This window comes from Peromyscus maniculatus, chromosome 12 (assembly GCF_049852395.1).
Source record: "Peromyscus maniculatus bairdii isolate BWxNUB_F1_BW_parent chromosome 12, HU_Pman_BW_mat_3.1, whole genome shotgun sequence".
Taxonomy (NCBI): domain Eukaryota; kingdom Metazoa; phylum Chordata; class Mammalia; order Rodentia; family Cricetidae; genus Peromyscus; species Peromyscus maniculatus.
Window position 1 is genome coordinate 79,394,981 of NC_134863.1, and position 144,179 is coordinate 79,539,159.

Genomic DNA, 144,179 nt, shown 5'->3' on the forward strand with positions numbered 1-144,179 from the left:
CCGTCTGGAGACAGGGCACGGGCTCTGCACAGGTAAACCTCACGCGGAAATAAAGCCAGAGCCCGGGACCCGGGGAGAGCTCCGCGCAGCACCCACCCTGGCGCACCCCAACTTGCACAGCGCAGCGGGGGCGCGCGCACCCAAAAGGCGCTCGCACGCGGCCCTTCCCAGCCGGGTGGCTTCCGACCTCCGAGGCGCGCCATGCAGGCCGGGCGTCGCCTCCTCGGTTTCCAGGGCGACTCCGCGGCGGTCACCTTCACGAGACAATAGCGGCTGCCGCTCCCGCGCCGCCTCCTCTCTGGAACTTTCTTCCCGGCCGCCGCGCTCCCGCGCTCCCGCGCTCCGCCCCCGCCCTCGGCCCCGCCCCGCCGCGCGCCCCGCGGCCGAGGCGCTCCACGGAGGGTGGGCGGAGCCCGCGGGTGGCGATTGGTTCCGTGCCAGGGTGGGCGTGGCCAGGCCCGGGGCTATAAAAGGTCGGCGGCGGCGACGGCGAGGCCTGGGCTTGCGGCGACGTTTCCTGCGGCATCTTCCCCGGTTCCCGGGTTTTGTGTTCACTTCTCGCCCTCTGCAGGTTCCCGAGGCCGCCGCGCGTCTCCTCGCGAAGCATGGCGATGAAGGCCGTGTGCGTGCTGAAGGGCGAAGGCCCGGTGAAAGGCACCATCCACTTCGAGCAGAAGGCAAGGCCCGGGTGGGGTGGGGTGCGGGGACCCGGGGAGCGCGGGGATCGGGGACCGGGGCGCAGGCCGCGCACCTGTACCGGAGCCCGCCACGCCCCCGCCGCGGCCTGCGCCCCGCTAGGTGCTGAGTCACCGAGGCCTCGGGCAGGGGCTGGGCGCGGGGGAGGGAGGGAGGGAGGCCGGGGCGCCGCCGCGGGGCCTCCCGGGCCGATCACTTTCCGCGCCCCCGAGCGGCCCGGCCCGGCCCGCCCGGGCGAGCCTCTCGGCATCCGCTGTCCCTCTGCGATCGCCGCTTGTCCGGGGTCCCCGTCCCTCGGGCTCAGCGCCGTGTGGCCACCGGCTGAGTGTCTTTTCAAAAGATTGGCCTGTGCTGGTGACGAACCGGACTCGGGCAGCCGGACGCGTTTGGGGCGTTGTTTTTTTTTTTTTTTTTTTTTGGAAAAGAACCTCCCGGGCCGCTCTGTACTAGGTCAGGGTCGGGCCGCAAGGGTGAAAAAGATGAAAAAGAAAAGCCGTTGCTTTCTTCTTCTCTCTAAGCTCCGGAAAGATACGCACCCGACCGCGGGTGTTTTCTAGGGCCGCGAGTGTCTGAGCCCATTTTGAAGCTCGTGGAGAAGTCTATTTTCGAAAATAAAAAAAAATATGGTCAGTAATACTGCAGAGACACATGCGTCACAGGGAAGATGATTGTGGTGAGAGCGGGTCCAGAGCCCTAGGGAGGTTACCATCTGCAGGAAGGTTCTGGTATAGTTAGCTTCATCCCGAGGGGATGTGTGAGAAGTGGAGTGTGGATCTGCGCTCTAGAATGTTTTCACATAAACGGGAGAAGACACAGCGGAGCGAATGCACGTGTCTCCTCTGTGCGAGGGAGAGCCGGTAACGTGAGTTTAGTTTTTCTTAACCTGTCCCGGATTCGGCAGCTTCTTTGGCATTTGAAGGCATTTTGCTCTTTTTCTGTGTTTTTTGTTTTTGTCTCTTTTTCCCCCCCCCTTTTCACACTTAAATTCACCACTGTGAGAAAGGTGAATATCAGCCAGGGGTCTCCCCCGCCCTGCGTCCAGGTTCCTGTCATCTGCCTTCCCAGAGCAGCTCGCAGGATTCTTCTGTGAAGCCCGGAGCTTCGTGTTGCTGGTGCCCTTTGTACCCGATAAAGACCCTTGGATAGTTCAACATTCCAGATCGGCACGTGTAATAACCTGGCTATCAGCGCTGTTTGACTTAACCTGTTGCCAACTTTGCAGAATCAAAAATTTCTGCCCAGGGTTCCTTCTTTTGTTGAAGGAGTTGGAGATTTTAAAACACGCTAAAAAGAAAGGTCTCGGCGTGTGTGTTCTGATGGTTGCAGTCGCTTCTTGCATTTTCTCTCTGTTGTTACAATCTGGAGCTATGCTAATTTGAGTTTTGGATGTGACATGAGGGCACGCTGCTGGGATGGTGGTGATGATACTGCCAGGATCTCTTTACTCTGTAGTATTGTTATTGTCCTTTCTTTTTGACATGTGGGAAGTTCTCTAGATTTGAATGCCTAATGAGTTTTTTTAAGTAGTTCTGGTTAGACCCAGGTGGACCCCCTCAGGCAGTAGGACATGATATTTTCTGGCTACTAAATAAAAATAAGGGAGCATCCCTGGGTGCTGAGTGGAGAACCAGGGTCCAGTGTGCATTTCTGTAAGAGTCAAGCCAGACACAGTGAGTGCAGTGTCCATCTGTTCCCTAGGCCTGACATCTAGTAGCCCTCTTAATTCTGTTGTTCTGTTAGGTGCTTTTTAAATGCTCTTCAGAAGTCCAGGAGCCTGCCAGCATGGCCTCTGGCAGCAAGTGTTATGAGAAGATTCATAGGGAGGGAGGCCTAGAGCTAAGCCGCTAGTCCCCCTGTGGGGAGTGGTGACTAGAATTTGGACAGTTTTTTGCTTGTTTTTTTTTTTTTTTTTTTTTTTTTTTTTTTTTTTTTTTTTGAGGGGGAAGCTTTTGTGCCTTTTACTGTGAAGGGTAAAGGTGTGAACTAGCAATTTCCTTTGTTCAGAAGCATTTGTACTCAAACTTAATGCCTTAATTTTATTTATTTATTTTTTTAATAAAGGCAAGTGGTGAACCAGTTGTGGTGTCAGGACAAATTACAGGATTGACTGAAGGCCAACATGGGTTCCATGTTCATCAGTTTGGGGATAATACACAAGGTAGGTCTTATGCTGGCTAGTGACCGTCTATACCTGTCTGACCAGTGAAACAAATGGGACTGAGCGGAGACAACTGTTAATGATTGAAAAAGAATACAATTTTCTTTCTTTTTAAAGATTTAAGTTAAAATAACCACTTAGGTCAACCTTGAGGAAAGTAGCCATAAAAAGTGTGTTTGAGGGGCTGGAGAGATGGCTCAGAGGTTAAGAGCACTGGCTGCTCTTCCAGAGGTCCTGAGTTCAATTCCCAGCAACCACATGGTGGCTCACAACCATCTGTAATGAGATCTGGTGCCCTCTTCTGGCCTGCAAGCATAAATGTAGGCAGAACACTGTATACATAATAAATAAATCTTTTTTTAAAAATGTGTTTGAATCCTTAGGTGTGAAGGAAGGTGAAGGAGTTGATTTTTTTTTTTTTTTTTTTAATTGTCGTAGTGGCTTGAGTTTAAAACACATAAACAAAAAAAAAAATCAGGCTCCTGCTTTGGGTAATTCTTCGAGGTGTTTGGAGCTGGAGTTGAGGGTGGGTGTTTTAGGCACAGTGTCTGGGAACAGCCCCAAGCCTTGGCATGAGGGGCATTATGGGACAGAAGTGATGAGAACTGAAGATACAACATAGGTGCTTAGAATGAGGTGTATTTTCTCAATTTGGGGGTAGAATCAAGTCAGCAAAAAGTGGTGGGTCAAATTGCATTTAGTGATCTTTTGCCACATGGGAGTAATGATCTGAATTTTGTTCACACACTTGTAAGAAGAGCCCCATTCATGAGAGAGCTTTTCCTCCTTTCCCCTGGCCTCTCCTCTCTTGCCTCCCTTCTCCACACAGCCCAGGCTGGTCTGGAACTTGTGTTGTATTCCAGACCAGTCTCTGAACTTGTCCTTTAAGTCTTGTGTGTGCTGGGTTATGGCATGTACTATTAGAACCTGTGTGTAATGTGGCACAATTTGGTCTACAGTTACTTATGATCAAGTTTGATCCATTCTGATAATAACTAAAATTCCCCTAAGTTGCTTTGCCTCTGCTGATAGCTTTGATTTGCTAAACTCCTTTCTGAATGCCCTGTACTTATTCTCTGGGCCTGGGTAGAGGCTGTAAACAATGGAAAGCCCTGCATGAAAGGGCTTCCTGCACTGTTATGGTTGTGTTGGCCCACAAGGGTACCTGTAATACTGGTTACACCCCTTGAGTTGTGTAGGGCAGCAGCCTTGGCCCTTAGGCATAAGGTTCCATTTAACAATCTGCTTGCCCCAAGTAAAGGCTTGATGGCACATGGTCTTGAAAGACAAGTGTTTTTGTCATAAAGGTATGCCAGTTTCTGTAAAGTCAAGATCTTTAAATGAGGGACATCAGAAGAGCCATTGAAGATCACATCTGCTCCACTTGAAAGGAAGGAGTCAGAGCCAGCATGGTGTGACACTCCATGCTTCTAGCACTTGGAAGGCTGAGGCAGGAGGATCACAAGTTGCAGGTATCCTGAGCTGTAATAGTGAGACTTTTTTCAAAAACTAAAGGAAAAGTGACAGCCTAGAGAAAGAAGGTAGCTTGAGAATATAAGGCTATACACCCCTGCTCTTTATACCACATGTTCCTTCTTGTTTCTGTCACCCCAGCACACACCAGGCCAGTGTTTGCTGTGTTGGAAGTTGTGAGAATGCTCGTGTTGTTACATACAGGTGTTTGCTTTGTAATCTAACTGCTGGTTTCTGGTGGATAGGCTGTACCAGTGCAGGTCCTCATTTCAATCCTCACTCCAAGAAACATGGCGGACCAGCGGATCAAGAGAGGTGAGCAGCATGCTCCATATGCATGATGGTGGAGAGGCCACCTGTGAGACAGAACCCAGTGTCGCCCTGCTTTTGTATTTTCTTTCATTTCACAGCTTCCCTATCCACAAGTGCTGGAATGGTTTATTTTGGGTAAAGGAGTTGACAAATGGGGACTCTTAATGTGATTTAGTTTTGTAGCATTTATTGAAAATGAACTAATACAAGTGCCCAAAGGAATCAATACAGAAAATGTCAAGGATAACAGTACTGTTGTTAGTCACTAGCAAAGTAAGTCATTGTGTAACAAGACACTAATGTAGATAATCAAGGCTAGTTGAGACCCCATGTATATGTTCAATCTCAGGGAAGTCCGAAATGTAAAAGACTGGCTTGATTTTATACTGGAGGCCTGGGAGCAAAACTTGGCTAATAAGTATGCTAACTCAGGAGTCAAGTTCATCCTTTGCCACAGTCCCGGAAATGAGAATGTATCCCAGACAGACCATGACTTTTGAACTGTGGGTTCAGGGTATCCTAGCTACCTGTTGTAAAATGTTTCCAGATCTTTGTCTGGAGAAGTGGTCAGATTTGATATGTGCACCTATTAACCCACTGATAGGTATGTGCCTTAGTCAAGATGTTAATGTAGCTCTTGAACTCCACTGATGTGAATGAAGTAGACATCAGTGTTATCCACTTGATGCTGTTCTAATGTTAGGCATGTTGGAGACCTGGGCAATGTGACTGCTGGAAAGGATGGTGTGGCCAATGTGGCCATTGAAGATCCTATGATCTCACTCACAGGAGAGCATTCCGTCATTGGCCGAACAATGGTGGTAAGTTTTCATATGAGAACATACATAGGATGTCTTCTAACATGGTTATATACCTTTCCATGACTTGATGATTGTCAAACTAGTTTCTAAAGAATCACATAAACTGTAAGAGTTCAGAATAGGAAAAAAGGTTTTATTGGATATGATAGTGAAGAATTAATTTGCCTAGGTCAGTTAAGAACACTGTTCTGCTGAGATGCAGTAGAAAGAAGGTTACATTTGATCAGACTGGGTCTAAGTAGAAGAAACAGTAGTCTTGAGTTGAAAACAGCCAGATTTTCTTGCCATGATTGCCCCCCTTACAGTTAACATTTCGTTGAGTGTAAAATCTGCGATGGATGTCAGTATTCAAGTCTGTAGTTATCATCGCTTGGTTACCATATGGGAGCCGTCTTCCCAAGTTACCCTCGGGAGCTGAATCTGGTTCATGCAGAACAAGTAGTCAAGGCTCTTGCCCACCTCGGGCAGCTACCTTTTCAGTAGGCACTTCCTTTCAGTTGACCCTTTATCCTTAGAATTTTCTTCAGCCCTATTGGTGAAGCAGAACAGTCATTTATAAATGTTTTAAAAATAAAATTTAAAGTCTTGTTGCTAAATAAAGATATTTAGAATTGCCTCTTATTTGTAGGCCTATATTTCACTGACGTGAGATTTTTAATAGCAAAAAACTTTGGGGTGTGTATGTGTGAGGCTAAAGTCAGCATGTGGCCCATTACAGTCACTTGGGTCCTTAATATTTCATTTAGAAACAGCAACATTTACCTAGCTTTTAACGGCAATGTGTCTTTGTTACTAGCAAGGAAAAGCTTAGTTGTCTGCTCTTAAATGCCAGCTTATTTACTAATAGATCGGAACATTTTGTAATGGTCCTTTTAAATCTTTGTGGTATTGCCGGGAAGAGGTACTAATTACTTGATTGCCCAAAGCTAAATGTTAATTCTTTTCAAAGGTCCACGAGAAAGAAGATGACCTGGGCAAAGGTGGAAATGATGAAAGCACAAAGACTGGGAACGCCGGCAGCCGCTTGGCTTGTGGCGTGATTGGGATTGCCCAGTAAACATTCCCTGTGTGGCCGGGTCTCAGATCATCTGCCATCCTGCCAAACTAGAGAGAAAACCATTAAACTGTAATATTAAAAATGTAACTGTGTGACTCCTCTTTGATTGCTTTAAGGACTTGTAATGAGAACTGATAATGTTCAGAAGATGTGTATAGTTTTATAACTCACTAAACTAAAACCGGTTTCCATGTGTCTCTGTGTTTTGCCAGACTTAATTACACATGGATATTAAACTCAAATTAATTCTCATTCAAGCTTGTGAGTAAACATGTGTGACACTTATTTTGAGCCTATTAATGTATACAAGTAAAAATTCGAAGTCAGCCCTTGTATTAAGCATCAGCAGCAGACTCAGTGATGCTAATTTTCACAGTACTGGGTTTTGAAAGTGTTTTATGTGATACTGTCAAAACGTATGCCTGGTCTGGTAGCCCAAACTGAATTTGATCTTCGAAAACTTGCTGCCTTTTTTTAGTAGCTTCAGAGAAATGACCTAAAGCTCTCCTTTTAGATTCAGAGTACCTAACTACTTTATTTTAAAATAAAAATATTACACTTAGATGTCAGAATTGAAGAAAAAGCCCTTCAGTCACTTGCATTGAACTCATAAAAGGTAAATCTATAGCCTCAGCTAGCCAAAGTTAATTTAGTACCTACTCTCCTGGCACCATCTGTGTTGGTGCTCTGGAAAAACATGGCAGCATGTGGGGGGAGGGGAGGGAGATGAAACCAAATTTGACTGGAGGTTCTGACTAAATCCTGACTTTTTACAACACAAGTTAACGAAATTGAGTGTCTCTTAATATGTACCTAAGAAAAACTCCCTTTTAAAGGAAACACTAACCTGACTGGCTTGTGACTCTGGAATAGTTAATTCAACTGAAATATTTCTGACAAATCAGGTGTAAGCCATAGTCCTGTTCATTCATAATCATGATTTTTCAAACACAGGTCACTGGGAGACTGCTAAATTGGAAAAGGATAATTTTTTGGTGTTGCCAAGTTTTAAAGCTGCTCATGGAATGTGTTCTTAAGTGGTTATGTTGGAGTTTGAGGTAAATAATATGTCACAGATTTCCTTTGATGTGTGGGATGATTCAAATGCAGAGATGAAACATCTGGTGTAATCACAAACCAGCTGTGTTGTTTAGTGGTTCATTTCTCAATAGTTTTAGTTGGAGATTTCAATTTGTCCTTGAAATCTGGGCACTGGAATAATCAGGTGTGTTTTTTCCTTCCCGGAAGTATACTAGAGCAAGAACTTACAAATTGAAGTAGGGTCAGCATAAAACTCAAACCTGCAACAGCTACAGACAGGTTTCCCCATCACCACAAAGACCTTGCATTTAAAACTCCAGTGAGACCACACAAAAAGGAACTTCCCAGTACCCTAACGCTAAGCCAGTTTAGGAAATTTTTTTGCTTAACTTAGCATCTTGTGGTTTTAAAATCACATTTATGTTTAGGGTTATGTGCATGAGAGGAAAATGAGTTCTTCCACCACTTGGGTCCCAGGGATCAAACTGAGGCCATCAAGGTTGGCACAGAGTGTCTTGACTGGCTGAGTCATCTTGCTTGCTCTTCATGTAATTTTAGGAAAAAGTCACTTTCAGACTAAATCAGTGGTTCTCAACCTGTGGGTCACAATCCCCTTGGGGGTCGGTCTCTTATCAGATATTTATGATTCCTAACAGCCAAGTTACAGCTATGAAGTAGCAATGAAACAGTTTCATGGTTGGGGGTCAGCACAGCATGAGGAAGGTTGAGAGCTGCTGCTGTAAAGAAATCCCTGACTCTGGACAACTCACATGTGTGCCAGTGCTTTTCACTATTATAGCCTTAGTTTGGCTTAAAATGTAGCAAAAAGTTCAGTGTACCTCTTGGGCTATTGGAGATGGTACAGGAAACAGGCAAAGCTTACAAGAAATGTTACACTGTACCTAGTCTATAAAAAGCTTTCTGGTTCCATACATTAACCTTGACCTCACTTTACATCTTGGAAATTTTAATGGGATGACTATAAACAACATACTCAATGTTCTAAATAAGTAATGCCCAGGCAATCAGGTAATTTGTAGTATAATATTGAGAATCCAATTATTTACCCTAGCAAATCTCTCTTTACAAATTAATTACGGCAACATTACCACAAACCCAATGGGGAAAAAGATCTTTCTTAGTTTAACAATAAGACCACTAATCTTTACCTTATGATCAAAATATTAAAAGTGAGAATAAAACTCGTGTCGGCAAATACTACATGTCTTTTTTCTTATCAAAGAAGTCTAACTTAGACTAATACATCAACAGCTCAAATTTCAATGGTTAACATCTTTTTCCACCTTAATGCAGTGTATGAAGAATAGCACACATTAAAGTTTGTTACGAAAATAGAGTTTATTAAAAACATCCCTATTGTTTGAGGAGCTTTCACCGTTACCTTGTCTTAAATTAAAAAAAAAAATAGAGAGCACTTCTAATTAGGATTTGTAAACTTTTAAAAGTCAAAACTTTTAAAAAGTTACAGCAAAAAAGGGCAATATATCTTCAGTATTTTTTGTTATTTTGTGGCTATTTTTAAATAGAAGGGAAGCAATCAAATTGCTTACAGACCCCACCAACTACTGTGAGGTGATGTAGCAGGAGCAAATATTATACAGCATCTGTACACCTCAGCTCTACACCCAAGTGTCCTGTCAGAGTCTGTCAAATCCAGTCTCTAGCGAGGAGCCTCTGCTGCTGAGCCAGAATCCTTCTCGGGTTCAACGGATGAGGTAGCCTCAGCAGGTGACTCTTGAGGTTTTACCACTGTGGCCACGGCCTCCCCCTGATCAAGTTCAGAAACAGTGTCTACGTTTCCCACTTGGCTAAGGGGAGGTTCACTGGCTTTGCTACCACCTGCCCCGTCTGGGAGCTCGTGCTTCTCCTTCCGATTCTCTTCCTTCTCTCTACGGGACTCTCTATCTCTGGAATCCCTGTCTCTGTCCCGATGCCCACCAGAGCGTCTATTTCTCTCTTCCAAGTCTCTGTGTCTGTCCCGGTCAGGGCTCCTCCTCCCCCACTCTCTCCTTTCTCGGTTACTATTATCTCTATCATCATTACGGTTCCCATACCGTTCCCGGTCATTTTCCACCCTATTTCCAAAAGATCTTCTTCCAAACCTTTCTTGGTCTCTACCTGAATTGAACTGCTGCCTGCTATCATTTCTAAACTGCTGTGGCTGCTGCTGCTGAGCTGGCGCTGGCTGCTGGGATGGTGGTGGCTGCTGTGGCTGTGACTGTTGTGGTGGTGGCTGCGGCTGCGGCTGCTGCTGCTGTGGTTGTTGCTGCCTTCCATCTCTGTCTTCTGGTCCTCCTGGGCCTGGTCCTGGGCCCCCAAGCCCTGGCATTCCACCAGGCCTAACGAAGGGGCCATGTGGTGGAAAGGGCCCTTTCATTCCATGAGGTGGGGGCATAGCAAAGCCCCCTGGTCCTGGAGGCGGACCTCTGTGCATCATGTGAGGTGGCATGGGGCGAGGTGGCATCATAGGAAACCGCTGCAAGTGAGGTGGAGGCATCCCTGGGGGGCGCTGGAGTGGGATCAGGCCAGGTCTGGCACCAAGAAGACCAGTAGATGGTGCCTGGAGCCCAATTACGGGACCAGGTGCAACTCCTTGAGTACCTGAAAGATAACACAAAGGAAAATGTAAATGTCTATTTTCAGTTGTCTCTGACTCAGTTTCCCTCTGAATTCATGCTGAACTAAGGCCACGTTAGCCAGTGACAACCCAGGTAAGCAATGGGAGACTCCTTGTTTAGTTACCCAATACAGGCAGAGGCCACACAACGCTGCAGAGGAACTGTACACTGCAGTTCTCAGTCTCCTCCTCTAGCAGCCTCCCTCAGAAGCTGTGTTACTAACACTCAGGACATAAAGGCATGTATGTATTTAAGACAGCAGGATGTGTTCTCAAAGTTTACAATCGGATCCCATGTCCTAATGTGCCCACTCAGGAGAGGCCAAGGGCTTAAAGCATCTAGTCAAGATTTCATGTTCTACTACTTCCTGTAGCTATTATACAGTGTTCATCATCGTTCTAGGATCTACGATGAAGACACCACACACACACACACACAGACACACAGACACACAGACAGACACACAGACACATACAGACACACACACACACACACACACACACAGCTTCTTTTTCATTTTTTTCTAAGCATTGTTCCAAGTGTCATCTGTTAGGTCAACCTGAGGGCTGGATCCTGTGGCATCCTCAACTACACACCTTCTACTCTTCTCCCACAGGCAGTAAGACTGGCAAAGCTGGTGCTCTGTAAAGTCCTGCTCATTGCCTGTTTCTGGTGTGTAGGAGAGCCTGCTCATTCTGGCCCAAGAATCATGTAAGTTCAACCCAGCATGTACAGCAGTAGGGAAAAAAAAGGATTTGTTTTAGTCCTGAAAAACAGGTATCACATCTATTTCTTTCCAAATACAAAGAGCAAAAGTCACTATGATAAAAAAGCTATTCTGATAACAGAAAACGCTCCAGATAGTAACAGGTAATACAGTAGTGGGTAATAAGTCACATCATTTGCCCATGTACCACATAAAAATCTTTGAGAACAGGCGGCAGTGGCACACGCCTTTAATCCCAGCACTCGGGAGGCAGAGCCAGGCGGATCTCTGTGAGTTCGAGGCCAGACTGGGCTACCAAGTGAGTCCCAGGAAAGGCGCAAAGCTACACAGAGAAACCCTGTCTCGAAAAAAATAAAAACAAAACAAAACAAAAAACAAAATAAAAATCTTTGAGAAAGTCCTCCAAGTACACAAAGATGAACATTAGTCAGGAGTTACTTTTAATTTTAGGGTGTGTGTGTGTGTTTCAAGACAGGGTTTCTCTGTGTAGCCCTGGCTGTCCTCAAACTCAGAGATCCACCTGCCTCTGCCTCCCAAGTGCTGGGATTTAAGGTGGTGCACCACCACTGCCTGGAATTACTTTTGATACACACTAAGTGTTCCAAAATGGGGACAGTAGTACCTGTCACTTAAAATATGACTGAGTTCAGTGCCTATTGAGGTAACTCAATATTCCACACATTTTGTTTAGTAAGGTGATATTCTAGGACTAAGTAGAACATTTTAAATCCATGTTCTTCCATTATCAATTATGCTTTAAAATCAACCTCAGTAGCTGAGAATTTAAAGCCAATGAAACTCCCAATGTAAGGTTGTAAGTTGAGAAGCCCTATGAAATGGGTAAATGTGGCAAGGACTTTCCAAATATGACCAGAAAATCCTAGACAACAAAAACACTGCAGACTATCAGCTAGACCAAGACCAAAATACTCAAGCAGCAAACCCAGCAAGTGCCTTTTGTGCACCAAGTTACTAGGAAGTTTGTTCTCAGGACTAAGAGAACTGATGTGTACTGTTAGGTGGGCGTGGCATCTTCCAGTGCTCATCTATAGGCTCATGGGGACCATCTCAAAACGCTCTAAGAACTCAGACAAGCCTGAGAAATCAAAAGTCAGCCTCATGCCAGGCAACGGGGAGTCCTTAACAGCCAAACTGACTACGGATGGAGGATGCAAGGCCAAATCCACATCACAGAGGATAAAATGAGAATCTTGATTAAACATACTCCACAGTCCCTAGGACTTATTAATCCTTAACAGAGTGGATTTGAAGGTGTACGTACAGGGATAAACTGGGTCAATAATCATGTATATAAACCTCCCATAAAGTACAATTTAAACACACACACACACCCCCCTGCCCAATCTACTTTATACATATGGATGTTTCTATTTGGCATTTGCTCTAAATATCAGACCAAATCCTTCTCAAATTGTCAACTGGGAAGATGTGTCAGATGGGATGTCCTCTTGGAGTGTGGAGAAGCAGTAACATTTATAGATCACATATACTGCTGGCCCTCAGACAATGGATAACCTCAGCTCCCTCCCCCCTATAACTGCAGCTCCTTTTGCTATTTTTGCAGTAAAAATACACTACCTCTGTAATAAAGGATGTAACTAAAATGTATATGGTGAATCCTGTAATAGGCAACAGAGGTGATGTTAACTTTTGCTAGGGAATCTTTAGGTTGGCATTACACAGCAGTGGAATACAGAAAAGATACATGAAGTAAAAAAGATGTGCTGGCCACAATTAGGTTTATCTAGAGTAAGCTAAGTTTTGTAATTATAATTAGACCCAAAAAACTAACACACCAAAACTTTACTATTAACTCAGTTTTCCTTTCAATTTCAGATGCTACAGATGGTGCAGCCAGGTAACAGGAAGAGGGTTAGACTGACAGAATGTGTGGACCTCAGCAGCAATCAGAGAAATACAAACCAGCATGCGTAGGGAAAGGTGTGATGGAGGGAGGGGGCTGGGAGATTTAAAAACAGCTTAGTACTTCAGTGAGGCAGTGGGCGTACCATTCAAGTGAACTGCAGTAGGACGACCTGGAATGCAAAGAGGAGACCCTAGCTACAGACAAGACTTCTGAAGCTGAGGAGGAGGGCCAAGGCAATACAGGGGTCTTGAATGCCATGATAAAGAATCTGGTCTTTCCCTAATTAATGGAGGAAACCAGAGTGGGATCCTGAGCAGATGAATGATCCTGTTTGTTTTCAAAGAACTTTCTGCTAAGTGGTGTACAGAAAGCAAAGAGGGTCGGACTGTTAGGTTCTTACCCCCAAGAATCAACAGAAGGGTGGTGAACTCTAAGACGGGAACTAGTGTAGGAGACACTGAGGACAGCCAGTGGGCAGGACTGAGTTCTGGGATTTAGAGACTCAGATCACTGTCTGGATGAAGGGGTCAATGCAAGATCAATGCAACAGTAACTATTTTAGGAGATGAGATTTGTCCTTTTTAACAGAGCCCTTGAACCACCTTGCTAGATGTGTGTAAGCAGCAGATCATGTACACACACAGTGATCAGCAGAGCAGAGTCTCAGCACTAATACTGGCCAATACTAAACAAACAAACAAACAAAAGAGCTCAGACCTGGGGAACTAACATATCACATACACTTAATTTCTAGGAAAACAAGGTTTGAGAGCAGGCTGGGGGGGGGGGGGAATCCAAATGCCTGCCTGTAACCCCAGAACTCTGAATGTGGAGGCAGAAGGATGATAGGTGCCAGGCTAGCCAGGGTTCTAGAGCAAGTCCAGGGTGAGGTGGTGGTGAGGGAGACAACAAAACAGTTACACTTAAGTTTAACTAAAAAAATAACCAAATTGGCCCATTTCCTAATGATCCCCAAAATGGCTGCTTCACAATTAAATTACAAAGAGATACTGCCATGGCAGAACAGATCTATGAGAAGGGTAAGGGGGGGATGTCAGGAGGTTGCTCTGACACCAATGTGAAGAGGATACACATAAACACAAGGGCTTTCAGCTGAGGCCCACCGAGGGCATGAAACGTAAGAAACATAAATGATCTTTAAAGAACAGCAGGGATCTCCTGTGTGTGAGCAAGGCAAGGGCCAGAAGCACAAGAGCAGAAGGCAAAGACTGTCCCTCCGTCTGTCCCTGGCCCGCCTGGCCTTCCGTCCACTCTGCCGCAGCCACTGCCTCGCCTCTAGTGGGAAACAGAGGCTTCATCACTAGTAACTTCCCCTCAATTCAAATCCCAACTAGCCTACCCATGCTCCTCTCGGAGAAGTCCTCAACAATCTCCTTCCTTAGTCCCCGATTTCCTCTCATCTGAGCCATGGGAAAGTCCCAACACCGGTTTGATATTTTTAAAATATCAAACATTTGGCACTCGGGATTGATCACAGGGCCTTACACTGAGCTACGCCTTCACCCCAGTATCCATTTGAAATCGGGGTCTAAGCATGGCTGCCAGTCCCTCCAACCCCAAACCCCTTAAGAAATTTCTTAACTACAGAACACGTTTCCCTCTGACCATTAACCCTCCATTTCCCCAGTCGATTCCCACTCCCACACCCAGGGTATCTATTTCATGGGTTAATGTCCCTCCTCAGTTTACTTATAGCTGGTTTGCTTTAGGATAACTTTCCCATATCCTATAATGTGCTCATATAGAAATTTCAAGCCAATGGTTCTTGCACATTCAGAATACCTTCATTATCCTTAGAAGAAAGCCTGTTCTATTAATCAGCTCCCTCCCTCCCAGTCCAGCCCACCCAGCTATTTTTTTTATTTCTGTGAACTTGCCTGTTTACCAACATTTAAAAAAAAAAGAGAAAAAGAAAAAAGAAAAGAATCATACAATACGTAGTCCTCTGTGAGTGGCTCCTTCCACTTGGCATTTTTCCAAGGCTCATCCAAGTTGTGTAGCATGAACAAGTACTTATTATCAAATAATCTTCCATTACACGAACACGCCATTTTCTGTTTTATTGTATCTTTTTTTTCTTTGCAAAACCACCTTCTGTTCCTTTCCCACGCAACCCTCCAACCTTTAGAAGATACTTGCAGCTGTGTTGGTTTTCTGCGTCTGTGGCCATATCAAAGCCCCTATGCTGGACCCACTCTTCCCTTTCTATTAAGCTACTGTACACTATCCTTCCCTTCTTTCTTGTATTAGGTTCTCCAGAATCACCTACTATTTAGGCATAAAAACAAAGCAACTCCCTTCCTCTGCCATCTTCTTCCAGTATCCACCCCCATGTGTCTCCATGAAGCAACTCTCCCCAGGGATTTAAGAGGAAAAAAAAAATCACATCTATATCCCTTTCTTTACCCCCATTTTCTCCTATCCCTACATCAGGATCCCAAACCCATCATCTAATGAAACTCTTCGAGTCACTTAGAAGAGCCTTTTTTGTTAAGGCCTGCTGCCAAGACTAAGCAAGCACTTAGTTTCCGAGACAGCATCATGTTCCACACTCCAGGTTTTCCTCCAATTTAGGATTCTCTTTCTTCTTCTACTTCCCGTGTTTGAGGATTCCAGTCATGAACCACCACACCAAGACTTAGGAGTTTTGAGCCAACTAGGGCATTTCAGAGCTCATCTCTTCCCCCTTTGCCCTTGCATGGCCTCCACTGTATCTCCCCATGTTCTAGTCCACTGGCTACATCTTTTCTCTACCCTCTGCTGGGCAGAATAGTACATGAGTGGCTAAATGCTAGGCTCCCAGTGGAGCAAGGTTACTCTGACTTTAACCCTATCGATTGTAGCCATGAGACCATGGGAGCTTACATCTTCATTTGTTTCAGTTTCTCCAGCAACTGATTAATGTACACCAACTGCTTAGAGATCCTGCCAGATACAAACACATGTCCTTTAGCAGTGAGCATCTTATTCTCAACTGTGAAATGTTTTAAGGATTCTAGGGCTATGCCCATTTACCAACTCTCGTTTCTGTAACTCTACAGGCCTCCATGACATTACATGTTATCCTTATCTAATGGCATATTGAGTGTATCTCTCTAGAATTTATCTAGTGTACTTGGCATTTGCACCTGGACATCAAAATTAAAATACTGAACACTTAAATGTGGCCACCACACTCCACAATGGCCAGCACCCCTGAAGATTTGTACATCTTAGGAATGACTAAGTCACTGCGCCAACTGCTCATGTATGTGACAAGTGTATACATCTGATGCTTTTCATTGCACATACTTAAGAGTGGGGCAGTCCTCAAGGGCCTACCTTCAAATGCATTCAGATCTCAAACTGCTGTACCATCCAAATGGGGCTGCTGTTCTCTTACCAGCTCTCAGTCTCTTCCTTAGAAAAGAGCCCGTTTTAAAACCTAGCACTACTTCCCTCTGCATACCCCCGACTTCCATAATTTCCCCTACATTCATCCATCAGTCTCTTTGAGATTGCTCTGCTCCAGCTCTACCAGTCTTTTGTGGTTCCTCAAGGTAAAGTTGCTTCTTAGTCCAGGTTCTCTTGTTGGCATGCCTGAAATGCCAAACCTCAGTACTTACGTGGCGTATTTTCCTGTCTCCTGCTACTTCCTCCCAACGCCCACCCTGGTCATCTTATGGATAGTGAACGGCACATTCAGTATCTTGAGTGTCTTCACCCCCATGCACCTCTACTGTCTTCTCTTCATCGGAAGGGTTCCATGCGATATATTAGCTTACTTATTATCCACAGGAACAGACACCAGAGAGACAGCTCGCACTTTGTTCATGCTGCTACCTTTGGTACCTAAAAGGATACTTGGTACAGAGTGGTTCTCAGTAGACATGGGCCCATGAGGAACACTGACACTGAATGGTGCTTGCAGAGGCGATGGGTCCCAAAGTGGTGAGAATCTTTTCAGTATAAACCTGGGAGATCCTGAACTTGGAAAAACCACTGCATTTCTTTTTAATTTCTTTTTCTTAATTGAAATAGTCAACAGAATGGTCACAGTAGTGTTTTCCATGGGGAGGAGGTTCTTATACACAAGGAAAATATCTATCAGCCACTCATTTCTTCTTTATTTGTACTGCTGGGAATCCAACCAAGGAACTAGTACACACAAGTCAAGTGTATTGAACTACATCCCCTCCAGCCCACTACCAACAACCCTTAACTTCTCAACCAGTGCCTTCTGATCTGCGGGCAAATACACAAATATGTATGTATTTCATCAATCAATCAATCAACAAAAGGCATTTTCTGTTTTTGATATACTACCTTCAGAAAACTGACACAACAATACAATCAACATTTGGATTTCCTGCCCCTACATTCACCAATTCATAATATTTATGAACATTTACTTTGAGAACACTCCCAGGCAATGCTCACAATGAACTATGTTGGAAGCTGGTGAAAACTCAAGGAGCTCATTGTCAAGAGTGAGAGAAAGCACATTCCATTCATTCACTGTTACAAACAGAACCTTACACGTCACCATGAAATCTTTCAGAGAAACTGGTCTTTAATAGTATCTAAGGAAGAGGGGATATATTCTGAGATGTCTCATCTGCTTTTAGCAAAAGGCGTACCATATACTGATTCAAGAATTTTAATAAAATCTGATCATCAGCCATCTTTTAAAGATGCCTTGGATTTTTTTTAACAAAATAATATATAATACTTTGTATAGCTAATTAGCCTACACCATTTATAACTACTTTTGAAAATCATTTGTGTGTTACTTGCTAAGTACTTTATGGTAATCAATAGACACAACTATGACTTAGAATGGAGAGTTCTAGTACTGGCTAGTAAACTTGATACACACAGCTAACTTCTATTATTCACCGTAATTTTCTGTAGACAGTTTCATTTTTAGTGTTAGCTACAAGAGCCTTACCTGAAATTCTTCACAGCATTATCTTTGTCTACCAAAACCTATCTAGAGTCCCACGTTTCTGCCCTCCGACTCTACTCAAGATGTCCCTCAGACACAAGCTAGAAGACTCTCTGCAGGCTAGTGAACACCACCTAGGGACAGCCTCGGTATGGGGACAATGTGCAAGCACTTGGATGTTCCACTTAGTATTCCCTCAGGTCCCGTTGGAAGTGATTAACATATTGCACTCAGGATCAATTCTTATCCTAGGCAAATCTGCTCAGATTAACCACTCTTTTGCACTATCCACTCCACCCACCAAACAATTAACCATTCCTTTTGGCCATCCACTCCACCTACCAAACAATTAACCATTCCTCTTGGCCATCCACTCCACCCACCGAACAACATTGTATCTATTAAGCAGAAGGCACTGTAAGGAATATTGCAAAGCCATTTTGATGTGACACTACTGACTAGTGGAACAACATTGCAATGTTTAGAACACCAATTTAGGTACTTTTAAAGCTTTCAAAAGAACTCTTATATGACAATGTCAAGAGGCTTTCCGTATAATCTTCTACTTGTAATTTAACATAACCATACTAAAGTTCAGTATAAAAGTATTAAAATGCACTGTTTTTAAAAACTAGGCACTATGCTTAAAAAAAAACAAAAACCCTCTAATTTTCTTTGAGATTTAATATGACTAGTATGCAACTAGAAGATTGGTGCTCTAATGTTGTAACTTAAATGCTGTTTAAATTACTAGCTATAAAAATTACAAAGTTCAAGACAGAGATTGAGCAGAGAAATTCAAAGCTAAACCATCGGAAATCAAATACCCACGTTGAAACAACTGCCGGAATGTAGGTAATATTATTTATCTTCTAGGCACGTTTCTGGGCTCCTAACTTAATAATAATAATAATATAAACTCAAAGGCACTTTAATATAATTTACAAAGCAATTGTGTCTTCAGTTGTTCTTGAGGTGCCCTAGTCAGAGATGAACTCAAATGCCTGCTGCAGCTATGTAGACTAAAGTGTACCACCAACCCATGGACCAGCAACTCCACTAATAGGCCACACCAAGGTGTGAGTCTTTAAAACCACCTGTGACTTACAGCAAAAAAAAGGGTAACCTTCCACTTGTCAGAGTATTCTCAGAGATAAAATTTTATTTATAAGCTTTACCATCTGCAGCAGTGTGACAAAGGCAGGAAGGTGAGAAGGTGACAACCTGCTGGTATCAATAATTAACAAGCAAGTGCATGTGTCAGGGAGCGGCTTCACCTCCCACAGAGGAATTCATTCCACCTGGCAGTTTGTACCTGAAACGTACTTTGGATATCCTTGTAACATAGGACAGATAGGTAACACAAACAAACAGGTTTTGTGTACTTTTTTATTGTTTGGAACACCAAAGTAACCCAAACTTTACATTTACAATTAACTTTTTAATCAATACGCTGTACATAATATTAGCAATACATATCATACAACGGATTTGAAAGGAAACACAAATGCTCATACAATCAAAAGGATGAACTGGATTGTCACCATCTTCTCGCCTAGAGGACTGACAATTGTAGATGTCATCTTTAGCTTTGACAAAACCACTATAGGTTTCAGCTACTTTGGCCCATGAGATGCTAAACAGTGTTCTTTAAAATCAAGTAATAATGAGTAATTGTTGTATGTCTGGTCATTTATATTTTCAAATGATCAGTATTATTGAAAGAATCAAAATATTTTTAAAAATATGATGGAAGCTTATGTCCTTCCAAAATCAGTTGGTGTGTGTGTGTGTGTGTGTGTGTGTGTGTGTGTGTGTGTGTGTGTGTGTGTGTGTGTGTGTAGGGGGGGCACACAGCTCAGCTCTAGAAACAGGAAGTTACCTACAAACTAACACCCAAACTCAAGTCTGATGACAGAAAAAAGTCAGTAACACCAAGGCACCCCACTGCCTTTCCCATTACAATTAGTCCTCAGCGTGAAATTCTGATCTGCTTAACATGTGACAGGCTTCTGCTGCTTCAAAAATATGGGTGCACATTGGAAATAATGCGTCAGTGATACATTCCAAGAAAATTATTCAGTATCTACTATGGAAAGATCTTCAATACCAAGTTGTGTTATTAAGTAAAATGCTGTTATGATTTAACATTATTTTCTGAGTAAGTCAAATAATGGAACTTGATTGCTTGTGATCTGGTCTCACCCTCCTTAAAATGCACAAGCAACTATACAAAGACAGTTGTTCCAAAAAGCTTGCTTTCTCCTTGAGGGCAGACAAAAGCTTACAATGAGTCAGAGCCCAGCAGTGTCAGCACAGACCATGGAGTACAAACAGGCTTTTCTAGATGTCCTAAGCACATCCATGGCACTTCTTACCTGTGACAGCACCCACTGTTCACTACAGGCCTCCCACGTGGCAGTTCTGTATGTTAGCCACTGAGCACCACCACACCCTGGCGGGTCGATGCCATCTGCGTCCCCTTACTGATGAAGACATGGGACTTCAGCATTAGCCTCTAGGTTTAAGGTGCTCTGGTCAACACAGCATCTCCTTCTACAGACTCATAGAAAACATGAGAGCACCAAGAGGAGAGGGAGCACCTAGCCTTCGTGCTCCCACGGGAAGACTAACAACCCCGGCTCCGGGTCCACTGCGATACGGTAGTGGGATTCTTGCGTTCCTCAATCAAAGTGGTGGAACTGTGATTCTTTTAAATAAATTCTCCTTTATTTGCACACACACACAAACAAAACAACAACAACAACAACAAAAAAGAAAACACCTCACTTCAAAAAAGCTCACCCCTCTCAGGCAGACAGAAGTATGGGTGAGCACTTACTGAATTTACTGGTTACAGCTATATCCAAGGAATCCTGCAGAGATTGGACTCCTTTTGAATTCTGTGACAGGTGGCAGTGTGAGATGGTAACTAAGGGCAAGAGAAGAATGCTGGAATGTGGGGATGGGAGGGAATAGTACCACCATGCCAGAAGCCTTGGAATGAGCACAATGGCACTTCAGGGGGGAAACCCATCCACCTCCTCAGAGGGCTTGCTTTACTAAAATGCAAAAATCAGTCAAGAATATTTTCATAATATTGCTGTAATAATAATAAAACCAAAACTCATTTCTCTGAAAGGTCAAGATTTCTTTCTTAGAGACAGGGGCTTGCTACGTAGCTCAGGCTGGCTTCCAACTCCAGCTCCCGGACCTCAGCCTCCCGAGTTCTGAGAATACAGTGAGTGCCACAAGCCAGCATGTCTCCCGATGTCTGACTGAAGTCACACCCAAGATTTTCCTTCTGTCAACTGGAACTAGACTATTCCATGTTAGTTTAAAGTATTTATTTTAATAAAATAGCTTCCATTTTTATCTTATATCAAACTGTAAAACTTCCAGGATTTGAAGAACCTTCCATCTTCAAATTTTGCTTTAAAAGGTATAGACAGATAACCAAGAGTGAAGAGCCCAGCATTAAGTCACTCCTTTACCCATCCCACCTCACTGGAACCAATGACCTCTCCTGACCTTCCATCCTGTGACAGGAAGGACACACAGAAAGGTGTATAAGATAATGAGTATGCTGGAGTAAGAGTCGGTGTTCAACAGTGCTGTGTGTGCCAAATCACTTTTTTAAGTTTATCAACTTTTGATTTGTTTCATTTGTTTCATGTTGACTGCACAGGTTAAATTGTCTGGTGATGTTAAGAAATAAAGGGCAGGACCTTCTGGGGTAAATAGAGGCAGGGACTCACTCCAAACAGGACTACTTACAAGCAGTGGCTAGCAAACTCTTGGAGATCACAAAATCTTTCTCCTCACTCAGTGAAGTTATGAAGTCCAAAGAAAATGGCAAATGCACACAATTTTGTGAGTTTCAGGTAGCCTAACAACTATAGACCTTAGATAGGATTTTGTTCCAAGCCAGAGCTGTGCACAAGTGGAAAGGATGCGGAGGAATGGGCTGATTAGAAAGCTGCATCTGATTCAGATTCTCAGATTCTTGTGCAGCTACATTAGACATACACAAGAAGCTACAGCCTAGTGAGGTCTGGCACACTGATTGGTGGCCTTGTTTCCCAGTCCAAAGGTGCTCCCATGCCATCCCATCCCGTGTAACTGTTGAAGCAACCCTTCGTTTAATAAATCATCTCCCCAGATCTTCCTCTAACAAATAGTCCTTCCTCTGTGTACTAAGGAAATTTAAAGTAAATTCATTATATTCACTAAGGTGTAGCCCTAACTTCACCTTTAAAAGAGACGGGCATTTTTACTATTTATGGGGCACACACACAAAGTAAAAAACTTCAATCCAGAAGATTTTGGTGTAAAGTGTTCTACCTGAAACCAGTGTCCCACAATTCTACATCTCATGTCAGCAACAGATTCTTTCCTGAAGTAGTAAGATTCTGAAAGCAAATGTACATACACACATACCTCTGAAAACAAAATGGACTCATTCTCAGAAGTACTAACTTCCCATTAGGAGAATCAAATATTAGTTATTCTTGGTGATGTCAATCAAATATGACTTTGTAATTAAAAGATAGGCTATTATGAAAATGATGTGAGGTACTCAAGGCAACTGGAGCCCACTAGAGGACACCCTCCTAAGGACGACTGCGAAGAAGCCTCTAGGCTGCACCTCCCTTGACTGCAGCGATGAGGCTGTGGGCAGGAGCAGCTCCAATAGAAGAAAACCCAGGAGCCGGTGAGAATGGGCCCAGCTATACCTCAACTGTACAACCCTCCTCACACAGGAAACAATGCCATTCTGTTAGGATTATCAGAGATGATGTACTTGACAGTCTATATATTAAAAAAAGCTTTCAAAGTCCAGGAGTTTCAGATGGATAAAGACAGAGAAACATCTATGAGGAACCAGTTGCTACAGCTGGAAGTCTGGAATCATGTTAAGAACATGTAACAATTCCTTTCATAGAAATTACTCTAATCAAATTTCTATATCCAATTAACATGTGCAGATGGAAATGTTTTACTGAAGACAACTAGGCCATAATGCCATCTATAAAGATGTCTCCTGGTAAACAGCAACTGCACAAACCATTTAAGATCAAAGGAACATTGCCTTCCTTGGGGATTCCTTTGCAAAAATTCACATTATTTTTAAAAAGCCAAACTTGAAGGGGAAAAAAAACCAACAATAAAAAAATAATGAACTTACCAAGAAGCGAAACGGGCTGGGTTACAGGAGGGGTGGGCAGATTCGTGGGTGCAGCAGGTGGCACAGCAGAGCCATACATTTTCGCACTGTCACCAGACTCGGCGTTTCCTCTAGCCCCAGACACCACTGTTGGAATGGGATTTCCAATAGATAAGTCTTTTGTAGTGTCTTCACTTATACCAGCGATAGTAGCTAAGGAATATAATTACATTGACATGTAAAGCTGAGTAATTAGTTATGCTCCCGGTCAACCATCTTTAACCAGACTACAGACCCTACCATGTGCTCACTTCCCTCCTACCCCAACTCCAAGACATCAAGCCAACACACAGGAAAGACATGCTTACAGTTTGGGATGCTTATTGGTGGAGTGTGAGGAGGAGGAATGGATACTGGTGGAGTTATAGGAGGTGGGGGTCCGGGAGGAAGAAAACCTAGAACAAGAAAGACCAGGTCAACTCCTGCTGTACCATTTCATCTCAGAGCCTAAAACAGTATTCTCACTGAGTTCCTGTACCTGGTGGTAAATGCATTGGGTTGAATCCTGGGCGCAGAAATGGTGGTGGAGGAGGAGGAGGAGGAACACCAGGGCCAAAGCCTGGAGGGGGGATCCCTAGGGGAGGTGTGAAAGCAGGTGGCTGGAGAGCACCAACTACAGGAGGACCCGGCTGATGAGGTGGAACCTGGAAAGACAAACACAAGACACATCTAGCGGCCCTCAAATACAGTGTAGTGCATCAAGAAAATAAAAGTAGGTGCTTTGAAAATTTTATTATACCACTACGTTTATTAGATTAAAAAGATGGTAGGTAACCTGTGACTACCTAAATGCTATAAATCTAAGCTCTGCTTTCTCCTGTAAGATGGCCATTCACACTGTTTCACTGGCACACATTGGTGTTCTGACAGCATGAAACATTTAAAAATATTCCAAGACTAGCCGGGCGGCGGTGGCGCACATGTTTAATCCCAGCACTCGGGAGGCAGAGGCAGGCAGATCTCTGTGAGTTCGAGGCCAGCCTGGGCTACCAAGTGAGCTCCAGGAAAAAGGCACAAAGCTACACAGAGAAACTCTGTCTTGAAAAACCAAAAAAAAAAAAAAAAAAAAAAAAATCCAAGACTGAATTTTTGAAAAATGGGGAGATACAGGTCTAAGAAAGGATAGCTGGCAATTTATGTAGTAGGGTAAGATCAACGATCCTCCAGTCAAATTGTCTGTACTGGCTATTTAGGCTTTCGAAGCTGGGAACACAACAACTTAAACTAAGTATGAGGTTGAATGAGTTAATACACATTCAATGACACTGAACACCTAACAAATGTGAACTGTAGTTTAAAATTATCAGTAAGCCAGGTACAGTGGCTCATGTAGCCTTAGCACTTGGGAAACTGAGGCAAAGCAATGCAAGTCTGAGGGCAGCCTGGGCTACATGGCAAGACAATGTCTTGAAAAAACAAGCAACCAACTAATCAACAACAACAACAACAACAAACAAACAAAAAAAAAAAAAGAAAAAAAAGAAATGATTCCTTTTTCACAAAGCAGCTGGGACTCGGGTATGTGTATCTGAGTTCAGAACATAACTCCCTGAAGAAAGCCTAACAAGAAGCAAAAATAACATAAATTACTTGTGGTTTTAGATTTCATATCTAAGACATTATAAGTCAGGGCACTGAGTAATTCACATACTTGTGAAACAATCTAAATTTATTCTGGTTTTATTAACATTTATGAAAAAAAGTGGGAGTTCAAAAATAGATGCAATATACCAAAATATGAAAAATTAGTACGGCCTCTGATTCATTTTTTAGACAGAACAGGAAGATTTAAAAAGCAATCTTTCAGACCCTTAAAGGTTTCGATCATGCCCTCGATATTCCTACCTGTGGAGGTGGCACTGTTATGGGCGCAGGAACAGGAATAGGAGGGACAGGTACAGGCAAAGGTTTAGGTACGGGTGACACTGGTTCTGTGTGGGAGGCCTCTGCACCTCCATTTTGGGCAACTTCATTTTCAGGCTTCTTGGTGATTCCTTTCCAATCTATGAATTACAGAAACACAAGAAATGTTTACTACTATTTCCAACTTCAACTTTAAATACAGCAATGAAAACTGAAGATTAGGAAATATTAGCTTCATTAAAGAAACTCCTATGCTAATTTTTAGCAACTGTTTAAATTAACAAATAACAACAGAAATCCGTGAGCAGAATGGATGGTTCCACCAGACATGTCCAGCTCCGACACCTATATGCTCGGTCCCTCCCTAACACTTGAAAGTAATGTAGATACCCTTCCACCTCTTTAGTATCTTCAAGGCAAGTCAAACCATTTTGGAATCTTGGGCTTAACTGATTAGTAACTTTCTGTCTCATCCATGAAACCTCCTAGGACCTCTACACTTTCAGGATCCCACCTTCTTCTTCTTCTTCTTACCCTGGCGCACACCTGGGCTTGGGAGGCTCACCTGCCTGAAGTGAAACCCAGCTCTCTAAGTGAAAACACGCACTATACGAGGGGGTGGGGCACCTCAGCAGCACCACATCACTTTCCCTCTTTTGGTTGTCAAGTCAACATTTTCCTTTTTAGTAATTTATTTAACTTTATTTTATGTGCATTGGTGTGAAGGTGTCAGATCTCCTGGAACTGGAGTTACAGACAGTTGTGAGCTGCCATGTGGGTGCTGGGAACTGAACCCGGGTCCTCTGGAAGAGCAGCCAGTGCTCTTAACCACTGAGCCATCTCTCCAGCCCAAGTCAACACTTCTTAAACATCCTTTATTCCTACCACAATCTTACCACTAACTCGACACTCACAATATTCGTATCCACAAACAGCTCAACTTCCTAATGCATGTGTGTGTGTCTTCTCTGGATGTTTAAATTTCTCAAAAGAAATTATTATGAAGCATGAATTAAAACATAATACAGAGTTGAATATCACCACAAAGTGAGGCTTTAAACACTCATATATTACTGGTACAGCATCTATAATCAAAGAGCCCAAACCCTGAGATGCTCCTGGTGCTGAAAGTGTTCTGGATTTGGGGCATTTCCTGATGCTTGGTCTGTACCAATGACAGGCAACTGGAGACTAAGTAGTCTGTTTCCAGTGTCAAGTTCTAACTAATGAAGAGTTTAAATCAGTGTTTTAATAGTGTCTGTATTTCTCCCGCTAACCATGTTGTAACTTCAATTTACAACTTTAAGATCACCCCAAAATTCTTCCCAGTGCAAAGAAGAAACTTACATTGATTTGTCACATAACTATCAACTGTGAAAGAAGTTAAACACTGTTTTACCTGGGTTAAGTGTGTCACTGTCCAACATTCCTCCTTCACAGAAACTTTCCAGCTCCTCGGGTTTGACTTTGTCCCACGGAACATAAGTAACACCCAGTTCAACATCCCAATACTGTTTATAATCTGCCTTTATTCCTTTGTTTAAGGCCCAGGCAATCTATAACCAGTGAAAAACACACAAAAAAAGGAAAAGTGGGTCATAAATCTTCAGAGCTCACCATTTCCCATCACTCTATTCATCAGGACAAGACTGCCAGGGAGCAACCTGGATAGTTAAGACTCTCCTTGACATGGGATTGATTAGTGGTTATCCTGTCTTCCCACTTTGCCTCAAGACAGAAATCTGAGGCAAACCTCTCCACAGCCAGAGATAGAACAAGTTCATCAAGAGAGAAGCCCGGCACACTGGGTCCCACTTTTCAGAGTTTACAGATATGGCAACATCGTTTTACAGCACACATCAGGGTAGAACAAGGTGCTAGCGCAGGGTAACACTGAGTTGGACTCCTCAAAGGATGGTTGTCTGTGTGCTCCTGTTTTTCTTTATGTCTGTTGATAGTTTTACCAGTTAAATCTAAGAAGAGATAGCAACCCCTAAGTTGAGGAATAAGTTGAAGATATCTTATATCTTATATAAGAAAGTATTTTACTAGAAAACATTATCTTTAAAGCTCCAGTTAAAGCTAACTAGATGTGGTATTGCATGCTATAATCCCAGTCCTTAGAAGGTGGATGGAGGAGGATCAGGAGTTCAAGCCAGCCTGGTTTATTGAGACCTATTTCTAAACAAATGTTTAAGTAAATAAATAAGCTGGCTAGAGGCATGGCTAAGTGACAGAGTGCTTACCTAGCCTGGTTAAATTCAGCACTTTATTAAAAAAAAAATCTTATCATTAAGAATTTTACATTAGCTTGATTCTGCTATATCCACAGATCAGTGCCTTGCTTAGCCACCACCAGAGAAGCTGTTTCTTGCAACTGATGGGAGATAACACAGAGAGAGACCCAGAGTCCTAAATGGGAACTGTCATCAAATGCCCCCTCGGGGTTCAGGGAACTATGTGGAAGACTGTAAGAGCCAGAGGGGATGGATAACTCCAAGGCAACAGGACTGGTGCACATATAAAATCAGAGACGTGGGGGTGTGTACAGGGTTTGTACCGGTTCAAGCCAGATAGGGTGCCAGCACTGAGGGTGGGAAGTGGACATTGGCTTCCACCTCTAACCAAGAACTCATCTGTAATTGACATCGTCTTACAAAGGAAAATCCTTTTCCAGGAGAGCCTCCCTGGGGACAGTAATTTCCAGGTAGGCCCCATGCCAGTGGACGTCGTACACACTAGACTCAGCTTTATTTTTCTTTCTTTTTTTGGGGGGTGGTAGGATAGACTTGGTCTTTGTTGGGCATTTCTGTCTCACTGATCTTTTGCTTGTGTGTTTTGGTTTCTGCATCTGTGGAGTGTGCGATATTTTCTGTGCTTCCCCCTTTGGGTTGTTGCTTATTTTTGAAAGAGAGACAGAGGGTATGGAATTGGTGGTGGGGTAGGGTCTCGGAGGAGGAAAGCTTGATCAGAATACACTGCATGAAAAACTTTCTTAATTAAAAAGACACTAAGGAAATTGTCACATAACATGTGATTGTTTTTCAGGAGGCTTTTATGTCTCAAGCTATTCCCAAACAGCAAAATTATAGTTAAAACAAAAAACAAAGACAAAACAAAACCCCGATGTAATTCTACATTAAACCCTTTTATAAATATAACACTACATTAAACCCTTTTATAAATGGTAAAAATGTACCTTTATGGATTTCTGGTTCACTTTATAGTTTCCCCGGCTCAGTTTCTGCAGGGCACGGTATGCATCTTGCCTATGAACCATAACAATATAGGCACAACCTCTGGGAGGAATCATCTGTCCAAAATATTTCCGTGTTACAAAAGGCAATGACAATAACAAAGAAGACAATACAGATTTCAGCAGCAGCTGGAGCCCCTTCTCATCAGTGCTTTAGAGCCCAGCAAGCGGCCGAGCACTTGCCAACCATGCACAAAGCTTTGGCCCCCAACACTACTACCGAAAAGACAGACCTGTAGGGTTAAACTCACTGAAGCTGGCATTCAAGTTTGGTTTTGATTAAGTTGTGCAAATTTTGTTGCAGACTTTTCTAGAAAGATATTTTAACTTAAACATGGCTGTTCAAGAAACGTCAACTAGAGAATGTTAAGGTGACCAGGAGCAGCACAGCTTGTAACTGCCTTCCACACACCCATGTACATTCTGCCTCAGAGCTCAAGGCCTCAGTCTCAAAAATGACTGGGCACATCTTGCTCAGCAGCACCCTTAGGGGAATAAGTACTCACATTAATTGATTCAATTGGACCAAACTCCTCTAAGAGACTGGCAACATCCTGCTGGGTAGTCCTTTTGTCTAGCTGTCCCACCCACAGTGTGGTACTACAAACTGAAAACAAATCAGTGATGAAAACACTCATTTCAACCCAAGTAGCACAAGACATCATGACAAGTCATTACTGCATGACATTACAATGCCCAAAGTTTAAATAGGAAATTCTATTTATAAATTACATAAATTTAAGGAGTTTAGAAAATTAGGTATTTAGAAATTAAACGAGGACACAGAAATTGAAAAAACAATGGTCTTTGTGACTAGACCTAAAATGCCCACGAACACCCAGGCCCCCACAGCAGTGTCTTGCCTATCACTATCTGCTGGCAAAGCACAGAACAAGGACTTGAACCGAAGTCTCTGTTACCAACCAACCCAGCCTTTAATCTGCTCAGCCACCCACTTCTAACTCGACTTTCTTTATGGTGTCTCCTATGTATGAGCCTCATTTTTTTTTTTTTTTTTTTGGTTTTTCGAGACAGGGTTTCTCTGTGTAGCTTTGCGCCTTTCCTGGAACTCGCTTTGGAGACCAGGCTGGCCTCGAACTCACAGAGATCCGCCTGGCTCTGCCTCCCGAGTGCTGGGATTAAAGGCGTGCGCCACCACCGCCCGGCGAGCCTCATTTTAAATACATCCTGGTCACTATTATGAATTAAATTGTAATAGTTACTGATTTACAAGAATATTTCTACTATACATGTTCTAAAAATGACGAAAATCCAGAGGTAACACAAGCTAACCTAGTCTATAAACTGCTAAATCTCTGTCAGAGGGACATAGTTATGCCGATGGAAAGACACCTTCTCGTATAGAGAAGAACCAAGTCTGTGCATCACTATTCAGAATAAAACGTAACCATGACAACACTGTTTCACTTATGGCTTTGCTAATAGTCATACAACATCTTAAGCCCACAACAGGTGTGAAGAAAGGCTCACTACTTACCACTTGCCGTTTCTGCCTTCATCTGAGGGAGGCCTTTTTGTCGCCGTTCCCTCTCTTTTTCTCGATCTCGTCTTTCTTGAGATCGAGACCGAGGTGAGTGCCGGCGCCTGTCCCTGGATCGGGACCGAGAACGTCTGTGGCGGGATCTCCGAGACCTAGAGCCAGATCTAGATCTTCTCCTTTTTGGTGACCTAATAAATTTTCATTAAGGGGATGGGTAGTACAAAGAAAAAAGGGAAAGATGCACACAGTAAGTTGAAAAAAGAAACATAACCAGGCGAATGAATGTTTGGATCTGTAAGAACTCAGTAACAGGGAATGCATGGATATAATTTAAACAAAATAATATGGCTGGACCACTTACAACTGTACACTCTGTTTAACATCTCTAACACTACCCCCAACAATTCCATCTGCGTGGTTAAGAAGCTGGTCCTCAGGGATGGAAATACTGTTGCTACTCTACCTTCTTCTAAGAAGGTCCTCTTCGGCAACTAAGAACACACCTGAACTGTGACACAGCTCTGATACTTCCACGTCTGTCGGTAACGCTGAACACACAACTCCCACAAAACCACATACTCACAGGCACTAACCCAACTCAAATGAAATGCAGGGAAGGTGCTTTGGAATTGAAAACATTTTTACTTTTGTGAGTCTTTTTTAAGACAGGGTCTCATGTATCCCAAGCTGGCGTCAAACTTCTGATGCCCGAACACTGGGGTTAAGGCACACATCGCCAGACCATGCAGTACTTAATGACTGAGCCCAGGGCGCTAGGCACACTAGGCAAGCACTCTACCAACTAACTACAGCACCAGACGGGACTAAAAACATTACTGTTGATGCCTTCTTCTCATGTACCAAGTGTTATTGTTAACACTGTGAATATCAGAAAAACCTAAAGCTAGGTGTGGTGGACATATCTTTAATCCCAGGACCCAGAAGGCAGCGGCAGGTGGACTGTTCTGAGTTCAAGGCCAGCCTGGTCTACATACCGAGTTCCATGCCAGTCAGGGCTACACAGTGAGACTCTATCTCAAAACAAAAAACAAAAACCAGAGCAATCGACCCTTCTGTCTTCCTCAGACACAGCGCTGCAGCCTTCCTGTAAGTTACCTGGATGCTGACCTAGATCTTGACTTTCTGCTCTCAGGCGCGTGCCGCTTAACCTCTGGGATACAAGGCTGTTGTTCTACTTCCATTTCCTTAAAAAAAGAAAAGTAAATAAACAAAAAAAGATCAGAAAACGAGGACTCTGGAAATCATAAGGACAAGAGGCCAAAATCTTAGAAATACTGATTTTCTGGGGGGACCAAACAATGACTAGCTACCACTGGAAGAAAAATAAAACCTTTCATATGGTATGCAAACCCAGGGGGAGGGTTCTACTTCTGGAAGTCACTCTGTATAAATTACATTTTTAACAAAGCACCATAAAAAACACAGTAAATTAGGCTCTGGTTCAATCTATACACACTAGCTTTAATCCTCACAGTTGACAGTATTGTGTGGACCTTCCACACAATTCTTAGAACAAAGAATTAACGAATGCCCAAAGATCTTCAACATATTGAAAAATTGAAATAGCAGGCAGAGAAGAAGGAATGTGCATATAAATCAACCCAAGAAACTATTACCTGCTGATGTGGCTTTTGTGAAAGAGGCTCATTTTGTGGCTGAAAAGTAGACTGGAAAGTTGGTTGTACTGGTGGAGTTGGAGGAATCCCAGGCTGAGGCATCCCAGGTTGAGCCATTCCAGGCTGAGGCATCCCAGGTTGGGCCATCCCAGGCTGAGGCATCCCAGGTTGAGCCATTCCAGGCTGAAGCATCCCAGGTTGAGCCATTCCAGGCTGAGGCATCCCAGGTTGGGCCATTCCAGGCTGAGGCATCCCAGGTTGGGCCATCCCAGGTTGAGGCATGGGAGGAAATGGAGGTGCAGAGAGAAGCCCAAACCCTGGCATCTGTCCATTAGGAGGAAGTGGAACCTTTCATTTTAAAGAAGAATTAAATCTATGTTAAGAAACAGTAATCAAAAATAATTTTGAAAAGTTATTTTATATTAAGAAAGAAAAGCTACTGATTTCTGTATGTGTAACTTTTCTCCAAATCCTCATCACATATTCAAGTGTGACTCAGATGGCAGGTTTACCAACTCATTCGGTTTTCCAATGACTCAAGACCCAGCTTTATGTACTCAAGGTAGCATATGACAGTATAGCCTTAGCCAAAGAGGTACCTGATCACAAATCATCTTCCTTCGACTTTTTTTTTTTTTTTTTTTTTTTTTTTTTTTTTTTTTTTTTTTGGTTTTTCGAGACAGGGTTTCTCTGTGTAGCTTTGCGCCTTTCCTGGAGCTCACTTGGTAGCCCAGGCTGGCCTCGAACTCACAGAGATCCGCCTGACTCTGCCTCCCAAGTGCTGGGATTAAAGGCGTGCGCCACCAACGCCCGGCTCTTCCTTCGACTTTTTAACAGTAATTAAGCTTTTATACTAAGAGGGAAAATGGCTGCCATTTCTAGATTCCTGGAAAACAAAGTATTTTGTTTGCTAGGCATGATGGTGCTCACCTGAGTGTCATAAGTTAAAGACCAGGCTGGTCTACAAACGGAATTCTAGGACAGACAAAACTATACACTGTAAGACCTTATCTCAGAAATAAGCTCAAAACAAAACAACAAGCAAAAATTAAAATGGTCTTTTAATTAAGTATAACCCAGGCTGGCCTGAAACATACAATTCTCCTGTCTCAGTTCCTCAAATCCTGGGACTGTGTGTTAACACCATACCTAACTATGTGTGAAATTTAAAAACAAAACAAAACTAAATAACAGTCACAATGTAAGAGCAAAGCACAGTCTACCATTTCTGCATGTACAATGTCAACACCAATACAACTAATCATGTCCCCAAATAGCTTTCTATAAATATTTAGAAATTGTCGGTAGAGCTGGGGCATAGTGGCGCACGCCTTTAATCCCAGCACGTGGGAGGCAGAGGCAGGTAAATCTCTGTCTGGGGCCAGCTTTGACTACACAGTGAGTTGCAGGACAGTCAGGGATGTTACACAAAGAAATCCTGTCTCGAAAAATTAACCAACCAACAAAAAGAAATTGGTGGTAATATATGTCTAATATCTGGCTGTATGTTCATGTGTTTTCATTATTTAAACAGGCCTCCTCAATAAGCCATTAAAATCACAGTACCAACTATATGTCATCAAATCAAAGAATGACCTGGAAATAATACAGACAAAAAACTCGCAGTCTAAGGATATATCTGGACACCCTTTTCATAGGCTATAAAGCAATGTTTCCCAAGGCTGGTTACATATGAAAATCATTGTAGTATTAAAAATCAAACAAGCCGGGCAGTGGTGGCGCATGCCTTTAATCCCAGCACTCAGGAGGCACAGGCAGGCGGATTTCTGTGAGTTCAAAACCAGCCTGGTCTACAAAATGAGTTCCAGGAAAGGCGGAAGCTACACAGAGAAAGCCTGTGTGTGTGTGTGTGTGTGTGGGGGGGGGATCAAACAAAACTCCACAGATTATCTGGAATGATTATAGTAGGGGGAGGGGAGGCCGCAGGCTGTGTCTTTAAAGCCCCCACCCCCACCCCTAATTTAGACTCACAGCAAAGTGAGCTCAGAGTATGTAGCAAAGTAACCTGATGGCCCAACCCCTATTCTCTGTAACTCTCCAGTATGCTGCATATATTTCTGTCGCACAATTCAAACTCTCTGTATTACCCACACCAAGCTTGAAAGCCCTTTACAGTAGCCAATCATCATAGCACACAGGAAAGAGACCTTCCAGCAGAGGAAATAGCTGTATGACTAAGGAGTGTCTTTAAATAAATAGAACTGCAATATCACTAAACTATTCTAACTAAAATATCTATTGTTATTAGATGAACATGTTATATTTATTAACTTGTAATTAAGATAAAAAGCAACTCAAAACAGTTGTCATTCCACAGCTCTCATGGGAGCTGCAGTTCTCTTAGCAAATTACACAGTGACAGTGCTCAGAGGTACAAACAGGTCTCTGAGAACACAAAACTCAAGACAAGAGAAATGTCTGTACCTGATGGTGCACTGTATCCTGCTGCATCCCCATCATCCGAGGTGGAAACTGATCCATATTTGGATGCTGTGTGTAGGCTGGCTGCTGCAAGCTGTCCCCAGGATAGCCACTAAAACAAGGTGAGCACTTTTATTACTCATTCAAAAGCACTTAAGACTCTTAGTCACATTTACATTGCAGATTGCCACTCAGGAGTGGCAGGTAATCAACAAATATTAATTCAACATAAAAGCCACATTTAAAATTCTAAATTCTGAAAAGGATACAAATTCTCTTAATATAATTTCACAAAAGAAAGACCGCACAGCAATGTGTTTTAGTCCTGATTGTTGCTTAGGGTATGCTCTGTAACTGTTACAACTATCCAAGAGGGAATGAAGAAGGAACTCACAATGGCACCTGTGGAGGAGGGGGAGAGGTGGCAGAGGGTGCGGGCCCAGCAGGAGCAACAGCAGGTGCGGCCACCGCAGCGGGTGCAGGAGGGGCAGCAGCAGGGGCTGCAGCGGTGACAGTCACATCCTCTTTCTTTGCGTCCTCCAAAGCTTCAGGCTCATCATCATAATCGAATCTATCGAGCAGCTTCTGTAACGTGTACAGCAATGCTCCACTTAAATACAGACACTCACCAAACCAGAAACATTACATCAGCTACAACCCTACCATGCTGTGCACACCTTTCTTTTCCTCCTGCATGTCCTGGGGAGCTTGGTCCAAAGATAAACAATTTTGACATAAATACCACGTTAGAAAAGATACAACTTTAAATTCTACTTTCTTTCTCCAATTACAAAAGCTGTATTTTCTTTCTGAATATTATCTACTTATTTCATCATAAATTTAGCAGTACACTTATGTATCTAAACTATTCATTTGCTTAGACTGAAGCTTCTAGAGCTCTGTGTACATGCAAACAGGTGTGTGCTTCCAGGCAGCTAGCCATGCATCTCCATAGGCTGCCTGGCCAAGAATATGCTAATATAATGAAAGAAAAAAATATGGTGCAGGACAGGAACAAGGGAAGTCTCGTCAGCTGTTTACTTGAGGAGCTTCCTTCTCAAAACTTCACAGCTTACACCAATTACCAGAAACTTGCATTAAAAACAAGAAACAAAGGCTAGAGAGATGGCTCAGTGGATAAGAGCACTACTGACTGCTCTTCCAGAGGACCCAAGTTCAAGTCTCAGCACCCACATGGCAGCTGACAACTGTCTGTAACTCTAAGATCTGACACCCTCACACAGACATACATACATGCAAGCAAAACATTAATGCACATAAAATAAAAACAAATAATTTAAAAATAATATCCAAATAATCCACAAGTTCTAGAATAAAACTTAAAAATAAATAAAAATAAAATTAAAAATAAAAATAATAGTATTTTAAGATAAAAAGTTAAAAACAGTAAAATTAAACTAAGTTTACATTTAAAATAAACCTTATTAGGCCAGGGTGATGGTCAGGCAGGTATAAACTGCCTGTCATGCGAGCTCGACACCTTTGAGAGCCATCCTCAGATCCCACCCAAAGTGTGTGTGGGGGGGCACCTCCATGAAACTGTCCTCTGACCTCCATCCACATGTATATCATGGCATACATACATCACTCCCACACATTGTAACTTACAAAAAAATTAACCTTATTAAAAAGAGGAAATGCAATACACTCAACAGTTAGTTATATCTTGTAATCATAAAAAACCTGCAATATAGATCTATTTTTTGATATAGACAAGGAACTCAAGGCTCAAGGAGGTTAAGAAACATAAAGCAAACTACAGTTGGTGAACGTTGAATCATGGGTGGAAACTGGTAACTGGTCTTTCATACTTTAAATGCCTGTGCTCAGCCTCCAATGTGCACACTTTTCTTTCCAGCTCTGCCTCCTGTGCTCACGGTCTCCACAGGTTCCTAACTCATGTTTTCTGTTCTGTTCTGCCTCCAAACACTGGTGTATTTTATGAACAGACTTCTAAGGAACGAATATAAGGGCTTTCCTGAGACAACATGGTACACAGAACTAAACCAAGTAGAAAGAATATTGGACATAGCAAATTTCTTTATAAAAGAACAAGTGTTTTCTGAATATAATCTATACTTCAGGTACTTTACAGTTTGGCATATACTAACTTATAGTACAAGATACATTTAAGTTTTAATATTCATACATATTGATCTGGAAAAAGACTTGAATAAATTATAGGATCTCTAGTTTATCAAAAAAATTAATTTTCGATGGTTTAGAGGAAATGGAAGATGTAGGAAGATCTCAATAAAAGTGCTCCCAGTGCCTAGCTGAAGACAGATTTTAGTCAAATGAAAGAGTACAGAACACACACACACACACACACACACACACACACACACACACACACACACACACACACACACCATACCTCCAGCCCCCAGCAGAAAATTCCTTTTGCAAACTTGATGGAACTAACAACTACTTCGGTAACCAGCAAGATAAGGATGCCCACCGCTACGGTCTTCATTCAGTGTTTCCTACCACTGGGGTAGGAAGAAAAGTAACAGGTGCAGATGCTGAAGAGTGTCACATTCAGTACTACCTAGAAATCCCAAGAGAACCACCTAGAAAACTGAGCCCCCAATACTGTAACCAGTTACAACGTGAGATAAACGTCAGCCTTTTCTTCATGGCATTATCAACCAAATCAAAAGTGCTAAGAAACTTTAAAAAAGACTAGGAAAATCCAAGGATCAATGAAACAAGGAAGTATCTAAGGCCTATAGAAAAGAAAACCACCAAAACATTTTAGCTTACTATGGAGATTCTGTAGCAGTAAACCCAAGATGCATTTATGGTTACTGTCCATCCAACAAGCATGTTTTGATAGGTAATGTATGTTAACTTGGGTAACTAATATAGGGACCAGTTGTAAGGTCCAATGTAGTATGGATGTTACTGTGACGGTGAAATATTATTTATCACATTGTCACTTAATCAGCAGACCTGGAGTATAGCAGGTTATCATCCTTGACAAGTAAGTGGGCTCTGTCTGGACTCGACCTTCCCAACAAGAACTGGGATGTCCTGAAGAAGCTTCTGGGATGCCACAGCATAGAAACTCTAGCTGAATTTCTACTACGCTACTCCTCAGAATATTCTCAGGCAGATCTACATTGTTAATTTTTACAAGGATTTAACAGCCTACTCATCTGCCTGAAAAAAACTTCAAAATTTGCTGACTTTCTATAGTACACACACTAACTCAAGCAAAACTCCACATGGCTGCAGGGACAGCTAGCTCAGCAGTTGAGAGCAATGGCTGTTCTTCCAGAGGACCCAGTTCAGTTCCCAGCACCCACATGTTGGCTCACAGCCCCCTGTAACTCCAGTTCCAGGGAATTGGATGCCTTCTCTGACCTCCACAGGCATCAGACATGCACATGGTTCACATTATACATTCAGGCAAAACATTTATACACATAAAATAAATCTAAGAAAAATCTTCCCATCCAATCATCCACTGATCACAGATGCCACTTAGGGCTTATCTGAAGAACCTATACATAAGACCATGAAGAGCCCAAGTAAGCCTGAGAAAGAATTAAGCAGAGGGACATTTGGAAGTAAAGTATGTATGGGTGGTCAGGTACTTGCATGGGCTAAGACCCTGAGTTCAATTCCTAGCACCGGATATATAGCTCTTTACCTGTTAAGATGCAGAAATTGGTGTGACAAGACAATGTCAAACAAAAACAAACAAACAAAAACCCACTTAAAAACCAAAACAGAAGGACCAGAGAGACGAACACTGGACACAGAAGTAGACAACTATTTGAAGAATACAGAGCCTTTTGGGGGGGGTGGGGGTGGGAGCAGGTGGGTAATAAAAAACAGGGAGATTTCCAAATGAAAAGCACACAGGAACTTATGTTCACTTGTACATGGAAATAGACCTGTAAGCACACATACAAACACATCTTTTCAAAGCACTGTGGAATGCTTCTTTTTGCCCTATAACTCTGTATTCTCTTTCCCCTACAAATATATATTCCTTATTCGTGTGTGTGTGTGTGTGTGTGTGTGTGTGTGTGTGTGTGTGTGTACACACCAGGTATATGCTGGGTGACCGGCACGCGCCACGCAGCTTTCCATGGCCCCGGCCGGGGATGTGACCCCAGGCTGTTCATCACTCCTGAACAGCCAGCACTTTACTGACTACACCATCTCTCCAGCCCTGTTCATTCCTTTTTTACTCAAAATCTAATCCAGTCTTTCTTAAAATCAGTAGCGACTTATTAATCATTAAGCTAAAATAATGAAAACTGGCATTTACCTACCACACTGATTATTGGTGATAAAATTTTTATAGCTTACATTAGAAAGAATCAAATTTTAGAGATCATGATATCAAACATGTCATTTAATGCTATGATTTTCAAACTATCTTTTTTCTTTTTTTAATTATAAAACTGGAAGAGGAAATTTTAAACAGTCCTAACCCTAACAAAGCACAAGAGACCAAAGTAGAGCTGTCTGGGTTGAAGCCCACAGCACACCCACACCCTGGTAGCAGCATCTAAGCCATGCCTGTTAAGTTCCACTCTGAGATGCTCCCAGGGGTCTTTCCCCTCCCCTTGCTTCCTGTCCACTTTAAACTGAAGAGGTTCATCTGCCGCGTGGTCGTGCTGCAACCATGGATTCAACTCTCAGACACCAGGAACCAAAATTCACCTTCCCTGTTTCAATTGTTCTCTTGGGTATTTGGTCAAAGCCACACAGAAACAGAGCTCCTAAGGATGGCAAGGCCCACTGAGTAAGCAGAGAGATGCTGGGGTCACCCCAGGACTCCCGTCCTAGACATGATAACTACAGTTATCACAGCATCAGCAAATGTCCATCAGTAGCAAAATAGATAACCTGAGGTCTCCATCTACTGGAATCTTAATAACCATTCACACTGAATGGACACAGACCTAACAATAAAGATCAGAACAAAAGCTCAGACCCGTAGTATATTACTTCTGGAAAACATACACCAAAACACGACAGCATCCTCACTAGGTACGAGTCGGCTAGTGAAGAATTTCCTTCTCTTCACTTTTCTTTATTCTGTAAACTTGTTTACAGCAAGTCTGCATGACACGTATAACCAGGAAAAACACATTTTGATATTGAGGAGAAAAACTCAAACCACAAATGAACAATCAGAGAAGCTGCAGATGCAAAGCCCACAATGCATATGGGAAAGACAGACAGTGGGGCGATGTGAGAGAAGCGTACCTTGTCAAATGCAGTTTTTTGTTCAGGTGGGGGGAAAGCAGCGTTTTGCTCAGGTGGTTGTGTAGGAGCTGTCTTTAACTGAGCTGTGATAGCCTGAACCTGAGCCATCACAGCATTGTCAAGTGCGGGAGACTGTGGTTTTGGAGGTTGTTGAAAAGTCTGAAGGATCTGCTGAAGCTTAAAGAATGGGAAAACTGATAAACCACACAACAAAGCATCATCATCAAAGTTACTTTACTAAAAAGAAAAGAATCTCAGAGTGACTGAAATAGCATAGGCGGAAAGTACACTGGTCAGAGTCCACCTTTCATCATGGCTACATTTGTGAATGAACATTACAGTGTACTGATTACAGTTAAAAATGTATGCTGACAATCCCAAAGATACAAACAAGCTCAAAGAAAAGAGAAAACACATGGAATTGTAACAGCAAGTTTTCTAGAAATACAGAACATTTCACTCCATATAATCTGAGTCAGTCAGAACTACTAGAAATGTGAGCAACAACGCCTGCCACCTTATCATTGCCTTATTTCCACATCACATTTCCCTCGTTAGCTCTAACTCCTTACATTTGCTTCCCAGTGAAGGCTACTCTGGTGGAAAAGAAGACATTTTCTCCCATCAAGGAGCGTAGGAAGAAGAAATGGGAAACAACGCCAACAGAACCTAGCTCTGCAAACCATTTGTTCATTCAGCAGCTTACCTGTTGGCCTTGAGTTGTTTGAAACAGTTGAGCCACAGCAGCAAAGGCGTCAGAGCTGGGCAACTGTGGCATGGTAGGCATGGAGTTTGTGGGAGCTTGTGCAAGTTCAGAAGAGGCTTTTACTGGGGGTGGAGGTGAGCCTAAAAAGCAAAGGGCATTAGGCCTCAAAAAAAGTCAACATACCCCCCGACCCCCACCCGTTTAAAACACCTTCAAGTTTTGCTGCTAAAACAAAATTCTGTCCAGTTTAACTTGTAAGATATATACTATATATAAGAGGTGACAAAGGGCACATTCCCATTTGAAGTAAGAATCATAGGAAGAAAAACTGCCTTCCAAATGCACACTCAAGTTTCCTTCCTATGGGAAAGTTCTACCAACACAGAAACAAAACCTTTCATGTAGACAAACTCAATTCTCTTTAAACTTTTCTTTTGTTAACAATGAAAGAAAGGAAGGAAGGAAGGAAGGAAGGAAGGAAGGAAGGAAGGAAGGAAGGAAGGAAGGAAGGAAGGAAGGAAGGAAGAAAGTCAAGTTTTTTTCATTCAATATAGTCTGACTATGGTTTCCCTACCAACTCCTCCAAGGTCCTCCCTCCCTCCCTCCCTTCCCTCTCTGAATCAACACCCTTTCTTTCTGTCTCTCATTAGAAAACAAACAGGCATATAAAGAATAAAAATAGAACATGATAAAGACAAAAACCAACCAACCAGAACAGGACAAACAAACAAACAGAAGAGCGAGCCAGAGACGCCAGTGTGCTCTCAGGAACCTGTCTTGTGATCAGACATGCCACTGTACCTTCATTGTTGGTGACATTTTCTGCTACTGGAACAGCATTACTGGTTCCTGCTGCCATGTCCAAAAGAGGTTGAATAATTTCAATTTTGAATACTCCATTTTTTTGCCAAAGATTTAGCACACGAACTATTTTACTCTGTTATATACAAGAAAATGAACATACAATAAATACTTATAGAAATAGCTTATCATATCTGATTTTAAAGAGAAACCATTACTGTTTCATCGGGGGAAAAAATCCATCAAAATCATTACCTAGTTTAACAACTCAAATTAACCTTTCCTCAGTGGTATAATCTAATAAAAGGAACACAGACAGACTATATACCTAGTAAATAAAAAAAAGTTATTATTTGATTATCCCTGTTCTTTACTAAGAGTTACAAAGAAAAACACTAACAAAACTCAATTATCTTAGAAGAGTTAATTAAGAATTTCTTCGAGATGATCAAGGCAGTTAACCACTATCTGCCTGTGGTGGCACATGCTTGTAACACCAGCACTCAAAAAGGAAGACTGCAAATATGAGGCCCAATACCCTAGCACAAAATACAAATGAAAAGAAACCAGTTTTTAAGAAATTGTCTGATAACAGGAAAAAGATGTTTTGTGGCCAAGTATGAAGGAGATCCAAACAAAATTGTGTTATTCATGGGTCCAGGGATTTTATTTTATAAAATTATGCTTCAAGAGTCTAAGAATATATACACAGACGCAGGAATGCCACAGCGTTCCTCTGAATGTCAACTGTCTCCATTCTCATTAGTGAGAATGGAGACATGAGTCCATGCCGAGAGAATGGGCCAGAGTTACAGCAGATGGAAGAGACCATCTCAACTGTAAAGGGGGCAACTTAACCCTTCACACCTTGGAAAAGGGCTGGTAAACTGTCCCACAACTAAACCTACATATCTGCTGGCCTTTACCTTAGGGTTTTCTTTGAATCTTAATTCTAACACAGCAACACGGAAGGAGAAATAAGCATCCTTTCTCTCTGATGCGGTCAAACTGCAAATAAACCCAAGTTTCCTTCTGTTTCATCATTTCTTGAGGAAGCCAGGGAAACCAAAGCAGCAGGTGGTGAGTATTCATTCATTAATACTGCTGTGCAGTTCCCACCTACTGAGAGAGTACTGAGAGAGTACTATGTGTGACTGTCAGGTTCCTTCTTTCTTTCTACAGTTCACTGTGAAACCGTGTGTGTGTGTGTGTGTGTGTGTGTGTGTGTGTGTGTGTGTGTGTGTGTGTGTGTGTGTGTGTGTGTGTGTGTGTGTTGCGGTCTTATTGCAGATTAGTATCACTTACATTCCTGCATGGTGGGAAGAACAATTCTGGGCCTTCTAAAATAAGCAACAAACTGAGACAGTATTTTCTCTACACAGAGCTGCTCATCGTCCAAGTGCATCTTTGTAGCTCAGGCTTGCTGTCACTAGCTATCTTCCTGCAGATACCGCTCCGTGCTGAGAGGCCACCATGCCCACCGACTCATATATTTTTTTTAAAGATAATGCCTCCTCTACAAACCCTTTGGCTTCTTTTAACTGGGGTAAGAACATTTAACACGAACCATACCTTCTCTAGGAATCTCTAGAAACCAGAGCTGTTCATTTGAAGTACCATGTTTGGCAGATCTCAGAACTTGACCTCGCCTAACTGAAACTTTGGACCCACCACTACGCACCTCCTCACACCCCACTCCTCCCCAGCACTCACTGCTCTGCTGAGATTCTGTAACTCTGGTTCCCTCTACAATCCAACATTAGAAAAGTCCTTGTGCAGACGCCAGGTGAATCTGCATTTCACAAGGAAGCCTGACTAGAAGCGACCACTGCAGAGAATCTAAAGGCTAGAGAGCTTACTACACGAAGATAGGATTTAATAACATGAATCTAAACACATAAAAATACACACAACAAGACCACAAAACTTTACAAGTTATTAACTATACCTTATCTTCAGATGGACAAAGATACAAATATTGGAATGTAGCAGTTATATTTTTAGAGAATCTTGGCCCAAAAACATCTTTATCAGTTCCAAACTGGTGACGAGACTGTCTCACAATGGAATCGATGACATATAATCCTGGAACCTTGTATTCTGGTTTACACTGCAAGGGTAAAGACACACTGTTAATATAAGGAAAGGAACCCATGAGTGGTGGCGCACACCTTTAACCCAGCGTCCCGGAGGCCGCAGAGACAGGTGGATCTCTGTGAATCCCAGTTTGCTCTGTCTAGTGAGTTCCAGGCCACCGGGGCTACACCACAAAGTGCTGAGGCTCCCGACCCCCAACAGGGAAATCCAAAGTAAATCTGACACCCATTACCTCATGAGTATGCAGCTCTACACAGCCATTGTCCACTCTGTACAAACAGCCACCTAACTGGCTGTCAAACTTCAAGTCTGTGAACACTTACATTCTTTGATATCTCAGTCTCCAAAGACTTTCCCCCAGATCCTTGACTTCCCCTGAAACTTTCCAGAGGCCATTACCAACCCACGTTCCTACAAATTCAGTCGTTATGAGTCTCTGATTAAATAATTTCCACCTTTTGAAATTACTAAAAAATACTTTTAAACATGCTAGGTTTTACCAGAGAAATAAAGTGTAAGAGGAAAGCCATCTGAGTCTATAAACTGGGCGAAGGACAAACAAAACACTAGTGAAATAGGCATTTCTTTTTTTTTTTTTTTTTTTTTTTTTTTTTTTGGTTTTTCGAGACACGGTTTCTCTGTGTAGCTTTGCGCCTTTCCTGGGACTCACTTGGTAGCCCAGGCTGGCCTCGAACTCACAGAGATCCGCCTGGCTCTGCCTCCCGAGTGCTGGGATTAAAGGCGTGCGCCACCACCGCCCGGCAATAGGCATTTCTGTAGGAAAAGGCCTAACCCTTCCCAGAAGACAATTCAGCAACAAAAACAAAGCCTTCTTTGACCTTAAGAGTTTATGCTAAGGAAAACAACATTCATGGACATTTTCCTTTAAGGTTAGCACCTTCAATGAGCAGTAGCTACAGAGTGGTTAAGGAAATCATAGTAACAACCACACCAAGGGTTCTTTTGTAGATGTTTGTAATATATTCAGTAGGAAGGCAAGCCAACAACAGGCACTGTGTCCATTTTCCTTAGAAAGAAACCTCAGTAAATTCAGAGCACATGCATGGTAACAGGAGGCAGAAGCACACACACACTCCATGTTCTCCCCATTGACTTCTCTGCCTTTTGATCTGCTGCTACAAGAAGCTTCTGACTGATAAAACTACTACGGACTTCTGTCCTGGCCCAAAGGCAGTCAGTGGATTAAGATATCTCCGATCCCTCTCAGCGCTCTACTGAGAAAGGCATGCTAATTACACGTGTTAAGACAACACACCACCATACAACTGAAAACAGTTCACGACGGCAACAGGGAAGAGCCAGTAAGTTCATCTGAAAAACTCACAGGAGAACTAATGCCAACAGAGTGGACGGGGCAAAGGGCATGGCACAGGCAGGCCCTTAGGCTTGGGGAAAGGTCCCAACACAAAGACAACAAACTCTGTTGTCAGCTGGGGCAGAAGCTGAGCGCCCAACTTTCCGCCAATATTCAATGAATGGCAGTACAATGAAAAGTTACCTTGTAAAACTTCCGTGTTTAAAAAACTCAGTAACTTTTTTCTTTCGAGACGGTTTCTCTGTAGGTTCGGAGCCTGTTCTGAATCTCACGCTGTCGACCAGGCTGGCCTCGAACTCACAGAGATCCGCCTGGCTCTGCCTCCCCAGTGCTGGGATTAAAGGTGTGCGCCACCACCGCCCAGGTCAGTAACTGATTTTTAAAACCATTTATTTTTTGTGTAAGAGTGTTCTGTCTGCATGTCTGTATGTGTACCATGTGCATGTCTGGTATCCAAAGAGGCCAAAAGAATGCCTAGGATTCCCTGAAACTGGAGTTTCGGAAGAGTGTGAGCACCACGTGGGTGTTAGGGAGTGAACCTAGGTCTTCTGGAAGAGCTGTCAGTGTTCTTACCTTGTTGAGCAATGGCTCCAACCTCAGAAACTACTTTTTTCTAGAGCGTTTTTAGAAGCATAGATCCAATTCCAGTTCACACACGTAAATACATAGCATAAGTAAACACGGTCATAATGAAACAGTTACCTTTTTGATGAACTTCTCTACAATCTGAACAACATGCTTATAGAGCTGAAAAAGAACAGAAGGTTACAGCCAGTTTATACATTTCTACACTCCTTACAATCAGTGAAAGCACTCAAAGCCTTGACATTTTTAGCCGGCAATTAACTCAAAGAGCAGTCAGAAACAGTTCATAATCAACAAATGCAAAGAAATCTTGAGAAAGGGATTAATCAAAACAAAAACTGCACACTCCTTTCCAAGGAGAATGTGCTTCCTTAACCAACCTTCATGAAACAAGGTATCAGGCTATCATGACATGGTAGAGCCAAACGAAGTCACACCATTCCTAAACTGTGCCATTACCTACAATGTGATCCTGGGTAACACAGCCGAGTTCCCCAAGCCCAAGTTTGGACTTTTTGTTCTCATAAGAAGACAATATCTCAGCCGGGCGGTGGTGGCGCACGCCTTTAATCCCAGCACTCGGGAGGCAGAGGCAGGCGGATCTTTGTGAGTTCGAGGCCAGCCTGGGCTACCAAGTGAGTTCCAGGAAAGGCGCAAAGCTACACAGAGAAACCCTGTCTCGAAAAAAACAACCAACCAAAAAAAAAAAAAAAGAAGACAATATCTCACAGCTGGTTTATAAGGATTGAAATAGTATTGTCACAAACCTTCAGCAAAACTTAATTCACAAGGTAAATTCTGATGTTAGTAATATTTTAAATAGCCAGGCCTGTAAGTTCGAGGCCAGCCTGGTCTACAGAGATCCAGGACAGGCACCAAAATTACATGGAGAACCCTGCCTCAAAAAAAACAAAAAACAAACAAACAAAAAAAACCCACAAAATACCAAAAAACAATAAATAAATAAATAAAATTTTAGATGATTCAAAAGCAGAGCTGGCAAGATGCTGAGTGGGTTAGGGTGTTTCTTACAGAAGCCTGGCCATCTGAACTGGATCCACAGAACCCACATCAAGGTGAAGACGAGAACTGACTCCACATGGCACACCCCTCACCCATCAATAATAGTTAAAGATTTATTCTTACCTTAATAGCTTTGATAGCAGCTTTAGTAATCAGAATCATCTTGGCTCTAGAGATGGGAGGTTTCATATCCATAAGTGAAAAAAGCTTAAGAAAACAAAACAAAACAAGAAATAAAGGTAAATTCAGGGGTCAATTCTCCTTGTTTTACAAAGATATTTATGTCCATTGGCCAAGAGAACAACAAATCTTTATAACTAAATTTGTCAATTTGGCTACATATCCAACATCAACTTTTCTATACACCTATATCATCACGTAGAAAAATCAATTGAGAGGATCACATCAAAAAGAAAAAAGTATGAATACAGAGGCAAAAACATTTAAAAAGTTACAAAATCAGTCTTTCACAAAACTAAAAACCGTGAGGAGAAACGACACAGCTCCTCCTGGATGGACTGTGGCGATAGTGTGATTTTATCAATGTTTAATTTCAGTTCCAAATCTTACTGAGGCTTTGAAGGACTTTCAATAACCTTAAGGTCATTTAGATAAATATGTAATAAAGTCAAGCAACAGATTTAAAATGCCATTATGAAGAAAGATCCAAATATCTGTGATGCTAATGTTCAAAATTTCTTCATTTAAAACCTAGCCCACAACTCACAGTCAGACCTAAGTTTAATGAATCTTTACAGCAAGCAATCAGGTAATCTCTTGATGCCAAAACACGCAATATTCTTTCCCTCAAAAATAAGTCCAACTAAGATAATAATCAGAGTCCGAGAAGGTTATAAATATAAAATCCTGAAATTAAGCACTGAGGAGATTAGGGCTGGATGTGACAGTGAACCTTTAATCTCCCTGGTACTTGGGAGGCAGAGGCAGACAGATCTCTCTGAGCTCCAGGTCAGCCAGTGATACGGAGGGTCCCTGTCCCTGGGGAGATGGTTCGGCAGCACAAGGGCAGAAGGTGCTGTATGGTGGCTTGTCCTTGTAACCTCAGTCTGGAAAAAGCTGGGCAGACCAGCGGTGCATGACACTTGAGGTTGTTCTCTACATGCACGCACGCACGCACGCACGCACGCACGCACGCACGCTCACTCGCTCATGCATGCACAATGCACTCAACTTTTAGGCAACACTCACCTGAAGAACTCTAGCAACTGTCAAGCACATTTCAGGGGTTTCTGAGCCATCTCCATTTCCTCCCAGCTAACTAATATCTCTCAAGTGTACCATACTGACTAGATAATACAGCATGTCTAAGAAACGAGTCTCTTCCTAGGGAAAGCAGCCCTACCTGGCAGCATAGCCTAAAAAGTTACAATTTCATAGCTCTTTAAAACTAGGGACTGTGTGCATCTACACATACAAAAGGCATGGGATGGGGGGTGCAACAATGTAGGAACCACATACTCTAAGCAGAAAAAGCTCAAAATTGTCTATAAATGTTAAGAAAATTGGAGAAACTACTTAAGGTATTATAAACAAATTCATTTTCTGAGGAGATTCTAAAAGACACCAATTCTTTATTATTTCCCAAGCAGTAAGAGGCACATTGCTCTTAGAGGAGATCTGAGTTTGGTTCCCAGCACCCAGGGTGGGTGGCTCACCAGTCTATAACTCTAGTTCCAGGAGATCTAATCCCCTCTTCTGGCCTCCGTGGGCACCTACATTCATGTGCGCATACAAATAAATTCATATATTCTCTCTCTCTCTCTCTCTCTCTCTCTCTCTCTCTCTCTCTCTCTCTCTCTCTCTCTCTCTCCCTCCCTCCCTCCCTCCCTCCCTCCCTCCCTCCCCCCCCTTAAAAAGGTTCACCTTGAGAAAAACATTAATGGAAAAGTAGAAAGGACATAGTAATGGGTAAAGCTATGCAAATCAGTGAACTAAGACAAATTTAACTATTTCAACTTAAAAACCCTAAAACTGATTCATAAACATACAGCACACGTTTACTATTCTTTCCACTCTGTACCTTAAAACATGAATCTCAAGAGCAGATTTTTCTAATGCCTCAGATTGCACATATTAAGTCATGTCAACAGTAAGCAAGTCACTGTTTTTTTAAAGTCCAATGAGCATACAAGACTACCACTGCTTCTAAGCAAAAACAAACCGTCACAGTCATTCTAAAAATTAAAGCACAATCATATAGCAACAGTCAATATTCGGGCAAAAGAGTAACAAGAGGCGCATAAAGAAGAAAGGAGTTGCTTCCACAACTTGCATGCATAAGGTAGCAGCATGACCTCATCGCCTCTCAGATGTTTTCATGTCACTCTTAGAAAGGTTCTCGTTTTACATGACACCCAAGAAATCAATCTGAACTAAAAAATGTCAAATCTAGTCTATTCCAAAGTTGACACTTCTGAATGGTGTATCCAATGCTGCTTACAGTTTACGCACAGTACCGACCACGATAGGGAATTTAAGAAGCAAAAAACGCCAGCCAGGCATATTCTCCTCTCTGAATGTTGCATTCACCAGCAATGAAACAGAATGTGGGCTGTGCACTAAACAGCCAGCAGACATGCAAATGGATCTTTAACACACAAACAGGTCCATGTTTGAAACAGAAATATCTTCCAGGAAGAAAGCTGAGGAGTTTGTGCTAAAAGGAAACCTAGGGTCTACTGAAAGGTGGGAATAAAAAAGTACAACACAGCAGAGAAAAGAGCTTAGACAAGAGCATCAGAGCAAAGTGAAATCCTGTAACGCAAAAATGCACCTGGCACTTTCAAATACTCGAAGGCTAAAAGCACAAACCAAACCTTGCTCTTTCATTTAGGAAATTATGAGGGTGTAAGACATGAAGGTTTTGTCTATTAGTGTATTTGTGTGTGACATGAATACAGGTGTGAGCATATCACGGTACACGTGGAGGGGGCAGAGGACAACTCTAGGTAGCCAGTTTTCTCTTTCCACTGTGGATTCCAGGGACAGACCCAGGTCCTCCAACCGCCTGTAAATAGCCCTTGTCCACTGAGCCACCTTGTAGACCCCAGGCATGAGTTTTTCAGTGGTTAGGATTGCATACAAGCAGAAATGCACTAGGGAGCTAATTTTTCACTCAAAAGTTCAACAAACATCACATTCAGCATAGAGGCAGCAGGACCATCTTCAAAACTCTAGAGACAAGGTATCACTGTGTACCCCTGGCTCTCCTGGATTCAAGAAGTAGACTTGCCTGCCTCTGCCTCTCAGTGCTGGGATTCAAGTGTGTGCACCACACCTAGCCTACGCTTCAGAACTTTACAGACGACCTTACCTGTTAAGCATCGTTAGGTTCCCAGTTTCTTTTTAGAAGACCCTGACTCTCCTTCACCAACTATTTTTAAGTCTTAGAGGTGTGAATTTGTATTTGATGTAATTAGAGATTTAAAAATTGAAAGTTGATAGTTACCAGTCTCTTACTGACTTCAAACTCACCACATCTCTATCTTTTTACAAGTCACAGTGGTTCCTTGCTATCTAGCTCACTAGCTTCATTAGGTGTAAACCCACTCCCGTGGAAACACTGTCCTGGTAACCATGTGCTCCAACACTCATCACTGGGACACAAGTACTAAGAGCCTGTCAGGGAGACACGAGTCCATGTCACAGATGAGCATGTTAAGGTTCAAGAATCGGTCCCAGCCGCTATGCTAACATCCTAGCCCTAAGTTACTACAATACAAAGGTGTGTGTTTGAGTGAGTGTGCACATGCACACGCATGGGTGTGGAAGGCAGAGGTCAACCTGAGCTTCCTTGCTTAGGAGCCATCCACCCTTAAAAAAAGGGGCCTCTCATTGGTCTGGGTTCACTAATTAAACTAAACTAGACTGGTTGGAGAGCAAACCCCACAGGTCTATTTCCTCAGTTTCTGGGATTACAATCACATGCTACGAGGAAGTAGGCAGGGCCTGGCTGGAGGAAGACCACCACTGGGCAGCCTTTGGAATTTGCACCTGATGTTACCCCCTTGCTCCACTGTGAAGTAACATGTCTCAGCTGCTACAAACGGCTTCCTGCCTTTGCTGCCTCTGTGGACTTAATAAAATCCTCTAAAATCTGAGCCCAGACAAGTCTTTCTTCCTTTCATTTGTCAAGTACTCTGTCACAGTGACAAGAAAACAAGCCAATCTAGAGGGGCTGGAATGCTGCTCAATGTTAGGGCATTTGGTTCACATGTACAAGGCCCTAGGTTAGATTCCTACACTAAAAAAGAAAGAAAAACAAAACCCAGAAACCTACCCACATTCAGGTGATCAGAATAGAAGGCTATTCAGAACTGTGCTTAATGTCACAAGATGGATGACCAAACACTGGTTTTGAGATCTCAATTGTGTCTTTGAGCATAGAAGAACTATCAGTAGGCAGGCTCTGTTCTGTACGGTGAGAGTCTACTTTGTAAACACTCATGCAAGCACGTCCAGGCAAGACAAGGCCCCCACAGCAACTGCTTCTGAATTTGATCCCAGGTCTTTAAAAACAACACTGTATTACTGTCTTACAAATTATTAATTCATCTCTCAAATGGACTTATCTGAAATAGTCCTTAATAGTTTTCTGTTCCTGGTATCTATGGCTACCCTTCCTCACGTGTACCAACCCCAATTCTGTTTTAATTAAAATCAATTATGTTAAGCCCAACACAAAAGTTCATGACACCTGATACTTGAGGAGTTATGGCAGAGGTTACAAGTTCACTGCCGGCCTGGACAATTTATAGGATCTTGTCTCTATTTACAACAGTTAATCTCATCTAAAGTATACAGCTTACTACTTAGTCCTTCTCCTCAAGAGTCAAGCTGCAATTTAATAATCATAAAAAAATTTGTCAAGGTCACCAGTATTGCCTGAGGAATCTCTCAGATTTATAAAGGCCAGCTTTGTGGCAATAAATGACTTTGATTACAGCTACTGAGTTTTCATAATTTGTTATTCTTGGTCAGAACACAAACCCAATAATCAACTAACTGCCCACGAAGTTTGGCTCTGCCACTGGCTAATGCTGAGAATGCAAACCATGCCAGACTCTACTTACCTAAGAAAGTTAAGTGTGGAGTACAAATATCAAAGCATTGATGCAGCACCTGGCGGAGAGTAGGTGCTCAAGAGGTCAGCTTGTTTCCAGGTACACCCTGGAAACAGTTCAAAGCAGTGCTTTCCAAACTAGAGGCTGAAGTCACAACTAAGAGACTTTTAATTTACCTGTCCTGTGGCACTGGCTCCCCACTAATGTCCCTTATAGAAAATGGCATAGAATCTGCATATTCTCTGGCATAATTTCAATCATCTCTAGACTACTTATCTAATACATAGCAAGTACTATGTAAAAATAAGTGTTATGATGTACTACTTAGGGAATAATGACAAGAAAAAAAAGCCTGTATTACAAATGAGGTAAGAGATCAATAATTGTTAGGCACGTGCCGGACGGACAGGAGATTCTGAACCAATGGGCAGCCTGAGCAGGGTGTGTCTGTACATCATCACTCACAAGATTCCAAGTACTGCTTATACACTGCAAATTGAAGCCTTACCCTTTGGAACTTTCTACAGTTTTTAACCATAATATTTTTAAGGCAAGACTAGTTGACTTGGAGGGTAGGACTGGGTCAACTATACTGTTTCACATTCAAGTTTTGTTTGTGGGCACTTAACACATAAGTACCTGAATTTAAGTGTAAATTATAAGTCTTCCTGTGGATTGTGGTTAGAAAATAGGAAAGCACTGATTGGGGGGAGGGGGTGTCATTTTAGAAATGAGAAAAATAAAGCCTGAACAGCTAAAATGGAGGGGGAGAAAGGAAACTCAAGACTGGTTATTTCTAACCATCATCCAATCTCAGCCAAAAAACCTCAAGGGAGAGACAGAGTCCATCAGGAAGCAGTGTGAGGGCGGAGCCATGAGCTCCTCACCCTCAGAAACAGCCCATCTCAAAAGCCCAAGGATGAGGAGTGGCTCTTTTTTCTAACACCCATTTGCACTAACCAGCCCGAGTGAGCTCTGTGATCTATCAGTAGGACAACTTTTAAGAAAATCTCCCGTGACACTGTCCTTTCATGCTTGCCGGAGATACAAAGTACTTCAAGCACAAAGAGCCTCTCTTTGTCATTATCCCTTCCTCCAGTAAACATGCCTAGTACACGGAACATGATGATTTAGACTGTGGTTCTTTTGGAATTCATTCACTTTTTGGGAATCAGACAAAATGGCATTTTACTAACTACACAAACCTGGGCAAATGTCTCAATTTTGTGTAATTGCAAGAAATACTACACACTAGACAATTTTAAAAGGTGTGCTGGGCAACTACATTCTCAGCCCACTATGCAATTTCTAAAGAATGTTTACTTATTTTTTTTTAAGCAGGGTCTCTCTCAAACTGAAGACAATTCTCATGTTGCAGTCTCCCACATGCCGCAGGCAATTCCTTCCAGTTCCAGAAGCTGGTCAGTCCAAGGTATCCCCTCTTTGGTGAAAGCATTTGTCACCATGGCATCTCATGGCAAAGGACAGATGGTAAGAGAGTGCAGGAGAGAAGAGAGCAAGGGACCAAGCTTACTTCTTTTTGTTGTTGTTGATTCTTCGAGATAGGGTTTCTCTGTGTTACCAGTCTTAGCTGTCCTGGAACTCACTTTGTAGACAAGGCCCAAGCTCGCTTCTTTTTTTTTTTTTTTGGTTTTTTTCGAGACAGGGTTTCTCTGTGTAGCTTTGCGCCTTTCCTGGAGCTCACTTGGTAGCCCAGGCTGGCCTCGAACTCACAGAGATCCGCCTGCCTCTGCCTCCCAAGTGCTGGGATTAAAGGCGTGCGCCACCACACCCGGCTTTTTTTTTTTTTTTAAAAAAAACCATTTATTTATTATGTATACATTGTTCTGCCTGCATGTCAGAAGAAGGCACCAGATCTCATTATAGATGGTTATGAGCCACCATGTAGTTGCTGGGAATTGAACTCAGGACCTCTGGAGAAGAAGTCAGTGCTCTTAACCTCTGCGCCATCTCCCCAGTCCTCCAAGCTCGCTTCTTAATAACCTGCTTTCACGATGACGGCATAAGTTTCCTGGTAACCCAACCATCTCTGATTGGGTCTCATCTCCTAACACACTTGCACAAACAGCATGAACATAATTCCATACACAAACTTAATCCTTCACACATGTCATTCTAGCTAACCATTCCAAACCACAAGATTTTTTTTTAATTTGAAAAAAGCATGTTAATAGTTATCTTGTTTCATAAGGTTGTTAAAATTAAATAAGGCAACGTACATATATCTCAAGCCTAGTATCTGGCATATAAGCACTCAGTAAATGAGCAATATAATGCCCTGAGAATCTTGGTTGTTTTTTTAAATAAAGATTTATTATGTATACAGTGTTCTTCTCGCCAGAAGAGGGCACCAGATCTCATTACAGATGGTTGTGAGCCATCACGTGGTTGCTCAGAATTAAACTGGGGACCTCTGGAAGAACAAGTTATCTTAACCGCTGAGCCATCTCTCCAGTCTGTGTACTTACATGTGACTGTGTGTGTGTGTGTGTGACTGTGTGTGTGTGTGACTGTGTGTGTGTGTGTGTGTGTGTGTGTGTGTGTGTGTGTGTGTGTGTGTGTGTAGCACAAAGGTCATAGAATACTGTTGTCACTCTACCTTATTCCCCTGAAACAGGATCCCTCAGTGAAGTTTGGCATCCAGCGATGCTCCTGTCTCCATTCACCACAGCAACAGCATTACTAGCATGCTCATACAACCCCACCAGTTTTTTACATGGTCCTCAAGCTTGTACAGCTAAGTGCTTTTATTTTTATACTGATGTGGTGCTGCACAAATGCTACACTAGGAGAAAGCTTTCTGGTGAAAAACCAGGAGTACCAAAACCTTAGTAACTCCCAGTCAGTCAGTACCAATGGTTCCACCAGCATTGCTTGTACTAACCCACAATTCAGCCCAAGGGGGTCCCTCACAAGACAAAATATTTGAAGTGGACCACCATGCCTTCCCCTTACCTTAACTACAATAATGCCAAATGATATGATTCTGAGATCTAACTCTCCCAGCTTATTTAAGGGTGACACCCTAAAATTCCAGAGTTCAGATGTATTCCCAAATTAACATACCTTTAAGAGTGAATTGGCTTGACTGCTTTTCTACTGATGCAATAAGTTTACAATGTACCCTACAAAGGCCTGAAGCAGCACACCTTGTATTCTGAAGAGCAGACTTTCATTAGTCAACATCAACACGGTAGAAGGGCCGCACTCCTGGGGACTCTGGAGCAGAATCCATTTCTTGCTATTTCAGCTCTGCTGGCTGACCACATGCCTATGGTACATGGCCTCTCCCTCTCTGACCTCTGCTTGCCTTGTCTTCCTTCTGTCTGCTGCCATTCTTGGATAAGGACCCTTAGTGATTATACAGGGTCTTCTCAGATAATCCAGGATAATCACTCCACATGGAGACAATTAAACCCCCAATTTTTTGGTACATAAGATAACAGTCTCAGGTTTAAGGAATCACACTGTTGATAACCATGCAAGAGAGGTGTAAACAGTGCTCATTCACTCTATTATCATCTGTGATCAACTTCAACTCTGTTTTTCACCGACACCTCTAACAAAACTCCATCTTCACGGTGATAGGCTGGATTTTTATTAGTATTTCCAATCTATTTAGGTAGTTTGGAAATCACTTTACTTAAACCAACTTTCATTTCACTTTATACACTTACTTTGGATGCCTTAAACTAAATCATTCAGTGGTTTTGAATTAAAAAGGGGGGGGCTTATTTCTAGGATGAACTCAACTGATAGTCCTAATGCTATTTATTAAAACAACTTGATATTCTCATCTAACCTCTATTTTTCTAACTGATTCAGATGAAGTCACAGCCAACATCTTTCTGAAAAAATTCTTAAGTAGTCTCCACTTGACAAAACAATTTTTTCTCTGTTATAAATGGTTAGTGAAAATGTTCTGACTGTTGGCAACTAGCAATGGCTAGATATTCATAAGAGAAACAGAACTGGAAAAAATAAAAATGAACTGGTATAGACTCTATAAATTCTACTCTTGAAATTAAACTATTAAGGAAATGAAAATAATTAAGAAATCACATAGCAGTCTTAATTTTTAAAATATTTATATGTTAGGAGTATCATTTGTACGTATCATGTGTGTCCTAAAACCAGAGTTATGAAAAACTGTGAACAACCACGTGGGTGATGTGACTCTAACCCAGGACCTTGGAAAGAATAAATGCTCTTAACCACTGAACCACCTCTCCAGCCCATCTTAATTTTTAAAAGAAAATGTGCTGGGTGGTGGTGACACACGCCTCTAATCCCAGCACTGGGAGACAGAGCCAGGCGGATCTCTGTGAGTTCAAGGCCAGCCTGGGCTCGAGATTCAGGACAGGCAACAAAGCTACAGAGAAAAAAAAGAAAGGTATGTACAGTACATGTTTATGTATGTGTGTGTACGCCACTGAGGCCAGAGGTCAAAGTCAAATGTCCTCTCCTGCCTGTTTGGAACAGGCTCTCACTGAATGTGGAGGGCATCAACTGTCCGGAGCAGCTGACCAGGACTTCTCTACCCTCCCAGCACTGGTTTCCAGGATGTGCTGCCACAGCAAGCACTTTAAGCACTGGGCCATCTCCCCAGCACCTTAAATATTTCTTAATTCTTAAATTCCTTAAGTACTTTTTCCTTTCTGAAAAGTTTCTTTCAAGAGGCCCAACCTTTCTTTCCCTTAAACCTGAAAATTTTGTTTTTCTCAAATTTATTTGAAATGGATTTTAAGTATACCTACCATTCTTTCCTTTGCTATTATATAAACTTCAAGATGGCAAAGCACTTTCCCCCTCAAGTCCTGTTATTTCTATTTAAGTACTAAGTTTAAAGAAAGCAAACAAAAGCTCCACCCCAAACCACCACCATCCAGGCAAGCGTCACGGAGGACTGTTGGATCCCCAGAACCCACGTGGAGGAGAACTCACTCCTGGAAAGCGCCCTTTAAGCCCCACCTGTGCACATGGTCCATACAAGGAAGGGGAGAAGGCTTGCGACAGTCATAGAAACAGCCAGTGACAGTGCTGGTCTTCCGGTGAGACACGGGATCCAAGGCATCATTTACCCTCTTCCACCTCTTGTACATTTGATTGTGTCTATCAGATCATTAGTTTATACCAAATCAAAAGCTAAAGCCAACACAACTGTCATGTTTAATAATGTAAACATAAAATGACACATACATTTCTTTTTTTTTTTTTTTTTGGTTTTTCGAGACAGGGTTTCTCTGTGTAGCTTTGCGCCTTTCCTGGAGCTCACTTGGTAGCCCAGGCTGGCCTCGAACTCACAGAGATCCGCCTGGCTCTGCCTCCCGAGTGCTGGGATTAAAGGCGTGCGCCACCACCGCCCGGCAACACATACATTTCTTAACAAAAGATAACAATCATTTCTGGAAAAAAAATGCTTATCCAGCTAACTATAGCCCAAAGACAACTTCCTGAAACTTCCTGCTAAGACTATTAGGTGAAGGGTAGTGTAGAGTACCTCTGAGACAGCATTTCATCTTAGGGCTTAAGTATGTCCTTCACCAATGCTATGTTTGAGAAAGTGCTCTTCCTAATGCTGGGGAACCAGAGACTGGGGAAGGCAAGCACAGTAAGACATGCTGTTCTGGGTGAAAGACAATCCTGTACAGAGCTATCAAGAGCAGGTACAGACAGCAAGCGAGGCCCTGTGAGATGGCTCCCCAGTGCCTGCTGCTAAGCCTGGAACTTAGGTCTGACACCCTAGACTCAAGGGTCCTGCAGGGACGTCCTCTGGCCTCCACATGTGCAGTGGTAATGCCCCTTCTCTCCATAAATACAACTCAAAAAATCCAAGAGACAGTGAAATTGAAATACTACAATGAACTCAATTAACAAAGAAAATATCAATAAATAGTAAACCAATGAGCAACTTTACCAAGCAAAACTCAAAGTCTAAATTAAAATGAACTACACTTCTTCATATATCCACGGTGCTGAGTCCAGCATAAAGCCAAAAGCTGGTGAGACAGAGCTGATGCATTTCAACTCCTCAGAGAAATGGAAGTTATAATAGCAAGAACTAAACAACAAACCAAAACCTTCTACCCTAAGGCAATAATGGGATGCTCTCAAAATCCTCACAATTACTATCCAGAAAAATAAATAAACAATTTCCTGGTACATGGGGAAACAGTGAGACCATGTCTTCAAACAGAAAAAATCCCAATGTAAGCAGAAGGGAAAGAAATACTAAAACACTTTACTTAAAATGAACAGGTATAGCATTTAGTGCTATTATTTTATTTCCCTTCTCTCTTTTTGAGACAAGGTTTCGCTTTGAAGAGAGTCTCAGGAGTTCTGCCTGCTTCAGCCTGAGTGCTGGAGTTAGATATGTGCCATCATGTCTGTTCTCAAATTATTATAAATGTAATTAAATAAGAAAAAGCCAACTGTAAGCTGAGTGTGGTGGTGCACACCTTTAATCCCAGCAGAGGCAGGCTGATCTCTGTGAATTCAAGGCCAGCCTAGTCTACAAATAAAGAGTTCCAGGACAAATAGGGCTATGTACAGAGACCCTGCCTTGAAAAACTAAAATCAATCAATCAATCAAAGGCCAACTATAGAGAGTCATTAGTATCGGGTATGACTTGTCCATGGAATAAACTTTATTTGATTGAAGTTAACAGTCTATATTGCTTGCAAATTTTGGAAGGTAGTAGTGCCGGGATACTGAACTTAGTATATATCGCCAGCTATACTTGAAAAATCTTTAATAAAACATTTAAATTACAAAAAAAGTTCCTCTTGAATTTTCACCAGGGCTTTGTAGATATAAAATAGCATATTTTTTTATTGACATCTGCCCATTAAAGGAAGGATTCTTTTGATTACTAATAACTTATTTTCACATCAATTCTATTTTCTGGTGTCAAATCCTTTGAAGCCTAAATGTTTAAACCAAACCTTTCCCAATTGCTTAGAACAAGGTATGTAGACAAGCCTATCATAAACAGAAAAACAGTTAAACTACAAAAAGGGTAAGTGTTTAAACTGCTCCTTCATAGTTTCCATGAGCCATAATGTCCTGAGTTCTTCTCTTCCTCCCTTCTCTCTATTCTTGGCACTGGGGACCACGCTGGGTCTCCACGTTTGTCAAGTGCTCTCACGAGGGATGCCCCCCAACCCAAGCTCCTCAGCGTGCTATAAACAGCACATTTCCCCACCTACTTCTTCATAAAGCCTACTCCTCAGATTTCTCCAAGTTTCAAACCGGGTACTTTTACAAGCAAAGTTACACATAATATTCTTAAATTCAAGTGTCAAGAAACTCTCTTCCCTAAATTTCTTTCCACTTATCACATTTTCCCACAAATGCATTACATTTTCTAATTCCAGACCTTAGAGAAACATTTTACAAAAAAACCTCATGTAAATGTAACAATTAGCTAATATTAAAAACCATTTTAGCCTAACTACATGTATTTCCATTTAGCCTAACATTATAGTAATATAACAAGCAATGTTCCATTTGCTTTATTCCTACTCTCTAAATCATTACCAACTCAAAATCCCGTTACTTACTGCTGAAAGAAGAAATTTTCAAAGTAATTTCTGATGATTTGTCCTAAACTATTCCCCAACTTAGGCTTCATTTTGGAGAACCTACCCTACAATTTCCAAAATTCTATCCCGCATTCAGTTTTTTCACTTCAGAACCAACGGCCACTTCCCTCACCAGGGTCTTTTAAGCATTCAGCTCCAGTTTCCAATACCAGGCCTTTTCCATTCCTTACCTCCATTTTGATTCACGGAACTGCAACCAACCCCAAACTCCTTTTCACTTGCTCAAGAAATGGGCCAGAAGGTGCTTCTAGTATGTATGGGGCTGGCAGGTTGGTTAAGTGGGTAAAGGTGTTCTGGCCTCCACATGAACACTGTGGTACCTGTGCACACCCACCACACAGAGTAATAATTTCTCAGAATATCCATGTTTTAGCCATTGCTCTACTTCACTAACACGTAGCCATGTTTCAAGATCAGTTTTATTAGCTTCACTAGTGAACTCAAATTAGTATCTTAATGAAATTACCTACGAAGAAATATTTTCATAAAATAAATATTTCCTCCTAGACTTCAATAGAGAAAAGAAAAAACTTGGTTCAAGGATATAAAAGCATTTTATTGGAAGAAAGTAAAATTTTAAGTTTTTTTTTTTTAAGCATTCAGACAGATATATAACACTGGCTATAGCACCTGGCTGTTATTTAAGGAGCAAACACTCCTGTTTTCCTTGAATTGTCTCCTCCGGTAACTTCTTATAATTGTCAAAAAAAAAAAAAAAAGACACCTTTTGAACAAACTTTAGATTCAGAATCAACAAATAATTTACAAAGCCCTGTGGTCAGCTAACTGATACTGTTTTCAACCTAACAGAAAACCAGATCAAGCAAGAAAACAGTGAAATGGAATGTTATAATGTTATACTTTTGAGTTTTTAAAGTTTTCAAATATAATTTATAGACTAAAACTGCACTCTAAAAACGTACAATCCACTGGTGTTTAGCATACTGGACAACTAACTGAGGGCCCTTCTACAAATCTCGACAGCCGCAACGGTGGTGCACTCCTGGTTCCCCAGCACGCACTTCAGGGCAGAGCCGGTATTGCTGCAAGCTCAGAAACAGTCTAGGCCACAGTGTTACATGCCAGCCAGAACTGCAAAGAGCCTGTCTCAGGAAAGGGGAAAAAGATGTGTGCACATCAACAAACTCCCACAGCGTAGCTATCCTTTCTAAAGTGGACTCACTACTACTTGGCAACTCCTAGGAATCAGGTGACATACACACACCTTTTAAAAAGTGTGTGGGATGGCCTGAAGAGATGGCTCAGCAGTTCAGAGCACTGGCTGTTCTTGCAGAGGACCCAAGTTCAATTCTCAGTGCCCACAAGGTGGCTCCCGCTGTCTGTAACTCCAGTCCCAGGGGATCTGACACTTCTTTGGTCTTCCACATATGCTGCAGCACTGCATGCAGCCGGCAATCACCCACACCAACCAACAAATGAAGCACAGTGGGCATATATGTGGAGGTCAGAGGTCAACATTTCATGTCTTCCTCTATTGCCTTCCCCCTTACTTCTGGAGACCGTTGTCCGTGCCTCTCACTGAACCTGGAGCTCACCCGTTCAGCAAGGCAAGCTATCTAGAAAACTTCAGAAATCCTTATGCCCCCATCTCCGCAGTGTTAGGGTTACAGGCATGTACTGCCAAACCCAATTTTTTGTATGGGTCCTGGGATCCACATTCAGGTCCTTATGCTTATTTAGCAAACACTTTACCAAGTCAGCCATCTCTTCAGCCCAGGCACTAATTTTTTAAAGAGTTGTATGGCTAAATGGTAAAGAGCACTTACTGCTCTTGCAGAGGAACCAGGGTCAGTTCCCAGTATGTACATGGCGGCTCACAGCCATCTGTAACTCCAAGTCTAGGAAATTTAACATCCTTTTCAGGCCTCTGCCAGTACTGTGCACATGGTGCACATATATACATGCAGGCAAAATACTTATACATATAAAATAAAATCTACAAAAGCCTTAAAGACATGTTACAGTAATTATATAGCTATACTCTATATAGGTACGATTTTATAATTTTGCTTCAGCTAAAAATGCTGATGAAGAACAAGAAAAAGAAAATAGAAATCTCATGATAAAGCACAGGAAGACACTTGAGGTCTGTCTTTCAGAGGGCAAGGACAGACTACAAAGTTGGTCAATTCCTGCTCTAACACGATAGCATACTTTAGAGAGGGGCAAAGACACCAGTAGAACAGGAAGGGATATACTGGATCAGGTCTAAACACAATAAAGCTTTGCTTGTTCTTTTTCGTGCCATTAAGCACTTGCAATAATAAGTATCAGGAATAAAATACCCCCCCCCACCCTAGTATCTTGTTCATGGAGACTTCTAAGTCTTACAGACTAGTGCAGTGGCTACTGCTGAGATTAACCAATACTTCAATGCCTACAGTAAGAATCCACTGAGTGCAAATTCATCAGCAAATACCCACTTCTCCACCTCAAGCTGCCAGTTCGAATATATGCACTCATGTTCAAAGTAAGAGGATAGAGAATTGAGGTTTCCTTGGGTTCAGTGTCTCTAGTCTTGTGATACACCTGTGTATTTTCATGTACTTGAACAATATATTCAAACTATGCCAGTTTTGTCTCCTCCCGGCCAAGATTATGTTTCTAATATATTTTCAAAGAGCCAGATTTAGCTTTGAACAAATGTATAGTGAGTGAATATGAAGCTTTAAAACTAAAGGCTCATGAACAAAAATTATGCAGAATATCATTACTAAATGACAAACAGTAAGCAGAAATTTATATAGAAGTTTATAGTGGTTAATAAACACAGTAGAAACAGACCTCGGCTTTTGGGGTGAAAATCAATGTGTATGATATGTGGGAGCATAGGTGGAGGCCAGACAACAACTCTTTTCACCTTCACGTAGGCTCTGGGGATTCAACCAGGCGACCAGACACTCAGTGCAAGTCCTTCCACTTGCTCGGCCATCCCAGACGCCAGTCAGGGTCACTTTTTGACTAAGATGACAACTGACACTAAAATCAATGCTGCACACATAAACCATGTTAGAACTATTCAATCTTATTGTCAAGTAGGCTTTTTACAAATTTCTACCAAACAACCAGGACTTCCTGTGTTTCACATACAACTTTGTAATTAAAAGGAACAATTTTTTTCTTTAATTAAGAGTATAGATAAATCTAGTCATTTGTCTACCAAACAAGAATATGTGAAGATTTAAGTTTAGTAGTCACTGACAAAACAAGCTTAAAACTGAAGAGATTAGCATACTGCTAAACTATTATCTATCATTGTGACAATTAACACACCAAGTATTACTACTCCAAAAAGACTTGTTTAGGCACTACCCAATCACTTTCCACTGATACTTACCTGTAACTGGTATGGTTCTATATATGTGTATAAAGTCCAAATTTTATTTCTTTTTCTCTTCGAGACAGGGTTTCTCTGTGTAGCCCTAGTTGTCCTGGAACTCACTTTGTAGACCAGGCTGGTCTCGGACTCAAGATCCACCTGCCTCTGCCTCCCGACCAAGTGCTGGAATTACAGGCGTGCGCCACTACTGCCCAGTCAAATTTCTTCTTTGGCCCTTTTTACCCAATTATCTATTATGTCTGAAAATGATTTTGTGGAAATGGGGAAAAAACTGCACTGAGTGTCAACTATTCTGCCCATCTAGGGTCTGTTCCAGTTGGGATTACTGATCACATGGATTTCTACCATGATAACTCCAATTATCCAAACACAATTGAGAACTTTTGACAGGTTAACTGGATAGCTGTCCACTTTTATTGAGTCTACTCATCCCTGATTAAAACAAAACAAAACAAAACAAAAAAAAAAACACCCTAGTTTCTAATTCTTAACTGCTTCCCTGAGTTTCCCTGGTTTTCAGATTAATTAGTGCTACATGGTAAGGTAAATACACATACCAGTAAGAGCTGTAACTATAAAGCAAGGAATGTAATGTAACAAGCCACACGAATGTTGAACACAGTGAGCACAGTCAGGGCATATAATAAACCGTTATCAAGGTATATTTAAGATTGAGATTTAGATGTGTACAGACCCACAATTTGTTTCTGGCTTTCAACAAACAAAACCACCATTTTGCCATCTTTCTATGATTAGGTATAGATTATCCCCAATTCTGTTTCATCTTTAGAAACCAAACATTTCTATTACTCTTAAATTTATCTCTAAATCAATTTATTACTTATGTAGGTAACTTTTTCTACAGCAAAATACTTGACAAAAATGTTAAAGAGTAACATATTTTTACCAAAACCATTAGAGTTAAGTGCTTTCAGAATGCTCTGAAAAGTACCTTTCCTTCAGTTACTGTATAAAGAGAATGAGAGTTGGGGAGAGAACAAGACTGTAACTAATAGGACCCAAACCCTCCTGGATAACAGCATCCCACAGTCAAGTGCAATAACAAACTGCTAACAGAAGAGCATGTATCCCTTCCATACAACAACAGTTTGAGTCCCCTTTCCACTCAGATCTCTCAGAAAAGAATGATTTAAAAAACAACAACAAAAAATGACCACTGCAGGTTCAAATACAGGAACAGCCTCGTCTGAGATCTAAAATCCACTGACCAATCATGACTGGTGAGGAGAGGCGGGCAGCAAGCTCTCTACTTCCTTCAATTCCCAGGGAAGTGCTCAGCGAAGACTGACGACAGAACATCAGTTCACGACACAGTCGCAGCTGAAACTGTCTCATTTTAAAGAGTATTAAACTATTCCTATCTTCCCTTCACTGCAGAGCAGCACTGCATGCAGTGCTAAAACTCTCAGAAAGCCCTGTTCATGGCCTGAGTTCAAACCCACATTCCTTTTCACCCATTACTCACAAGCACCCAACAGTGCTTTCCAGAGGCTGTTGCTGCATGAAAGGTTTTCCTCCATAATACAGTTTCAGTTTAAATTTCTATACATACAGAAATGGTTTGCTGTGTCCTTAACACTTATGAGGCTAAAGGTGTCAAAACAAAAAGTGAGCACAGCTGTCCGAGTGGACGTGCACAGGAACACATTTGACAAAGTTTATTGCAGTTTATCAGCAAAAATGAATTCTTTGTAGAATGAATTTGTGAGCATGGTTAACAAAATGCACAATAAGCAACGTTATGTACAAACATAGACTCTGTCTTTATTGTTTACAGGTCTCAGATTCCATCATCATTTGAATGTCTTTGCTGGAAGTAATAGCTTGGGTGAAGACAAAGGGACTTTTTAAAATGAAAAATAACTCGTATTTTCATTTACAATTTGTTTCCTTTCTTTCTTTCTTTCTTTCTTTCTTTCTTTCTTTCTTTCTTTCTTTCTTTCTTTCTTTTTCTTTTCTTTCTTTTTTTTTTTTTTTGTTTTTCGAGACAAGGTTTCTCTGTGTAGCTTTGCACCTTTCCTGGATCCCGCTCTGTAGACCAGGCTGGCCTTGAACTCACAAAGATCTGTCTGCATATGCCTCCCAAGTGCTGGGATTAAAGGCATGTGCCACCACTGCCCTGCTAAAAATTGTTTTCTAAGTTATTTTCATACTTTAAAGATCTTAAAACTATAGATAAATGGGAAGGTCAGAATATGTTCTTTTAAACCCTAAGAATATAATTAAAGGATAAAAAATTTTGCACCTTTCCACTTCCCAAGTGTTGAGATCAAAGGTGTGCACCACCATCGCCTGGCTAAAATTTCTGTAACTTTTATTCATTCCACAAACTTCAGCAACATTTTTAAATTTTCACCCTGAGGAAAACCAGATAGCAGAGCACAAAGTACTGGACATAGGGGCCTGCCTCACTCCATCTGTTTCAAGACTTATCGGTGCGTCTTTAAGAGACTAAAGCAGGCAAATCCCAAGTTAACGAGTGCCTGAGTAACTTCACTTTCCTTCTGTACCGTCCTCCATGTCAAGAGAGACTTCCCAACATCATTCTCAATCTGTCCTCTTCCTTTCATTGCCCATCTTCCTTCCCTTACTGCCTTCAACTCACCCTTTCCTAGCCCTTCCCTGAATAGGCTCATTTCTCCTTTAAGTTTACTTCATGTATATTGATTGACACTCTGTCTGTCAGGCACCAGAGGAGGGCATCAGATTCCCTGTTACTGGGCTCTAGTGGGTCCTGGGAACCCAACTAGGGTCCTCCGGAAGAGCAGTCAGCACTCCTAACGAGAGGGATCAATCTCTCCAGCCCTGAAGGCCCTCCTTTTAGCTAATAGAGACTAGGGTCTATGACATACTATCCCAAGTGCCCAATCTCATCTGTCAGAGCCCACCTCTTACCAAGACGAAAATCTTATGGTGTAGCATGCATAAACACACATCCTGCCATTCAGCAGTTCTAGTACACTGTTAGCCTCTCTCCTTTCTCATCACCCACAAAGCTGCTGTTCCCTCTAGTTGCTCAAAACCAAACCAAAGATCACATTTGATCTCTCTCTCTCTCTCTCTCTCTTTTTTTTTTTTTGGAGACAGGGTTTCTCTGTGTAGCTTTGCACCTTTCCTGGAACTTACTTGGTAGCCCAGGCTGACCTTGAACTAACAGAGATCCACCTGCCTCTGCCTCCCGAGTGCTGGAATTAAAGGCACCACCGCCCAGCCCACATTTGATCTCTTATTTCCTTATCCATTCAACCCTAAACTTCAAATTCTATTACCCTTAAAAGGTTCAGTAGCCATAAGTTTTTAATCTATTGGCCACTCCCTTGGTATTCTACACAGCATATCAATTAAGATTCGAGATCTACATTCAAGCCCTGGCTCTGCCATTAGTTTAGAAATGTGCCCTTGGGCGAATTATTATTCTTTGAAAATCAGCTGCTCTGAGGCCAGCCTGGTCTACAAAGCAAGTTCCAGGACACTCAGGGCTATTACACAGAGAAATTAGGAAGGAAGGGAGGGAGGGAGGGAGGAAGAAAAAAAATCGGCCTCTTTCTATATAACTGGAAGTCTGTAGGAATATGTATCTGTTAAACTAGACATATATAAAAAGTGCCTGACAAACCAAATATGCTATAGTAGGTATTTTCTTTCTCTCCCCTGCACCCTGGAAATTTCACCAGCACCCATATGAGAGTGACTCTGTCCCTGTTTTGGCTACTTCTAGATACTACATGCCCGATTGCTTGCCAAAAATATCCACATGACTATTCCACACAACAGCAACTTAACCTATTTCAAAACCAAATACGTTTTCTACTCCACTAAACATACTTTTGAAGACTGACTTGTATTGACAGCACCATCACTATCTTGGCCTACAGAATACAATGTCAAAAGGTGTTTATAGAACTACCAGACACCAAGGTCCATGAATTCCTTTGCCCACATCCTTCCATGCCTCTCCTGAACTCTACCTGCCTCTCCCAGACCACACCACAACAAGCTAAACACAATCTTGCTATTGTACTACTTGCTTAAAGCCTTCAATGTTTCCCCCAGCCTAAAAATGAAATTCAAATACATTACACATGAAACACCAGCCTCCAAACTACCGTGCTCACTTCCCAACAGCTCCCAGAGTCAAACCACTATTCACTTCTCATCCTGCTGCCTCTCCAACTACCGTCTCTTCTCTGAAATCCAAAGTGACACCTCATGGGCACCAAACACACAGAGCTCAAAGGAAAAGGTTTTTTCCCATTGGTTGAAGTTCTAAGAGATAGACCCCTAAGTGACAAAGGTTTTCCCCAGGATTAAGGACACAGCTGAACACCCGAACAGTCAAGTATTTTTATAACAACACTAGATTTGGGCACTCCAATGTTCCAAGGACCTAACGGCAATGTTTCCTGAAGAGGGAGAAATAAGAGAATAAGCACCACAAATCAAGAAGGCACAAGAACATAGGCTTTAATTTGCAATTTAGCAGAAAGAGTTGGCAATGGAAACATACGCCTAACAAATTTAACTTCAAGTTCATAAAGACAAGGAATAAAAGGAAAATGAACATGAGAAAATGCTCACTGTGCCATTTAAAAGGTCAGAATACTATTTCCCCTTCTCAAAGAGTTAAGCATCCCTAAGTTTGGTATTTCAAAGCAATGACTGATTGCAGTATCAGACTATTTCCTTATCCATTCTAAGCTTCAAATTCTATTATCCTTACAATGTTTGGTGGCCTTACAAAGCCTAACTAAGTGGAGAGGTTAATACTGAATATGTTAACAAAGTCCTTGATATCACCTTCCACAATAACTTAAATCAGATTAAATATTCCTGGCCTTCAAAAGTACACTAAAGATCCTCCTTGTCCATTAAGAACACCCAAGTTAGTTTCCATCTTGAGAGGTGTGTGTGCCTGAAATCTTAACGACTGTGACATTTGTGTAAGCTCCATCTATTCAAGAACGCTTTGCCAGGCACCTGCTACGATGGGGGAGGGGCTAGGGAAAAGACCCAAACACGGCCCTCCAAGAGTCAAACATCTCAGGCAATTCTACAAAATCAACGTTGAACTCTGGAAGGAATATCTGGAGCATTATTACCAATTTTCTGGGAGCCCAAATTCTGGAATATTGTTTTCCTATTTTGAAAAATCACCCCTAGTGAACTTTTTCACTTCACTTTCTACTACAGGTACAACTGGCAGCCTGTGAAGACGTGTACTGATCAGCTGAAGTACTGCGGGAAGGGGAAGGGTGGTCTGTACAGCAATAAATAGTCTCAACTGCAGGATGAACTGGAGGGTCCCCTATCATGGCACTCCAAATAGAAAGGGTAGTAACACTCTAATCCTACTGCAAGTTGAGCCACAGAAATCTTATCGTGAGATGGAGCAAGTTCTGACACCACATCAACACATGTCAAACTATGACATCAGATTTCTTCAGTGCTGGTTTATCTTTAATATTTAAAACGGGAAACATAATCCAACTCAATCCACAATAACTTCCAGTCTGTAACTGCGTTTTAAAGCATCAATGGTCGTCTCCTCCTCCCAAATCCATTCAGATAAATAAGATGGTATGGACTTTATGCTCCAAAAGCAGCACCTGGAACGATCAGAGATACAACTAGAGAGCTTTAAGGCGGCAGGCAGCTTTGTTCCCGGTTTGGGGAGGTTTTCACATGTAAATGTTCCTGAGGAAGGGAGCTGAGGATTAACTAAGTACACGGGAGGGAGGGTGCGAGAGAGTGAGCAAGTGGAGACTCTCGCAGTCTTTCTAGCGGACTAAGGCGGGGCAAATACTCTGCTCTCCCATTCAACTTTTTAGGTGTCACGTTGTTAGGAAAAAGGGTACGTTCCACACTCGAAAGGCCAAGGAACCACCTCTCTGTGTTTACGCGTGAGCGTGTCCATCCAGGAGGCAGGAGGAGGGCAGACACCCTCTCTACCTAACTCTCCGCCAACCGGGATCAGAGTCCAGCGGCCGACACGCCGCCGGCCCGAGCAACAGGAGAGCCCAGGCGGCGGCCGCGCCGGCCCCCCGACCCGCGGGAACTCCCGCCCCTAAGTCCGCCCGCCCGCCCGCCGGCCCGCCCGCGCTCCGCTGCAACCCCTGGCGGGATCTCGGGCCCCGCCGAGCCGATAAACGGCCCGGGGAGCACAAGGGCCACGTTGGAGGAGCCGGAGCCGGCGCAGGCCGGAAGGGGGCGAAGGGGGCACGGCGGGGGAGGGGCGACGGGGGTCAGCCTCCCCGGCGGTGGCCGCGACCTCTCCCCGGCTTCAGGCCCGCCGCCCCGGAACCCGGGACAGGAAGCGTCCCCGCCCCGACTCGGTGCCCGAAAAGCCCTCGGGCCCGCGGGGAGAAGCGGCCCGGCTGGCCCCGCGGCAAAGCCCTGCCCCGAGCACCCCTCACCTCCTGGTTGAAGGCGTTGACGGCGTCCATGTTCGCGTTGCGGCGGCGGCGGCGGTGGCGGCGGCTGCTCCGGGCCCGCCGGTCACATAGACCTCGCGCCGCGGCGGAGCAGGGCCGGGAACCGGCAGGGCCTGGGGCGTGGGGTGGGGGTGGGTGGGGTGGGGGTGAGGGAAGAGAAGGAAGACGGGAGGCGAACGAGCGGCGGAGGCGGCCGAGGCCGAGCAGGAAGGGGCTGCGGCCGAGGCGGCGGCGCGGCTGGCCCGGTCGAGCGCAGTCGAGAGGCGGCGGGGCCCCCGGCTCAGTCCCGTGCGCTGGCGGAGGGACGGGCGGCGGCGGCGGCGCGGGGCTCCAACATGTCCGTTTGGCGGTGGCGGCTGCGCTCTGCGTCGCGCTGACACGGCCCCCCGCGCCCTCACGCACTGGCCCGCACTGGCCGGGCCGGCTAGCGGGCGGGCCTCTCTGTCGCTCGCCTCTCCTTCGCCAGCAGGATGGCGGCAGCGACCGGAGTGCACGCCGCGCGGGGCACCCTGGGACAGCTCGGGCCTCCGAGCGCTTCCTGCGCCCGGCCCCGCCCCCCGCGCGCGCTCGGCCCCGCCCCCGCGCCCCGCCCACGCCGCGTGCGACGGGGCTACGCCGGGAGCTTTCCCGCCGCCGCCGCCGCCGGTGGTGGTGGAGCCGCCTGTCTCGAGGGTGCACGGTGCAGACGACGCGGGCTTCCGGGGGTGCGTTGTGCTGCCATCGTGCCCCAGGCAGGACTTCGCCCCCCACTGCCACGGCAAACAAAGCGCGGAGTCGGACGAGCGAGCGAGTGAGCGAGCGCGTGCAGGCGCCTAAGCTCCCTGCTGCGACCTCATTCCCCCCCCCCCCCCTGCAGGCGGACCTGCGCCCGCCCAACTGCATGGGTTACTACGCCTGTGCGCCGGCAAGGACACCCATGCGGACCTGGAGGAAGCCCTGAGCAGCCTCCGAGGACTGGGCTCCCGAACCCTGACGCTAAGGTTCCTAAACCCGGTTGTTTTCGTTCTCGGTGGAAGCGCCGCTCTGATCCACTTTCCTCGAGTTCTCACTACCTGCCGCACGCTGCTACTGCCGTTGTTGGCAGCGTGTGTGAAAAATGAAAGTTTTTTTCCGCTGCAGAGACCTCACTTTCTTGAGTGGAGAGGGCAAGCACTTGAGCGCCTGATGGTAACAGTAAGAGGACCTGAGTCGTCGGACTGGAAGTTCGGGAAGCCTTCCCGGAGAAAATGACGATCAAGCTAAAAGAAGGATTAGAGAAAGAAGGGACCCTCTGGGCCACGCGCATTGTGCTGTTAACTTCTCCCTGGAGGAACACCTGCTGGAACTTAGGGAAAGCAGCCGGCGCTACTCAGACCCGGTCCAAACAGAGTTAGGATTTTGTTCCTAACGAGTCTTTTAAGAGGAGGTTGGCAGCGTGCAAAGTATGCGCTCAGAAGGGCGTGAAAGAGTGGGGTCAGGGGCAGCATGGCTTCAGGCTCTGGGGATGATGAGGCTGAAGGTCTCAAGCAGTAGAGGAAGGACATACTTAGGAAGTGGGGGCAGGACCAGAATGGCGTTCAGGAGGGATGGTATCAAGGAGGATGCACAATGCTCCTTGAAGGGCATGCATGGGTCGTGGGTTTGGGCCAACTTGGTAGTTACAGAAGGGAATGAGTTTGAAGGAGTAATGATTAACTTTCCATGTGCCAGGGTCTACAAGACATGCGAGGCTGTTATTTAATCTCCGTGCCAAGGTTCTGTGGCAGTGCCTATCAGCAGCACACTCATCTTACAATTGAGAGAGCGAGGCCTAGTTCGGTTACCGACCATGCCCAAGGTCACACAGCTGGACGATTTTTCTTTTGGGGGCTCGTGCCATTTGAGTTGTCCCTGAGATAGTGAGTGAGGGTTTCTCGGATTGAGGAGGTTGAGATCTGGGAGTCAATACTGCACAGCTGGAAGCAGCTGTACTGCACAGCTGGAAGCAGCTGACAGGGCCCACAGACAAGGAGCCCAGGTGTTTAAGAACAAGAGGTTGGGAGGAAAAATAAAACAAAAACACCTCTGGAGAGTGATCAGCCCTGGCCAGGGAGGAAGGTTCTAGTCCAGCAGGGTAAGAGTTGGACAGTACCTCAGGAGGATAGTTGTATTTAACAAAAGAGCCATTAAAGAGGATTCTGTTTTGTTTTGTTTTTTTTTGGTTTTTCGAGACAGGGTTTCTCTGTGTAGCTTTGCGCCTTTCCTGGAACTCACTTGGTAGCCCAGGCTGGCCTCGAACTCACGGAGATCCGCCTGGCTCTGAATATATCCCCCACACAAAGAAGTAAGATGGTGGCACATGCCTTTAATCCAAGTGTTCTGGAGGCAGAGGCAGGTGGATTTTTTTGTAAATTCGAGGCCAGCATATTCTACACAGAGAAACCCTGTCTTGAAAAACCAAAGTAAAGCCTGGTTGTCTGGTGGTGGTGACACACACCTTTAATTCCAGCACTCGGGAGGCAGGCAGATTTCTGTGAGTGATTTCAAGGCCAGCCTAGTCTATAGAGCTAGTTCCAGGACAGCCAAGGCTACACAAAGAAAATAAACCTTGTCTCTCCCAAAAAAGAAAAACCAAAATAATAATAATAAGTCTGCTTTAATGGCTGTGCTGTTTACCGTGAGCTAACCATTACTCTGTGTATACGTGCACCTTCTGTTCCTCACTGTACCCAGTAAATACGTCTAATTATTACACATCAATTAAAAATTAAATCACTGGAAAGTGCTGAGGATGTTGGTTTAAAATGTTCACAAATTGCCAGGCAACAGTGGCATACATCCTTAATCCCAGCACTCGAGAGGCAGAGCCAGGCAGATCTCTGTGAGTTCGAGGCCAGTGTGGTCTACAGAGCAAGTTCCAAGGCAGTTAAGGATACACAGAGATCCCGTCTTGAAAAACCAAACCAGAGCAAACAAAAAAATAAATAAATAAATAAATGTTGTTCCTTGTCAAAGATTTGGTCACAGCAGCAAGAAATGAACTAAAAGCACATATGCTGGTTGCAGGTGGGAGGTGGAGGCAGGAGGCTCAGACAACTACGTATCAAGGTGAGGCCAGCCTGGAATGCAGGAGATGGAGATCGTGTCCAGGAAAAGACTGGCAGATGACACTGCTTTAATGTCTTCTTGATTCACTCCCCAGGAGGAGGGAGCTGACTGTGGCAACTGCCCTCTATTTGCTGTGGTGTGAGTGTGCCTGTACACACACACACACACACAGAGATTAATAATAAAAAAAATTAAAAGGACAAGAAAGGACTCATACAGAATCTATTTTGTTTTTGCTTTAGCAAACAAGTGAGCACACTTCTCTCACTTTCATACAAACTTTTCCCTTATCCTAGCTTCCCCTGATGTGATAATATTTTGAATAAAATTTGCCTGAAGATCAGGGGAAAGAACAAGCTGCTAGATTAAAGAGGCCAGGCAGTGGTGGCACACACCTTTAATTCCAGCTCTTGGGATCACATATCTTTAATCCCAGCACTAGGAAGGTTGAAACAGGAAGTGATATGGCTGGACAGAGAAAGCAATATAAGGCAGGAGGAGACAGAAGCTCACACTCTTTCAGGCTGAGGAGTTGGTGAGGTAAGAGGTGGTGGCTGTGACTTGTTCTGTTTCTCTGATCTTTAAGCTTTCTTTCACTTGATATCTGGGCCCGGTTTTTGTTATAAAACCATTTAGGATTCGAGCAACACCCTGATATCTGCACAATTCGTCTGTAAAATTTATCTTTACCTGCTTTCCCCTTCTGTAATATGTATTCCTTGGGCTTTTGCCTTCAACACTCCAGCCAAAGTGTAAGATAAATTTGTGGAGATATATATATATATATATATATATATATATATATATATATATATATATATATATTCGGTTTTTTTGAGACAGGGTTTCTCCATGTAGTTTTGGTGCCTATCCTGGATCTTGTTCTGTAGACCAGGCTGGCCTCGAACTCACAGATACAACCTGCCTCTGCCTTCCAAGTGCTGGGATTAAAGGGTGTACCACCATCGCCTGGCTGAAAAGAAGCATTTAAATGACGAATGATTTGTTTTGGCCTGAGGCTTAAAGGGCGGTGGTTGATCGCCACAACACATGACTCCATGATGGCAAGCGTGTGCAGCTGAACACCTCGATTCCTTACATCTCGATGGAGCAGGATGAAGAGCATGGGTAGGAAATACGGCGGGGCTGACTCAGTAATCCACTTCCTCCAGTAAGGCTCCAGCTCTTAAATGTTCAACAGCCTTCCAGAAACGGTGCCGCCAGCTGAGGACACATGGGAGACATTTGTTCTGTATGCTCTGGAGAAGGATGTACAGTAGCCATATGGACTTTTGATTTTGAATGAGTGAATTTATTAAGTATATAACCAGCCAAAGTCAAACAAACAAACAAAATGGTAGGCAGAATCACATCAGGTTCTTAGAACATCCAGCAGAAACTTTTGCTTCGATGAGCATTGTCATCCACAGGACAACCAACATTACTCTGGAAAATTCAGAAGTTAGTGTATCTGTGGACTTCTACCCCGGCCTTCCTAGATATTCATCATCTGCCAAGTACTAGCCAAGATCTCCGCAATAAAATCCAAATCTATCAGTCCTTGAACACGAAGTGTTCAAACACGAGCCTTCAGGGAACATAACTGTGAAGTCATAACTTCTCCTGCCTTTGAACTTCAGAAGACCCTAAAGTTGCTCACAAAATGAGATTTTTCCCCCTCTTCGACCAACAGGCTTTTTTTTTTTTTTTTTAAAATCTTGGATATCAAGGAAATCAATCTGGGTAAGGAGATATGAAAATATGAGCTGGAATCAGAGAGAGCTAAGGGGAAGGTGACGAGTTCAGCTTTGGACTGGTGTCTTGAAGAGTTCCATGCACCACGAATGGTTAACGGTTGTGATGGTTACTGGATTAGAGCATGGCGGCCCAAACGAGCATGTTTTCTGTGGTGCGTAAGGAGCGAGATTTTCTTTTAAAGCTCCCTGTGTTGAGGCGGGTACCTTGGGTAGGGTTACTTTCTGGAAAGGGTTGTCTTTCTGTTGACAGTGTTTGGGAGGTTTAAACAAGGGCTCTAGAGATGTGTGCCATCAGCTAGACTCGGGGTGCCTCGGCTGCAATCTCTAGCATTCCTCTGTTCTGAAGAAAGGGGTTCCTCTGCGGCCGCCGGTACAAGCTGTTGCTGGACTCCCATCTCTGTCTCCAGGCAGACCAGGCAAATCTTCCAGGAGCTCAGTCTGGGGCAAATGACAAAATCTCCCAAGAACTGCCCCTTGTGGCTGGCCTTGCCGCAGTGAGACTGTACCCCACTTTAAAGAGTAGTCCAAGGATCAGAAATCGAGGTGAATGATAAAAACCAGCAGGGCACAGCAACCACTCGCCAACTGGCCTTCTTTCTAGGAGCTTAGATTTATGCAGATTCATTTGTTCATAATGTGGAGTGAAAATGGGAAGTTTGGAAAGCCTCTGTAAGCAAGCTTGCTGTTAGCATTCAGGCGTCTGTCCTGGCCTGCCCTTAGGGTCCTGACAGGATAGATATGTCCTCAACTGCAGCCACTAAGAGCACCCCTGTGCACATTTGCTATGTTTCCCTATAAAAGGCAGGTCTTGTCCACTTCGCATCTCTTTCCCTTCCTTCGCTCTCATCCCCAGGGACTGGTGTCTCTGCCCCCTTCTCCGCCCCCTTCTCTGTCCTCCCCTCAATAAACCTCCCATGTGGGCCTATTGTATGGTGTGACTCCTTCCCGCCGTTTTTAAAATACAACACTTGCACTCTTGAAAAGAGTAAATAGAATGAACATTCAGAGGACAAAGAACGTGGATGGGAATTCTATTCTGGTCACCTCTGCATCCTTTGACTCATTTTTGTGAGAGGTATGCTGGCTATAGTCACAGGCTTGGGAAATGTGGCCAGAAAGTGTCTCACTCTCCAAAGGCTCAGGCAACTATTTACAGACAAAGAATCGAGAGCAAATGGTTATTTCTAATGTTTCGGGCCAGATGGGCCCCACCTGAGTTCTTTTGGTGCCAACTTCTGTCTTCAAGCTCTTCTGCTGTTACTGCCTAAAAGGTGGGACAGACGAGAAGGGGGTGTGGGAAAGAGCCAAGACTTTCAAGGAGTCACTGGGTGGTGTGAGCAGTTGGGATTTTAAGGAATTTTTGTTTTCATAGTTTTTCAAAAATACATAAGAAGCCTTACACAAGACATGTAGTGCGTGTGTGTGTGTGTGTGTGTGTGTGTGTGTGTGTGTGTGTGTGTGTGTGAGAGAGAGAGAGAGAGAGAGAGAGAGAGAGAGAGAGAGAGAGAGAGAGAGAGAGAGAGAGATGGATGAGGGGGCATGCCACAGCCTGCATATGGAAGTTAGAGGACAATTTTTGTGGAGTCAATACTCTCCCGAGTTCCAGGGTTCAAATTCAAAAGCCTTTACCCCTGAGCCATCTCACTGGCCTGCATGAAACAAGATTTAAAAGGAATCCTAATACCATCAGTGTCAAAGGCCCTTTTATGCCGTCTACAGGCCCAGAAGATATGTACATGCCTGTAAGCAAGAAGAAAAGGATGAATGAGAAGTAGGTAGATAGGTCTAGAGGCAGTTACGGTTGAACAAATAAATAAGTGCAACCCCTCAGTCTCTCCGGGAGATCGATTCTAAGGCTCTCCAAACAAAACAGAAGCCAAGATTACTCAAGCCCTTCACTCACAATGGCATTGTATTTGCATGCAACCTAATGTAATGCCCATACTGTGCATTGTTCGCGGAATAATGAGGAGAAAATGCCGGTTACCTGTCCCATACAGACACATTTTCTAAATATTTCTCCTTCTGGTTGGCTGAGCCTCAGAGCACAGAGGGCAGACCGTAAAGAGACAGTTGTATAAGCAGCCAAAGTGAAGCCCCATTGTCCTCCCGGTGAGGGCACACACCCCACCTGCTGGCTCGCCATTCAACACTGGCTGCTACTGTTAACCCGGCAATTCTAATATTCAGCTTTGTTTCGTTCCATTTTGCTTTTTAGAGTCCAAGCACATTAAAAGCAGCACTCTACCAGATGAACTGTATCTCCAGCCTAAGCTCAACACCTTTCAGACTCTCCTGTGTCACACTTGATTGACGATGCGAATACATCAGCGGTCACGCAGTGTGACAAGGCAAATTCGTGTAACGCGAGGGAAGGCGTTTCATAGCCTCCCCCAGCGTTGACATAATTCAAGTGGTTAGACTAGTGAGAGAAAGCACCGCGTGGAAGGAGACACATAATGAAAGAGGTTTGGAAAAAATGGTCGCTCATCTGGGCTCCTACTCCTCGGTTATTGGGGAATGAGGCCAGGGCTTGCTATGGTTTGGATATACAATACGCCTTACAGACATGGGGTTGCAGTCTTGGTGCCCAGTTGGTGGTGGTACTATTTTGGCCTCTGGGCCTCCACCATCCCATTTTGGGCAGTGCTGGGTATTGAACCCAGGCTTCCAATACGCTAGGTCCTCTACCCACTGAGCTACCTCTGCAGCCCCTAGTGGCACTACTTGGGAAGGAGGTGGAAACCTTTAGGAAGTGGGACCTTGCTGGAGGAAGGAAGTCACCGAGAGACCTCGCTCAGGCCTTCAGTCTGTCGCAGCCACTTCCTGTCTCTGTGCTTCATGGCTGTCTTAAGTGAGCGGTTCTGCTCAGCTCTGCTCCCTCTGCCATGATGAACCAGCGCCTCACCATAGGCCCACGGCAATGGGGCTGAACAACTGGATGCCAAAACTTCTGAAACCCCGAGACAAAAACCAACCCTTCTCTTTAACTGGTTCTCTTGGGTAGTAGTCCCAGCCATGGAAACACTAACCGACACACGAGTGTGGGGTTTCTTCTAACTCAAGGCTCAGCCTTAATTTGGTCTCAGCCAGTTTCCATAAGGACAGTTTTATTAGGACACAGACATGCTAACACACCCATGTATTATTTATGGCTGCTTCTAAGCTACAATGAATGGTAGAGTTGAGACAAAGACCCAAAACACAGCACGCCTGAAATATATACTATCTGGATCTTTCTAAAAGAGTTTGCCTACTCCTGTTCTGAACTCATACCTCTTAAGTCAGACTTTAAGGATCACTAGGGAAGTTCTGAGATGTATCCCCAGTAGGTTGTAGCTAAAGTGGGAGTCACAGGCTAGCAAAGCCAGGCAGTGATGTGATCCCTCGAAGGGACCTTCTTCATTATTTTCCTTCTTATAATCTGCTTAGACTTAAAGATGCTGAAGACTCCAAGTCGCAAACATGGTCTTTTCTGGCAACAGAACCAATACTGTGATGTGGGGTTCCAGGAGGAACAGAGAAGTGATCCTGAGTGTTTCCTGTGGCCGACTCAGGCCCGGGTGGCTGGGTAGGACAGCGAAGTGGTTCCATTTGAAGTTAGTGGGTAGACCACCTGGAGGCTGGAGTTGACCCCTGGGAATCCTGGGGTTAATGAAGGACTCTCAGGGAACCCCCCAGAACAGGCACATCCCGTGAAGTCAAAGCAGATAGAAGGAGGTGTGGACCCAGAAAACTCACAGAGCTCTCAAAGCAGCCACGACAAAGTGAGCTCTTGCTACCTGCAGCCCGGAGACCCGAGCAAGAAGCCACCAGCCAGTAGAGCTGACCTAGACCCTTACCTCTTCCCAACCCCCGTCCCGACCCATCCCGGTGGGTCTGCACCAACAGCTGGGAGACATCCGCAGGGTGAGGGGGGCCACAGGGCTGTGACATCACACCTCAGTGTAGACTCCCAGGCAAAAGCTGAGGAGAGGAGGCTTACCACTGTTGAATTTGGTGTTCTCTCACCCAAGCTACTAACCTGGAGGTGTTCATGATTCAGTGTGACTCGTTCGCTACCTAGAAGTGTGTAGAAGGGCACTGAGTGGTGATGGAGTTTCATCAGGACCCATGAGAAGACTCCGTCCACTGAGGAGAACTCCAAGGGTGAGCGCAAACACGGCAGGACCCTGCTGGGCTCATGCTTCCCCAACCCACTGGACCCAACAGTGAATATTCATTGAGCGCTCACATGCACCACACACCACACCACAGACTTTTCATAAAATAAGCCGTCCCTGTGAGTCTGGAGTAAGTTACTGCCACAGAAGGGAAGTCAGGGCAGGTGACAGCCCGCAGCCTAGTGAGTGGTTGAGCTGAGATTCAAACCCCAAACTCTCACACACTTGTTTTTTGTCCCTCTGCACTCCCTGGGGGATGGACCAGGCCCACGGGTGCTCAGTGTAGAAAATAGCTCAGTATTTGGGTATGACTTAGGACCTCCTCCCCCAAGCTTTAAGTCATTTGTAGATTGACTGTAATCCCTGTGCAGCGTCAAGGCCATGTAAACAGGCGTCCTGCTGCATTGTGTAGGGAAGGCCAAGTGACAGACAGTGAAAAAAGCCTGCTCGTTCTCAGTACAGGTGCAATGGCTAACATTTAATTTAAAAGGATTCCCTTAGTAGGGAGGGCGCACAGAGGCCGGGGCCTGCACAGAGGCAGGGGCCTGCGTTAGGTGGGGTGGGGTTGGGGGAGGGGGCTGCTCGCGGAGGGCGGGGCCTGCAGGAGGAGGGCGGGGCCTGCACGGAGGAGGCTAGGGGGCGTTTTGGGATTGGTGCTTTCCCTTGACCCTGCTGAGGCAGGGTTTCTCTTGTTGTTTCTGTTGTATTTCACGGATGACCAGAGAGGGTCTGGACAATTCTCCTGCCTCTGCCTCCTATCTCAGTATGGAAGTGCTGGGATTACAGATGTGCACCAGTGCATCCGGCCCTGGGTTCTGGGCTCTTGTTCATCAGGCTTGCATGGCAACTGTTACCACCTGTCGAACCATCTCTGGACCCCAGACTTTTTTTTTTTTTTTTTTTTTTTAATACAGAGACTCCCTGTGTATCTCTGTCTGGCCTGGAACTCACCTTGTAGACCAAATTGGACTCGGACTCACAGAGATTTGTCTGCCTCTGTCTTTCAAGTGCTGGGACGAGCGGTGTGCACTTCCGTGCCTGGGTCCAGATGCAATTGTTAAAAAGTGTTCTGAATCAGCCATTGGTTGGCCCCATGGATGCAGAGCACACAGACCTGAAGTGTCCGCTGTTGTACTGTCTCGCGGCGAACCCAAGAGCTGGGCCTGGAAAGACCGAGTATTTCCTGCCACATCCTGGTTGGCGGGAGACGTGTCAGGCTTCCTTGGATCAGCTGAGTCACAGGTGCTAAGGGGTAGAATGGCCTGCGCTGACTGAAGCCTGGACTAGCTCTGGACCCTCTGCTCTCCAAACGCTGAGGGCTGGTGAGTCACACCTCACTCAGACAGCACGCCCAGATGCCTTCTACCTGTCTAGAACCTGGCCCAGGCTCACACCCACTGCACTGCTTTCAGGGAGGAGCAACTTGCTCTGCAGAGAGAGCCGAGCATGCGGCAGGCAGACGATGGGACGTTCTCCCAACCTCCTCCCCAAATCTTCTGTAGCTTTCGGAGATATGTCTTCGACTCTTCGGTGTGAACCATTTCACCCGATGAGTGTCTGTCCCTTCAGCTCTTCGGAGTCCCTTGGCTAAACATCCTATGAGATGGTCCAGGTTTGCACAGACTGAACTGTACAGTACAGTCTCCGAGAACTAACATCCTGCCGAGGATGGGAAAAGTTAACCATCCCAGGCAAGTGAAACAAACAGACGTATAAACAAACCCCATTCCTCTGGTGTTTTCTGGGTGTTGAAATGGAAAAAACTAGTCTTTGGTGGATGTGTGTGTACCTGGATGTGTTGTCAGCCAAGTGGAACAGCAGGTCTGATTACGTTCATAACACAGTGTTGTTCCTCAAGACCCGTCTGATTGTATTCAGAAACCAAATCAGAGAGTTTAACTGGAACGTGCTATCAGCTACAGCCTGCGCATCGCTCACGTCTATTATCTCAGACATTCTGCTAGAGAAGGGCAGGGTTGTGGTATACCATTCTGAATGTTTAGAGCTCCTTGAGATAACAATTGAGAAATGGCCCATCGTGGGCCCTTACTCACTCCATGGAGTTGAGAGACACTGGGGGATGGGCTGTCTCTATTATGTATGTGTTCCACTTATGCCCTCAGGACCTGGAGTAATGAACATAGATCTGGGGGATCTTTGAGCCCCATGATGACAAATGTTTGTCAAAACTCAGTTTATTACCCTACTGGCCATAAGTGCTTTCTCTGATCGAAACTGGCATTTTTGAATCACAGGAGATAGTATCAGCTCACTTTCTAATAATCCTCCAAAGATCCAGGCACACATTTCTCCTGGCCAATGGAAGGTAGCTGTTTGGGAGAGGATCATGACGAAGATTTGTAATATCCACTTGAATTTTATTCTGGCATCCTTCCTTCATTCAGGAGACTCTGGGGTTGTGACCTAATTCAGGTTTGGGATTGAGAATCTCTCTGCCAGGGGCCAAGCCCATGTGTCTGTTTACCAGACCTGAGTGGGCTCTTCAATGCTTTTGTTCCTGGAAAATTACTCTATCTGTAATCAGCCCCTGCCAGAGCAGGCTGGCTTTGTTCTGTCTCTGTCCCCTTACATCCCTCTTGATTCACTGTCCAGGAAGGTTCCAAGGGAGATTAGCTGCCAAGTCCAGACCCTAGCTACAAAGGAGCCCAGTAGGGGTCACAGAGCTAACATTTTAAATTTCAGCTATGGAAAGTAAAGTCTGTCTTTCACCAAGATTTGTGTTCTGGGAAAATAAGTCCTGATATACATTCTGAACGCAGGAAGAAATTCCCATGGTATTTAGTTAAAAACATTAAGAAATAATTTTTGTTAAGTTATTGAAAAAATTTAAAATTACGTGTGTGTGTGTGTGTGTGTGTGTGTGTGTGTGTGTGTGTGTGTGTACACTTGCAGAGATCAGGGGATAATTTGGGGGAGTTGGTTCTCACCTTCCACCGTGTGGGTCTCAGGTATTGAACTCAGGTCATCAGGCTTGGCAGCAAGTAAGCCCCTCTATCCGCTAAGCCGATCTTACAGGTCTCCACCTCTTTCATTGCTTAATAACCATGAGGTTTCAGAAATCATTCTCATCCCAAAAGGTAGCCCACGATTTCTTCCAGTGAAGTTTAACACTAGTTTAACCCTTTGCCAGTGGTTTGTTCAGAAAGCCAGCTATAAGTTAGTACAAGCTGTTCCTCTGACCACAGAGCTTGGCTCAGGGATGAGCATCTGCTACATTCTAGTCTAAAGAGCAACCAGCTCACCGGTTCTGTGGATCTCGGGGAACAGTTTTCCTGTTTCAGAAGGCTGGGGAAAGAGGCAACAGTAGTGAGTACTTTGTGTTATCTGCCCGACCATGATGCCACTGTGAGGATGCAGCTGCCACAGGATGCTGGGGAGGCTCAAGACCTTACTACAGACACAAGATCCATTGGCTTAAGTCAACTCCGCACCCTGGCTTATTTGTAGATCTGCAATTATGAGAGCCGATACATTTGTGGTTGCTCACACCAATTTGAACTTTTTCTTCCCTGGTTTTTGTCGTTGAGGATATCTCAGTAAAATCAATATAGAATCATCTATGATTATAACTCTTTTTTCGAGACAGGGTTTCTCTGTGTAGCTTTGCACCTTTCCTGGGACTCACTTGGTAGCCCAGGCTGGCCTCGAACTCACAGAGATCCGCCTGGCTCTGCCTCCCGAGTGCTGGGATTAAAGGTGTGCACCACCACCGCCCGGCATGATTATAACTCTTAATGATAGTCTCTGAAACTGGTGTTTATTGATGTAACCAACCATCTTATTAAATAAGAAACACAGAAACAATGTAAAAGAGAAAGCCGAGAGGTCAGAGCTCAGAGCTAAAATCTCACCCTTCCTCCTGCTGTCCCAGCTTCCCCAAAGAAAGACCTATTTCCTGTCTGTTCGTCTATTTATAGTATTTTGTTCTGCCTTCTCATTGGTTGTAAACGCAAACACGTGACTGCCTCGTCACTGTCTGAATGTACAGCCCCCTAGGTCTTAAAGGCATATGTCTCCAATGCTGCCTGTATCCCTGAACACACAGAGATCTATGGGATTAAAGGCGTGTGCCACCACTGCCACACTCTGTCTATGGCTCTAATAGCTCTGACCCCCGGGCAACTTTATTTATTAACATACAATCAAAATCACATTTCAGAACAATTAGATTACCACCACAGGTGTTCCTGTATAATAACCAACTACTATCTTGTATGATGAAAGTGGCCTGAATTTGGACTAATATGACAATGTAACAATTATAAATACTGTTACAAAAGAAATCAGCATTAATTGATAAAAGAATGAAACGCTTTTATAACGTAAGAGAGGAACATAAAAATTGTGCATGCAGTATATTGATGCTTCATTCATACCATTTAAATGAACAAGACACTATCAAGTATTCAGAAGATGCTTGTACACGTGGAAGTATACAAACTGCGTCTCCCCACTTTTTTTTTCCTGTTGAGCTGCTGTATTATTATTCTGAGGCATGGAAACATCAGCGGAATTGATTTGCAGTACAATTTTAGGTAACATTAATTTGTTTTTCTCAATAGTAAGCTCCTAGGGCAACAATTTTTATTATAATTGAATTAATTCACATCTGTGAAAAAAAAAAAAACGATAAAGCCCAGGGCAATGAAGAGGCAGCTTTTACATTTGTCCATGTGGTGGTCAGTCTTCTGCTACTGCTGTAAAGACGCGTAAAAGATGAATTTATTTGTTTTTCGAGACAGGGTTTCTCTGCTTAGCTTTGCGACTTTCCTGGAACTCGCTTTGGAGACCAGGCTGGCCTTGAACTCACAGAGATCCACCTGCCTCTGCCTCCCGAGTGCTGGGATTAAAGGCGTGCTCCACCACCGCCCAGCTGAAAGATCGATTTATAGAGACGGGTTTATTTGGGCGCCCAGGGATGGAGACTGTCGTCAGTATCGCTTTAGCCCCATAGCAGCACGTTAAGTAGGGAGTGTGTGGCAGAGCAAAGCCACTCAATGCGTTCCCAGGAAGTGAAAGAGGAAGAGGAAGGATCAGGGTCCCGCCACTCCTTTCCAGGGCTCACCCTCCTGTAAGTTCCACCACTTCCTAGTAAAAACTCTCTTGGGACCAAGTCTTTACCGTGGGGACCATAGGTCATTTGAGGGGTCACTGGGGCCCCAGACTGCAGCAGTCTTGATTTGGGAGGGCTGAGATGGCTCCATTCCCCATGGATGGATTTCAGTTCCACTATAAACACTTGGTTTCTTGTATGCTGACTTTTATAGTAAGTAAAAACAGCAAAACCGCCTGGTGACTGGTATTCTCTCCATATTCAGTAGATTGCCAAATGCTAACAAGTAACTGTGAGGGCAAACGAAGGAACAAAGGGTTGGAATGGGTGAGTAACTCTACGATCAGCAGCAAAGGATGTCATGGCCACAATGTGCGTACTGACTGACCTGAATGTCTCACTAGTCTGAGGGAGAGGTGTGGAGATATTCTTATGAGTCTAACTTGACATTTTTGTCTTCCTCTCACTGCTAGTTTTTTGAGACAGGGTTTCTCTGTTTAACATCCTGGCTGTTCTGGAACTTGATTTGTAGACCAGGTTAGCCACGAACTCACAGAGATTCACCTGCCTCTGCCTCCCAAGTGCTAGGATTAAAGGCGTGCGACACCACCACTTGACTTTTCACTGATAGTTTTTGTTATTGTTGTTTTGTTTTGTTTTCTGAGACAGGGTTTCTCTGTGTAGCTCTGGCTGTCCTGGAACTCACTCTGTAGACCAGGCTAGCCTCGAACTCACAGAGATCCGCCTGCCTCTGCCTCCCGAGGGCTGGGATTAAAGCGTGTGCCAGCACCGCCCAAGCTCATTGCTAGTTCTTAGGTAACCTTCTTATCCTCTTCATGCCTCCCTTTCTTTTCTTTTTGTTGTGATCACAGTTTTATAACTTTGACACTGAGCAGTTAGGTCTCACCCACATGGGCTGTCTGTAGGTTTTTGCACGTGTTAACAGGTATACAGGTAAACAGAGCACAAAGCTGGCTTGCTGCCTCTTCATCCTCATTACATTTCCTGGACAAATATACCCAAATGTAGATGTAACCAACCATCTTATTAAATAAGAAACACAGAACCAATGTAAAAGAGAAAGCCAAGAGGTCAGAGCTCAGAGCTAAAATCTCACCCTTCCTCCTGCGGTGGTCCTACCTCTCCAAAACAGACCTACTTCCTGTGTGTACGTCTTTTCATAGTCTTTTTGTTCTGCCTTCTCATTGGTTGTTGTTGCCGGAGGGCTTCTCTCCAGGTTCCCCAAGCCCCGCAGTCCCACAATCCACATATAAAATAATCACTCAGACGCTTATATCACTTATAAACTGTATGGCCGTGGCAGGCTTCTAGCTAACTGTTCTTTTATCTTAAATTAACCCATTTTTATAAATCTATACCTTGCCACGTGGCTGGTGGCTTCCCAGCGTCTTCACAAGCTGCTTCTCCTCGCGGTGGCTGCAGTGTCTCTCCCCTCAGCCTTCCGCTTCCCAGAATTCTCCTCTCTCCTTGTCCCACCTACTTCCTGCCTGGCAACTGGCCATCAGTGTTTTATTTAGATATAGAGCAATATCCACAGCACTTCCCCTTTCTTCTTTTTTTTAAAAAGGAAGGTTTTAACTTTAACATGGTAAAATTACATATAACAAAACAATTACCGAGCAAGAATTATAGTTACAATATTAAAGAAGATGTCTTATCTATCTTATATTTGTGAGTTTAAGGTTTTATAGCTAACTTATCTTTTATCATAACTGAGGAAATTACAACTATCTAGTTTTCAACCACATCAAAGACCTGAGAAGGAACATAATGGTCCCTGAGAAATGGTAGATGGATGCAAGCAACTTTCGGGAATCTTGCAAGAGTAGACCAAGACAGCTGGCAGCCTGGACAGTCACCTAATGTTTCTCAGCATTGTTGGTGCATTCAAATTGGCTATAGGCCTAGAGTATCTGACAGACCATTTTCAGAAGCAGGATTTCTGAAAGACCATCTTACCCTGTCTTGGCAGAGTACAGTGGTCGCTTTCCTTGTGTCCCGCTTGTCCAGAAAGGACAGCATTGCATTTGTACTGTCAGCCATCAAGGCAAGGGCAGTTCTTTGCCCAGTAGGCCATTTTGTGCCAAGAAGACAAACTTCCCAATGGAAATGTCTTAGAAGCCCAACATTCTCTCGGGATCAAATTGGTGCAGCCAGGAGCAATTGTGTCTCACGTCAACAGAATTCTAAGTTATTTAAATGCCATATTCTCCAGGTCTATGAAGTGTTTGAAGATTACCTATCTATCTGAAATATATCTATGTATACCTAGAAGACTTAACTAACATGGCTACAAATATGATTATCATAGATGACTAATTATTAATCTATTTTTAATTATCCATTACAATTTTAAATGAGCTACATAAACACAACACCTCAAACAAGAATAGAAACATATATATAGTATAACAAAATTAACCTAAAGTTCGCATCAACAAACTAAAATTTATACCAATGTAAAACATTTTAAACATGAACTAAAATCTATACCAATGTAAGACATTTCAAACAAGTTTTCTTTAAAAGCAGGTTCATTAATCTACCCTTTTATCTCATCATCTCCACATTCTCCTATATATCTATATCATATCCCCTTTTCTTTTTTAGAAAGAGATCACATTTATAATCAACCTGTTTTAAATAAAAATATTGGTTTTTCTCTGTCCCACACCAGAGGGCTCTTCTGATTTGGGACACAAGAATCTCTTAACCAATTTTTTTTTTTTTTTTAAGCAATATGTCTGGGTTTAGAGGGGGAGTGAGCCAATTCCACCTCTAAAGCCAGCTTGGTATATTTGGGAATTTGGGCGTAGCATCTCTTACTACTTCCTGCTGGAGGGGGGCGCTGTATCTTATGGGGGAAGCAAAGAAAATTTTAGGCCTATGGGATAGTCCGTGAGGCTGTATTGTGTGAACCAGTTGCCTTGAAACCGCTCTGGATGTCGGATCATCTGGGCCATGGTGTCATCGGAGACCTTTCAGGGGGTCTTGGCTGGTGAAACCTGATGTATCTTAATCTGGAACAAATCCACAGCCTCTGGCTTTCTGTGGAAACAAAAGCAGAACCTCTTTTCCAAAGTAACATATCCTTAAATCCAAATTTTGAAGTCAAGGTACCTTTAAAATATACATTTTGGCATAACTCAACAGCTTTTGCAATCAAATGTTTTTCTTCAGTTACGAATAACAAAGAGAACATAATCCAGATTCTCTGTGTGGTAGCCATATTTATGTGGCTTATGTTTTATATTACCTTGAGCCTATTGCTTTAAACTGTACCATTCTAAGCCTGAAACGGCGCTGTGGCTGCTGGCTCCGCCCACTTCAGCTTCCCAACATGGCGGTGGTACATTTTCCGCCAGCTCTGGGAGTCATCAAGTCTCAGAAATAGTGGGTCTAAGCTTTTATCAAAGCAGTGTGTAGCCCAGAAACCTCTTTTTTTTTTTTTTTTTTTTAAAAATACTAGTAAAGACTAAATCTAATACACAGCATAACGTGCCGCTGGCAGACGCCTCATTTCTACTATACTGCTGGTCAAACGCACCCGCCAGGAACCCATTGTTCAAACCCGCGTTTTGCGGCGTCTAGCTGCCTGTATGAGACAAGAAGCAGGAACCTGGTTTTGGCTCTGTTTAGAATTGGTTATTAAATATTTTCAGGTTTAAGGTGGAAACTCGAGCCGTTGGGCGCCATTTGTTGCCGGAGGGCTTCTCTCCAGGTTCCCCAAGCCCCGCAGTCCCACAATCCACATATAAAATAATCACTCAGACGCTTATATCACTTATAAACTGTATGGCCATGGCAGGCTTCTAGCTAACTGTTCTTTTATCTTAAATTAACCCATTTTTATAAATCTATACCTTGCCACGTGGCTGGTGGCTTCCCAGCGTCTTCACAAGCTGCTTCTCCTCGCGGTGGCTGCAGTGTCTCTCCCCTCAGCCTTCCGCTTCCCAGAATTCTCCTCTCTCCTTGTCCCACCTACTTCCTGCCTGGCAACTGGCCATCAGTGTTTTATTTAGATATAGAGCAATATCCACAGCAGGTTGTAAACCCAAATACGTGACTACCTCATCACTGTCTGTATGTACAGCCCTCTAGGTCTTAAAGGCGTGTGTCTCCAATGCTGGCTGTATCCCTGAACACACAGAGATCTACCTAGCTCTTCTACCAAGTGCTGGGATTAAAGGTGTGTGCGGCCACCGCCGCCACCACCACATTCTTGCTATGGCTCTAATAGCTCTGACCCCCGGGCAACTTTATTTATTAACATACAATCAAAATCACATTTCAGTACAATTAGAATACCACCACATTTCCCCTTTTCTATTTTAATAAAAAGAAAAAAAGCAAAAGGTTATAACTAACATAAGAAAAACTATATACAAAAGTACAATAACTATATACAATATATACAAGTAACAAATACCTAAACGATGTCTAGTCCATTTGTATTTGACAAAAAAAGAGAAAATAATTCCCTTATTTATCCTATTTTGGTAAGTCCAAAATGTATCTAATCCACTTTCTATCCTAATTAATCTTCAACTATAACTAACTAACCTTCAACTATAACTAATTAATCTTCAACTCCCTCAGAGTCCTAAGAAGGAAATAATATTAGCTAACAAAAATAAAAACAGGAAGTGCATGCAAGCAACTTCCAAAAAATTTGTGAGTTGACAGAAACAGCCAGCTGCCTGGACAGTCACCTGAGGTTTCTCTGCAGTGTTGGGGCATCATCTTCAGTCTAGAGGCTTAGCATATCTGATAGACTCATTTGTGAAGTAGGATGTACACAAGGTCAACAGTTCAACCTCACATTGGGTGAGAGCAGTCCATGTACCAGAAACACCTGAATTCCACTAGTGTCATGTCATGATTCAGGATTTTAAATTCTGGAAATTGTTGACGGTTTTTGAACACAGCTGTCCATTCTTCTTGGCTGTGTATATATGGCTTCATCTCAGCATCCCCTTCTTCTCCACATCCCTCTATTAAATGCCAGTCTACTATCGAGAGGCGTGAGTGTTCAGCTGATGTTCCATTGCACAACAGAAGCCATCAGCCCTCTGCTTGTTAAGCTGCCTTCGAAGAAAAGGGCACTGTACCTTTTCCGGATTGCGAAGGCCACTTCAAGGATAGGGCCATATTGTCCTGGCCTCAGAAGATGCCTTTTGATAAAGCCATAACCACACTTGTTTTGGCAAGAATCAGTAGTCCTTTGTTTCGTGTTCTGTCTGTCCATTCTGTCCTGTTGATTCGAGGATACTTTGTTGCCCAGTGGCTAACTTTTGCCACAATGAAAGTTAACTCCATATGCAGTTTCTTCAATGCCCATATTTTCTCTTAAGTAGATTGGTACTGCCAGAAGCCGACATGTCTCAAAAAAGAAAAATTTCTAAGTTATTAAAACATTTTAAATGTCATATTCTGTAGATCTCTGAAGGGTTTGAAGATGACCTGTCTAAAATATCTCTGCTCAATTTTTAAAACATATCTAATATAACTACAAGTTCTATTGTAATGTCTAACTACTAACTTTCATTTCTTTATATCCTAATAGTTGGTAATAATAACATTCAAGAATCAGAAAATTGCATTAAATTGTTAAATGAATGGTATAAATACAATTAGAAATATACATATAGCATTTTCTAACAATATCAATTTCAAATTGGTATACAATATAAAACAATCCAATCCAATGTAAAGTATTTAAAACTAGTAATTGTCTTTTTCTTTTCTTTCTTTTTTTTTTTTTTAACAAGAACCTTAAATCTAATCTCCTTTGCTTAGCCTCTTTCCTAACCCTTGACAACAACTTGTAACCAACCCCCCTAAACACTGAAAATTATCCCAGGCCCAAAACCCATTAAAAAGACCAAAAAACCACCCGCCCCACAACACCTCTTTGGGAATGTGGGCGTTGTATTCTTAAAATTGCTTCCTGCTGGGTATGGGTGAAGTTATCTTTATCCTGAAAGAAAAATTTTAGGTTAATTGTCAAATTCTAGGAAAGGTAACTATATCCTTTATTATCCAGTCTGTGTATAATGCCAAAGTTCAGGGTTTATCTCAAGTCCTTATTCAAGTAGTCTTTGAGACTGGATCATCTCAGCTAGTCATCTCAAAATTGCTCTGAGCACCTTGTAGTTCAAAGCTGATCTGTAGATGATGTTTGTCAGCTTAATGATATTATTATTGTCCACGAGGAATTGTTGCTGTTGTGGGGCCCCATCTTCTTTCTGGAGACTTCAGTTGATGTTGACCAAGAGTTTAACATTTGCTTTATATATGGGGAATGCATGCCATAACATACTATTGCCTCCTTAAACCTTTTTAAATCCAACATTTCAATTGGAGCCCAAATATTTTGTGTAGTCATTTGATCAGACAACTGCTGTACGGTTACAGGATAAATTAAGGGTGACTGTGTGAAAACAGGCTTTCTTTCTGTAACCTTATGGTCCAAACTTGAAAAAACTTCACTGTTGATTTCTTCTGTCTGAATTTTTACAGGTTTAACAAGTTTTTCTAATGCTGTCATCCTGGTACTTAAATTGACTATCTTTTTAAATAGTAAAATGAGGATAAGCATAGTGATAAACTGCATAATTCCAACAATACTAATCTTCTCATATAGTTGTTCCATTGTCAGACTGCCTAAAATTTCAAACAAAACCCAATTTTCTTCCAATGTACACATAAAACCCATTTTTTTTAAAACGTGGAAAAAATTTCTCTTTTAGTTTCCTTTAAAATATCTGATATGTTATGACTTACCAAATCTACATAGAACAGTAGAAATCCGAGGAAATTTCAAAACAGCCACCTAGTGTCTGAGGTGTGAATCCAGAAAAAGAGAGAGAGAGAGAGAGAGAGAGAGAGAGAGAGAGAGAGAGAGAGAGAGCAAGAAAGCATAGCTGGCTAAAGCTTAAATCCAGCCACGTGTTCCTTCTTGAGCCGAGTCAAGGCTTGGCTCTGGCTTCCTTAAGCTCCGACCATGTGCGTTGGTTTTACAGGCAGGGGCCCTGTTCGGCAGGGCAGGCTTGAGTTGTTTGTAGCACCGGCTTTGAGAAAGCAGCTCATGGTTAGTCCGGCCTGAGGCCAAGCAGACCTGGGCCCAGGCTAGGGAGCCAGCTGCTTGGACTAGGAAGCCAACTGCCCAGGCTAGGGAGCCAACCGCCCTTGCGGGGAAACCAGACCTGCCGCCAAGCCAAGCGGTTTTTAGTGGATTCTTGTCACGTTGGGTGCCAGATGTAGATGTAACCAACCGTCTTATTAAATAAGAAACACAGAACCAATGTAAAAGAGAAAGCCAAGAGGTCAGAGCTCAGAGCTAAAATCTTACCCTTCCTCCTGCGTGCTTCTAGCTTCCCGAAAGAGAGCTACTTCCTGTGTGTATGTCTTTTCATAGTCTTTTTGTTCTGCCTTCTCATTGGTTGTAAACCCAAACATGTGACTGCCTCATCACTGTCTATATGTACAGCCCCCCAGGTCTTAAAGGCGTATGTCTCCAATGCTGGCTATATCCCTGAACACACAGAGATCTACCTAGCTCTTCTACCAAGCGCTGGGATTAAAGGCGTGTGCCACCACCGCCACACTCTTGCTATGGCTCTAATAGCTCTGACCCCCGGGCAACTTTATTTATTAACATACAATCAAAATCACATTTCAGTACAATTAGAATACCACCACACCCAAAGATGATCTGGAACATTCCTTCTTCCTTTGGCCCACAGGGCTTTGTTGAGCCTGGTAGCAATGCACACCAGGTGTCCCCCCCGCCCTGGTGGCCACTCTCCGAATTTCTGTGAGTGGGGAAGGAGCATGGCTATTGAAGCCCATTCCATGGATGTGCTTATGACTGGTGATGGTGCATTCTCAGGTCACCATCTTGTTGATGGCAGAATGGCCCTTTTTTCCAGGAGCCTTTTGTTTTTGTTTTTGTCTTTTTTAAGAAGTAAATGAGCTGGTATTTATAAGTGTTTGTCTTAGAACCTAGCCTTTAGTAAGTACTGTACTTTTAAATAACAAATAACTGTGTCTCCCTCCTGCGATTACCATCATCACAGCAGTTAATCCTCTTCCAAGTATTTCCCCTCTACTGTTTGAGTCGTCTTGACCTTGTCTGTCTCTGCCTACTACACATGAGAGTGTGCTTTATGGTAGGCTACAATGTTGCATTTCATAAAGGGTAATGAAACTATGGCTAAGCTTTTTTTTTTTTTTTTAAAGATTTATTTATTTATTATGTATACAGTGTTCTGCCTGCATGCATACCTGCAGGCCAGAAGAGGGCTCCAGATATTATTACAGATGGTTGTAAACCATCATGTGGTTGCTGGGAATTGAACTCCGGACCTCTAGAAGAACAGCCAGTGCTCTTAACCGTTGAACCATCTCTCCAGTCCAGCTAAGCCTGTTTTCATAGATAAAGTTTTATTGGAACACAGATTCCCTCATTTACATACACTCCAATGGCAGATTTGTTGATAGAATAGACAATACATAGCTTGCTCATAAGGCTTGAAATACTTGCTATTTAGTCTTTTGAACAAACAGCAGAACTCTAAGATGTATTTCCAAGCTACATGCCTGTAATTTAAGGCATGTAATCTAATTTTATTTTCATACTTACTTTAACATTTTATATTGTACTGTATTTACACCGCTTCCCCTTTCTCTCTTCCCCTTAGTTTCCTCCACCCCTCCCTCAAATTCATAGCCTCATTTTCTTTATTATTGTTATATATGTGTGCTAGCTAGTTTTTAATGTTAAGTTGACACAAGCTAGAATCATTTTGCAAGAGGTAATCTCAGTTGAAAACAATGCTGCCACCAGACTGGCCTATGAGCAAGCCTGTGGTGCATTTATTGATAGATGATTGACGTTGGAGGGCCCAGCTCACTGTGGGTAGTGGCGTTCTTGGGCTGGTTGGTGGTCCTGGGTACTATAAGAAAGCAAGCAAGTGTTGCTTCTCTGTATAGGTTTTTAGGGCCAACCTCTTGGTAGTAGATAACCAGTTAGGGGGCTCATCCCTGAGGAAGACTAATCCTCCTTCTCTCCTTAGTTAACAATTATCTGCAGCTTTTTATCTAGGGGCGGGGGCCTTAAAAGAGTTCCCTCATCCACACTGGGATGTCAGCTGGTATTGTTATTATCCAGGTCTTGTTTAAGCAACCATATTGTTAAGAGTTCATGGGTACAGTTTCCTGTTATATATAGATGATGCTATCTCACAGTAGGTGTCCTGGTCCTCTGCCTCTTGCAATGTTTCTGTGTCTTTTTTGCATCTTGTAGGTGTATCAATTGGGGCTGGGTACCTCATGGTCAGTAGTTCTTTGTATTTTGACCAGTTACGGCTTTCTGTGTTGGTTTCCATATGGTGCAAAAGATGTTCCCTGATGAGTGGTGAGAGCTGTAGTTCTCTGTGGGCTTAAGGTTGAGTATTAAACATGCAGTTAGAGATTGATAGTGCTTTAGGAACGTGGCAGTAGCAGGGTATAGGTGTTAGGAAGGGAGAAATGGGAACAATGGGGGGTTCTAACTTGGGAGGTGAGGAGGGCAATACAGAGGGAAAGAGGATGGATAAACAGCACTAGGTGTGTGTGTGTGTGTGTGTGTGTGTGTGTGTGTGTGTGTGTGTGTGTGTGAAGTTATACCAGTAGGGGTGATAATGTTCTCCTTAAGGGCCATAGTACAAGCTATCTAACAAAACTCTAGTACCAGGGATGAGGCATCTCCCTTTGAGTTCTTGGTCAAGGGAGTTCAAGAGGCCCCCCAAAATGATACAGGCTACTGCTAGTGCCCTTAGCTTCCCACCCTGAAGATGAGTCCTCGTTGCTGAAGGCACCATGCATTCCAGACTTGGACAAATTGTGCTGGATCTGACCTGGAAGCCTATTTCCTGAGCACAAGCTTTCATGGTATTGAGTGGTGCCGTGCAAGCTGCCAAGGAAGAAAAATAATCCATGGTCCTATCCGGTCATGATGCCTGAAAACCACAATGATGAGCAGAATGGCAAGACGCCCCTAAATAGTGGTAGCCAACTGCTGTTGAATTGGACCAAAGTTCTGCTTTAATAGAAGGGAATTCATGCCTGGTCCTAGAAACTGCCCCTGGCTGTTGAGGCCATGGGATCTAGAGGAGAAAATACTTTGCCACTTGCCCCAACCAGTGAATTTTAAAAAATTCAAACAAGATACATATTTCTTTCTTTCTTTTTTTTTATTTTTATTTTTCGAGACAGGGTTTCTCTGTGTAGCTTTGCGCCTTTCCTGGATCTCGCTCTCTAGACCAGGCTGGCCTCGAACTCACAAAGATCCACCTGCCTCTGCCTCCCGAGTGCTGGGATTAAAGGCGTGCGCCACCACCGCCCGGCCACATATTTCTTTCTTAATTCTACGGGATGACAAAGGCTGAAATGATTCCAACAGAACTGTTCACCCAGCTCAACTACATCACAGCTAAGGGCCAATTTTTATTGATATGTTATTAGAAGTTAGAGATTGCATTTGCTCAGCCCATGCCAGCTGAGAAGCTGTGGGCTCATCATCTCTTTCTGTTTCTGAGAAAGTTTATTTCCCTCCTTAAACAAAACTGAGGTTCTTCCTTGACATGAAAAGAGTGACTGACTCATGGCCCCCTGGGAAACAAAGGACGCAGGTCTTCTGCTGACCCCACCTCAGGCTCAGAGATAGTTCCTGGAGAGCACATTCCGAGTTCAACCTTGGCTTCTGCTAGGCAGCTTTTACACGGTTTCATTACTGAAGATGACAGCTTAACCCTGGATATTGTTTTGTTTTCTAAATTTGTGCTTATAAGAAAGCCAAGGGAAAGAATTAGATGGATCTGCTTAAATCTATCATGAATTTGCTCCTGGGAGAGTAGTTTGGAGCACAAGACAGGAGCTGATTCATAAATAGAATGAGTAAATGTTTGGTGTGTGGCTGCATTACCGTGCATCTTCCCTGATCTTGTATTTTATGTGTGAGGATGATCTGTTAGCCTCTAGCTCCCTCTATTACCTCACAGCTCCTTGTAGTAAATTGTTTTCCTTAGGGCCTGTGTCCAGACAGATTATCTTAAGCAATCTGTCTTTAACACGTCTTAAAATGATCCTAGGGTTCCTCCGTAATTCTTACCATTCTAAAAGTCTGTCTCCTCTGGATGGAATGCCTATCATTTTATAATGCCATGGCATCTGTTCATAAATCTTTACTGTATGTGCTACTGTTTAGATCGGCAGACTCTGTTCTTATTACCTGTGACATTTTCATCAACTTCCTTTGCAGAGTGACATTATTGCCATCCAGCCTGAGGAAGACTGAATACCTGACATTTCCCACATCCATTTATCAGAATCATTCAGAGCTTGCCTCTCCCTCACTCAAAGTATAAGTTCAAAGGCTTTCTTTTCTTTTGAATCTATTTCCTAGAGAACTTTTCTCTAGCAATTGTCTCATTAACGAGATACTGCCTTAGGCACAACAGCTCTGTCTGGTCTGCGTTCTGACTTAGTGAAATCGTGTTTGAACTCTTTATCATTAAACTGTAAGGAAATGCCCAAATCTATTGCTGAGGAAACAGGATTTTTTTTTTTTTTTAAAGCATGACTTGTATTACTGGTCCTGAAACAAATGGTAATACATAGGACGTACATGGTCACTTATGCTAATTTCACTAATTTTTTATTGATTCAACCAATTTACTAGGATTACTGATTGTTAACTCATTCATTTATTTATCCCATGTGCTGTTTTTGTTTGTTTGTTTGTTTTTTGTTTTGGTCAACTTGACATAAACTAGAGTCGTTTTGGAAGAGGGAACTTCAGTTGAGAAAATGCCTCTATCAAATTGGCCTGTATGCAAGTCTGGGGGCATTTTACAGAGCAATGACCGATGGGGGAGGGCCCAGCCCGCTGTGGGGGGTACCACTCCTGGGCAGGTGGTCCTGAGTTGCACACAAATGCACACTGTGCAAGCCGTGGGGAGCAAGCAGTGATCAGCTCCCCCATGGCGTCCGCTTCCGTTCTCTCTTCCACATTCCTGCTCGGAGTCCCCGCCTTCCGACACTGAGGAAGCGTGACTCAAATGAAACCTTTCTCCCCAAGTTTCTTCCGGTCACAGTGACACTGTGTTTGTCATAGCAATAGACAGCAGACTAGACCACGCCCACAACTCAATTGAAATGATCATGGAATACCCATTCCACTACAAGCTGGAGCCCTAATTACTAGTTTGTGACACAAAATTAGAGCATTGTTGATTCATTTTTTATGTGTTATTAATTCATGATAAACATTTTTTCTGTTTTCCCCATTAGAAACATTGTAACTATTTTCTAAGCTACTTCCATCTCTGAGTTAATTCCTCTGTCCCTCTGTGCCTTACTCCCTGAGAAAAGGTCTCTCACTGGCCTTTGAGCTTCTGGCTAGATTGGCAGCCAGCAAGTCCCAGCCATCCTCCTGAATGCCTGTCCTCATGTTTACATGCATGGCTCCTACCCTCCGAGCCATCTTCTCAGGCCCTCTGCAGTAATTTTTAATATGGAAGCATGACTACATTCCTTGAATGACCACATTGTACCGTTCCTTTAATACACTGGTGGACAAGAAATTCTGTATCTTTGTGTCTTTGTGTATGTGATCACATATAGAGCATAAATGTTACATGTACATGTGTGTGGACGGATAGATAGATATAACTACATATCTGCCATCAGTATCACACTCTCTGATTGTGACTCAGCTCCAAGTAGCTTGTACTTTGTTTTTTTTCAAACCCCAGATTAATTTAGTACAATAAAGAAATTAAGTTTAATTTTCATGGAAATTAAAATTTTTTAAAAATTTATTTTAGTTTTATTTATGTATATGTGTTCCATTTCCTTTTAAACACAGTATTTACTTAGTAGAATGTTCGAAAACATCTAAGAGCTTTTATTTCTTGTGGGCTTTCTTTCTCTTATGATTTTTTGTATTACTGGCATCTATGGATGGTGTCCTATGACCTGATTACCTTCTGTATGGCTCCACCTTTTAAAGATTCCACTGTCTCTCACATTGCCATTCTGCTGACCTAGCACATGAACCATTAGGAGAGAAACCATATGCAAATTGTAATCCCCAGCCAAGAACTGTCTCATCGGAAACCAAGCCAACGAACGGGACTGTGTCTTTAAGTTCTGTGTTGTGCGATGAATGGCTAGCAGACATGGAAAGGGAGGATAATAAAAAGAAGCTGAGCATATCACTGAAAACAAAGGTCAGTGGTCTGGATGCCTGCTTCAGGTCGGGCATTCAACTGGGCACTTTCCATTCTTTCTCTTCTCTCCATAACTGCCCCGAGTGTTTGGGTTTTACTGTTTTACAAATGAGTCAACTGAGGATCCGCAGATAAGCTGCTCACTGACAGCAGGAGAAAGCGGCAAGGTCAGAGTTCAAATTCACATCTTCCTGACCTTCCTCTATCGTACCAGCAGCCTGAGATTCAAGCCTCAGCTGCACATTTTTTTTGAGACACGATCTCATTTACCCCCAGGCTGGCCTCAAACTTACTCTAGAGTCAAGAATGAGTTTCTGATCCTTCTGCCTTTACCTTCTTAGTACTGAGAATACAGGCTGGCACCGCTCTTTCTGGTATAATTCAGTATTGGGCCTTGAACGCAGGCCTTGTGTATTCTGAGCAAGCCCTCCACCAATCGATCCATACATAACCCAGACCTTCGCTGCACGCGTTTAGAAAGCCATTGTCTTATCCCTTCCAGCCTCACTGACCTCAAGGGTAGAGTGGAGACGGCGTGAATCAGATTCTCGGCCCATCCCAGGACTTTGTGAAGATGTCACGAAGGGATGATGGTGGTTTTGCAGATGGCTACTCTCTACTGCTATCAGTTGTCTCATGCTGGCCTGGAGGAGTTTCCACGTCTAAACAGAAGACGTTTGACAAGCAATTTCTGAAATTTCATGCTCTCAGTCGCACAACAGACTTTTCTATTTTAAGCATTCAGCTTTCTCTTTGGCTGCCGAGCACCAACTTTGACCAAGTTTCTGTTCCTCAAATCAGTTTCTTTATCTGAACCAGGTAGGAGTATCACATAAACTTGCTATTGTCTAGCTTTGTGTAAACAGTCCTTAATGTGGGCAGGTAGAAAGAGACCTTGGCCGGGCGGTGGTGGCACACGCCTTTAATCCCAGCACTGGGGAGGCAGAGGCAGGCGGATCTCTGAGTTCGAGGCCAGCCTGGGCTACAGAGTGAGATCCAGGACAGGCACCAAAACTACACAGAGAAACCCTGTCTCGAAAAACCAAAACAAAAAAAAAAAAAAAAAGAAAGAAAGGAAAAGAAAAGACAAGGAGGAGACCTTGGCTGGCTGTCATGGGTCTGGGACGGGCCCAGCCCCGGTGTTCAGCAGCCAGGGGATGTTGGATGAACCACTCAGCCACCCTTTCTTCTCAGATCTCCACATCTGCAAATTGATCGAGGGGGCTCTTTCTTGGGCATTCCCTTGGTGGATGATGTAGGAAGGGAGGAAGGCGGGAGGCTGGGGTGTGGACCGCCGGCGGAGGATATAATTAACATGCGTGCAGTCTGTTGCACTGTCTGGCTGGGGACGGGAGTCATCTCTTCGTCCAGGGTCTCCATGCTGTGTGTATTGTCCACTCATTAGTGAGGAGCTACCTCAGTTGTCCAGTCCACCATCTAGGTTGCTTCTAGTCAAGTAATTCTCACTTTACTTGATAATGCCCCCCCCCAAGTGCAGGAATAGCGGTAATGGCAAATTTATTATTTATAATAGTATGCCATTATGGTTGTTCTCTTTTATTATGAGTTATTGGTACGTCATTTTTTCTATATCTAGATGTTTGACAAGCAACTTCTGAAATTTCATGAGACTGAAATTTCTGTGACTTAAATTTTATTGAGGTACACATGCACAGGAAAAAAATGTGGTATCCAAAGTGGTTGGTACTAATTATGGTTTCAAGCATTTGCGGGAGATCTTGGAATCTCTCTCCTCTTGATAGAGACCTGCCAGCCAGATTCCCACCATTATGGTAAAGTGCATGAGATAATTAAGTTACTAAGAGTTTCAGGGGAGTTTTCAGTTCATGATTGGTTAGCTCTGTTGCTCTGGGCCTGCGGCAAAGCATCATATAGTGCAAGTATCGACTGGATCAAATCACTTATTTCACTGCTGAAAAGGAAAAGAGGAAAAAGACTTGGGGCTACATTTCCCCAATCCCCTGAGAGGGCATGTTCCCAAGGACATAAGGACTTCCCATGAGACCCCTCATCCTACAGAACCAAACACCTCTCAGTGGTGGGTGCCATCTTTGGGACCAGGCCTTTAGCATACAGGCCTTTCTGTGACAGACATGATCCAGGCTGCATCAAGGGGGCTACTGTAATAGCAGTGCTCACCCCCAAGGACCGTGGGAGGAGGCGTTCAGTGAATGGTTGTGGTCGGCTTATCTGTGAGAGCAGACTCAGCTAGTTTTCTGGGCAGTTTCCTTCCCCTCGGCCGAGGCCCGAATGTAGCGGCACCCTGAACTTGGATTTCCAGTCTCTAGGAGGAGTGGGACGAGAGAGGGGGGTGTGGAGAGAGCAGAATCTCTCCAGGCAGGGAAGGAAGGACTGGCCTGCGATGTCTCACCACACTGGACAACCACGTGAACGAATTTTCACATGTGTGTGTGGGGGTGGTGGTGATGGTGGGGGTTGGGGGAGGGCAAAGGGAAAAGTCGCTCTTGCCCCAGGTCAAGCTGAACTGAAGGAATTTCCCTTTGAGCTGAGGTGACTGATAGCCATAGCCACCAAGGCTCACTTACGTGGCTGTATCATTTATCTTGGTCTGATAATCCATGTTGGTTTTCCTTTCCTGAGGGCAAACACTAGCTTGATCATCACCTGCACTGCCTAGAAGGGAGGAAGCTTCAGCCTCCATGGCTTTTCTTTGGAGGTTTCCTGCTTCCTAAAGACCTCCAGCAGCGGGGGGAGGCATATACTGTGACCTCGGAGGTCACGGGTGTCCTTATCTGTGACTTTAAGACTTGCAATTGTTACATGGGATTCTATCCCACTGATGCAATGCATTCCATCTGTTTATTCACTTAGTGATGCTCCTGGGCTTTGAGGTGGATGGGCATAGCGACTGTCTTCTCACTGGCCCAGCTCTCCTCATGCATACAGATGACAGGGTGCTGTGGAGTGAATGGGTGTTCCTCCTTCTAAGCTCAAGTGTTGAAACTGACATCCCTGCCCCCGTGTGATGGCATTAGGAAGCAGGGCTTTGGGGAGGTGAGTAGGTCATGGAAGAGGAGCCCTCACGAACGAGACGCATGTCCCTAGAAAAGAGCCCCAGGGAGCACTCTCTGAGTCCTCTTTCCATCATGTGTAGACAGAAGTCAAGTGTCCACAACTTGGAAGAAGGCTGTCCTTCGAAACGGAATGCGCCTTCACCCTAAACTTGGACTTCTAGTCTCTAGAGTTGTAAGAGAGAAATTTCTGGTGTGTGTGTGTGTGTGTGTGTGTGTGTATGTGCACAAGGGGTACATATGTTCATATGTGCTTGTGTGAGACTAGAAGTCAACCCTGGGTGTTTTTCCTCAGATGCCATCCACCTTGTACTTTTTTTTTTCTTGAGACAAGGTGGCCTAGAATCCACCAAGTAGGCAGGCCAATGAGCCTCAGCATCCACCTGTTTCCACCATACCCAGCTCCTTTGAAACATGGGTTCTGGAAATGGGACTCAGATTTTCATGCTTTTAAGTCAAGGACTTTACCAACTGAATTATTTCCCCAAGTCCCAATTTCTACTCTTTTTTTTTTCTCCAATTTCTACTCTTTAAGCCACCAAGTCTGTGGTATTTTGTGTTTGCAGTTGGAGCTTACTAAGACAGAAGAAGGTCCTGCAATCACATTCTTGGTTCTTATTTATGGTCTGCAGTTGTCACAAATTAAAGACTCACATCTGCTGAGTCAGCCCATGCCACGCCATCAGCATCTACTGAGACAGGCTATGCCACGTTATCAGCATCTGCTAAGACAGCCCATGCCACGCCATCAGCATCTGCTGAGACATCCCATGCCACGACATCAGCATCTACTGAGACATCCCATGCCACGACATCAGTATCTGCTGAGACAGTCCATGCCACACCATCAGCATCTGCTAAGACAGGCCATGCCACACCATCAATATCTGCTAAGACAGGCCATGCCTCACCATCAGCATCTGCTGAGACAGTCCATGCCACACCATCAGCATCTGCTAAGACAGGCCATGCCACACCATCAATATCTGCTAAGACAGGCCATGCCTCACCATCAGCATCTGCTGGGACATCCCATGCCACACCATCAACATCTGCTAAGACAGTCCATGCCACGCCATCAGCATCTACTGAGACAGCCCATGCCAAGCCATCAGCATCTGCTGGGACAGGACACGTCTCACCATCGGCATCATTTGCATTTGGCCCCCAGTGATTTGTGAGGGTTTCTCCTTTCTTAATGAGTGGGGGCATGGCAATGATTCATGGTATCACCTGCTACTGAGGGTCCATATTCCTGTCAAAGCAGTTGGACCAGCCACAAGGCAGCCAGCGAGAGAAGTGCCTGTCTCCCCAGTCCTTGGTCAAACAGGATAACATGACTGATGAAGATGAGGCCATGCCCTGTGTGCAGGTGATGTCTGCACAGGGAATTGCTGCCCCTCAAGAAACCTGCCTCTGCTTCCTGTCCTTCCTGCCTTCCTCCTCAACCTCCCCTCACCCCCCACAACTTTGTTTTGCTATGTAGGAGGTAAAGGAAGCCCGTGGTGTGGGGAAAGTCCTGTTTATACAAAACTAACCTTTTTCAGTTTAATAAGACTCAAGCTGTCACCAGGAAGTACCATATGGACTCATGTTCAGTTCTACTTCCAACCGGTTCATGCGTCACCTGTTGTTACTTGTAAACAGAACTCCACATATGCCCGGTTTTAGAGGTTCCACCAGCCTATTACTGTCGGTTACCTGTCATGTCACATAGTATTCCTGTAGAGTGGGTCAGGATGCCTGAGTAACCCACAAGTGAGGCTAGGCTTGAAGATGCACGACACCTTTTCTGTAACCAGATCCTTTCCATGGACCAGGGACATTAGAGCATTAGCATTCCTAAACGTGTTCCGCTAGGTGCAGTACCATTGGTGGGCAACTCATATCCAGGAACGAGACCGTCAGCATTCTCCCTCAAAAGGAGTGCATCTTGCTAGATCCAAGAGCCTCTCTACGGAGTGTCCTCTAGAGGACCCTCTACAGTGTTCTCTGCTCTCCTGCTCATTTACCTGGGCAAGGCACTTCCCTTCCATAGACCCTGCCACTGCCGAATGGCTGTTCCTTAAACAGCTGTTGACTGTGTTTAGATGTGTCCAGGAATAAAGATGCAAAGAGATCATAGGCAGGCAGCTGGCAGAGAGAGGGAGAGTTAGGTCTCTTCCATCATTCCAGACTCGAGTAGTGAACGCCGAGGAAGTCTGCTGTGGTACGCAGGCTCCACTGGAGGCAACTCTTGGCAGCATTTCTTTGGTTTGGGTGCCAAATATTGAACCCTCGGCCCCACACGGGCTGAACACGGGCTCTGCTACTGAGCTCCGCCAGTGGCCTGAGCCGACGCATCAATTAGGAACCCACCCAGATGTCCACGGACCAAAGAGTAGATGAAACTGAGATCACAAAGCAGAACTAAGAGCCGATGAATGGATAGAGCTAACACCACCCCGTGGGAGGTTCTCTAGGACCGGAAAGTTGAACGACAACAGAAAGTCTCAGAAAAACAAGTTTATAACACTATTTATGTGATCTTTAGACATGGCCGAGCCAGGATTACATATAAGGAAGCATGCAGATATACTAAACAACCAAAATAAGGAGTGACCAAGTCAGATAGGGTAGTACCCTTTGAGGAAAGAGGGATGGAGGGCAACCAGGGTGGGATCTACGAGGAATTCTGCTACATTGGTGATACACTACACGGGTGGTGTTCAGTTTCTTAGCTGGTTGGTACAGGATTTTCCTCCTCCTAAAATAATCCCCCTCCTCTTTCTTTGCTGTCCTTGGGATAGAACTTAGCAGATTGTAAGCAAGTGCTCTGTCCTAAGTTACACCCCAAACACGGCTTCACTATTATTATTCTTTAACTCTTACATGGAACTACTTTGGTATTCATATATATGAACTTATAATAGGGATATGTATGCATACATATTATTTATTTTGAATGCTATATTTAGCAATAGGAAAATGTACAAACAAGCCGCCTCTATGAGCCCTCGCCTTTCCCGAGAGCACCTACACCTCTCTAAGTTAGACGCCCTTCACGTTCTGCAGCCACCCCTGCAGTCCCCTTAGCTTTTATTCACTCCCCCCCACACCCCTGCTACATTGTACCAGGAAGCGTACAAAGTGCTTTTCACTGTATTACCACTTTAGTCCCAATAACACGACATGGCAGGAGCTACCATTATCTGTGTGTTGCGTGTGAGGGAACAGGTGCCCTGCTAAAGCAACTACTTTAGGCTGACATGGTTGGGAGACGGTAGACGTAGACCTTAAGCCTATGGGCTGATGGGAGTGTAGGAATGCTGGGTGACTTCCTCCCTCTGGTCCTCTCTTCTCCCAAGTGGTGCCTTTCCTCTTGCTTCATCACGAGCATCCATACTTTCTCTGTGCCTTCACATGCACAGTTCTCTTTGACTGCGGTAGTCCTTCCCCAGAGAGACTGCACAGCATCAGGACCATGTGAATATATTTGAGAAAGGGGTCAACTGAACGGAGCAGGAACTGAATGCTGAAACTCACTCCCGGAGAACTAGAGCTCTCTTCTAAGGAGTCCCAGAGCCCTTCCAGTTTGAACTAAGCATCAGGTTGTGCTTGATGCTGTCCTGATTCATCGTCAGGATTTCTCTGGGGAACTATTTTGAAAGGAATGATTTCTTTTGTGAGCTAGTAGTTTATTCTTTGACAAAACGGGCAAGGGTTGTGTCTCAGTTAGGGTTTCTATTGCTGTGAAGAGGCACCATGACCATGGCAACTCTTATAAAGGAAAGCATTGAATTGGGGGTGGCCTACAGTTCAGAAGTTTCGTCCATTATCATTATGGCAGGATATGGCTGAATACAGGCAGACATGGTGCTGGAGAAGGGGCTAAGAGTGTTACATTTTGACCTATAGGCAACAGGAAGTGAGCTAATAAACTAAGCACAGCTTTGAGCATAGCCTAGATCGCAAAGCCCGCCCCCACAGTGACACACTCCTCCCAACAAGGCCACAATTACTTCAACACGGCCATACCTCCTAAGAGTGCCACCCCCTTTAGGGGGGCCATTTTCTTTTAAACCACCACATTCTACTCCCTGGCCCAAAGGCTTGTAGCCATATCATAATACAAAAATGCATTCAGCCCAACTTCAAAAGTCCCCATAGTCTATAACAGTCTCAAACTTATTTAGAAGTCTAAAGTACAAAGTCTCTTTGAGACTCAAGCCAACTCCTAACTATAATCTCCTGTAAAGTTAAAATAAAAAAGCAGACCACATACTTCCAACATATAATGGCCCAAGATATACATTACTATTCCAAAACATAGGAAAGGGAGCATGGTGAGGAAATACTGGACAAAAGTCTAAAAACCAGCTGGGCAAACCCTAAACTTTGCATCTCTGTGTCTGATGTCAAAATGCTCTTCAGATCTCCAATTTCTTTCAGCTTTGTTGAATGCAACACACTTCTCTCTTTTGAGGATGGTTCTACTCCCTGTTAGCAGCTTTCCTCAGCAGGTATCCCATGGTTCTGGCATCTCTAACATTTTGGGGTCTCCAAGGCAATCCAGGCTTCACCTTCACAGTTTCACACAATGGCCTCTCTGGGCCTCCATTCAGGGACACCCCTGACACATGCCTGGCTTCAGTGGCTTTCCTCAGTTGCTTCTTAACTCTAAAGCCAGAGAACCCCATGGCCAAGTTGCCAAGTTCTGCTGCTTGCTGGGGCTGGAACATGGCCCCTTGCTCTATTACATCTTCATCAGCTTTCTGTTTTCTATGGTTTCCTTCACTACCAAGCTTGGCTGTCCTGGAACTTGCTCTGTAGACCAGGCTGGCCTCAAACTCAGAGATCCATCTATTTCTGCCTCTGGAGTACTGGGATTAAAGGCATGTACCACCACACCCAGCTCTAAGCTTTTCTTTAATTCCTTTCACAAGTTGGAAATTTAGCTGGGTGGGATCTTGCCATGAGGTCACCTCTCCTTTACTCCATTTCTTAATCTCTTTATCTCCTTGAACACAGGACTTAGCTCTATTGCACTTCCCTGTGCTTCTTTCCTTCTCAAGTTGTATGCTTTGTATTTTTCCTTGCTCAGCTTGCTCCTTTTCATTGTAAGTCTTTATAAGTATGCACACTTGAAACCACATGACAGAGTCTGTGTTAGGCTGTTCTGGGATTTCCTCTGCCAAGGGGATTAATCCAAATCTCTGCACTTTAGCCTCAGGCAGACTCTTCAGACAAGGGCAAAAAGCAGCCACGTTCTTTACTAAAATAGTACAAGAACAATCTCTAGGCCACATATTAATATTCTTCTCTGAAACCTCTTGAGCAAGGCCTACACAGCTCATCAACTCACACTCAGCACCACTGCCTCCCATGTTCCTATTAGTATGCTCCATTAAGCAGCACTTAAAGCATTCAACTGCTTTTCTTTTTTCTTTTTCTTTTTCTTTTTCTTTTTTTTTCAAGACAGGGTTTCTCTGTGTAGTTTTGGTGTCTGTCCTGGGTCTCACTCTGTAGACCAGGCTGGCCTCGAACTCACAGAGATCCACCTGGCTCTGACTCCCGAGTGCTGGGATTAAAGCCATGCGCCACCGCCACCCAGCTCAACTGCTTTTCTAATCCATAGTCCTAAGGTTCCATATTCCTTCAAACAAAAGCATGGTCAGGCCTATCATAGCAACACCCTGGTTCTTGGTACTGATTTCTGCCTTAGTTGAGTTTCTATTGCTGTGAAGAGACACCATGACCACAGCAATTCCTATAAAGGAAAACATTTAATTGGGGTGACTTACAGTCCATTATCATCATGTTAGGACATGGCGGTATGTAGACAGACATGGTTTTGGAGAAGGAGCTGAGAATCCTACATCCTGATCCATAGGCAACAGGAAGTGAACTGAATTAGGTGTAGCTTGAGCATAGGAGACTCAAAGCCCAGTGACACACTTTCTCCAACAAGGCCACACCTCCTAATAGTGCCACTCCCTTTGGGGGCCATTTTCTTTCAAACTACCACAGGTTGACTCTTAGGAGTCACCAGTGTGACTACAATTCCTGGTTCTTGGTTAAGTTCTCAGAACATGGGATCCACCCATGGTGGTGCACACCTAATCCCAGTACTCTGGAAAGAGAGGCAAGTAGATCTCTATGAGTTCAAGGCCTGCCTGGTCTGCATAGTGAATTCCAGGCCATGCATGCCTGCGGGCGCACGAACACACACACACACACACACACACACACACACACACACACACACAAACTCCATCCAAAATAGAGAGCAGAGAGAGGGGATGGAGTATACATAGAAAAGCCTGGGAAGCATAAGAGATATGGTTCTTGCTGGAAAAAAAAAACTACCTTTTTTTGAAGATTCTTTGTGATAGTTTATGAAGCAGTTTTCCATCCTCCCAGTCAACATCCCTCTTTCTTTCATCCCTTCCTCTCAGTATTTTCCTGTTGTTTTCTTTGCCATGGCAACATTACCTGGGAACCTGGTGTCTGTTTGTGAGAGGTCCTTTGATGTCTGTTCTTCATCCTACTCCTTCTCTCTTTGGGTGTACCACACGTGTCTTTTAGAGCATCCTTGGAGCTGAGATTCAATCACACGGCTCATCATCCTGTTAATGAGTCTTTTGGGGCCCCCACTGCCAGCCCATCCTCGGAGTCTGTGACTCTGTGTCTCTAGCACACCCTTTGCCATCTCTCCCTCTCCCTCTCCCTCTCCCTCTCCCTCTCCCTCTCCCTCTCCCTCTCCCTCTCTCCCCCCCCATCGACAGGGATCTACCGATGCAGCTCATCCCTTCAGCCCAGTTGAAACACCACTGTATCCATTTTCTAAAAAAATCACACATGTAGGTATGATGAGGTTTCTTAGAGGTGTTTGAAATCTTAGACCGTTAGTGTCATGTGGAATTCCTATGAAGACTTTATAAAGGGTTGGCAGCTTTTCCATCTTCTTTAAGCCATAAATTGACACCTTAATTCAAGAATAAAATATTCCAGATTTTGGGTAATTCACAGTAAAAAGAGTAAGCCTTGAATGTCAAAATACTTTATTTCTTTCACGCAATGCTGCTTTCTTGAGAAATAGAGGATTTGATCTTTTACTATAGAGGTGTTATCAATTATAGCCAATTGAAATTGCTTCAAAATTGCTCATCATGTAGCTTCCCCTCTCCCCAAGAATTCACAAAAATCTAAGAGAGCTGTAATTTAGTATTTTTGTATTGTTTAACTGAAGAATCTACGTTAATGGACAAAACCACTCTGAACAGCAGAGGGCACTTATGTACACAATACAGAATGTTGCCTGTTTTTGAATAGCAACTGAGCAGGTGTGCAGCCTCCACGCCATTATCCGTGAACCTTGTCAGAGATGAATTTGATGGAGGTAATTACTGTTCTCAACGACTCTATCATCCATGCCTTTTAATGTTTAAAACCCAGCTTCTTAAACTGTGGCTTAGGAAGCCATATGGGACCAGGTAACTCAGTGTGAGGGTCATTAAAAAAAATCTGGCAATTAATTCAAAATTAAACACATAATGAATTTGAAGTGTTTCTGGGGGTGCTCGCTCATATTGCATCATGTGACTTCACTGCAGCCTTGGCAGTGAACAATCTACATTCACACTGTTCTGTTACATTATACACTGCCCATGAGCATGGCCGGAAGTGCCTCAGCTTGGACCTGAGACTATTGTATGGCATAAACTTCAGTGTCTTTGCTGTCCATTAAATGTTTTCTATTATTATAGAAAAATAATGCTTTAATTATGGAAACAAAGATTTTTGATATTTGCCTACTATAATTCTCTAGCATGTATCAAATGAGTATATCTTTGGACTGAATTGTGTTAGGATATTTGGTTTTAAAGATTGCTGTTGGAGTTCCTGATTTGGGTTTCATAAAAAGTTGCTAAATGAGGGACTGGAGAGATGGCTCAGCATAGAGTGCTCACTGCTCTTACAGAGGACTAGGGTTTCGTTCCTAGCTCACTACTCCTTGTAATTCTAGCCTCCATGGGTACCTGAACTTCTTGTATACTATTAGAGGGACCAGCCTTAATATTATACATCCCAGGGACTCAGGAGAGAGAACCACTAACGGTGAGGACTATTTTTGGGAAATAGAATCTCAGCACACCAAGCTCTATAGTCCACTTGCTTTAATTCCTCTGGCATAACATCCTTTATACACAGCTTCGGTTCTGTTCTCATGTCTAGCTCCTTTCTTGCCTGATTTCTCTCTATATTTATCTACTGCTCCCTCTAAATTCTATCTTAATTCTCTCTCCTTAATTCTGCCTCATCTAGGTCCTTTTCATCTTGCTCTTACCCAGGGAGGACTTCCCCATCTGACTCTTCCTCATCTTCCATCTCATCCACACGTACTCTCTGGTCAAAATCCTCCTTATCCCTCCCCATTCCCTGTCTCTCAGTTCTCCACATTCCTCCTAAGTCTCCCAGGAATCCAGTTATAAACCCAAGCAATAGCAATCAATTCCTTGAAAGAGAAAGTTCACCAGGCTTGAATTCTACAGGGTCATAAAGGCAGGTAGGAATTTTCCTCAGGCAGTGACCACCAGGATTCCAGGGTCAAACGGAGGGGTGATAAGAATCACATAGAGGGGCAGTAATTGTTAATTACCATTTGCAACCCAAAAGGGAAGTGACTAATGGGGAAATGAATTAACTAAAGGCTAAATTTGGGTAATATCTAAGAAGAGGGATCTTATGTGCTCCACTATAGTCTTAAATGTGATAGAAATTGGTAGAAAATGTTAATCTGTAAGTTGCTAGATCAATGGGAGAAAATAAAACTGCCTTCTTTTTTCCTGTGTCCTTTTTTCCTATCTGTCCAAGCTATCTGCCATTTTTCTGCAGGGTGGGGGAAAGTGTGCTGGGTCGCTAGGCAACCTGTGCACAGGTAGATGCCTCTGGTGATAGTTAAAGGGAGATCTGGAACTAGAGGTAAGATTTGGGAAAGGAGGAAGCTAAGCGTAATTGGCACATCCGCCAGGCCTTCTCAAACAGGTAATCTGGACACTTAAGTCTGTTCTTAGTACAGAGGCATCTCTGATAAGGTACTTTCCTCCGTCTGGGGACGGTCCTGTCCGGATACTGCCAATGACAATAATTACAGGGAGGCTTGAACTGGGGTTCTGGCTGTGCATAGCTGTCAGCACACAAGGTTATCTAAATATTCCTTTAGTAGAGGGGATAAGGTGCCCCTGATGGAAATGATGGAAAAGCTACAATAGCACACAAGAAACTCATAGCAGGAAATGGCTGGTAATCAAAAGTCAAATATCACCATAGCTCCTTGGGCCTCAGCTTGACCTCTGGAAGGCCCTTGGCTTCTTCCAGGTATTAGCTTTGTCATAATCAGCTGAAATCCTACTTTGTATATTTTTGCGGCTTGCAGCATGAACTCATGTGCACAACCACTCTCCAATATACATGTAATTAAAAATAATATAATCTAAAAATTGCTAAATTAATTTTGGCTCAGGATTAGGACAGAATTTTCAGCAGTTTCTGAAATGGCTCTAAACATACTTCTGCTGGTTTTTTTTTCTTACTGTGTATTTATGCAATTTAGCATTCTCAGCATTGACCATTATAAAATCAAAATATCTGTTTAGCCGGGCGTTGGTGGCGCACGCCTTTAATCCCAGCACTCGGGAGGCAGAGGCAGGCGGATCTCTGTGAGTTCGAGGCCAGCCTGGGCTACCAAGTGAGCTCCAGGAAAGGCGCAAAGCTACACAGAGAAACCCTGTTTCGAAAAACCAAAAAAAAAAAAAAAAAAAATATCTGTTTACTTCAAAGAACACTGATGAAGCTGTATCAAATATTTAATCAAGACTTAATTTTTATGCAAAAATAATCATATCCATCTCACTAGTCTGCCAATTTACTTTTGTTTATAATAAATGATAAAAGTATATGAATATCAAGAATTAGTCTAGTGGACACAGGAGGATCCCTGGGGCTTGCTAGCTAGCCAGTCTCCCTGAATCAATGAGCTCTAGATTCAGTGAGAGACCCTGCCTCAAAAGACACAGTGGAGAAGCAAATGAGGAAAACACTCAGTGTTGACCTCTGAGCCCCACTTGCACCCATACAGAAATGTGCATGCACACTCACACAGGTGCACACACACATACATAAACATGTGCATGTGTATTCACAAGTATTTCTTGGGCAAAATGGGGTTGCAAGTGGAAAATGTTTAAGAAGGTTTGGTTTGAAGCAGTGGAATAGAGAGACAGGCTGTGGACTTGAAGGTGTTGCAGCACCTCTAAAAGGAGATGCAAATAGAGAACATTATCAGTCGAGCTGCAGAAGGGACACTCTCACAAGTCTGCCTGGGGCTCGGTGCACTCACAGGTGCGCATGGCCGCGAGAGGCTGGCTCCCACGGAGAGCTTGGCTGTGTTTCTCTAGGCTTGGCCTTTCTCTAGAATTTCACAACTGTATCTCTAAAGTTCTGCCTGCAATCCCCCCCTCATGCCTAATAGGCTTCTCAAAATTAATGGGGCTGAAACAGAACTCATGACCAAATTCCTATCCCAATCCCCAAAGGAAAAGTAACCAGTTACTTCCTCACGAGTCTTCCTCATATCCACCCATGGCATGAGGATGCACTCAGCTACCCAGGCCAAACACGAGATGCCAGATTCTTACTTTCCCCGGACTCTTCTAATTCAGAGTAAGCCCAGTGTCCTTCCAAGGCATGTCCAGCTCTGCCCTTTTCTTGCTCAGTCTTTTTTTTTTTTTTTTTTTAATTTATTGCCAAATGCAGTTTATTGAAGGAGGGAGGAGGTCTTAAATACAGGCTTACAGCACAATGGGAGAACCCCGGAGGAGAAGTTCGCTACCGATGTTTTACAATCTTGCATCTAAGCTGTTAACACCCATTATGAAGGATACACAGACAAGGAACTTCCCTTAAGCATTCAGGAGGGTGCTTGCTCAGTCTTTTATGCTCCTAGCTTAGCATGAGCTACCGTGCTTGCTGGCCTGACTCCCCCCCCCCCCTTTTGAGAAAGGGTTTCTTGGTGTAACAGCCCCGGCTGTCCTGGGACTCACTTTGTAGACCAGGCTGGCCTTGAACTCACAGATATCCTCCTGCCTCTGCCTCCGGAGTGCTAAGGTGAAAGGCATGCATCACCACCGCTGGCCTGGCCTTCTGTCGAGAACCTCGGAATGACCCACTCTACAGACATATTCCTCAAGTGCAGCCCGAGCATTCTTCACATGCCACCCCCAGCTTAATAAACCCCGCCAGTACATTTCCGTTGCGCGTGGCTTGCGCAAGGCCAGGCTCCTTCCTAAGGGCGCCACCTACTCAGACCCCTTCTTTCTCCAGCACTCGCCCAGCCCTCCACTCCTTCCTGCGCTACATCCTTCTGCTTGTGGGTTGGACCCTGCACACCGGGGCTCCGGGGCTCTTCACAGCTGCCTTCTGCGTTAGGTACTTTCCTTGTTGCTGTCCCCGAATCCCTGATGGGAAGCCACATAAGGGACAAAAAAGGTCGATTTTGGCTGTCGTTTGAGGGGAGGCAGTCCATTATGGCGAGTGAGGCTTAGTGGCAGGAGGGTGGAGCGGCCAGCCATACTGAATCCGCAGCCAGGAAGCCGAGGGCTGTGCACCGGAAGTGGGGCTGGGTTATAAAACCGTAAGAATTCCCCTACAGTGACTTCCTTCCTTCAGTGAGCTCCTAATGGTTCCCGTGACCTTCCCAGAACACCTCAAAGAGCGGGGGAGGCGGGGCGGGGACCAACTGCTCAAACATACGGCCTATCTGGGGGTGCGTTTTACATCCAAACCACAGGAGCTTCCTTCAGGCATCTAATTATCAGATGTCATCTCCTCGGAGAGGCGGGTCTAGTTCCGTCTCTGTCGCCGCTGTGATAAGATGCTCTGACCAAAAGTAGCGAAAGGGAGGAAAGAGAAGAGGACTTGTTTGGCTTATATTGCGGCGTCACAGTCCATCAAGGAAAGCCAGGGTAGGAACCCAAACGGGAGACTGAAGTAGACATCACAGGGAAGGCCTCCCGCTGGCTCATTCACGGGCTCGTGCTTTGTCAGCTTCCTTCCTTCCTTCCTTCCTCCCTCCCTCTTTTTTTTTTTTTTTTTTTTTTTTTTTTCGAGACAGGGTTTCTCTGTGTAGCTTTGCGCCTTTCCTGGAGCTCACTTGGTAGCCCAGGCTGGCCTCGAACTCACAGAGATCCGCCTGGCTCTGCCTCCCGAGTGCTGGGATTAAAGGCGTGCGCCACCACGCCCGGCCCTCTCGCCCTTTCTTTTTCTTTCTTTTTTGGTTTTTCGAGACAGGGTTTCTCTGTGTAGCTTTGCACCTTTCCTGGAACTCACTTTGGAGACCAGGCTGGCCTCGAACTCACAGAGATCCGCCTGCCTCTGCCTCCCGAGTGCTGGGATTAAAGGCGTGTGCCTTCCCAGGGAACAGGGCTACTGCCCCCAGTGGGCTGGAACCTCCTCTAGCAACTGAAAATTAAGATAGCTGGGGGTGGCAGAGGCAGGCGGATCTCTGAGTTCAAGGCTTCATGTCTACTACTTTTATTATGAAATGAGGGCCATTTTCTCTCTCTCTTTCTCTCTCCCTCCCCCTCCCTCCCTCCCTCTCTCTCCCCCCTCTCTCCCTCCCTCCCTTCCTCCCTCTCTCTATCTTTATATATAAAATTTTATTTATCCATAGTAATACATTTGTGGAAAAACCTATTTAATTTAGGTTTAAAGCAGGATGTTGCAAACTCCTTTCTCCTTCCTGCCTACTGGCTGTGTTGCCTTGGGTAAATAATGTAGCATCACTGGGCTTCAGTTCCTCCTGTGGAAACTGAATGCCTATGCAGGAACGTCAAAGGACCTGATCTTCAAGGCGGTTTGAGGTCATCACTGACACCATCACAGGCCTCATCACCTCCAGCAGTGGCGGCGGTGACAGCCAGTTCCTCCCTTTCTTCAGAAGGTGAGTTCTCTCCAGTGCCCTTACTTCCTCCCCATCCTGGATAAGTTCTAAAGAAGCTTGTTAATGCATCTGACAGGGGCCAAGACATGGAAGGAAGCCTTCAGTGTAAGAACTAACCTGCCGGGCGGTGGTGGCACATGCCTTTAATGCCAGCACTCGGGAGGCAGAGACAGGAGGATCTCTGTGAGTTCGAGGCCAGCCTGGTCTACAGAGCGAGATCCAGGACAGGCTCCAAAGCTACAGAGAGAAACCCTGTTTCGAAAAACAAAACAAAACAAAACAAAAAACCCCAACAAAACCCAGTCTTTTTTTTTTTTAAGATTTGTTTATTTATTATGTATACAATGTTCTGTCTGCATATATTCCTAAACCCCAGAAGAGGGCACCAGATCTCATTACAGATGGTTGCTGGGAATTGAACTCAGGACCTCTGGAAGAGCTGCCGGTGCTCTTAACCTCTGAGTCATCTCTCCAGCCCCTAACCCAGCCTTAAGCTTGGGAGCTGCTTGTGTGTGAACTGCACTAAACAGCTTTGGTGTCTGCTAGCGGCACCACCCTCTGGTCTCCCTTTTGTGGGGCGTTTACCCATCACCCCCACAGCTTCCCAGAGTTTTCTTGAGTGCGAGCAGCAGGAAATATTAGAAGGATTTATAGCAGAGAATCTTGCGGAGATAAACAGATAGAAAATAAAGGATAGCCTCGAGAGGGCCTGGAACCTATTCCAATGGGCCCGGACTGTCTCTGGTCCAGGGTTTTTATAGAGACGCCAAGGGGTGGAGCAAAAGACCTCCTCCCCCAGCACAGCCAAGTGCAGGCCATCTCAGACACCTGCACTCAGGCCCGTGGTCCTGATCATCCTCTATTCGGACCTGCTGGGTAAAGCCACGAGGAACCCCAGAACGGGCTCCCACAGGTCCCCCTTTCTTAATATATAAAAAAAATAACTATTAATGGCTTACAGCAATCTCCATAGCTGTTACTCCTCCCCCAGTATGGGAGTAGAGGATGATATAGATGGCATTTCTCTTTTGAATTAGGTCCAAGGTGACCACAGCAGTCTTAGCTGCCTCAAGCCCTTTCTAAACCAAAACTCTTAAGGCGACTACAAACTTAAAGAATCCCTTAGCTTCATCATTACCATTAACAGGTTAACATAAATATTGCTATACATAGTCACAATTTTCTCAATCTTACAACTCAAAGCAAACTCTTAACAGAACCATTAGAATTAGCATATATGGTGCTATATATAGTTAACAATTTTCTCCGTCTTACAACTTTAACTCAGTCATTTGAATTTTCTTGTTAACAGAACATAGAAAAAACTTCGATGTATTCACATCAAACTTAAACATTTCCTCAATTCCACAAAGCCAGGGTGCATTAATATCAATAGGTTTCTGCGAACATAATTCAATCTCATAGCTCCTCCTTTTCTTTATAATTTTTAAGCAAAATCTCAAGCCTAGTTAGAAAACCCAAACTTTTCTGTTTAAACAGTTCCATTTGTAACACAAAACCAGTTTCCATAAGTAATTCCATTTTTACATAAACAGTTCCACAAAACAATTCATAAGTCACCAGTTAATAAAGCATATATGCATACACAAAATTGCATCTTTATTCTAAGTAGAAATACATTTCTTCATTTAAACAGTTCCATTTTTAACCCAATTCCAGAAAACCGTTCTTAGGTCATTACTATAAGTAAGCTCAAAATTGTCCCATTGCAATGAAATCTCTATTGTTCATTTCATTTAAGTACCAAAATTCAAATGATAAATTCTGGTACTAGCCTTCCAAATTTGAAGAAATCCATAACCAAAATCTTTTTGTAATTTTATCTCATTTTAAGTTCAAAAAGTTCAAACAAGAAATAAATTCTGGTATCAGGCTTTCACTTCCAAATATGAAGAGACGTTTTACAACCAAAACTTTTTGCAGTTAACAATTTTAGTTCAAACAAGCATCTCTGCAACTTTTGTCTCACAGACAGACCTTTTTAGTTATAGTAATATTTTAAACCGCACCGTTTTTGCTGTTAGCTCAGGTTTTTCTGTGCTGCATTGATATTCCACGGATCTCAGCTGCGGATGCCTTGTGCTGGTTCTGGCGTCCGCCATTCTTAGCTTCTTAGCGGCTTCTGGAGCTTTTGAAACCATTCAGACTGCCTACTTTGCAGTCTACTAGGACACTATCTCCTGTGTCTCAGGTGTTTTCACCATGTACATTAATAGACTCACACTTAACATTTACACTTTTTCACAAACTCACATAACATGTGCTTAAGCATAAACTCACTCAACATTACACATTTTTACAACTCACATATTAACATCTACTTATTTATACTTTAAGGAAACTATAGAACTACTTTAGCAAATACATTTCTTATTAATTCTCATATCCTTATATTCATTCCATCTTATTTCTTATTTAAACTTACATTTACAACTAGCATCTTACAAGCTTATTACTACATGTCTTAAGACTACCTTAGATACTTCTTACAAGCTTATATTCTTAAAGGAACTCTATAGATCTATTTTACAAACTTATATAGGTTACCATTAGCATATATCTAACTTAGCAAACACCTAAAGATTTCTTAACACAGATCTAACAAGACAGAATTTTTACAAACTCACATATCTTATTTTCATCTTTCTACGTCTTACTCTTTATTATCACCATCTCTATTAGAAAGATTCTCTTAACTAGACAGGAAGTACATACATCATTTTTAAAGTTTACAGTTTACAGTTAGCTTTGTTATAAAGCACTGGGATATAGTGAGTGTTGTCATTATAGAGTTGTGATACTTGTTGCTAGGGGATTGTAACATTCTCGGGACGCCACACTTCAAAGTTGTCAGTTCTCTCAGCCGTTCCGGACCGGCAGAGATGCACTGTCAGCTGTAGACAGTTTTTAACTAGAGGTTGTCCCTTCATCCAAATTCATAATAGCTCCCCTAAGAACTTCAATTCAAACAAACGTTTCTATCACAGCAGTACTTTTGGTTTGTTCTACTGAAAAACTTTATGCTGAGGGTGAAGTTATCATATTTAGCTGCTGTAAAGCTCTTTGCCAAAAACTGAACAGCTATTATGTGGTATTTTAAGGATTTTAAAGTGACTCGTTTGCTCTTATAGGTAGCTTTTTGTCATCCAATTACCGTAAAAACTTTGCACAGCTATTAGGCTAAATAAGGCATTTTACCAACGGAGCCCCAAACCGCGAAGCACCTAGTTCCATATTCTTTCAATTTTTCATTGGAACTGACACCCAAACTCTTAGACGATTTTCCTCCTTATTTTTAAAAGCTGTATTTTAATTTTAGAGCTGACAAAAGTGTTTCAGGGCAATGTCGCCATCTTTAGTGGAAAAACTACCTTTCCCAGAATGCCTTTCCCTTATATCAGTCAATAATATCAGTTCCATATCAGTCCCTTATATCATTTTCCTTATATCATTCATTTCCCATAGTTCTTTTTGGGTCTGAGAGTCAACGGGTTCTCTTTTACTAGACTTGCCCGGGAGGTTTGAACAAAGTCTCTTGCCTTTGTAACGGGAGATTTGAACAAGCATTTTACATTTTCAATTGTGGGACATTGGGAGATTTCTATTCTCCTCAGCTGGCTTCAACAGGTGTCTCTCCTTCAGTTGACACTGGCCCCCAGATCAGAAACACGCCTGTCTCGTTAGCCGGCATTGAGGCTGGCATTTCTGATAGCAACTTTCCTCAGGGCTTGTGTTTGTTTTAGCCAGTCAGTGAAAAGCAAGATCATGTACAACAGCTTTTCCATAGCTCTTTCAGAGAGATTTTCTCCCACTGATCTATCTTATTTCACTTGTTCCTTCCCCCACAGATGCAGAGCTTCAGCTATCTGTCTGCGGCTCTGTACGTCTGCTAGCTGCCTTTGGAGGGAGGGGCTTTTTTTCTCCCCCCGAATCTGCCTCAAACTCTAGCAGCTTTGTCAGGTCATGCATTTTCTGGGGAGGAATCTGTCCCCTCTGTTTCTTCAGAGTCTTTCTCCCAGACAGTTCCCAGTTTGATCTCAGTTTATCCCCTCTACCCCAGAAACAGTTTCGGACACTACAGTGGCGGCTTTCCCTGCTACTGAAGGTAGGCGCTTTTTGTCCGTTTGTTTTCGGGGTCTGTGTTGTTTGCGTACAGACTGAAAATCTAACAAGGGAGGTTTTTGCCATTTCTAAACTCCCATTAGGACAGGTGCTTTGCCTCATTAGGCCTTCACCTGGCCCATTCCCCCAATGGGTTGTGTTTGCTTGTCTGGGTGCTCAAGGACAGAGCTTATGCCAGAGGCCATCACCCCTCAGGGCTACACTCCCTCATCTCAGGAGTCAGTTGAAACAAAGCTTTTCTCAAAGAGATGCTTTCTCTGACAGAAAGAAAGCTTTACTCCTGGACAGTTCTGTTTTGCCCTGGCTGGGCTCTTTCCCCAGACAGCGTTCTGACTCAGCAGCACAACTGCTTCAGACACAGTTCAGATTTACTGTTTTCCCAGAAAGGTCCTTTCTCTGATAGGAAAGCTTTTTTCTCAGATTTCTTTTTGCAGCTGTGGACCTAACAACCCGGGACTTGTAGGAAAGTGGACAACTGTGCCGTTCCCACTGGCTTTAGCTTTGTTTTGTTCATTAGCAATCTTCCCCTGGGTCCTGCACCTTCCTGCCTCAGCTCTGTGCCCCAGGAAGTTTACAACTGCAGGAACCCTAGTATCCCCGAAATGCACTCCAACTCAGAGATGCTGACCAGTCGCCTCTGGGTTTTTGGTCAGAAGTGAGGATACAATGCTAACAGTTTGCATTGCTTCAGGGGATCTTTGCATTAGGAGGATTAGGAGCACCTTTTCATTCTGAAATGCTCACTCAAAACCTTTGCTGCCTCAGCTCAGCTGTAACTGTGAAGCTTGACTATTTTGCTTTTCTCAGGCAAAGTTTCCTGCCCTTTTGGGCTCTCTGTAGCTTTTTACCCACACTCTCCCAAGCGTTTCCCTCAGGGTACTCTGACCCACTGTCTTTTACTAGCTTGAAGAGACAGAGCTTAGAAGGAGTTTTTAGAAACTTGTCCTTGCCTCCTGCATTGCAGGGATGATTTTTAAAGCTTGAAAGAGAACTTAGAGGTTTTGCTGTCTTAAGAGGTTTGTTGTTTTCTCTTAGAGCTAATCACAGGTGGTCCCCATACTAATATCTTCAGGTGATTCTAATTTTTCTCTCTAATTTTTGTCATCTCCTAGAAGGACAAATTTAGTTTTTAAGTTAAGAGAGCTTTTAAGATTAAGGCTTTTTAGGGAGTTTTTTCCCCCAAAATTTTTCAAGAAAAGCTTTAGAGTTTAAGAGAAAGATTTTTTTTTCCCAGGAGAAAGACCAACTTTTCCCAAAACTTCCCAACTTTAAACTTTGACTTCTTACACCCCCATTTTTGCCTCAGGGAGAAATTACTTTCTCCTGCCGCTTGGACTTGGCATTTCAGCTGTCCCCAGGTCAAAAGCTTCCATAGGAAACTTTTTCTTCCCCATAAGCTCAAAGAAGAGCTTTTTTACTACCCGAAAAGCCCAAAGAAAGATTTTTTTTTCCAATTTGCTTTCAAAGCCCCCAAAGTTAGAAAATTGAAGAGTTTTTTTGTCTAGTTGCCTTACTTATTTTTTCCTACACAATCTTACACTTCTAAGTTTTTCCTAAACTATATTACTACCCTATACCTTATACTTATCACAGATAGAAATTGAGAAAGGGATAGAAGATAGAAAATTTTGACAGAAGAGAATTTCGCTGCAGCATCGGACATCCTTCCAGTCCGCTTTCCTTTTCTCTCGAGGATAAAACCCCTGCCTCACCAAAAAAATATATATATAAAAATATATATATTCCATAACACCGGCATGCCTTTCCACTGGCAGGGCTGACTCAGCACTTTCACTAAAAACTCTGTAATAAAACTATTATTTTCCTTTATCTTTAGTCCCTATTACTTTGTCTTAAGTCCCTGTTCATTTGTCTTTAGTCCCCCCTTATTTTCCCCTTTTTTCTTTAGTCCCTTTTTTCCCCTTTAGTCCCTTTTTTCCCCTTTCTTTAGTCCCTTTTTTTCTTTAGTCCCTGTTCACGGCGCCATTCTGTGGGGCGTTTACCCACCACCCCCACAGTTCCCCAGAGTTTTCTTGAGTGTGAGCAGCAGGAAATATTAGATAGAAGGATTTATAGCGGAAAATCTTGCGGAGATAAACAGATAGAAAATAAAGGATAGCCTCGAGAGGGCCTGGAACCTATTCCAATGGGCCCGGACTGTCTCTGGTCCAGGGTTTTTATAGAGACGCCAAGGGGTGGAGCAAAAGACCTCCTCCCCCAGCACAGCCAAGTGCAGGCCATCTCAGACACCTGCACTCAGGCCCGTGGTCCTGATCATCCTCTATTCGGACCTGCTGGGTAAAGCCACGAGGAACCTGAAAACGGGCTCCCACACCCTTTCCACAGATTTCTCTGCTCTCCGGAATGCACATGGCTCTGAGTATTCAAACCTGGCACTTCCTTCTTGGTTCTAAATTCTGAAACGTTTTGCAAAATGTGGGAAAAGAGTGTGATCTGAGTCAATTGCAATTTTTTTAAAGTTTTATTTTTTTGGCAAAAGTTGATTTCAGTGTTTGGGCAAAACAAGACAAACCTACCAAAAGCATCCGGAAGAAACGAGTTTGCATCTCTGGGTGGCAAATACACGGTCTGTGGGCTACCCTGACCCCTCGTCTTGCTCACACAGGACATTATGGATAGAGAATGGCAGTCCCTTCTTGCTGAGCACAAAGACAGATTCTCAACACATTATGCAGGGGATCCACTATCCACCAATGGCTCTTGAGAGAAAGCTTGTTTGGTGGGAGGGACCAAGAATGGTCAGTGGGCCCAGGGGCTTCAGACAGACTGGAGAGGTAACTTCTAATGTTCTATAGTGTAGCAGGGTACCTGTGGTCATGCCCTTTTCATTGGATGCTTCAAGATAGCCTGTAGAGAACATTTCCCACACAAAGGAATGCCGTGCATCTGAGGTTGTAAGCATGTCAGTTACCAGATCTGACCAGTACACATTGAATGCAGGAATTTGAAGGACGAGCCTAATTAGTCTTAACAATTAAAAAGAGAGTCAGATATCAGAGAGAAAGCTGAAAGATCAGAGAAGCAGAGCAGCCAGCCACTCAAGGAGAGTTCTTACCTCTACGAAATCTCAGACTGAATGGGCCCGAGATCCTGTGTCCACCTCCCTAGCGCTGGGATAAAAGGTGTGTGCCACCACTGCCTGGCCTCTATGGTTAACTAGTGGCTAGCTCCACCCTCTGATCTCCAGGCGAGCTTTATTTGTCAGAACACAAACAAAACATCATGCAACAGGAATTGAAATGCCACATTGTACCCTATAAATACATGCAACTACTGTGTTTCATCCCAAACTATAAAATACACAAACCCCAAGTGGGCACCTATGAGATGCTCCACTTCATACCTCACTCATCATTCTCCATTCAAAGTGGAGTGTTTGGATCAGCACTGTCTACAGTAGGAACCATGTTGTTCAGTGAGGGTTCATCTCAGTCTTTTGGAAATCTGTGGGCATTTATTTGTTTGTTTGAGATGGATCGGCCTTAAAACCATGAAGTAGCCAGGGCTGGCTTGAACTCCTGATCTACCAGCCCCCATCTCCCAAGTCCTGGGATTATAGGTGTGTACCACCATGCTCAGATGTGGGGCATATTTTTGTCGTCACAGTAGTTGGAGACATTCCTAGTACTTTGTAGATAAAAGCCAGAGGTTTTAGCCATCCTGAAAGATTTGGGGTTCTCCTCCATGATGAAGACTTGTCTCTAATGCCTGTTATTATTGTATGTGTACATTTGTGTGTGTGATCTGTGGTGCATGTGTGTATGTGAGTGTGCATATGTGTGTGGGTGTTAGTGCATGTGTGCATGTATGTGTGGAGGTCAGAGATGGATGTTGGGCATCTCCCTCCCCCCCCAGACAGGGTTTCTCTGTGTAGTTTTGGTGCCTGTCCTGGATCTCGCTCTGTAGACCAGGCTGGTCTTGAACTCACAGAGATCCGCCTGGCTCTGCCTCCCTAGTGCTGGGATTTAAGGCGTGCGCCACCACCGCCCAGAGGATGTCTTCTTTTTTAATGCTTGCTACCTTATTTTGAGGACAGTATCTCTCACTGAACCTAGATCTTGCCGGTTTGGCCAGACAGCCCAGCCAGCAAGCTCCTGTCTCCTCTTCTGCAGCGCAGACAGGGTCACAGGAGTACACTGCCATGCCAATCTTCTTCATTCACATTGGTGGCAGGGACTAAACTGATCCTCATGCAAATCAAACACAAGGACTAGAGAACTCACTTTACTATCTATCTCTCTGGCCTTTCTGCATTATTTTTAAATTTTTAAATTACATTTATTCTCTCCCACCTTGTGTGTGTGTATGTATGTATGTGTGTGTGTGTGTGTGTATGTGTGTGTGTGTATGTATGTGTATGTGTGTGTATGTGTGTGTGTGTGTATGTGTGTATGTATGTGTGTGTGTGTGTGTGTGTATTATGTGTGTGTGTGTGCACATGTGGCAGTGAGTTCTTTCCTTCTACCATGTGGGTCCCAGGTCATCAGGCCTGGCAGCAAGTACTTGCTGGCTCTTGGTTCCATCTACATTATTTTTAATGCCTAGTCGGTCATTAATGTCAGTGAAAAACGCATTGGTCACAATCTGATGCCAGACCTGAATTCCATTTTACTTGTAGCATAAATACTTTTTTTTTTTTTTTTTTTTTTTTTTTTTTTTTTTTTTTTTTTTTTTTTTTTTGGTTTTTTTGAGACAGGGTTTCTCTGTGTAGCTTTGCGCCTTTCCTGGAACTCACTTGGTAGCCCAGGCTGGCCTCGAACTCACAGAGATCCGCCTGGCTCTGCCTCCCGAGTGCTGGGATTAAAGGCGTGCGCCACCACCGCCCGGCCAGCATAAATACTTTTTAAAACTTTAAAATGTATTTATTTTGCATGTGTGTGTGTGTGTGTGTGTGTGTGTGTGTGTGCGCGTGCGTGCTGTGGCACAGACGTGGAGGTGTGTGTGTGCGTGCTGTGCACAGACGTGGAGGTGTGTGTGTGTGTGTGCGTGCTGTGGCACAGACGTGGAGGTGTGTGTGTGCGTGCTGTGCACAGACATGGAGGTGAGGACAACTTGCTGAGTGTGTCCTTCCGTCCACTGTGTGGTTCTGGGACTCAGGGTATCAGGCTTGGTGGCAATTTCACCTGCTCAGCCATCTCACCTGCCCACAAATTATTCTTTTTAAAATTTAAATTATTTATGAAATGATACACAAACATAAATACTATACATGTGTATGAGGTGCACATGTCCAATTGTGCAACGCTTAAGTCAGACTTAATGCAGATTAATGTTTTTATACTTTTAATAAACACAGAATCTCCCAATTGTATTACGACCACTTCAGAACACTCTGCTGCTATTCCCTCCCCTCCCCTCTCCTTTCTCTTCCTTTCCTTTCTCTTTCTCTTCTTCTCCTTTCTCTTTCTCTTCTCTCCTTTCTCTTTCTCTTCTTCTCCTTTCTCTTCCTCCCCTTTTTCTTTCTCTTCCTCTCCTTTCTGTTTCTCTTCCTCTCCTTTCTCTTTCTCTCCCTTCTCTTCCTCTCCTTTCTCTTTCCCTTCCCCTCCTTTCTCTTTCTCTTTCCCTTCCCCTCCTTTCTCTTTCTCTTTCCCTTCCTCTCCTTTCTCTTTCCCTTCCTCTCCTTTCTCTTTCTCTTCCTCTTCTTCTCCTTTCTCTTTCCCTTCCTCTCCTTTCTCTTTCCCTTCCTCTCCTTTCTCTTTCTCTTTTCCCCCTTTCTCTTTCTCTTTCTCTCCTTTCTCTTCCTCTCCTTTCTCTTTCTCTTCCTCTTCTTCTCCTTTCTCTTTCCCTTCCTCTCCTTTCTCTTTCTCTTCCTCTTCTTCTCCTTTCTCTTTCCCTTCCTCTCCTTTCTCTTTCCCTTCCTCTCCTTTCTCTTTCTCTTTTCCCCCTTTCTCTTTCTCTTCCTCTCCTTTCTCTTTCCCTTTCTCTGCCCTCTGTTTCCCTTCCTCTGCTTCCTCTTTCTCTTCTTCCCCCATTTTTCTTTCTCCTTCTTTCTTTTTCTATGTCTCTGAACAAAGCAGTACACTGTGTTACCTAAGTTCAACTAACTGACAATTTTAATCCTTACAGTCCTGTTTCCCTCCCTTTGGCTCATAACCGGGCATGTTTGTAGATTCTGGTGATTAGGAGGAGATCACAGCCTGCCCATTGCAGTTACAGAAATGCCTCTTTCCTTTCTCTAAAAGCTAGCATGCTTAGAGATGTAGTCTTAAGTTTTTCCTGGTCTTGCCAGGCCCTGCAGTCCTGTGGCCACTTATAAAATAATCATTCGGAGGCTTATACTAATTACCATTTGTTTGGCCTATGGCAGGCTTCTCGCTAGTTCTTATAACCTAACCCATTTCTATTAATCTATAAGTTGCCACATGGCTGTGGCATTACCAGTCTGCTGGGATCTTGCTGTTCCTTCGGCGGCTGGCGTCTCCCCCTCCTCTCCTTTTTTCTCTCCACATATCTGCTTGGATTTTCCTCCTGCCTCTAAGCTGCCTTGCCATAGACCAATGCAGCTTTATCTATCAACCAATCAGAGCAACACATATTCGCAGCATACAGAAAGACATCCCACATTATAGAGAGGTAGCAGGATTAAGTCTGGAGAAGCAGGTGTATTTCAGGCCTGGATCCAGCCTCATTATCTTTGACCTTCATTAGTTTGGATCTTACCCTGCGTGGTATTCTGTCTTTCCCTAAACTGCAGTGATGGGAAGGACTTTTGTGATGACCCGTGTAACTGCTTCATTCTTTCATTCACGAGGAAATGGAGAGTTGGGCTGGTCAATTACGTCTCTGTGGTCTCCCAGCTTGTGGGAGCAGAGGAAGAGGAAGAGGAAGATCTCTACCACCATCCTTGGTCCTTCATCCACTGCCCCTGCTTCACTCTTCAATGACACAAAATCATTTATTTCTATCTTTTTTAACCCTCAGACATGTGGGCTTTGACCTTCAATAGGCATTTAACTCTCCTGACTAACACAGTCTCTGTCTGTGTGCATGGGCCTGAGAGGCAATTACAATAATTGGGTAAGATGCTTACACGGTTTTTGCTGCATTTGCTGCCCAAGGCACGTAATTAGTCAAGGAGGTGACCGCCTGACATGCGGTTGGACTGCCGTGATATGAAGAAGATGCAGACAAAGTGGAGAGGCCTGGAGGAGACCAGCTAAAAGGACGAGAGGAGGGGAGGTTGAAGCAGGGATGCAGGGAACACTTCACCGAGCAGCCAGCCAGCCAGAAGAGAGCGGGCTCTGGGATGTCCATGAGGATTTTCAAGCCGGAACAAAATGGTAATTGCTTTACTATTTTGGTGGGCCTAAGGAAATGCACCGAGAGGAGATACAAAGAAAGAATACTGTGTGCCACCACTAAGGGTATCGAATACTTTTTACCATAACTCTCTGTTGATTTCAGTCTTTGACATTCTGTTTCTACTGTGGTGGACTGCTAGGGTGACCAGTTGTCCGATTTGGTCTGGCACTTGAGATTTTCATGAACTTGGGACTGTCAGTGTTTAAGCCAGGATGGTCTTGAGCAGTCCAGGGCAACCTGTTACCGACTGGCTGCACTGACCAACCTGTTGCATGTGAGAACCGTAAACGGGACTTAGCCTACCTGTGCACCTTTGGGTATGGGAGTGGAAGAGTAGGCTGCCAGAAGTCTTGTTGACATGAGGATTTCACATCTCCCTGAAGAAACACTGAAGAGATCCCTGTTGCTCATGGCTGAACCACAGAATACCTTGCTATGCGGTGCTACATCTCCCAAGAAGGCGAAGCCTCCCCTCCTCGATTTGACCTAGGGGCATCTGGATTCTTTGGAAAGATGGAGCGCGTTGCTTGAAGTTGCTCTGTACAACTCATTCTGGGACTCCTGCATTTCCTGGTGTATTTAACGGTAAAACTCTAGTGTTTCATGGGGTTGGAGCTAGCACCCCTATCAGCCCCTGTCACCAGCCAGAGTGTGGTGCTTCTGGAGCCCACAGGGAGGCCAGTACCAGCGCAGGGCTCTGCAGGGGCCGGTGGAGAAGAGCTGGGACACCGTCAGCGGGAGGTGGCTGGTGCAGTTTCACTAGTTAAAGAGTGACAGTTGGACGTCAGGCCCTCAGGTCATAGAGAGAGGGACGATGAAAATAAGGAGAATGGAAACATCGAATGAGGAACCTCATGAAGGTCTTCTAAGAAGTGGGGGCCATTGGCAGAAGCTTAAATGCATCCCAGTGAAACTCCATGCGACTTCCTCCAAGCTGAATAGCATCTTGACTTGTCCAAGTCTCAAGTCTTATTCTGCCAAGGCAGAGAGACTAGGGGCTCCAGCACCCAGGAACGGTTTACCAAGAGAGTCAGGTCAGAAACAGGATCAAAGGAGGTTGACGAAAAGTGAACACAGGAAGAAAGGAAAGAAACTTAGTTCAAGGCAGCCCGGTCATGTCTGGTCAGGACTGGTCAGAACTGAGGCATGGGTCAAGAGCAGACTGGACATTTAGTAATCAGACTCACGCACATGGACTCAACTGCACTCTTACTTGTACGCAAGATAAAATGACTGGCTGCCTGTAACAAAGAGTTCGCTATAGCTCCAGCCTGGGGGGCCGAAGAATGTGGTGTGAGTAAGCAACGGGGAAATGCCTAGAATTAGTCCACAGAGAGGGCGGTGTGATGTTGCAGTTTGCCCTGGGTGTGCTGGTTGTCAATGCAGATTAAACAGCTCTGTGTCCGCCAGCACCACTCTCTACCACTTCTGGTCCCCATCTTCCTCAAGGATCGCCCGCCATCTTTGCTCCTTGTTGGAAGTCCTGACATGTCTGGTTCCAGGGATCTAAGTCCGAGGAGGCCGAGACAGACAATGCTTGAAATTCCCAGCTTCTGTTATGGCATTCCCAAACTCATGAAGCAGGTCAGCTGGACAGCCAGAGAGAATGACAGTTGTCCTTTACAGTGTCCCCTTCCGGGACTCAGTGTCGACATACACAGGTCCTCATGGTCTTACACTCATGCTTCCCAGCTGATCTAAGATGACTGTCACTCCTTCTAGTACAGAATACGATCCTCTGTCAGTAGCATTGAATTCCTGCTTTCTAAGTTCTGAGTCCACCTAAACGTTCAGGACTTCCGAGCCAGGACCAATCTCAGCTACTCCATCCTGACTCCACCGTGATGCTCTGTAATCCACGGGTACGTGCAGTAACCCCGACTGTACACCTCACGTAAAATAATGAAATGGGGCTGGGGCGATGGCTCAGGGGATAAAGGCATCTGTTGCCAAGCCTGATGACAGCAGTTCAGTGTCCAGAACTCGTGTGGTGAGAGGAGAGAACCCACTCCCTAAGACGTCCTCTGAGCTCTACATGCATGCCATGGCATGTGCACAAGAGCATTGTGCGTACGCATGCATACACACACACACACACACACACACACACACACACACAAACGCACACACGCACGCACGCACGCATGCACGCACTTAAATAAATAATTGTAACAGAAATAGTGAAATAAGCAGAGAGGAAAATGTGTTAAAATATCAGCCTGTAGGTGAGAAAACTGAATCGCGCTTTTTCCTGTCCGGTTAAGAGCATTACGTTGTCAGATGCACCTTCTCTCCCTCGCTGCCACGCTCCCTTTGAAATCAGCCAGCCCCTCCCCTGACTAGGACACTGCACCTGCTGGAGCAATACAGTCTTCCTCCCAATACGTGTCTCATCTTGGTGGTCAACCCTGAAGAGGGTGACCGTACCTCCTGCTGGACTTCCATCATGCAAATTAAAAATGGCAGCGTCAGGAGACAGCCCCGGGACCCCATGGAGGTCATCCACCCGCAGCAGATTGACTTCAGTTGTGGTAAGCAGCCCTGCTTCCCCTTTACAGTCAAGGGGGACCAAAGCCAACATTCAACACTGCATTGGTGTGTTGTGTGTGTGTGCCCGCCTAACAAGTTCCGGGCAGCATAGGTCACAGAATTACACACACAGTATCCTATTGACTTACTTCTCTTCTGAAATGTGTGTTGCTTAGACAGAAGCAGTGTGTGTGATGGCTGATGATGTTACTCTATCAGTGGTAGGTGCAAATGCTCTTCAAATCCAGAGCAAGTCTGAATCCCTGAGGGCAGATGGGACATTATGATGGAAAGGGCTGAACAGAGTCCATCCACCACCAGGGGGCAGGCTGGTCCCACCAGGAAGGAACAACAGAGGCCGAAAGTTGATGCTGTTACAACTTGAGTCTAAACTGGGAAGGCAATCAGATCAGCTGTGAAGGAGGGAGCCTGTGCCTTTGACTCCATTCATGGATTCCACTCCCGATTTCATGCCAGCTCTGTGCATGAGCCCACCGAGGAGTCCCTCAGTGGCTGAGAAGGAGCTGACCGGTGGCTGCAGGGCTGATCTTTACCATTCTTCACCTTTCCCACCGTGGACTAAAGGTCTTTCGGGGAATAGACACTTGAGACATTTTCCTAGATGCCTATCCTCTGGCTCCTTAAATCTCCCTGGTACTGATTTTCTAGTCTGTTTCCTCCGGATTCCCAACCAGCTAACTTAACGTCAACCGCTGTTTACGAAGCAGATAATATGTAATGTCAAGATTTCTCACCCAGCAAAACTGGGCGATAAAATGTCCCATAGAAAGACCAACCATGGGGTTGGAGATTCAGCTCAGTGGTAGAGTGCTTGCCTAGCAAGCACAAGGCCCTGGGTTCGGTCCTCAGCTCCAGAAAAAAAAAGAAAGAAAGAAAAAAGAAAGAAAGAAAGAAAGACCAACCACGTAGGAGGTAGGATGGTTTTCCTCGCCGACTATTTCTAGAGGACATTCAAGGACGGTAGTGTAGGACTAGCAGTCTGCTTTGGGCTGCCTCCTGCGCATCAGGCAGGTCCCTCTGAAGCCCATCTTGGCTTCCTCCTCCTTGCTCGAGTCATCATAGGGAACTCCTGGTGAGAGTGGAGGTGAAGCAGAGGGAGCAGATGTTAGAAAGGCAGGGCTGAGCCTCTTGTTCATGAAACAGTATGTTTTCACAACCTTCCCGAGCACTCACAGGACATCGTTTTTTTTTTTTTTTTTTTATCTGCCAAGTTCTTGGTTGTCCTCCAATGTGGTCTGGAGATGCAAAGGTTAATACCATACAGTCGTTCAGGGCTCATTCTTCTGGGGCAGGAGCAAATTAAACCCGCCATAATTTTCATTGTTTCCTTCTGATATTAGGTCCTGTGAAAGGCAGGTGGGGACGTCGATAGATCATTAACGACTTCACTCGCAGAGTTTACCCCTGGACAGATGTCACTCAAATGATCCCAGTGTGTTCTCTCATGGAGTTCAGTCCTAAATGGATGGCTAGGGGTTGTTTTGCTCGCTCTCGCTCTCTCGCGCTCTCTCTCTCTCTCTCTCTCTCTCTCTCTCTCTCTCTCTCTCAATCATGAACAGTAAGAGGCAGCCCCCTTTGCGCTGATGACCCTGAGTCTCAGAGATTCGCAAGCCAGCCCTCCAATCCAGAGGCTTACAGCTGTAAGTCTTGAGAACTGGAGGCTTAAGGCTCCAAACTTTCAAAGCAGGCGGCTTACTGCACTAGGGGCTGGAGGCAGAGGCTTAGTGCCCTGGGATCAGCGTGCTAAGGCCCAGGGGCCCTCTAGAGTTAAAGCTCCTGTGTGCTGAGTGTCAAGTCCCTTAGCTCTTCATAGCCCTTGGCTGTGCTATTGAACTCTCCCAGTGGCTGGGGCTTGCAGTCTGTACACAGCCTCCACCCTCAGGTCTTTGTAGCCTCTTGTCTTCTGGAGTCTCCAGCACCTCTCACCCTCTCCGGGTCCACTGGCTTTTACACAGTCTTACTTTCTTGACCATTTGCCCCCAATGCCCTCTGGGACTCTCTAGCCAGCTCCTGGTGTCACTGGTCTGCACTTTGGGTCGGTCCCAGGGTTCTCAGCTCCTGGTAATGGGCTGTGGTGATGAATCTTGATTGCCAGCTTGGTGTGATTTGGAATCAGTCACCTGGGAGACATTGCGAGTCTGTGAGAAGGTTTCCAGAGAGATTGAACTGAGGAGTGGAGAGCCACCCTGAAGTGAGAGGCACCATCTGCGGCCTGAGGTCCTGGACAGAATCAGAAAGGTGGAAAGGGGGAAGGCGTGGCCTCTCGACTTCATCCTTCCCCATTTCCTCAGTGTGACCAGCTGCCTCATGTCTTGGCTGTTTCAGCGAGGGCTGCGCTTGCTGCCAACCCTACCCTGCCTTGGTGGACTTTACCCACAGACTGTGAGCCAACGTCGACCTTCCTTTACTGAAGTTGCTTTTGTCCGATATTTTATGGCAACAACGAGACAAATCACTAATACTCAGCCTGTCTTACCTGTGACAACATGCACAAAGGATGTTGAGGAGAAGCCTTTGGGGGGGGGCTAAGGCTGTAGCACTTGGGGGGGGAGGACACCTGAGAGAAACCCCACCAGCCTGTGGTCTTGGCACGTGGGTGGTAGAAGAGGATGATCATGAGTTTGAGGCTAGCCTGTGTTCAGTAGCCACTTCCGGGCCAGTCTACGATATACGGCAATACCCTAAGTCAGAACAAAACAACAGCAAATCAAAATCCTCAAACCAGTCATCTTCTTACAGATTGGCTTGTTCGAAGGGAAAGTAACCTTAGTATTCCACAGAACAACTCTGACAATGTCACACACACACACACACACACACACACACACGTATATGTGTGTGTATAAATGGATATATAGTGTATTTTGATCATCTCTTCCCCCTCTCTTACTTTCTCTTATACCCCATTCTCTCACAGGATTCTTTCTTGCCAACAAGCCACACACCCACTTTCTTGTCTTTTTACTTGTTTTGATGACCTACTGAACTGAATTAAAATTGCTTTCATGGGCATGGGTGGGGGGTATTTACTAGCACATGGGTGTTTCAACATTGGGTACTGGACTGGTGCAGGTCACCATAGCCACTGTGGATTCATAGCAGTGATGGTCATGTCCTGTCCAGACAGTGGCATTTCATAGCGCTCTTCCTCATCCTCCGGCTCTTACGTTCTTTCTGCCTCCTCTTCCACGGAGATGTCCCCTGAGTCTTGAAGCAGGTGATGTCAGTGTTCGGTTTAGGGCTAAACACTGGCCAGGCACTCATTACCAGTGCTTTGATCAGCTGTGAGTCTGCATTAAGTGCCACCCGCTGCCAAGAGAAGCTTAGTGTTGGTAGAGAATCATTTTCCTGCACACACACATGGATAAATGGATTCCTCTGGAATCCAAAACAGGGCTCCAGGAGAAACAGACATGGAAGAAACACTTCCCATTTATTACACTGACTCTTGCCTCAGTCCTTCACTGACTGAGACTTCTTTTTTTAAAACAATATTTTATTTTTAAAAGATTAATTTTATTTATGTGTATATGTGGGTGTCCGAGTGTCTGCAGTGTGTGTGTAGGTGTCTACAGAGGCCAGCAGAGGGGGTCAGATCTCCTGGAACTGGAGCTCTAGGTGGTTGAGAGCTACCTGATGTTGGTGTTGGGGACTGAACCCGGGTTCTCTGGAACATCTTTCCAGCTCCACCTGATGCTTCTTATTAGGAGAGAGAAATATCTCACAATACAGTTCTACCTAATTGCTGCCCAGGTTAATGTACACACTCACTAGTCCCTCCAAACACACACTGAACAATGGTGACCGGGGCCCGAGTGTTCACACCTGGTGGACTGGTACTGCCCAGCACACTCACATAGCCACTTGTGTTCTCCATGTTGTTTATTAAGGGTCAGCTGTGTGAGCTCTTGAGCCTTTTTATGCCATTTTGCTTGTATTAGCAGTTAATTAAATTGTGCAAGTGTCTCATGATCCATTTTATTCAACAGATGGAATATCTACAGACACCACGCATCATCGTCGTGTCCAGATTCAGTCAGTGAACAAAAAACACAGATATTCTTTCTCCATATCGCTTATATTTTATCTTAAAATATGCAAGCTACCTTTTAGAGAGCTAAGTTGAACGCTTTGGTGAGACCTAACATATGTAAGTTGCTCAGACTGTTGCTCAATTTGGTGTGGTTGAGACAACTGTAAGAAGATTGGAAAAAATACTGCATCGGTCTGGAAGGATTCCACTTTCAGAATACTCCACAGGCATCCTTAAATTCTTCTATTTTAGGAAAATCAAAACCAGAAAAGCACGAATACAGTTTAGACAAGAAGAAGAATAAAAAAAAAAAAACTCTCAAAGACATCCACTCAATAAACCCAAAAGAAGGCCTCATAAAACGTTTAAGGTAAATATTTACCTTTTTATTCTTAAAAATGCGTTTTTACTGTTCAAGGGCTTTAAAAATTGACAGCCATCATCTAGTTCCAACTGGGTCAGATGATTTTCTCACTTAGGTTTTGAGGACCTCTTGAATAGGAACTGTTAGGGAGCAGAGGTTTTGAATTGGGAACTCTGGGAGTGGGCCCTGGGTGTGTGCAGATAGACAGGCTTCCTAGGGACCTACTCCAGCAGACAGACAGGCTTCCTAGGGATCCACTCCAGCGTTAGACAGGCTTCCTCGGGACCCACTCCAGAGTTAGACAGGCTTCCTCGGGACCCACTCCAGAAGTTAGACAGGTTTCTTCGGGACCTACTCCAGCAGACAGACAGGCTTCCTTGGGACTCACTCCAGCAGACAGACAGGCTTCCTCAGACCTGCTCCAGAAGACTGTCACGGGCTCTTACACTCTGGACCTTGACTTTGAAGACCAGAGCTCCTGACACAGACAGTAGGGACGACTCCAGCCTGCATTCACAAGGCAAAGCCTTTCAGCCATCTTAGTTTGGATTGTGTCGTAGGAGAGACCTGGTATTGAAAGGGATAGAGTGAGCGTGTGTGTGTGTGTGTGTGTGTGTGTGTGTGTGTGTGTGTGTGTGTGTGTGTGTGTAAAGCAGCAATCAGTGTTGGATATCTTTCTCAGTTGCTCTTTGCCTGAGACAGGGTTTCTGAGACAGTCTATCTCACTGGATCTGGAGCTCACTGATTGGCTTAGGCTGGCTGGCCAGCAGGCATATGCTAAAGCACTTGGTATTTTTTTTTTAAACATGGGTTCTAGAGCATCAAACTCAGGCCTCATGCCTGCACAGCTTAGCTCTTTACCAACTAAGCTATTTCCCAGCCCTCAGTGTATAATTTTTGGTACCCAAATTAGGCATCCCAAGAGATTAAAGGGTGGTTAATCTGAAACCCTTTATTACCTTAAGATAAAAATCAGCCTGTGACTCACTGAGTTACACTACTATACAGCGATCCAGGATTATTATAGTTTCATAGTTGTTGCTACAGATTCTTTAGGATGTGAGCGTCCCAGGTTGTCACAGCAGTCTGGGCTGACTGGATACGGGACTTTGAGAGTTAAATCTGAGCCGGTCCTGGGCCAACTGGAAAAGTTGGTCACCATAGAGAATAATCAATTTAGGAGCAAGCGCGGCAGACGGAGGAGAACTTTGCGGAGGAGGATATCCAAGTGGGTGTACGGTGTAGAAGAATGGGTAGCCACCCAGAGCTGGGGAGGGGGAAAGAGAGAACTCTAAGTCAGATGCATGAGCAGCCTCAGACTTCCTAGCACTATTTGCTGAAATCCAGGTATTTAAAACCCAGTGTGTTTCCAGCGATCACTTGCCTTGTTGCTACAGGAAGTGTGAGAGAGCTAAGTGGTTCTGGAAGCTGAAGTGTAACAATTCCGATGTGCGCCCACCTCAGAACACAGGTTAATTAGCTGGTGTTTGCAGAAGCCCTTGAGAGTCGGCAGCACGCCCCCCCCCCCAGCCAGATATTATTAGCCAGTTAGCGCCACCTTGAAAGCATAGAACCCTATTTCTGTACTCCCATCAGCCCTTGTTTCTTCAGACTTCTTTCAAACAGCCGGCTTCTTGCAGATTTCAGCAGAAGCTTCTGGCTGGAGCTGAAGGAGCCACACTGCCTGTCACGTGTGTGACTCGGTTCCAAACCAACCCCAGGGCTGGGCTCTAGGATCATCTTCCAAACGTAGCTGCTGCCTTGTTGGAAGGTGTTGCATCTTCTCTTCATGACCTAGTCCTAGGTACTTTTTACATACATTTCTCATGTATCCTTTTTATACCACCATACATGTGTAACACCATAGACCATATATGATAGTTGGTCACAAGATATCATGTATCATTTATTTGTTTTCTCTCCGTCTCTGTCTCTCTCCTCTTTCTCTCTCTCTTACGACCTTTAATGATAGCAGATTAAATGTTCTCCCCGGGTTGAAGTTCGCTGACAGACAGCAAGGCCATAACTGATGTCCCGTGCATCTCAGGTAGATTAAAATGGGACCACCTCCCATAAACTGGAAAAATCTTGGAGAAAGGTTTGGAGACAAAATTATGAGAGAAGATAAAGCTTAATAAGTGGGAAAGAAGGGAAGAGAGCCAAACTTTAGTAATTATGGACACAATCACAAAGAAGGGGTCGAGAAGTTGGAAGAAGGAAGACAGAATCCTGTGGACGTGAAGTGCTTTGAAAACTGCATTCATTGCACAGGGTAGGAAGATAGATAGTTGAGTGGTGGACTTGACGTTCTTACCTTCTGAATTCTGTCTTCAGGAAAACCCTTCCTATCCCATTTGTACAGCCCTGCCCACTCTCAGTTTTCTCAATAGTGTGTCAACTTGTAAATAACGTTCTCTTTAGGAAACAGGGCATTTTGATATGGAACAGCCTTAGCCTGCGTCAATCCTGCCTCCCCCAAGCCCATAGGTGCTGTTTATTACCTTCAGTTCCATGAGTGCAGCAGAGGAGGGTTGCATGGTTCTAGATCTTTCTGTTGACTGGATCCCACACATGGAGCTTTCAGGGAGATGGAAGATAAAGGTACCGGATACCACTGTCTTTATCCTGAGAGAAACCACTACACCACAACAAAAGAGAAACTTCTGGAGTTAATTCACATGGAACTGTGTCTTGGCCCCAATGTACAAAATGGTGACTTTGATGGCTCTGTAGAAAATGCCCTTTAGATTTTCTAACCATTGGTGCCATAGTCTCTAAACACTGACAATTCTGACTTACAATGTGTCTTTTACCTATGGACAGCCAGTCACCTTCAATATGAGCTGTCTCTAAGGCTTATCTGGCAGGCAACCGGACTTTGTGAAGTCATCGGCTCCTGGGGGATCTGACCTAATTGAGGAATGATCGATTTGTTGATGGATTTCCAATTTGATGGCATTATTAGGAAGTGGTATAAACTAGGAGGTGGGGCCTGATTGGAGGAACTAGATCACTGAGGCATGCCTTTGAAAAGTGTGTCTTGTTCCTGGTGTCTTCCAATCTCTCTCTTTAGTTTTGGAGCCACCATGAGGTGAACATGTTTGCTCTGCCATGGCCCCAAATCAATGGAGCCCCATGCCGGATGGACCATGAACAAAACCTCTGAAACTGAGCTACATCCCAGCAGACTTCAGACAACTTGGTCTTTGGCCGTTGGTTTCTTTTTGCTTTAGAAGTGATGGGTCCCCCACTGTAGCCAGGGTCTGTGTTGATATCCAAGGCTCCTGTTACCACTGAAGGCCTTGCAGTCACCTGAGGTCTGGGGTCATGCTGGTGTCCGAGGGCCACACTGTCACTGGAGCCTTGCTGATTTGAGTGGCATGCACTGCCACCTGGGGCAGTGGTGACATCCAGACCCGGCTGCTGCTGAGGACCATGTCTGGGGCCGTGGTCCTACCGCAGCTGGGATCTGTGCTGAAATCCAAGTCCCGAATTGCCACCAAAGGTCGCATGGAATCCCAGGTTTGGGACTGTAACCTGAGGCCTTGGTGGTGTTGGGGGGGCATGCCACTACCAGAGCCATCCCAATCTGAGTGACCAGTGATTCCTGTGTTGATGTCTGTGGCCTGTGTCACCTCAGGAGGCCATAGGAACCATGCATGATAACATCAGAGGTCCATCCTGAGCTGACCTCCCTTACCACCTCGATGGCCCAGGGAAAGCTGGCCCTGACTCTCTCTGGACACTGCTCTGAGGAGAGATGGTCCCACCTCTCACCACAAGGGCATAGGGGAGCTGACCACACCCCCTCACCTGAAGCAGGTGGCCCCAGTGGCTCAGAATGACCAGCTCAGCTACCACCCAGGCCCACAGCTGGTCCTTGGGTTGGCCCACCCTAATATCCATGACTTGGGGTGGCAGTGGGATATCCAAGAGGAGTTCTGGTGAGGATCCAGTGATGATGGTGAACCAGAAACCAGAGGCCTTGAACCAGGCCAGTGACTCATTGCCAGAAACTCATTGCTAGTAAAGCTGATAGGACAAAAGTAGACGCTGTGTGACACACTGAGGCCCCCAACGTTACCAGGACGAATGAAGAGGTTCTGGAGAGGCGGGAAAGGAGGAGAGATGAAGAGAGGATTTTTGTTGTTTGTTTGTTTGTTTGTTTTGTTCTTGGTTTTGTTTGTTTGTTTACTTGCTTGCTTTGATTTGTTTTGATTTTTTAAAATTTTCTGGGGGGGGGCATTGTAGGGGTGAGGGGAGGATATGGGGAGACCAGGAGTCGAGTGAAATTAGCGGTGCATGATGTGAAACTCTCAAAGAATCAATAATGAAATTAAGTTAAAAAAAAGAAGTGATGAGTCCTCTTGGTTGGAGGTGACTGTCATCTGACTATTCCTGCTTTCTTTTCTGCTCTTTATGGCCTTCTTTCATTTGAGTGGATGGAGAATCTTCTAAAAATAATAATAATAATTTTAAATATTAAAAGATTATTTTCCTCTCATGCATTCAGCTGGTCAAGTTTGTATTTCTCCAACACTCATTTGAAGAGCAGAAACACATCTTTATATTCCTTATAATCATTAGTCACATCATGGATCAGACCTTCCTGGTAGAAGTTTCTGCCATCCTGGAATTGTTCTCTGTTTCCACTGTCTATAGAAGTCACAGGCAGCCTTACGTGTTTCAGATATGACTAGTGCCAGCAAGAAACCACATTTTAAGTTTTAGACAAATTAAATTTTAAACTGCTCCATGTAGCCTGTGGCTGCAGTACAGATACAGAACATGTATGTACTGTCGGTGGTTTCTCCTCCAATTCCTAGTCGCAATGTCTTTATTGGTTACCCAGTCCCTCTCCTTCACTGTCTCTTGGCTCCTTGACACAGAGGAAGCGAGCATTCAATTCTGTGCCCTCCCATTTCTGCCGCTCTCAGAATCCTTTGCCTGTCTCATGGGAGGGTGGGCAGGCCAAAGCTTACTGAAATGTCAGCAATCCAGGTGAGAAAATTCTGGTTCTTTGCCATGCGCTCTCTTTAGTGACACAATATGTGGAGAGGAGGGCAGCAGCTAAATCCCAAAAAGAGACATTCAAGTCACAGGTGGATCATATTTCCTTTCTATAGGCGTTTAAACTAATGTAAGTCATTAGAATCGTGCACACTTGAAAACAGTATATTATCAACATTTTAGCAGAAAGCGTGTGGAAATGATAGATATGCAACCAGAAAATAATCCGAAGAGTGGAGTTCTGAGTTTGCACAGAAGAAGGCAGCTGTCGTTCCACTCAAGTGTCCAGTGAGACTCCATCTCTTGAGGATGGAAGAAGCTGACCGTGGAGATGAGGGAGGAGATTGGAAAAGGTGGTTTGTACAAAGTTGTTCCTGGGAGAGCATAGGGACAAGGAATGTCCTGGGCAGAGAAAAACTTATTTTGTGAGCAATCTTCAAAGTCAAATCAGGAGCCCTGCAAGGAGGAAGTGCCTGGAGATAACGGCATGGGAGATGCTGTACGTTGGAAATGATCCAAGGTGGCCGGCCCAGTGACGTTGGGGAGTAAGGTAGAGGGTCGGCCTCAGAGTGGCTCAGGCAGAGATTATGTGAGGGACAATTCTCAGGCTTGAAGGAAGGTCAAGAAGCCAGCTAGCTGATTTGGTTGCCAAGGGCTCCTTCCTGGCTTCCTGACATCTTTTCACCACACCCTCACACCACAGAGAGAAGTTTGGTCTCTTCTTCCTCTTATAAAAACACAGTCCCACCATGAGGATCCCACCCTCCTGATCTTACGTAAGTCTCAGCAAAAACCTGGCCTGATCGCACCTTTGTATCTCAGGGTTGCAGCATTCAGGACCGAAATACATTTCCGTTAAGCCGCCTGCTCTGACACATGGCAACAGCGGCCCCAGTGGAAAGACACTACACCGACTGTCCTACATCCCTTAGCTCCCCACGTGGCTCTCTATGCTCTCCTTTGTAGAGTGTGACAGTCCCAAAGAGGCCTAGGCTGATCCGAAGAGGGGCTTGGACTTGAACTTGGAGGTTGGTGTCTCTGTGGGCTGGATGCTGTGGACCGGAATCTACTGCACCCAACAGATTTTATCCAGCAGCAAGGAAGACCCAGGCTCCAAGAACAGGTTCTATCTCAGGGGAAACAGGACATTGCTTTTCTAATTAGACCCCACTCTGCCTTGAATGCATCTCCCCAAAAGGATGCATTGGGAACTTGTCCAATGTGACAATATTGGAAGGGAAGCCTTATAGGAGGTATCAGGTGCCTGGGGCTCTGCCCTTGAGGATGAATCTGTTGTGGAATATTATTTTAAGATGTGTTACATTTGTTTACGGTGTGGAACATTTGTTTAATGGTGCAAAGATGGGTTGCATTCTCTTATCTTGCATTTGTTTAACTCTGTGAAGCTGTGTTACTTTGTCTGTCTAAAACACCTGATGGGCTAATAAAGAGCTGAACGGTCAATAGGGAGGCAGAAGAAAGGATAGGCAGGGCTGGCAGGCAAAGAGAATAAATAGAAGGAGAAATCTGGGAGGAAAAGGAAGAAGAGTAAGAGAGAACAAGGAAAGGAGGAAATCAGGGCCAGCCACCGAGCTACAGAACCAGCAATGAAGAGAGAAAGAAAGGAAGAAAGAAAGGAAGAAAGATAAAATAGAAAAAGATAAAGGCTCAGATGCAAAAGATAAATGGGATAATTTAAGTTAAGAAAAGCTGGTTAGAAACAAGCCAAGCTAAGGCCAGGCTTTTATAAGGAATAATAAGACTCCGTGTGTGATTTATTTGGGAGCTGGGTGGTGGGCTCCCCAAAAGAGCCAAAAGAGTAAAGAGTAAAAACCAGCTAACAATACAGATCATTGCCCGTTACAGAAGGCTGGAATCTGCCAACATGTGCTGTCTCTGCTGCTCCTTTTTCTCCTCTTCCTCTGTGGGATGCCCTCTGCTGTTTTATGATGGAGGATGGAACCCTTCCATCTTGGACCTTGTAGACTCCAGAACAATACTAAATACGGTTGTGGTTGTTGTAAGTTGCCCAGACTCCAGCATTCTGTCGTAGCAGTACAAATTGCACTAAGACCCGGCTAGCAAATTCCCCTATTTACATATAGCTGTCTACATGGGTAACAAAAGTGGGAGAATTGTGTAGTCTGTAAATTACAACTCAAAGAAGCCTTCAGAAAAGGGAAATGAGCCCTGGAAAAATAAATACAGAGTGGTCCGAGCTATAAAAAATTCAGGATCCAGCACCTGTGGGGGAGGAGTCGCTTAGGAAGTGGGGATAAGCCTGCAGAGATCTCAAAGGAATGAGTGTAGAAACATCAGGGTGTGCCAGCTCTGTGAAGCTGGAGGGGCAATGGCTGAGGATCGTGAAGAGAGGCATGAACAGATAACACTGGAACACATTTGTTGTCCCACTGAGCGGAGGCTCCCCACGTGCTTTCTTTGTGACAATTGACACGGATCTTATGGATACTATCGAATGTAGGATAGGCTTTGAAATAAAGACAGCCGAGAGTGATAGCTCACGCCAGTAACCCCAGAATTCCAAAGGCTGAGGTGAGAGGAGGCTATGAATTCCAAGGCTAGCCTGGCCTACATATCAAGATAGCATTTCAAGAAATTAAAAACAAAAACAAAAACCCAACTAACTAAAATAAGTAAAATCAAATGAAGGACAATGTCGACAGGGTGAAGGGCAAATGAGAGACACCGAGGAGATAAGGTCTAGGGCTCTAGGCCGTGCTTATACCTCACGAACCTGGAGCCTAGAACAGCTGAGAGCAAGCATCTGTGCAGCAGCCAGAGGACAGCATTGTGTCTGCAAGGGTACTGGTTATGCATGAAGAATTTGGGGGGCAAGAAGGGGCCCCAGGTGGGCAGAAGCCCCAGAGAGCCACAGAGGGGTCTAGGAGTCCGGCATGGCCCCCGGGGAATAAGTGTGAGAACCATATTGCAGCATCATTCCTTCAGAGTCCTCAGAAAGTGAGAGTGGAGGATGAAGGATGGAAGGTGGTACCCTGAGGAGAGATGAGATGAGAAGGGGCTGCCGTGAAGACCACAAGCCATTTGGCTTCGGACTGCAAGGTGTATGGGAAATGCTTTCCTTCAAAATGAGGGCATTCAAGAGGTTGCAACCCTAGTTCTTGGGAAAATGTAAGTTCCCAGGTCATTGGGGCTTTCCCAAAATCTTTTGGGGTGCTTGTCTGAGGATCCCACTTCCATTTGGCAGTCTCGTGCAGCTCAGTATCCTGGGAGGATCTGCAGCATTGCCTCCTGTAACCCCCCAGAGTCAGGAGGAAAGTGTAAACCCTGCTGCCTTTTCAGGGTGATCCTGGGGTCTTTGAGGCACGTGCTTGCAGGGCACTTTCTGCTTCTTTGCTCTGGAAATGCTCCCTCCTTCCATTCTTTTTAGGCGTTTTACTCTGGACGTCTCTCTGTGTCTCTGTCTCTCTCTGGGAACCTTTCTTGGCTCAGCCTGTGAGAAAGGTAGAAGTGAGCTCCGAGAGAAGAGACTCCCAGGTTAAGACCGGAAAGAGGAATAGATATCATCCCTTCCAGGTGGAGGAGCAGGTCTTGGTGTCAAGATGGAAGACACCATGATTGGAACAGCAAGAGATAGACACAAGAAGTGTACGAAGTCCAGGTGGGTTAAGCAGTTTGAACTTGGTCTTTCTCCCTGTGGCTATTGAAGGTTTTGAAGTAGGTGGCCATACAACCGGTTTTGACCTGTGTCTAGTGAACACTTGCTGTGTGCCAGGCGTTGGATTCACCATCTTATGACTCTCCTCTGCGGTTCTGAGTTGGCATGTATGATCTCGCTTGATCCATCCAGCATTTCTTTTAAAATTCTATTATTTTTTTTAAATTATTTCATCATTTTATGAGTGTTTTGCTTACATGTATGTGGGTGCACTACGTATATGCCTGGTGCCCACAGAGGCCAGAAGTAGGCATTGAATCTTCATGGAATTGGAGTTACAGATGGTTGTGAGCCACCACAAGTGCTGGGAATTGGGGCCAGATCCTCTGAAGAGTGGCCAGTGCTCTTGACCACTGCAGCATCTCTCCAGACCCATCCATCATTTCTTTAAGACTGAGAGATGCCTTTGGACCAGTCACGATGCTCATCTTTGTTAGGCAGATGAGGAAATGAGTCTCCTCACCCTCAGAGGGTCACATCAGTTTCTGAAAGGCTAGGCATGACCCTGATCAGCCTGGGAGATCTGGTACCTGTCATTTCTTGCCTCAAGGACTGAATTTTTGAAAAGAAAAGAGTATGGAGAAAAACAGTAATGTGTCCAGCTTTTAGAGATGAATTGGGATTGGTTGGTTCTAAACCACTCACAGGTGGGTTGATCCCATTTGTCAGATCCTCCTCAGGTTGCTGTCCCTTTTTGAACGCTGGGGCACTGTGTGACCAGGTCTTGGTCAACATTGGTGTTGGTGAAAAATATGTTTGGTCCCCCTGAGAGAAGCAGGAAAAGTAAGGGATCCAGTAAGGGAAGCAGTCGGGATTCCTAGAGCCATGGCAACCATCTTCTGACCATGAAGCAACAAACACAGCAATAAAAAGCCAAGAAATGGAGGGTGACAAAATGGAAGGAGTGAGTCTAAGTGAATGAGCGAGACTCCGGGGGCAGCAGAGAGGCCCCGCCAGGAAGAGTACACCTTCGGAATTCACATTCTTTCACGACCCCTGGCTGATCATGGGCCAGCTACTGTGATGAGCCGGTTAGGAGGGGGCAGGAGGCAGAGGCATGCCAGTCTAAGGTGCTGGTGATGGGAAGGTAGACGGCTTTGGTTTCTAGTTGTTTCCTGTGCTGTCAGTCTCCAGATTTCCATTCCTTCTTTTCCATCTGTCCCTTCCGTTTGTCCCTGACCTCTCCTTCTGAGAACCCACAGGAAGCTCACATGCTCCATCTGGCTTTTGTGAGAAAAGAAATTTCCTTCTCCTGGATTCTCATTGTTAAAGTATGAGAAGCATCCCTCGGGGGCAGGTGTCTGAACTCCTCCATAGGGCTCATGAGGACACGGCAGACACTTCCGTGCCTCTGAAGGAGGGTGGTGATTTAGAAGCTGAGCCATCTAGAGCAGGAAATGCCATGACAGACTGGGGGGGCAGGGAGGAGGACACTTGGGATGATAAAATGGCGGAGTCCAAGGGAGGGAAGAGGGGCGGGGTGAAAGGGAGAGTGAGCGCTTCCTGTTGGTGCTGTTCCGCTACAGGACCCATCCTCAGTAGAGCTTCTGTGACTTTCCCACCAGCAGGCTTGCTCTGCTGAATCCCAGAAGCCCTTTCTTCAGCAAAGACAACTTTCAGAAGTCTTTAGGCTACTTCCCATACAAGGGCAGACACTGTTGGTCCCTCTGAAGCAGGGCTTGAGAGACGGTGCGGCTGCACAAACAAGGCAAGCTGAGTTCAAGCCACAGAAGCCACGCGTGCGTGCACGTGCCTGGAACCCTGCACTGGGGAGGCTGAGGTGGGTGGCTCTCCGGTGCTCACTGGCCAGCCAGGTTAGCATAACCAATAAGCCCTGGACCCCAGTAAGAAACCTTAGACCAAAAGGTGGATGGCTCCTGAGGTGCTACTGTTCAGGTTGACCTCTGGCCTTCACATATACAAGCATATATGTACACACACACACACACACACACACACACACACACACACACACACACACCACACACCAGTCGTTACCTCTCTCATTTCATTTGAACAGAATTCCGTGTTTAATTATCCCCCAGAATATGATCATGCCCTTCAGATTAGGATGAGTTTGAAGTGCCTCCAGACCCAGGAGAGGGGCCCTGGCTTTCCTTCTGCTATGAGGCTGCCAGGTGGATGTGGGTTGAGTTGGTCTCTCAAAGGTTCCTATGATGAAAACTTCGTTCCAGTGTAATTGTAATGAGGTGGTGGGGACTTTCAGAAATGATGAGATCCTGGGGTACCACCGCGGAAGGGTAGCGTAGTTCTCACAGGACCAGGTTAGTGCTTTTAAAAATGAATTGTAGGGGGCTGGAGAGATGGCTCAGAGGTTAAGAGCACTGACTGCTCTTCCAGAGATCCTGAGTTCAATTCCCAGCAACCACATGGTGGCTCACAACCATCTGTAATGAGATCTGGCACCCTCCTCTGTATACATAATAAATAAATAAATCTTAAAAAAAAAAAAAAAAACGAATTGTAAGAGAGCATCCACTGTGCTGCGACAGAGTCTAGGGATCCCCACAGAGGCCACCAGATGTGGCCACCAGATTTTGGACTTCCAGCCTCCAACTGTGACCTAAATAAACTTTTTTCTTCCTAAGTCGTTCAACCTCATTTATTTCATCTCACAGTTTGTGAGGGTTTCAGTCCCTCACGACAGAAAAGGCTGGAGGTGGTGGCGGCTCAGATCTTACACGTGGAAGAAGCTGTTCACATCACCGTGGGTGGAAAAGAGGAGAGAAGACTGAGGAAGACCTACCAAGGCTTGCTTCTGGTGACCCAGTTCTTCCAGCTGGGCCCCCCACTTCTTGAGGGTTCCACAGCAACCCCCACAGCAACCCCAGCTGGGATACAAGCATTCAGAACATGAACCTGCGGGGTACAATTTAGAGTCAAACCATAACACAGCATATTCAGCAACACAGCCATATGCATTAGCGATATCTTTAGAGATTGGTTTATTGGTGTTCACGTGATTCAGTTTCGGCCAATGAGAAAAAGGGACACTATTTGCCAAAGGGGATGTGAGCTAACGTGGTTGAGGCCCATGGGAACAGAAGTTTTAAACGCAGTTATGGAGAGTGACTCGGTCATTTGGGTCGCTGTTGGCTGTGGACGAACAGCATGGCACTCAGGGGCTGTTCCGCCAACCTGGGTGTCCTCCGAGTGAGAGGACACATGGGACCGACTTGAAGACATTCTACCCCACTGAGCAAAGCCACAGCAGAGTGTAGCCTTCCTCTAATAAAATGGGAAATGAAGGCTTGGTGGTAGATGGCTCAGGGAGTTGGGGGCTGCTTATCCCCCAGAAAAGGCTGTCTTTGTGTCATCTTATGAGATTATGAAATATCATCAGGCATGGCATAGCAGCATGGGTCCTACAAAATCCTCGATTATTTAGCAGATAATGAGGGTGGCTCTGTTTTCAGAGGCCTGTGCTCACGCATGGCTCTGCTATCATTTCCCGGGTTTGTCCCTATTAACCTTTGTGCTTAAGGTCTGCGTTTTAAAATGGCTTCGGTAAACTTCAACTCCGCTTATAAAAAGGTCATCAGGATCTTGTGTCTGTCTATGCCATGCTGTGAAGGAGAGTAAGTGGGTCTTGGGGACCAAGACCAAGGCCTGGTATTACGAAGTGGTTGGGACTGTCTCTAGAGAAGGCAAAAACGGAACTTTGGAAACGGGTTGATGGAGGTGAGTATGGGAGGGAGCGGGAGCAGGAGTGCAGATGTGCGGGGTGGGGATGGGGTGGGGTGGGAGAGTTTCAGGATGAACAAAAGGGTCAGGGGAGAGCAGGGATGCGTGAGTGCCGAGGAAGCTGGTCACCTCAGCGAGATCTCTTCCCTGGTACTTCTCTCACCTCATTTCCTTGGCCAGGAAGTGGAAAGCATCCCCTGCCCCCATGGGTTTTGATGTGAGAGCTGTGGTTCCAGGTGCCCAGAAGACCACACAGCCTGTGCTCTTTCTGATCCAAACTCTACACCTTGTCATGTGTACGTGTCTTTCCTGAGCACATTTCTCTGAATTTTCCTGTTTTCTTGACCTGGAGGTTTCTAGCCTCAGATCTATTCTTTTCTTTTCCGTGCACATAGTTTTCCCAGGGAATACACCAGCATGTTTAGCTTTGTATACAGTCCCTCCCTCCTGCCCTCCCTCCTGCCCTCTCCCCTGCCCCCTCCCCTGCCCTCCCTCCTGCCCTCTCCCCTGCCCTGTGACCTTCCCTTGTCACTTCCTACCCTGGGGATCAGTGATTTGATGTCATCAACCCAAGACATTTCACGAACATTGAAATGTAGGTGGCAAGAATTTAAGTTTATACCTAATAACTACCTCAGCTTTAAAAAAAAATATTTTAAGGCTTTTTTTCAAAAGAAAAAAATCTAATTATGCACAGGAGAAAAATCACTCAGAATTAATTCACTAGGAATTAAACTAAAATTAAAAGGTAAGGATGCTAACAATCCTTTAAAAATAATTCAAATTAGAAACGCTAATTATGGAACCTTTTACATAACATGGGAAACAGTTCGCCAAGGCAGGGAGAGAGGGACAGTGATGGGGAGCAGGAAGCTGGCTCACAGAGCACAAAGGTCTGATGTGGTGGCATTTGCACGAGTGAGAAATTAAATTTCCTTTGATGGCTGCTGCCGGTTCTGCTTATGGTCTATCTGATTGTCTGAAGAGACTGCAGGGCATGACATGAGCTGCCTTCGGTTCTGGAGTCAGGGCCCAAACGGTCCACCCTCTTGGGTGGAGGAAGTTGGGAAGGAAGGAAGTCAGAAGCCTCTATCGGAGCTGCCAGCTAGTTTTCCACATGACATGGCTGAATCAACCCACAGGGCAAGAAGATGCAGTGAGTCATAAGGGGGGGGGGAGTTTCTGTGTGGGCGTGTCCCACCCAGAGCCTTTCCTCTTTTCCTGTCATGAAGCGTCACTGAGGACAGGCAGGTCAGAATTTGACAGCATCTGCTGGCCCTTTTTCATGGTGCCAGATGGTGTCATGCAGGATGCTGGGGGAGAAAAGCCATCAGTGGTCTGAGCTCAGTATTCATCTGCCAGGCGGGATGCACCCACTGGTACAATAATGGCATGATGGTTAGGATGTAACCAACTGCTTTATGATTGGGTTTGAGGCTCACTCCAGAACAGGAAATTTGTGGTACCATAAACCCGGTCCAAAGCTTGGGTCTTGAAAGTCAGAGGCCCTAGGGGAATCTCCTGTTTTTATTTTGCTAGATGGCTACAGTGTCAACTACCTACTAAAAATCCCTGCGTGCCTATGAAACCATGTGCATAGATTAGTGCTGCCCTCAGATGGGTTAGGAAGCTTCTGTTTGCAGTGGGCTGCAGTGAATGCACAGAACAATCAGTTAAAGAGCTGAGGATAAGGGACCATTGAGTGCTCAATCATAAATGGGACATGCACACCACCCTTTCCAAGGCTCAGGGAACATGGTAGAAAAGGAGGAGGAAAGGATTCGGAGAGCTGGAGGATGCCAAAAGCCTGAAACACTGTCTTCCAGACACGCCATGGCCATGGTATTTGTGAACTCACAGCTATATGCACAAGACCTGCACAAACTGGGGTCTGGGATGCTCCGCTGTCGATAGGAGAGGGACTCAGGAAATCCCACCCCTTCCCCAGGAG

The 144,179-nt window shown here is 44.3% G+C and overlaps 2 protein-coding genes and 3 long non-coding RNA genes across 19 annotated transcripts; 3 read left to right on the forward strand and 2 right to left on the reverse strand.

Annotated features, from left to right (window-relative positions):
• Positions 1–485: 485 nt before the first annotated feature.
• On the forward strand, positions 486–6,604 carry Sod1 (superoxide dismutase 1). The gene is made up of 5 exons (XM_076549168.1): positions 486–677; positions 2,758–2,854; positions 4,573–4,642; positions 5,343–5,460; positions 6,410–6,604. Exons 1-5 carry the CDS (start codon positions 606–608, stop codon positions 6,515–6,517), a joined length of 465 nt encoding a protein of 154 aa, XP_076405283.1. The 5' UTR covers positions 486–605; the 3' UTR covers positions 6,518–6,604.
• Scaf4 (SR-related CTD associated factor 4) lies at positions 5,573–68,566 on the reverse strand. Of its 15 annotated transcripts, none has more exons than XM_076549160.1 (21): positions 67,993–68,470; positions 45,611–45,694; positions 44,582–44,626; positions 42,395–42,556; positions 40,447–40,582; positions 39,646–39,785; positions 38,940–39,116; positions 34,081–34,271; positions 33,690–33,798; positions 31,245–31,592; positions 30,724–30,812; positions 29,605–29,795; positions 28,613–28,713; positions 28,050–28,163; positions 26,250–26,406; positions 24,833–24,990; positions 23,466–23,631; positions 23,296–23,382; positions 22,949–23,140; positions 9,698–10,180; positions 5,573–5,989 (listed from the first exon to the last, which is right to left on the reverse strand). In XM_076549160.1, exons 1-21 carry the CDS (start codon positions 68,020–68,022, stop codon positions 5,937–5,939), a joined length of 3,213 nt encoding a protein of 1,070 aa, XP_076405275.1. In that variant the 5' UTR covers positions 68,023–68,470; the 3' UTR covers positions 5,573–5,936. The 15 variants fall into 15 exon arrangements, with proteins under 15 accessions (XP_076405275.1, XP_076405278.1, XP_076405276.1 ...); XM_076549163.1 differs by having other exon boundaries at positions 22,949–23,074; positions 30,736–30,812; positions 67,993–68,314; XM_076549161.1 differs by having other exon boundaries at positions 30,736–30,812; positions 67,993–68,170.
• A 28,439-nt stretch (positions 68,567–97,005) lies between these two features.
• On the reverse strand, positions 97,006–98,146 carry LOC121821775 (uncharacterized). The gene is made up of 3 exons (XR_013043853.1): positions 97,936–98,146; positions 97,529–97,673; positions 97,006–97,301 (listed from the first exon to the last, which is right to left on the reverse strand). It is a non-coding gene; the product is annotated as an uncharacterized LOC121821775 (long non-coding RNA).
• Positions 98,147–98,223: 77 nt separating this feature from the next.
• LOC143268158 (uncharacterized) lies at positions 98,224–100,001 on the forward strand. The gene is made up of 2 exons (XR_013043854.1): positions 98,224–98,404; positions 98,988–100,001. It is a non-coding gene; the product is annotated as an uncharacterized LOC143268158 (long non-coding RNA).
• Positions 100,002–110,086: 10,085 nt separating this feature from the next.
• LOC121821776 (uncharacterized) lies at positions 110,087–130,063 on the forward strand. Its single transcript, XR_013043855.1, has 3 exons — positions 110,087–110,426; positions 111,257–111,403; positions 129,705–130,063. It is a non-coding gene; the product is annotated as an uncharacterized LOC121821776 (long non-coding RNA).
• The last annotated feature ends 14,116 nt before the right edge of the window (positions 130,064–144,179 follow it).

Coding starts and splice junctions, on each gene's coding strand:
- Sod1 (XM_076549168.1), top strand. CDS start 606: ATGGCGATGAAGGCCGTGTGCGTGCTGAAGGGCGAAGGCCCGGTGAAA. Junction 678..2,757: donor CCATCCACTTCGAGCAGAAG/GCAAGGCCCGGG, acceptor TTTTTAATAAAG/GCAAGTGGTGAACCAGTTGT. Junction 2,855..4,572: donor GTTTGGGGATAATACACAAG/GTAGGTCTTATG, acceptor TCTGGTGGATAG/GCTGTACCAGTGCAGGTCCT.
- Scaf4 (XM_006983569.4), bottom strand. CDS start 68,022: ATGGACGCCGTCAACGCCTTCAACCAGGAG. Junction 45,695..67,992: donor TCAACGCCTTCAACCAGGAG/GTGAGGGGTGCT, acceptor TGTTTTCTTAAG/CTTTTTTCACTTATGGATAT. Junction 28,714..29,604: donor GAAGGCAGAAACGGCAAGTG/GTAAGTAGTGAG, acceptor ATTTGTTTTCAG/TTTGTAGTACCACACTGTGG.